The following is a 144,179-nucleotide window of genomic DNA, read 5'->3' as shown; positions in this document are numbered from 1 at the left end:
TTGAACTCAGCTACTCCTGACTCCAGGGCTGGTGCTCTATCCACTGTGCCCCCATCCCCTTCTAAAAAGAAAGTAGCACATATCCTGTGAACCCACAATTATAACTTTGTTCTTTTGAGATCCTAAAGGCTTTTCTGGCTTCCAGAGTCCTTTTAAATGGCAATACCTCTGCAAAAGAAAGGCATTCTAAATCCCTTTCTCAATACATTAGAAGCTAAAAACTACGCAAGGGTTGTTTAAAAGAACTGAAATACAGGATAGGTCCTCAAAGGAGGAAGAGGTCCTTGGGAGAAGGGAAGAAAAGAAGAGGGAAGAAGAATGTTGATAAGATATGAGAGCTATGTAGTATAGTGGAAAGAGTTCTATACTAAGAATTGTAGGACAATTGGGGTGCTTAGTCCTAGTTTGCCACTTACTATTTGACCTTGAAAATATTACTTCCCATCTCTGGTCCTCAGTTTCCCCATTTATAAGATGAGGAAGTTAGACCAGATATTTCTAGAAGCTTTTATATCTCCATCAGTTTGAGTCTAAAAAAATTAAATAATTAAAATTCTCATGGAAGAGGACTGGAAGAGATGCAAATACTATCTTCAAGTCTTGACATTACTCAGAACTTGCCAATAAGTAGATCTTTAGGAGGATAAAGAATCTCTGTCCTAAAGAAGTACTTTTTTCTCTGTCTCTGTCTCTGACTGTCTCTGTCTCTGTCCTCTCTCTGCCTCTCTCTGACTCTGTCTCTGTCTCTTTCTCTGTCTCTCTCTCACACACACACACACACACACACACACACACACACACACACACACACACACACACACACACACACACACACAACTATCCTGAATTTTATTAGTGCCCTATTCCATTTAAGAAAAGAGACTGGACTAGAGAACGTTCTCTTGCAAATCTGGAGATTCCATGAGACTCTAATACACCTGCCAAAGTTCCAAAGGGAAAATCTGAGTATTCAAATTCTGAGACCTTGGCTTTTGATCTGAGGTCCAATGAGAGATCACAGAATATTAGAGCTGGAAGACACTTTAGAACATAGAACATGGGTCAAAATGGAGCCTTATTCTGACTTCAGGTCCATCTAGCAATCTAGTCAAATTCTTTTATTTTACAAATGAGGAAACTGAGGCCCAAAAAGGTGATGTGATTTGCCCATGGTCATATTAAGATTTACTACTGTCATATATGCCCAGATCATCCACCTACCATCAGTCCATCCTGTTTATTACCATTAATCTTTTTTTTAGGTGGTTTTTTTTGGCAAGGCAAATGGGGTTAAGTGGCTTGCCCAAGGCCACACAGCTAGGTAATTATTAAGTGTCTGAGACCAGATTTGAACCCAGATACTCCTGACTCCAGGGCCGGTGCTTTATCCACTACGCCACCTAGCCACTCCCTTTACCATTAATCTTAAAACACAGCTTTGATCTCATCATTACAAACTTTCAGTTGCTTCTTGATCTGGCATTCAAGGCCCTCCATAGTATGACTCAACTTTTTCCTGATAAGAAATCCTCTTCAGCAAGATTTTTGTCATTTTTCTAATGACAACACAAGTTATATCCACAAATCCATACTTTCTACCATTTCTACAGCATGTAATATCCATCCTTTGCACCTCTCTAAATCTTGCTTTCCAGACTGCTGAACCCAACTCCCATCAGCATTCAATGATTTGCCATTATCTATCAAAGTTCTTGATCCTGACAACAAAGGTATCCCACAATCTGGCTTCAAGCAACTTTCCAGTTCTGTGCCATACAAGATTTCATATACTTTGGGTATAAGGTCAACTAAACTATTCCTTATCTGTTAGCCTGGTCCTGTCCTCCTCTCCCACCTCGATGCCTTTGCTCACCATTCTATTTCAAGCCTGGACTGCATTCCCAACCCCAAATCTGTGGAAGTCTTGATCTTTCTTGAAGATCTACCTGTATACAAGGTCCACAATTCAGGGGCCTCCTCCATAAAATCTTCCCATTACCCTGGTTGAAAATAATCTCCCACAATGTTTATCATAGCACTTTCTTTTGTATTTATCTCCCTTTCCTATGTATCATAGGAAATATATATCACATGTATACATATCATTGTTCCTTCTCTCATTAGACTTAAGGATAGTCCTATGTCATATCTATCTTTATATCCCTAGCATCTAGTACTATGCTTGTACTTAAGCCCATCTTTCTTCTTTTTTCTTTCTCTCCTATTTCCTTTTTCTCTTTCTTTTTCCTCTTTCTCTCTCTATCCTTTCTCTCCTCTTCCCATCTTTTCTCCCTCTCCCTGTCTCTCTCTCTCTGTCTCTCTGTCTCTCTCTCTTTCTCTCTCTCTCTCTGTTTCTCAACTCATACACTAACATACTTAACCCATGCCACCATGGTACCTATTGCTTCATCAAATTTCGTTGTGAACACCTCTGTTACTATTTACCTTTTCATCTGCCATGACCTTATCTACCACTAGACTGTAAATTCCTTTAGGAAAAGAGCTATAATATCTTTTTCATCTGTGTATACCCCATAGTATTTAGCAAGCATCACAGCATATGTACATCATAAATATTTGGTGAATAAATTCATGATTGTATTTACAAGACAAAAGTCGCCTGGAGTGAATTTCAAATTTCAAGATTCCTCACAGTTTTTAGGCTACATACTTGGACTAACCTCTCCATGTTGAACCAAAATAGGCTTCTATAGCACATCACAGCCCTAGCTATGTTACTCTTCTACTGAACTCTCTATTTTTGTTTTTTAAGAAAAAAATTCTTAAGACCTCACAATATTTGCCTTTTTTCCAACTCCTGGCAATAATAAAATGCCATATCATTCCCAAAACCCAGAAGAGAAAGAGAAAAGAAGAGAGAATGTTGTAGGTAGCTTGTTCTTCGCATCCATCCCCCAGGGATGTGGATAAACTGTCTTTGATAAGAAAAGAACAGAAACTACATTTGACCCCCTTGCTGCAGAAATGATCACAAATGGCGGAAGACCCATCTGTTTCCCACAGAAGCCAACGGATTTGTGACTCTGACAGCTCATCACTGGAAACTTTATGTATTCTGCCTTTGCAGGCCTCTAGGCACATGGCATATTCAGATGTGTCTCTGGTAATTAATGTCACACAGCAACATAGACAGAAGCAGCTCTAAGAAGCTTCTCTCTCTTCTCTCTCTCTCTCTCTCTCTCTCTCTCTCTCTCTCTCTCTCTTCTTACACTTTATACATTGATTGATCCACAGCTTTGGTTGCATAAGGGAGACACTAAAATACCAGAATGTAAAACAAAGCCCAGTAGCCAAGTTGAATAACTGTCTGGAGCAATCTTAGAATCAAAGTCCTAGAATGGACTTCAGTGAATCATCAACCAACAAATCAATCAACAATCATTTACTGAGTATCTAAGTTTGGGGCCTGGGAATTTAAATGCAAAAGTAAAATAATGTCTACCTTCAAGGAGCTTACATTCAATTGAAAATGCTGAATTTGCAGAGGACTGTGTTCAAATTCTGTTTTTCCACTTACTATTTGTGAACCTTAAATAAGTTACTTAATTAACTCCTCTGAGTTTCATTTCCCTCAATCATAAGATGACTCATAATGTCTTTTCACCTAGAGTGAACATTTTATATTACTAGAAAATTGATAAAGTTGATGAGTAAATACTAGACAAACATTCATATTGGGTGACCATAGATACCCTGAGATTTATAGTTCTCCCCAGCTAAGAAAGAGACAGGAGAGCAGAAGTCTTTCATGTACAGCTTACAGTTGTATTCTTGGAAGAACTCTCAAAGGATAATGAGGAGAGAATAGAGAGGTGATGGTCATCCCATAGCAAGTCATTCCTTTAGCTTGGACATGTAACATTTGTAGTTCCCTTTTTTCAAGATGAGGCGAGATGACCTATCTACAAGTCATGAGGAAAGATATGTGATGATGGTGTCCCACTTCACTCTCCTCATCTCTCCTTCAAATAGTACTGAAAGAATTCCCCAAATAATAAATAGTTGAAGGATATGAACAGATAGTTTACAGATGAAGAAATCAAAGCTATATAGGCATATGAAGAAGTGCCCTAAATCACTTTTGATTACAACAAATTAAAACAACTCTGAAATACCACTGCATACCCATCAGATTGACTAATATTAAAAAAATAAAAATGATAAATTTTGAAAAAGATATGCAAAAATTGGGACACTAATGCACTGTTGGTGGAATTGTGAACTGATCTAACCACTCTGGGGAGCTTTCTGAAATTAAACCAAAGAGCAACCAAACTGTGCCTACCCTTTGATCCAGCAAAACCACTACTAGATATGCATCCTAAAAAAAAGATCATAAAAAGGGAAAAGGGCCTACAAATGCAAAAAAAAAAAAAAAAAAATGTATCAGCCCTTTCCACAGTGGCAAAATGTTGGAACTTGAGGGGATGCCTATCAATTGAGGAATGACTAAAAAAGTTGTCACATATGAATGTAATGAAATACTATTGGACAATAAGAAATGATGAATAGACAGATTTCAGAAAAACTTGGAAAGACATGTACAATTCAAAATGAAATGAACAGAACCAGGAAAATATTGTATACAGAATCAGCAATATTATGTAATGATCAACTATAATAATTTCTCTTTTCTCAGCAACACAAGCTAAGTACAAAGGACTCACAAAGGAAAATGTTATCCACATCCAGATAAAGAACTAATGGACTCTAAATGTAGATTAAAGCATACTTTTTTTTTCACATACTTTATTCTTTTTTCATGATTTTTTCCCTTTAGATCTGTCTCTTCCTTCACAACTGTGACAAATATGAAAATATGTTCTACAAGAAAGCATATGTATAACCCACATCAAATTGCCTACCATTTTAAGAAGAGGAAAGGAAAGGAGAGAAAAAAAATTTGGAAAAAATCAAAATCTTATAAAAATGAATGCTAAAAATTGTCTTGACATGTAATTGGGAAAAAAATAAAATACTAACAAAATTTTTAAAATAAAATTAAAAGAGAGTACTGGGAGAAAACAAAAAGAAGTGGCAATTCCTATCCCTACACATTTACTTCCGTTTAATTGTGTTTTTTAAATTCTCATAAAGAACCTATTTTCTGTATTCAATAATATTTCCCATAAATACTTACTGATCTTACATTGCCATTTCCTTTATTTGTTGCTCCAATGTGGAGAGCTCTGAGGTGCACACAGGAGAAATGACCTTTCCTAGAAAAGGTATGGGAGTTCAAACTCCAGCCATTAGAAAAGAGTTTTGTTTTCTAACTGGTAGGAATAGCCATTAGCCATTTCACAACTACACTTACAAGAATAAAATTACTATGAACTTGGGCCAGGGTATATAAATATGCCCCATAGGCATGAATCTAAGAGTAACTGCATATTATGACATATAAAATAAATTCATCATGATTTTGAGAAGGGTGAACATTAATAACTTGGAGAATTAGGAAATGCCTCTTGAGGACAGTGAACTTGTTTGTGTCAAGTCTTGAAGAAACATGAAGGTCCAGAATTTCACCTGAATATAAGGAAAAGTATCATATTCATTATAAAGATCAAGATGAAGGATTGAAATGACCCTCCCAAGATCACACAGCTGGTGAGTGACAAAGCCAGCACTGGAATAAAATATTCTGCTTGCCAGAATAGGACTCAAATCACTACTCTACACTACCTTTCATCCTTCCTTCCCAGTATGAACATTAGCATGGAATACCCTTGGATCTCTCCAATATGGATTCTGTTTCTGACAGACACACCAAACAATTATCCCTCGATCTTCATGAATCTAATGAATGTAGCACGGTAGGATTGGCATCCCATCAGATTTGACACAAGTCCACTGTTTCCATGGGTTTTCTTGTTCACCTGGGCAAAATTGCAGTTTGTTAAATGAAATTGGATTTTCAGGGCAATACAGTTAATCTGCTTATCTGTTGCTTTCATAGCACACTCCTCATCCTAGCCTCCTCCCCGCCCCCCCCCCCCAGAAAACCCTACTCCCTCTGGGGTTCTAATTACCTGGAATTGGTGAGAATTTTTCATCACTTGCCTAGACTCCAAATCATCATACTGTTCTCCAATAATCTATATGGTCTCATTTACCATTCATGTGACTTCTCAAACTAAATCATCCCTCCCTGGACACCATAACCATAGCTAGAGAGAGAGAGAGAGAGAGAGAGAGAGAGAGATCTATATCTATATCTATCTATATCTATATCTATCTATCTATCTACACATATATAGATATAGATATAGATATAGATATAGATATAGATATAGATATAGATATAGATATAGATATAGATGATATAGATGATATAGATATAGATATAGATATAGATATAGATATAGATATAGATATAGATATAGATATAGATATAGATATAGATATAGATATAGATATAGATATAGATATAGATATAGATATAGATATAGATATGGATATGGATATCGATATAGATATAGATATAGATATAGATATGGATATAGATATAGATATAGATACTTTATCCTGCAATTGGAATGTAAACTCCTTAAGGACAAGAATGATCTTATTTTCACAAGTAGCCAGAAGAGTAGTCAATAAACATGTATTGTACTTACCTAAATGCTGGGGATATAAAGAAAGACAAAAACAGTCCCTGCTCTTAAGGGGCTCACATTCTAACAGGAGAGATAATATTTTAAAAATTTATCACATATCAGATATATACAGTGTAGGTAGAAAGTGGTTCATTCATTCATTCAATAAACATTTATTAAGTTCCTGCTCTGAGTCAGGCTGTGCTAAATGTGGGGGATACAAAAAGACATAAAAGATAGCGCCTTCTCACAAGGAGTTCATGTTCAAATGGGGAGACAACATTTAAGTAACTCAATATATACAAGAAATATACAGAGCACATGAGAGGCAATATGGGAGAGGAAGGCACTGGGAGACCTGAAAAGGCCTCCTACCACTGGTAGGATTTAAATTGAGTTTTGAAGGAAGGAAACAGAGAGACAGAATGAGGAGGAACAACAAATCCAGGTATGAGAAACAGCCAATTAAAAAGACACAGACATGGATGATAGAAGTTGTTTGCAAAGAACAGCAAGTTAGTCAATGTAGTTGGATTGCAAAGTGAATGTAAGGGGGGTCAAGTATAAGACTGGAAAGGAAGGAAAGAATTGTGCCAGATCTTGAAGTGCCTTAAATGTCAATGGATGTTGATCCTAGAGTTTGAGTAGGGAGATGGTTGAGTAGGGAGGTGACAGAGAGAGACTTATGCTTTAGGAAAATCATTTTATCAACTGAGTCAGAAATGGATTATATTGGGGAAAGATGAGGCAGAAAGACCAGTTCAATGTCTGAGTAAGAAATGAAAAGGGCCTGAACATTGGTTATGATTGTATGAACAGAGAAAGGAAGACAAATATACAGGAATCATAGTATTAAGGTCAAAGAAACACAATTGGGCAATAGATGTTAAATGAACTGGAATGAGGACCTGAGAAGGACACCCCAGTTGTGAATCTGGGTGACATAAACATTGTGGTAACCCTCCAAAGTAATACAGAAGTTGGGGAAAGGAGGAGGGTTTGGAGAGGACAGACAGTGAGTTCTGATTTGGATATATTGAATATGAGATGATCATAGTATGTACATTTCAGGATATCCAGAAGGAAGTTAGTGATTCAAGACCAGAACTCAGGGAAAAGACCAGGATTAGAGATCACACCAGTCATAAATGGCAGTACTGAGATATCAACCTAGGCCCTCGGTTTCCCAGCCTGTGTCTTTTTTCCAACAAGTTCCCCAGCTATAAAAGGCTGATTCTCAGTCTACTATTTTCCAGTATGCCACAGTCTTAAAGAAAGAGAAGATGATAAACACAGAAGTAAAAACTAAAAACTCAACTGCAGAAGATTTCCAGCTGAAAGACTTTCATTCATTAACTATGATTTTTTTTAAAACAGTAATAATTAACATTTTGCAAAGTGCTTTACAAATATTATCTCAATTTATTCCCCAAACAACCCTAGTAGACATATACTATTACTAACTCCATTATATAGATGAGTAAACTGAGTCAAAGTGACTTTACCCAGGATCACAGGTCTTCTTGACTTCCTATCTAGCTCTCTAACCACTGCGCCACTTAGCAATTTATTTCTTGCGTTTCCTTGTCAGGAAGATACAAGGAAGCACCAGTTCTGTCCTATATCTACATATCTTATTTTCCTGGTCTTGGCCAGAGTTGGTCTCTCTCCAATGGGAAAATAGGGCTGGAAACCTAAAAACCCACAGGAGCATAGGAAATTGGTCCCTCCCATTCTACCTCTAAAAAAAATAGAAAATGGCTTTCCTAAGACACCAAGCAGCAAGGAAAATGAAGCTGTTTGTGACATTATTAAAAATGACCCCAGGCCTTCCCACGAAGTTCAGTCTCTCTTCTCAGCCCTCCCTACCCTCTGCAGGATGACATGACTCTTGGTTATTAGAATTAATGGGCTCAATTCAGCTTCTTTCACCAAAGGTCCTTGAAAAACTGGCACAGCAGCTCTGTTTACAAAAGGTGAACAGAACAGTAACAGCCTCATTAAATGTCTCTCTCCACTTTTTATTTTTTAAAATATAATATACAACCCTCTTGCCATGATTACTGTTACCTTCTAGAAAAGTCTTTAATCTTAAGATCAGAGACACATAAGAGTAGTTCTTGCAGGTGGGTATTTTCAATGTTCTCCTTCTTCCCAGAAGCAATTAGAGGTTTAAGCAAAAACAGAATGAAAATAATAAGTAGGAAATTAACTAACACTCTTAGTGGAATTTTAGAAGCCCAACATGGTCTAATTAAAGCATTTAAAAGGGTATCAGAGACTAATGAAACTAATATGTGGTGAGATTTGGGTGAAAAATGATACTAGCCTTCAGAGAAAAGACCTCTAGCAAAGGCATATGAAAACTTTAATGGAGATTCCTGGTTGGCCTGTCATTTTTCCCCTTCCTTAAGGGAAATGATACCCTAGATTCCCAGAACCACAAAACATCCAATAACTCAGTCATGATGCCGCAGGATAATGACAAGGAGCCACTTGTGAAAGGAACAAAGTTAACTCAGTTCCATTATAATCCTCCCAAAAAGTCACACTGACCTTCCTTCCCACTCCTAGAGTTAGAGCTCATCTGCTGAGGATGAAACAACTAATATTTGTTCTTGTGTCCTGAGCAGTCCTTGGACACAAATTGTCCTCCTTTATCTTCCAAGTATGAAGAAAGGAAAAGGTAGATCCTTAAAAAATAATCTTTATTAGCATCTTTAGTTTTCACCTCATTATTTTTTTCAAATGTCTCCTTCCCCTTTCCCTACCCAATGAGCCAATTATAGCAAAGAATTTTTAAAAAGGGAAAAAAGTATAAAAATTTAATCCACATGTTAACTGAGTTCAAATATATATATATATATATCTAATGTAACACACACATACGCACATACATTTAACTGATTTTTCAACTGATAATTGACATGGAAAGAACACTGAACTTAAGAATCAGTTGTTCTACATGCTAGCAATTCAAAGACAAGAAATAACATAATCTAAAAAGGAGGATGATAATATACATATAGAAGTATGAATCAAGGTAGATTAGGATTTAGGCAAAGTACTAGGAGAGATGAAGAATGGGGAAAGGTCACTCTCACCAGGAGAGGCCTGGGAGCACCAGAAGATTTCATGGAAAAAGAGACATCTGACGTACTTTTAAATGTCTTATCAAATAATTAATCAAATTCCCAGCACCAGCTACAGACACTAGTGGCTGGGCAAGTCACTTCACCTCTGTTTGCCTCTACTTTCTCATCTGTAAAATAGGGATAATAATAGAACCTACCTCCCAGGGTTGTTGTGAGAATAAAATGAGCCTTTTGTAAAAACACTCTGCAAATCTTAAAAAGCTATATGAACACTATTATATTAAAGCCAAGAGAAGGAAGGCTTTCTCCACCTGCTCCATCCAATCCAATAACTCCCAATGAAGTAAGCATTTGTTTAATATGAGGATGAAGTGGGAACATATCTTAGCAGTACAGAAAGCAAGTTATTCTCATTTTAATAATTTGTGAGTTTTACAATTGAATTTGGAAAGATGAAATTAGAATTTCAAGGAGAAATCGCTGGGTTGAGGTTTTTGTTGCCTTAAAAAAAGTTTCAGTAAGTCTTGACATTTAGTCATGAAGCTGTTATATGCCATTAAATTATTGCTAAACCCAGGAAAGAAAACAAGCTGGGTAGATTTGTCTGGTGTGTTAATACACATTATTTACCCCGGGGTGACATTTTAATAGCAAGGAAAAATATGAGCAAGTTCCAAAGGCTTGTTGTACACATTTTGCAACATGCCGATCTGAATACATAAATTTAAGCTTTGTCAACAGTAATGAGACACCAAGTACAGATACCTGCTGAGACCCTTAAACTTTTCCTACGAAAAAAATATACATAATTAGGGAATTGCAAGCACTCACCTGTGATTTATTATTAAGACAAGACACCTAGGGCTCCATTTGCACCCTAGTCCCCTTTCCATTTACTGGAGATAAATAGATGAGTGATTAAACATCAGTTTCACAGGGCTTCTCCAACATTCCCTCTTCAAGCTCCATCCACCAAACCCATCTGCCCTGAACAAAATAAATTAACAACAAACAGGTTCTTTGTGGCTAGAAACAGCATTGATCTTGTCACTGGGTGCTATAAAGTCTTTCCTGTAAGTCTTCCCTCTTTACCTCCAAGTCCTTGTTCAAGCCATGCTCCTCCAAGACCAGAATTCTCTGACTAGCACCACCTTCATCTTTCCCTCTCCAAGAAGCTTCCCTAAACAAGACTTCCTCCTTAATCAGGGTTAATGCAGGCCACCATCACATTACCAATAGTGTCTCTTTAAAAGTCTCTGGAAAAGCAAAGAGAGGGAAATGGGTCAGTATAAATCAAGAACAATTTAGGCAAGGAGTGGGGAGGTGGGGAGGGTTTGTTCAGGAAATAACATTCAATTATTAGAACTTACCTCCAAGAGGGTGGTATATTCTGCTTTTAAACAAGATGATAAATCTCAAACATACAGTCAAAATTTGAGCACCTCCACCCCATTACTCATGCTGTTCATTCCATCTAGGCTCCTTGTCAAAAGTCACCTTCAATAAAATATTTATTAAGTTCTTACTTAATAAGGTAGAGTTTGAATAATTGGCAGTTCATCTCAAGAAAGGACCTCAGTGTCTGATACCTTATCTTGCCAGGCAATCCTTAGAATTTTTCTAAGATAATTCAGATGGAAGTAATTCAGTTTCCTGGTATGGAATCAGGAGACTGTACAGGTTTCACAGACATACAGCAATGAGGTCAGCACAACAGCACTCTAGACCTTCAGTTTGGTAGGTACCTAATTATTATTATTCTCAACATTTCAGAGCCTTCTTCAATGTGTTGGTCACATTTTTCGAATGTCAGACATACTTTTGCCTAAAAGATGTTTTACCAAGAACTCACACAAGGCAAGCACTCATATGAAGGTCAGAATAAGTGATGCAGGAACATTCTCAAAGTTTCTCTGAAGAACTTTGGAATCAATGTAAGACATGAGAGACACTGGCACAGGACTGCCTTGTCATGGTGTGCTTGCATCAAAGAAGGAGCTATGCTCTATGAACAAAGAATTGCAGTAGTTCTAAAGAAACATGAGAGGCTCAAATTTAGAGAAATCTCCACTCCAAATGTTCATATGCACTATTCATGCCCAACTTGTGGTAGAGCCTTCCACGTTCAGATTGGTCTGATTAGCCTTAGTCGAACATGCTATGCTTTGATCCCAACATAGCGATGTCATTTTAGCTCTTTTCAAGAACAAAGGACAACAACCAACATACTGAAGTACTAAGAAGGCAAATATATTACACTCCTCAAAACACAATTTACTGGCAGAGGGAGAAAAGCTATGACATGTACAATAGTAAATATAATTCAAGGAAGGGAGTGATGAGGGAAAGGAAGAAAAACCAGATAAATGGTTCTAGGAATAATAAAGTAGAAGGGGACAATTTCAGCTGAGAAATAAGGAAAGGCTTCTTGGAAGAGATTTTGCATCAGCTGAACCTTGAAGATACACAAGGATTCAAAATGGCAGAGATAAAGATAGACTACATTCCCAGTATGGAGGATTCCAGGCAAAAATATGGAGGCAGGAGATGGCAAAACAAGTTTGAGTAATAGACAGTAGGCTATTTAGGCTAGAAGGTGAAATACTTGAAGGGGAATGACCTGAAATAAAGAAAGGTAAGTCAGAGTCAGATTGGGGAGGACCTGTAAAGGCCAGTAAGGAGTTCTGATTTTATCCTGAAGAGATTCTATTCTTAGTCAACCTTTGTTGTTATCTGTTATCTGACTCTCTGTTAATCTATTTGGTGTTTTCTTGACAAAGTGGAGTGGTTTACCATTTCCTTCTCTAGCTCATTTTACAGTTGAGAAAACTGAAGCAAATAAAGTTATGTGACCTGCCCAAAGTCATACAGTAAGTATCTAAGGCTAGATTTGAACTTGTTTCTTTCTGAATCAGGGTCAGAGCACTATCCACTGTGTCACCTAGATATCCATTCATCCTTCCAATGCTATTTTAAATGCTGCCTCCATAATCCTCCAGATTTCTCTAGTCTTCCATACCCCCAGGGGTCATAGAACCTGAGTTCAACTCTTGACTTTCCTATTTATTTTCTATGTGGCTGTGACAATCTCTTTTTTTACTGTTACTGTTAAGATCTCAGTTTCTATAAAATGAAGGAGTCAGATTAGATGATCTTGTCACATCCAGAGGCAGCTAGTTAGCTCAGTGGCTAGAGTGTTCAACCTGGAGTCAGAAAGATCCAAGTTCAAATCCAACCACAGACACTTGCTAGCTGTATGACTCTGGCAAAACATCCCAGTATCTTTGCCAAGAAAACCCCAAGAACAATACAACTGAACAATTGCTTCTTCCATTCTAAATTTATGAGCTTATTTAGTAGTGAAGTTGACTAAAAACTTAGGACATGTTTGGAAGACTTAACTCACCCTGGATTAGCTTTTAAGAGTTTTAACAAGGGACTTCTTAGAACCAGGATGTATTAGCAGGCATAAATCTCCTGCTGGGATCCGATGGAGATGAAGATTGACTCTTAAATATCTTTCCCCATGTTCAGTTTCATTATCATGTGGATTTCCCAGCATTTAAACACTTCATTTTATTGGGTTTTGCTACTTCAGGCCCTGCAGGGTCTAATCCTTTTCTTCCTCTTGGCTCTACTGAAGGTGAAGTTTAAGTGCATACTATTTCCTTATTTGTTTTCCAACCTTGAAGGAGGTTTTCAGGGATTTTTAATCATGCTCAAGGATAGATGTAGTGGTTTAACCCTTACAAAATAATTTCTACCTAAAATCATCCTCAAGCCTTTTGAAGACATAAAGAAATCCTGAAACACAGTCATTCTCCTTATCATCTATCAACTAGTTAATCAACAAGCATTTTACTAAACCCCTATTGCTTGTCCAGTCCTGGATCATGTGATGGAGATAGGAATTGAAGGTCTCTGATTTCAAGGGGCTTATAATTTCCCTTGGAAGAAGAGATCAGGAAATGTGAGGTACACTCCAAGATCTAGTGGAAAAGGAGCATAACCAGTGAGCTTCAAGTGTTTGAAGGTATGTCAAATGGAAACAGGATTAGAATTTACTTGGTTTCAGAGGGCAGAATTAGAAGCAATGGGTGGAAGGAAAAGGGAGCCAGATTTGGACCTGTCTTAGCCCAAACTTCATGCAATCTGGTTCAGATCTTTATTTCCAACATTATTTTTTTTTTTAGCTTTTGCAAGGCAATGGGGTTAAGTGGCTTGCCCAAGGCCACACGGCTAGGTAACTATGAAGTGTCTGAGGTCGGATTTGAACTCAGGTACTCCTGACTCCAAGGCCAGTGTTCTATCCACTGTGACACTTAGCCACCCCTCCAACATTATTTTTCAATTCCTCTACTAAGGATCAGTTCTAAAGGTTCATTTAGTGATCCTGGGTTCTCAAAGTCCATGCTGAAGGATCTTAAGTTCTGATACTTAATCTATCCATATGACTTTGGGTGAGTCACTAACCCTTCTGATCTTATTTCCACATTTATGAAACTGGAAAGAGGAGCTTGTATTGGGTAACCTCTAAGTCCCCATCCTTCCCAAATGTACAATTCCATCATCCATTGTTTGTTGCTTAATTAGAGGAGAGAAGGGAGAGGAGATGAGAAGAGAGGTGGTGAGTTGCCTAAGATCACACAAATCTACCACCTGAATGTTAAGGTGCACTTAGCCATGAAGAGGATTCATTAAGTCAAGAATTCATGGCAGTGTGTGTGTGTGTGTGTGTGTGTGTGTGTGTGTGTGTGTGTGTGTGTGTCATGGACTCTTCTGGCAATATGATGAAACCTACAGACCCCTTCTCAAAAGAATGTTTTTAAATATATTAAAAACATCAGATTACTAAGAAAAGTAGGGAAATGCTAATCAAATTATATGGATTGACTTTTTTGAGTAGTAAGTTTTTAGAACCAATGGTTCAAAATGTTGTAAAAAAAAGTTCTACTTCAAGCTGGGTTTGGATTAGATGCCTTCAGAGTCCCCTCTTCCATTCTGAGATTCCTAAATTCCATGAATTTCAAAGTATGACAGGCATGTGTGACATCATGGATAAAGAGTTGGCCTTGGAGACAGAAAGACCTGAGTTGAAGTCTCCCCTCTTACACATAATGGCTGTGAGACTTTGGGGAATCCATTTAACCTCTCAATGTCTCAGAAAACTTTCTAAGACTATAAAGAGAAAGGAAATGCCTGCTTATCTCAACTGAGAGAGGAAATTTGTCAATGGGAATTTCCTATAACAATGAAATTATAGATCCACTAAAGTGAGGGAAAAGATAAAATATAATGAAATGTCAAATTTCATAGTACAGATCATAAGTCCTAGGGCAATTCAAAGGAGAAAGAATTTACTGTATGTTAAAGTGACAGGAAAAGTTAGCTAGAAATAAAAGTTGAACTGACCCTTGAAATATTTAAAGAAAGAAAGAACATTTGGTTGCTTTTGGTACCTAACTCCACTCTTGCATGTCCTACAAAAATGGTGAAGACCAAGGACTTCTTTATCAATATATAGCAAACCCCAGATAATGTAAGCTTCACATCTACTCCATCTAGTTTCAGAATAACAGGATCTACCCAATATGAATTGAATTTGATTCAGCCCTGCCTTTACTCATTCTGAGCATGCTGAATTCACATATTAGGCTGCCAAAAAAATTCTTTTTATTCTGTGTTTTCCCATTACTAGGTAACTATTACCTTGCCTGATCATATTCCATTTTCCCCAAAGCTATATCATTAACTAAAGAATATGCTCTGACTTATCCAATAAAAGTGTTTAACCTTTTTTAATGTTTTATTGATTCTCAAAGCTTTGGTTCCACCAGAATATCCTGATTGCTACATTAACAAGCTCATTGATATTCCTTAAACAATCTCTCTGCAACTTGTAATGCAGTGTGGGAGAGATAGCTCTCCCAACGATCTGTTAATCAATGGGCCCATCAAATATCCACCACACACATATACACATTGCAGAACCATATTTAATGAGAATAATGATCTATGAGAGCATCCCAAGATGGTCTTAGACCCTAGGCACAGATTATTAGCTTGGAATAGAACTAGAAGAGATGTCCTCTTTCAGGGTCTTTTTTTCCCCTTTGGAGTAGGGCAAGCTAATGGTAGATGGAAGGAAAGAATGCTCCAGGATTTGAGCAAAAGGGAAAGGTGGTATCCAAGACTAAAAAACTCTAGGCTTTGCAATTCAACTTTCTTCAGTAAGGACATCTATCTATTCCAGCTCTTCTCTTCTGACTAATGTTAATGGAATGACTTTGTAACTTAAGCTGATCTCTTTGTAGTTCTGTAATACTTATATCTGATAATCCACTGACTCAAAAATCAAAATGGGCCTCAGTTTGGGGGACTACAACCAAGGAGGAAAAAAAGTAAGATGTTTAGTTTTAGATATGGTTAGTTTAGGTAAGGATAAATTATTTAAACTCTCTTGGTCTGTTTTCTCATTTGCAAAATATGAATATTATTTGTACCTCATACCTCATCAAGCTGTTAAGAAGAAAGATTTTTGTAAACTTAAAAGCATAAAAGAAATGTGAATTATTTAATGATGAAATACATTCCTTGGATTTGATTATACTAAAATGGATCTGTGACTTTATCAATTCAACAGTCATCTCCTATAATGCAGATTACAACTCATTCACACCTACCATTTTGTGTAATTTTTAATCTAAGTCCTCCCAAAAGTTTACTAGGTATCCACAAAATATGCTAGAGATATTCCTATATTTCTCCCAACATCATGAGGGTACCAGTGAAATGCTCTAACCAATCACTTGTCATCCTTACTTTTACTCTATGATTAACCTATCTTTGCTTCCCCTACAGCAGTCCAATTCTAATGCCTCATCTTCAAATGGTAACCCAAGTCTCTCACTGTGCTAGTAGAACCTGACCTTTTCAAAAGCTGAAAGGGTTTAAGTATAGTGCCCAGGAAACTGATCTTATCTATTTTCTGAGGACCAGACACTCTAATAATGGAAAGGTCTATAATCAGTTGACTGACCATATGGTGATGGGGGGGGGGGGGGAGAAGGTGAGAAGAAAGAATGTCCTTCAATCTTGTAGGGCTTCAGGGGCAGCTAGGTGGCACAGTGGATAGAACACTGACCCTGGAATCAGGAATACTTGAGTTCAAATCCAGCCTCAGACACTTAATAATTACCTAGCTGTGTGGCCTTGGGCAAGCCGCTTAACCCCATTTGCCTTGCAAAAACCTAAAAAAAAAAAAATCTTGTAGGGCTTCCTTCTGTTTCTGCAGTAACTGTGGTAGAGCAGTAGGAAAAGAAGAAGAGAATGTGAATAATCACAATTGCTCACTCTTTGACAAATTCTACTGGGAAAAAAAAAATTTGGAATAGACCAATATTTCAAACTATTTACAAGATAAACTCCAAATGTATATGTAACCCAAATAGATAGTCAAAAGACATGAATTGGCACTTTTCAAAAAAAGAAATTCAAGTTATCAACAATCAGATAAAAAATATTCTAAACAGCTATTAGAAAATTTGAATTAAAGCAACTGTTAGGCTATACCCAGGATATCCATTCTGAGAATGATAAATATTGGAGGAGCTGCAGGAAAACAGGTAAACTAATAAACCAGTAGATGGAATTGCATCTGGAGAGTAAATTGTAATTATATTCCAAAAGACACTGAACTGGGCAAATCCTTTGCCTCAATGATACCTCTAATAAGTAGATACCCCCCCAATAACAAAGAAATAAGAAAAATGATCCAAATTTTTTAATATCAAAAAACTAAAAGGAAAAGGGACCACCTACTGGGAAATGGCTACTAGTGATATAAGGAATATAATGGAATATTGTTATACCATTAAAAATGATGAAACAGATTATTTCTTACCAAAATGTAAAGATTTGTTTGAACTGATGAAGAAAGGAGTGAACAAAACCAGTAGAACAAGTGGTATAATGACTTTATGAAGAAAAACAACTTTGAAAGATTTAACAACTCTTATCAATGCAATGACAATAGAAATGAAATCAACAGTAACTATAGCAATTTTATCCAGAAATTAAGCTAATCTAAAGTAATTGGTACAACAAGGAGACCAAAAAAAGTCCAAAAATGCCTTAGTAGACATTTTACTTGTCACATGGAAATAGATGGTTGCCAAAAATATCAGTTGAGGGTTAGAATACAAACTTCTCTGAAAAAAATCTTATGCAAGATTATAGACAGTTATGGATAGTTTCACTTCATAAAAACAAAAACAAAAAGAAGTGAAGAATAAAACTAACTTAAAGAAATATTGACAAGATATCCAACTAAGCAAAATCATCTCAAAAGCATTTAAGGAACAAATGAAAATGGGATTGCAAACAGAAAAAAAATGGAAAATATTGCAGATATTATTACAAAAATCTATTCTCTCCATCAAGGATGGTGGAATAGCCACACTTGGACACTAATATCATTGTCCACAAGATACTTACAGAGAAAATAAAGAGAACAAATATGGGAAAAGTTTTGAACTGAATTAGGTATATACAGAGGAGATCCATGTTGAATGTATAAATAAGTACACTGAGAAAACAATTTACATGATACTTAAAGAAAGATAAAATACCAAAGATGTAGGTGGGAAAAAAATCAAACCTTACTGATTCTAAAAAGAAGTGACCAAGAAAATATCAACATATGCCTATTTATTTAGAGAAAATCTTTACAAGGGTCTTTTTTTCACTAACTGTGGTAATCCTCAATGATGGCATTTTTAGGGAACAAGCAAACTTTCACAAATAATAGTCAATAATAGACCATGACTTTACCTTCTCAAATTGATTGAAACATGTAGACAATAGATCTCATTCTTTTTATTATTTATTATGAAAAAGCATTCAACTTAGTAGAATAAAACAATGACTACAGACTCTTTTACATCAAGATGTTATCCATCTACATTAAGATCATTCAAGATTCCTTTAAAAATGAACCAGATTAAACTCCAATTCCCTTACAAAAATAAAAAATTAACCAACATAAATAACTCTGCTCAATGACCCTCTTACAGAAAATATCAGATGAGATGTGAATCAGAAAAATGTATACTTATCAAAAGGTTTTATTTTTTTACTACTGTGATGGAGGAAATTCAGTAAAGAATTCAGAGTAAGGGGGGGGGGGGGCACTCTGTCCACACAAGAAAAACCAAATGGATGAAGAATGTCTATTGAGCAGATTTCAACATGCCTCAAAATTCACCACTATAGAACTTTCCAATAGCAAGTATATCTAAGACAGGCAATAAAGATGGTCAACGAACTGGGCCCAGAGTTGTGAAAGAGAAGGAGAGCAGGCTAGATAGATTTCAGGAAATTGCAATTGACTTCAAGTTTTCTGTCACTAAAGACCCAATTTTCAATATATTTTACTACAATATATTTTGCATGCCTCCATCATAGATCTCCTCTGCTGTACAGCAACAACACCTGAAACACCATTGCCTCCAAAGAGAATAATGGAGTGAGACACAAACATAGTCTCAGAGGGTGATCAGGCTACAACATAAAACTCTAAAGAACAGGGGTAAAGAATGTCATCAAAACGTCTGATGGAAAATATAGTAGGAACTTAATAAATATGGATGAGATGAATAAATAAATGAATTAACTAGCAAAAGAACAAAAGACAGTTCCAGTTCATAGTGTTAAGGGACATAAAGGGAAAGGGATGGGAAATCTTTGGATAGTTCATGTAGAAGGAAGATTGGGATCATTTTTTTTCTCTTTAGCACAATCCTGCTTACTAGCAATAAGCTCTATAGTGTTTTTCATTTGCTGTTTATGCTTCTGGTCCACATTATTTCTTTTGTTGCTCATAATTCTGCTGAATAGCCTTTAGAAAATAAACCATATTGTTCAAGAGGATTTTAGGGCATGCTGCCATTAAAAGCCCTTATGTTCAGAGAAGAGCAATGGCAGCTCAAATGCTTTTTTGCTGGTAGGCATTTTAAAGGAAAAGCTCACCCACCAGACTGCTAGTGAAGTCCTCAGAAGTGGAATTGCTGCTTTGGGGTATGAGCTTTTGGGACATAGGGGATTGGTATCATGGACTCTATTATCCCCAAGGTAACAGCAATTCCTGAATAGGAGGGTCTCAGGAAAGGATTCCACCAATAATTTAAGCACTGCAAAAGCAGAGAGAAGGAATTAATAGCCCCAAGGGCCCTGCAGCTCTCAGGAAAAGTGTTCACAAAATGAAGGGAATATCAGAGGACCAGGGGAAAGCCTTAGATTCCTAAGGAGTAAGGAAAGGGTTCTGGGAAACTAGTCTCAGTCAAGAATAGATTGAATTTCATGGAAATATCAATTGCTTTATTTCCCCAAACGGTAAAAGGGTGTCAAGAGTGAAATTCCAAAAATTGTCTAATAGGGGAATATCCTTCCTGACATTAACCCGACTCAAAACATTCTCCAAACTATTCTAGTTTCCTTCAATAAATCATTATAGACCCAAGATTTTATCCCAACCTTCCAGAGTAATAGAATGTCAGGAGAGCCTCAAGAGATTAGGACCTTTGTTGCTGTTGTTGTTCAATCATGTCCAACTCTTCATAACCATATACTGTCCAGGGAGGTTTCTTGGCAAAGATATTGGAGTCATTTGCCATTTCTTTCTCCAATCTGTGAAGCCTTAATCATTAAGCCAAATAGAGATTAAGTGACTTGTCCAAGGTAACACAAATAATAAGTGCCTGAGGCCACACTTGAACTCAGGTCTTCCTAGCACCAAGTCCAGTGTTCTAACCACTGAAGCATCCAATCACCCCATGTTTTACAAAGCCTGAATCACCTGATATTTCCAGGCAATCTCCCAACCAAGTACTAACCTGACCTGACCCTGCTTACCTCCCAAGATCAGAAGAGATCCAGGCTTTCAGAGTGGTATGGCCATAGAACTGTAATCTTGGGTACATTGAACACTTAAACGCTATCTAGTGCCACACCCTCATTTTACAGGTGAGGAAAACAAGATTCAAAGAACTAAATGACTTACTCTGGGTCATATAGGTAATACCTAACATTTACAGAAGACTTGACGGTTTATAAAGCACTTTACATATATTATCTCCTTAGATCCTTATAGAAATCCTGCTAAGATTTTTGGTGTTGTTTCAGTCCTTTCAGATTTTTGGTGACCCTATTTAGGGTTTTCTTAACCAAGGTCCTGAATTGGCTTGCCATTTTCTTTCTCCAGCTCATTTTACAGATGAGGAAACTGAGGTAAAAATGGACTTGCCAAGGGTCACACAGCTAGTAAGTATCTGAGATCAGATTTGAACTCAAGTCCTCCTGACTATAGGCACTACCCTCTATCCACTGCACCATCTAACTCCACCAATCACAAATTATGAGTAGTTATTATTATTCCCATCTTCTCAAAGGGACAATCTGTAAGGAGACTTAGTAAACAATGTTGAATGAGGCTTTTGTCCAGACTCCTCATCCCAATGGAATAACTGAGGCCCAAAGGAGGGGGAACTGTTCTGCTCAAAAAGTGCCACAGTTAGCCAGTCTCAGTCAGTCCCAGAATGGTGGTATCCTGCCTCCTGGCCCAGCTCTCATTTCCCTACACTCAGCTGCCTTCCCTTTCTTCTTACATCTAAACCTTTCTGATTTCTATTATTTATTTTCAATCCTGAAGTATGGTTCCTCTGTGGACTAACTGTTCCCGGTTCTGAGTCACTGAGGAGGAAAAAGAAATTAAATTTCTTTGCCTGGCCTCTTGACAGGGGCAGGCTGCCGTGATCCCTTTGGGTTTGTCTTGGGTTGGGTTATAAGAAGGCCTCCGTTATGGGAAGGCACCTGGGGCAAGCATCAGGGGGTTGCCAGGCTATGCTAGGGGAATGAGCAACTTACCAAAAAAACCCTGCAGAAAGGGTATGGTGGCAGGGGTGGGGGGTGGGGGAAGAACATGCTAATGAATGCCTCGTTTCTCAAAAAGTCATAGCCATGCCCAGTAAGAAATCTGTGCATTTATTAAGGATTCATTTGAGGGAAGCCACTCCTGGCTTAACGACAACTCGACCACCTGATCTGAAAGGTTCTGAAAGTTTATTTACAGCTGCAACCGCTACTACAACTGGAGGCACATCAAGGTGAGATCTCCATCCCTGGCCTCGGAAAAGAAGCCCCTCTCAGACTCACCTGTGTCTCCAGGTTCCTGGGGGCCAATGGGGAGCACAGACTAAGATCGGTCAGCTGCCTTGAGGAGGGTGGTCAAGGAGTAAAGATGAACTCAAGGGGCAAGTGGGGACTCTCCATACTCCAAGGAATGTTACACATTCCTCTGTCCCCAATGCCTTATGAGAAATCACCCAAAAATCACAAAATCATAGATTTAGAGTTGGGAGGAATGTCTGCAAATTCAAACCCTGAGAGAGGACAAGGGATTTGCAGGGGAAGCTGTGTATGATGTATATAGTGAAGGGGTGGCTAGGTATTATGAAAGTAAATAGCATAATCTGCTAGGGGAAAAGTAACTGAAGACAGGTCACTTGCCCTCAACTATATCAGTCTATCAAAAAGCTTTAACACCTACAAGGTGTGGGGCTCTGAGCCAAGTGCTAGGAATAGAAAAACAAATGTGAAAATTCCTATTCTAAAGGGACTTACAACATAGGAAGGAAACAAATAAATTTATTAGGAATAGGGATTTCACTGGTATAGGGAAATCCTGGGTGAGGAAATTCCTTTTACCTACCTAATGCAGGTTGGCACATTCTCTGAATTTATAGTATTATAGAGTTTCCTAGAGTATTGGCAAATGTATGCTGTGTCCAACTGCTATTAGCCCTTAAGTTCATTATTAAATATTCTGGGGGAAGCATTTACACCTCAGAAATCAGCAAATGCTACAAATCAGGGCTCAATGCATTTAATTGTCTAGACTTAAGAAAGGAGAGAGAGAGAAAGACCAGAGACAGAAACAGAGAGACAGATAGACAGAGAGAGAATATTAATAATGTGCTTGTCAACTATGATGGACTTGTTCATTTCAGTAGTACAATAATCAAAGACAATTCTAAAAGCTTATGATGGAAAACACCATCTATATCTGGAGAAGGCTCTGTGATTTAAATGCAGACCAAAACTTACCATATTGCATTTCTTAAAAGTTTTCTTATATATTTTTCCCTGTTGTTTTTTTTCTCCATTTTTGATCTGATTATTCTCTCACAACACAACTAATCTATGTTTAGCATGATTATACATGTATGGCCTAGGTTGGATTGCTTTCAGTCAGGGAGAAAGGGGAAGGGACGAGGGGAGAAAAATGTAAAACTGAAAACCTTGCAAAAAAATGATTGTTGAAAACTACTGTTCCATGTAGTTGGAAAAATAAATAAATAAAATATTTCATTTGTAAAAAATAATGTGCTTGTTAAAAAAAAAACAGTTGTTAAACATTTACCAGTATATCCTATGACTTAACAGAGTTTCACAACCAATCCAAGTCAATATAGGTTTGATTCTAGCCTGTCTTCCTGACTCCCAGAATGACTATGTACTACTTGACACTACCTCTCTATACTTATATATATGCATATACTTATACCTATGCACAAGTGCGTGCATATATATATATATATATATATATATATACATACATATATTCATATATAACTTTACCCAAAATAGATACAGGTTGATTGGGGGCAGGGGGGAAGCACTAGCTAAGAAACATCAGAAAAGGCTTCAAATAGATGGTGGCACTGGAGCTGAATCTTGAAAGACAAGAGAGGTGAGGGTAAAATGTACTCAGGGTATGGGGGACAATCAGTGAAAAGACAAAGAGATAAGGGATGATCTGTGCATGAAGAATGCTAAGAAGATCTTTTTGATCACATTATGAAACATGAAGGAGAATCGTGGGACTACTAAAGGCTTTTATATGGGACGTGACAGAATGATCAGTCAGAAGTCCCTACAGAAGCCATTTAGCCTACTTTGTCCTTGGAAAAGAATCCCCATTTGGACAGCATACCAAAAGAGTATTTTCTCTACCCAACCTCTGTTTGAAAAGCACTAGGGAAAGAGGACCCACTACTTTCCCAGACAACACATTCCCCTTCTATCTATGGATAGAGCATCAGCCCTGGAGTCAGGAGGACCTGGCCTCAGACATTTGACTCTTACTATGTGACCTTGGGCAAGTCACTTAACCCTGATTGTCTCACATCCAGAAATATCTCCAGTCATCTTGATTCATATCTGGTCACTTCAGAGGAGAAAGTGAAGCTGGTAACTTACCACAGCAGTCCTCACACTCAAATCCAATTCACTTGCTTGTCATGTTATCATCTTCCTTACTTCATGGTCTTCTTGAGAACAAAGGACAAGCATCATCATCTTCTATTAGAAAAACAAATGATCAGAATAATGCACAAGATTATTTGGATAGCTATGGGAATGATGTAATGAGGAGGGGAGTGATAATAATAATAATAATAATAATAATATTTATATAGTTCTTACTATGTGTTGAGAGTTTTACAATTTTTATCTCATTTTGTCCTCACTACAACATGGAAAGGGAGGTGCTATTATTATCCTCATTCTACAGGTTTAAGTGACTTGTCCAGAGTTACCTAGTCAGAAGTCCAAGGCCAGATTTGAGCTTCAGTCTTCCTGAATCTTCACTCAGTGTTCTACCTACTGCACAACATAGTTGCCCAGATTATTATAATATTCTGAAGCTCAGTTGTTGTGGTTATATGAGTGGAGAGAAGATAAACATAAGAAATCTGTGGAAGAATTTAGAGGACTTGGCAAATGATTGGCTACTGGGGACTTATGGAGAAAAGAGTCAAGAATGATTCTGATATATAAACACTAGGAACTTGGAGAATGATCATAGCAACAAAACAGAAATTGGAAAAAAATGAAAGTATGATGATAGTGGAAGAGAAGAGGATGCATTCCATTTTGGATTTTTGGGTTTAAGATACGACTAGGAACTCTAGATGGAAGTCTCCTAATAATTGTTACAGATGTGGGATTGGTGTTCAGGACAGAAGTTAGGATTGGATACATAGATTCATGAGTAATATATGTAGAAATGAAAATTGAATTTATGTGAGTCGATAAGATTTCTAAATACACAAAAGACAAGACGGCTCTGGTCAGAGCCAAGAGGAATCATCAATTTAAAGCACAGAAGATGGAGAAGGAGGATCTAGAAAAGAAGTCAAAGACGAAAATGATTTCTTCTCTCTCTGATTCATGAGGATGCAAGGAGAGGTAAGCCAATTAAAAATAATGAGAAAGGGGGTGGCTAGGGCTCAGTGAATAGAACACCGGCCTTGGAGTCAGGAGTACCTGGGTTCAAATCTGACCTCAGACACTTAATAATTACCTAGCCGTGTGGCCTTGGGCAAGCCACTTAACCCCATTGCCTTGAAAAATTTTTTAAAAAATGAGAAAGGAAGAAGTCTGTACAAGATGGTTGCCTGAAAGAGAGGCAGCCTAGCAGGTTTCACATACCTACTTCAACAAAACCCTGTCTACACTAAGCCAAATAATAACCAAAAGAATCCAATGAAAAATTATAGTGTCTTCTTCCATACCAAAAATTGCACAAAAAGTCAGCCTTTGGACAAAAAGAAAAGGGTTCTACTAATCACCTCCTGAAAGGAATCCAAAAGAAAAAGAAGCAGAGCTTCAACATCAAAAGAAAAATGCTGAAAGCCTATGAGAAGAAGCAGCTCATACCAAGGACCTATGGCCAAGATGACACAAGACCTGGCATCTTATAACCTAGAGTAGGTATTGAAATATAATTATTCCAGAGGCAAAAGAGCTTATAACCCATAATAACTTGCCCTGCAAAGTTTAGTATCATCCTCTCAGGGGGGAAATGGATTTTTGATGAATGCTGATTTTCAAACATTTCTAATGAAAAGGCCAGAGCTGAGTAAGAACTTTGAGATACAAGAAAAAGTATCCAGAAAAACCTAGAAAAGTAAATCTATTTGAGCAATTGGAAGAAGCTGTGTGATGATGCAATGCTAACATTCTAATAGGGAGAAAAGAAAAAAGTATTGCTTCAGAACTTTTATGTCTTCAAAAAGCATCAAGAGAACTAAGAAAAACAGAGGTACTGAAGGCAGATGGAGAGAAAGAGTGGGTTCTGAACTGAAGATCTGAAGAAGAGGAAAAAGAAGAAAGAATAAAAGGAATATACTATTATAAAAGGAGGAAGATGAAGGTGGAACTTGTTCTACTCATAATCGGGTTAGAAGAAAGATATACAAATATGGAGGAAGGGAGTGGAGAGAGATGAACCTCAGATCAATCTCATTCTTATCTAAAATGAACAAATGAGAGATGAATACAAAACACATATACAATTTGGTGTAAAAATCTATTTAACTCAACAAGGAAACAAATAGGGATGGTAAGAAGGTTAAGAAAGAAGATAGTACTAGAGAGGGCATAGTCATAAGCAAAACAAATTTCCTCATACTGAAAAAGTGATTAAAAGGGAAAGAAAAAACTGAAAAGAACTAGAATATTTGGATTACCTCATACATTTGAGAAATAGCTGAATAAATTATGTTATATGAATGGAATGGAATGCTATAGTGCTTTAAGAAATTATGAAAGGGGGTGGCTAGGTGGCGCAGTGAATAAAGCACCAGCCTTGGAGTCAGGAGCACCTGAGTTCAAATCCGGTCTCAGACACTTAATAATTACCTAGCTGTGTGGCCTTGGGCAAGCCACTTAACCCCCTTTGCCTTGCAAAAAAAAAAAACCCAAAAAAATAAATAAATAAATTATGAAAGACAAGAATGAACTGAAGTGGGCTAAACCAGGAGAATAATGCACATATAAGGATATCAACATTGTAAAGAAAAACATTTTTGAAAGTCTGAATCAATGCAATAGCCAATCATGTCTGCAAGGGATTTTTGATGAAGCAGGTTACCCACCTCCAAACAGAGAAGTGATGGACAGATGGTGTAGAGGGAGACATATTTTATATGGTCAACATGAGGATTTGTTGTGCTTGATTATGTTTATTGTAACAAGAGGGCTTTTTTTGTTTAATTCTTTTTCTTTTTCTTTGTTCTTAACTGCAGGTAGATATACAGTGGATAGAGCACTGGCCTTGGATTTGGGAGGATGGGAGTTCAAATCCAGCCTCAGATACTTGCCACTTGCTAGCTATGTGACCTTGAGCAAATCACTTTACCCTGATTGCCTCACATTCAGGGCCATCTCCAGTCATCCTGATTCATATCTGACCAGTGGACCCAGATGACTCAGGAGGAGAAAGTAAGGCTGGTGACTTAGCACAGCTCCCCCTTACTCAAATCCAGTTCACATGTTTGTCATGGCATCATCCCCCTGATGTCATGGTCTTCTTCGAAAATGAAAGACAAACATTATTATTATTGTTCTTAACCGTAGAAGTGGGTTAGCAATAATAATGTCACTTAGCATAACTAACAAGGAACACTGTTATATTATTATATTTTTATTTATTTAAGCTTAAATGACTTGCCCAAGGGCATACAGGCAATTAATAAATGTCTGAGATAAGATCCTCCTGACTCCAGGGTGGGTGCTCTATTCACTGCACCACCTAGCTGCCCCTGTTACTTTATTTTTAATGCACAGAAGAGAAAAGAAGGAAGTTTAAAAAAGAAGCACAGAAAAGAAGGGCAGTTTTGAAAGTAACAAGTAATATTATTGTATATTTGAAAAAATAAACTACAAAATAAAGATTGATTGAGATTCAAGATTTCATATAGAATCCACTTTTGTATTCTGCTGAATATATGGAAATGCTTTTTTCTGTTTAATTTCAGATTAAAAATTTTTGCTGAAAAATAAAGAAATTTATTGGGGAGGGGGAATACCTTATATTTAAATGTTTGCATTACTTTTAATCTCATTCATCTTTTGTAACCTTTTGTCTATAGCTAGTAGTAATTCATGTATATTTAAATAATGTTTGCTGTCAACCATTTTTTTTGCTGTCAAATATAAAGTAGTGATTTTGAGGAGGAATTTTTGTGTGACAGAAAAGAGAATAAGAGAATAAATTATGTGCTAATATATGTTTTCTCAGATATGCACAACTAGAGAAAGCCTAACCCAAGGCACTACTTGTCTTCTGACGTTGGGAACACAAATTTCTAGTCATTCCCAAGAGGAATTAATTGAACTTCTTCTCTCAGGCTAGTTTGGCAAACCCAGACCTATGAAATCATGGCAAGTATCATGCCCTGATCCCTTTCAAGGCCATAACAGTTGTTGTGATATTTATTTCCCAAGCAAAGAAGATTTTCCACTCATTTTCATCGATTAGACTTCATCAGAATGTTCTTCATTGACCCACCTGTTTTCTAATAACCTACCTTCTCACAGAGAACAAATAAAGATTGAGAAAAAAAGGCAGTCATTTGATCAGGGCCTCAGTTTCCCTAAAGTATTTGCAGCTCACTAGAAAAAGCTTTGACTATAGAGTTTGAGGACCTGGGTTTCAGTCTTACCACTCAGACCCCTACAACCTGTGTGACCTTGGACAAATTACCCAATTTTTCTAATGTGTAAAATGAGGGAATTGGACTAGATGGCCTCTGGAGTCCTTCCCAGCTCTGGATCAATGAGACTATGATCTCTAAGGTTCCTTGTAGCACTGACAATGAGTCATCTTCTCTTTTGAATTTTTCCTCCATAATCCTTCATTCCTCTTGTGCCTACACTAATGTCAAAGGGGGCTGAGTTAAGTCTCTGACTTCAGAAATGTTGAACATCCTCATTCCTCATACTAACTCAGGAGTTAGCCCTTTTCCAGAACCTCCACTCTATCACACAGTACCCAAGTGAAATTGCAGGTCTCTCAACTCAGTAGCCTAGGGCACAGGGCTGCCTGGCATCTGGCATAAAGCCCCAAGACCCATGCCAGCTTGCTGTTGTCACAGCCTCCCCCAGAACTCCATAGGGTCTTCATGGTGGAATCACTTGCAAATGTACAAGACAATAGCGAGGCTGCTCTGGAAGTGATTCAATTGGCAGCTTCCTCTCAGCTCCTTGGGCACAGTGCCCCTTCCCAGGCAGCAGAGCCTGCACATCTGCAGAACCTAACCACTCTCATCCTGTTGATTCCCTTCCAAGCCACATCTCCCTAAACGACATTTTCTTTGCCAACAGACAAGTGACTCAAACTGGTATTACTGCTCTTTAAAAGTCTCCAGGTCCTCAGAACATGAGGAAGAAGGCAAACTTAGATTAGAAAGACTCCCAGCTCTTAGGGGGTCTGGATTATTTTAATGTGAGGACTCATGGGGCCTCTCTCTGTTTTAAGATGGGAGAGTCTGAGAAGTCAACTCATCCCTGGACTGCAAGGCAAAGCACCCAAAGAATGTGGCATCACATACTAACCATTTGAAAGATTTAAATTCAGCTTGAGAACTTTGTAGTTGAAGATGACTCCTGCTGTGAGAAGGGAATATGACAGATGGCATAAGATATTACAGTAATTTTACTGACAAAGCACTGAGCGTATCACAGGAGAAGCTCAGAATCAATTCATCTGCTTCCCAGCAGAAGCGAGTTTAACAGGCATCCAAGCATAATCTGGATAATGTAGTTGTTCCAAAAGAAGAAGGAATTAACTAGGCTGCCCAAAAAAATGTATGTGTGTGTGACATTCTTTTTTGTTTCTGTTACTCAGATAAAGACTTAAAAATCCCATTTGTATGGAAATAAAGTGAGCTCTGGATCTGGGGAGTTATCTTCAAGTTCAGAGGGAGTAACATTAGGAGGTCTGCAAAAGAACTCCACTCTGGCAAAATGGGATTTTAAATTCATCCTGGTGGAAGGTTACTGCTTCTACTGTTAAAAGAAAAAAAAATACACTTTGGAGAATAAAATTTATTTTGTGACCTGTGAGACCAAGGTCAGCACTTCCTTCTCTAGGCTACCTTAAACAAATCAGTTACAGAGAGTCCAGTTTTGTTGGGGAATGTGTCCCTCAGCCTACTACTGCTAATGAACAGTTGGAAAAATGTTTGGAAACCAAGTCAGAGAGAGAAAGGTCCTACATACATCGAGAGAGAGAGAGAGAGAGAGAGAGAGAGAGAGAGAGAGAGAGAGAGAGGGAGGGAGGGAGGGAGATTGAGACTGAGATAGAGATAGAGATAGAGAGGTAGAGTTAGAGATAGAGAAAGATATAGATACATATATATATATATATATATATATAGAGAGAGAGAGAGAGAGAGAGAGAGAGAGTTAGAGATTGAGATAGATAAAGATAGAGAGAAATAGAGATAGCGAAAGGCATATATATATATATATATATATATATATATATATATATATATATATATATATATATATGGAGAGAGAAAGAGAGAGAGAGAGAGAGAGAGAGAGAAGTATATATATAAAATCAGCACCTGTTGTGGTAGCAAGCATATATCCATTGATTGAAGAATAGCTTAAATAAACTGTAGTAGCTGTTATTTAGTCGCTTAGTTGTATCTGACTTTTTTCCCTCACTTAATCAAAGTCTGCCATTTATTCCCTCTGGCCCTGTATCAGTAATTGGGCAATCAGTTTTATCACTTTTTTAAAATTTTTATTTATTTTTGAATTTTACAGTTTTTCCCCTAATCTCACTTCCCTCCCCACGTACCACAGAAGGCAGTCTGTTAGTTTTTACATTGTTTTCATGCTTGTATCTGACTCTTGATGATCCTTTTGAGATTTTCTTGATAAAAATACTGGAGTGGTTTGACATTTCCTTTTATAGTTCATTTTACAGACGAAGAAACAAAGGTAAACAAGGTTACATGACTTGCTTAATACTTACAGTGTTACTTAGCTAGTTAGTGCCTCAGGCCAAATTTGAACTCAGGTCCTTATGACTACTAGGCCAGCATAAACATAATAGATTGTCAATGTCAAAGAAATAAATATGAAGAATCCAAAAACATATTTTGGGGAAGAATTATATGAACTGATGAAGAATGAGGAAAGCAGAACCAGGAAAGCAATATATTCAGCAACCACACCAATGAAAATGGAAAGAATAACAAAAATCTAAATGCTGTGTAAATATCATGATCAAGTTTGACTCTGTAGTTAAGAAAATGTACCTCTCTCACTTCATTATATAAATGAAAGGCTATTATTATATAATATTGCATATGGTTAGTATAATGGTTTTGCTGAACTGTTTTTTTTTCTTTCTTTTTTTAAGCTTTATTACAAGAGATGGATCACTAGGTAGGGAGGGAAAGAGGGATATGCTTAGAAATGAAAACCATTTTAAACAAGTGATAATAAAGATACAATTAAATAAATAAAGGCAAAAGTCAAATAAAGCTTCTGGCTAGTTAGTTAACTTATTGTGAGAAGAGGGAGGGGCATGCTGGTCAAAGGTTGAAGTAAAAGGAAATGGGATGACATGTCCAGCTTGCCAATAGCAACTATAAGGAAGTAGTGTTTAATTATGTATGTTTCAATGAAAACAAAAAGGCAGTAGGATGGACTGTCCATGGCTGGAACCTGCTATCATCATATAGGGAAGAAAATATTTACTGTCTCAATCTACACTGGTTTAATTCATAGTCATTGCCAAGCATGTACGTCACACTTTGGAATTTACTTTCTTTACATTTCTCTTCCAAGGGGCATTCACATTATGTCATAGTGTTAACCCCTCCCAAGAATTAAGCCTTCAAAATCATCTTCAAATACCCTTGCATGTAAACAAAGAGGACTGCTAATATTATGTCAGCATATAAAACGATTCAAAACCACCCTTTTTCCCTACAGTGATCCTTCTGCTAAGGAAAAAATACCTAAGAATAGCATTAAAATTATACAGTGGAAAATATACTGGATTTAGAAGCCCTGAGTTCAAAACATGCCTCTGCCACTTGCTACTTGCATGAGGTTAGACTAGTCACCTAAATTCTATAAGAGTCAATTTCCTCAAAGGCAAAATGAGAATATTAGATTAGGTTACATATAGAGATAGCGAAAGGCATAAATATATATATATTTGAGGAGTAGAAAATTTTGAAAGGGATAGCTAGAGACATGGTATTTTCAGAAGAAAGCTATGTTTCAAGGAGCACAAGAAGATGGAAAGAATATGAAAGGAAGAGTCCTACTAGGATAAAAGAAAATTCATTTAGAAAAGAGACAGATTCCAATGGATTCCAGTTTCCAGTAGAAAAGAAAGGCATCAGAGAGAGTCTAAGGCTGAGCTAGAAAAAGATGAGTGTGGGGCGAGGAAACTATTATATCCCAGACACTATGATTAACTATGGATAAAAATATTAGTAGTGATAGTAGTATGCAAATGTCATTATACATATATCACCTCATTTCATCTTCACAATTACCCTGGGAAGTTGGTTGTTGGGAGCCAGGGTCTCTAAGCTGTTTGACACAGTCGCGGCAAGAAGACTCAAGGCAGTCACACTGCCTGATGGAACACATTTCCTTCTTCAATATATATATAGGGATTCCATGTATACCCATATTTATAGGTCTATTATTGATTGCAAAACTTACTCATCCTAATAGTGGAATGACTATAAAGGAAGGATTTCAGAGAAATTCCTTGAATAAATCAGATTGTGAACTCTGTCCAAATTTAACAGGACTGCCTTTCCCTGAGGCATATAAAAGGATTCAATATTATGAAATCTTTGGAAGATACAGCACTTGGAGTTCCAGGGAGATGTCAGAATATATACAGGGAAACCAGATACAAGATGGGTCAGAATTCCAGGGAAATTAACAGTTTTGCCCCCCTTATCATACACAGGAATATATGATAAAGATGGTGAGAGAATAGTTAGTATAGGTAACCAACATGTGAACTCTAACAGCCTTAGTTTATTGGGAAAGAATAAAAAGTCATAGAAACCGTAGCATCTACCAACAAGGGCTGAAAGGAAAATTAGTTATTGAAGGAGTCAACGGACAGGTGGACAAACATAACTACCCTCACTATAGGTTGTCAAGGGAGCATATCGAAAAACATTACATATGCAGTACAAAAACATAAAAACATTCCATTAAGCAAATTATATCAAAGATTATTATAAGGAAAGTTCTGTTTAATCAATAACTTTACTATGTAGCAACAAACCAGGCAACAGGCAGGTTGAGGTCATCACGGTCTGAGCAGGGACAAGAAAATTAACTACATGATTGATAATCACACTTGTAACCACTACATGATCAAACTTGTAACCATATGAACTATATGATTAATGATGAAAATTGTATACTTTTGTAACCAAGGAAATGATTTTAGTTTGCTTGTTTCATATGATTCTGAGACTATAAAAATAAATCTAAGCAGCGGACAGTCAGTCAACCTGCTCCTGCCTATACCCACTTGTTGACTCAACTCATTTTGCCAACACTATCCCTCCTGTCAGGTTCCAAGGACCCCGTGGAGGCTGGACCCCCCACAGTTGGTGTTATTATTATCCCTTACAGATGAGGAAACTGAAGCAGACAGAGATTAAGATGAATTGTCCAGGGGCATATAGCTAATAGATGTCTGAAGTTGGATTTGATCTAAGGTCTCCCTACCTCCAGATCCAACCCTATATTTACTGCATCACTCGGCTGCTGAAGACAAGAGACAGTCCCTACTATCAAAGAGTACATAGTCTAGTAGGGACAGACAACAAGGAAACAACTGTGTACAAACATGATATATAGAGGACAAATTAGAGATAATCTCAGAGGGAATTCATTAGTATTAAGCCAGATCAGGAAAGGTTTAATGCATAAGGTGAGTATTTAGCTGAAACTTGAAGGAAGCCTGGGAAGTCAAGGGGTAGAGATGAGGAGGAAAAGTATTCTAGGCATGGAAGAAAATGCACAAACTTGAAAGATGGTGGGTTGTATGTAAGAAACTGGACAGAAGTATTTGGAAGGGATTGAGGAATAACAGAAAGATTTGGAGAAGTTGTATTATAGACAGTTAGATGATACTGAGGGTAGAGGGACGGACTTGGAGTCAGGAAGATCAAAATTTGAATTGTATTATTTGAGTTGTATGACCCTGGACCAGTCATTTAACCTTTCTATACCTCAGAAATAACACTTACCTCCTAGAATTGTTGTGAGGATAAAATGAGTTAACATAAGTAAAATGTAAAGTTCTTTGATTTAACGCTATAATTATCATTAAATAATATATTGTTAAAGACTTTAAAATGCTAAACCAAGGATTTTACAATGATCCTGGAAGCAATATAGAACCATTAAATTTTATTGAATGGGGGGGGGAGGGTTTGACATTGTCAGTTGTGTACTTTAGGAAAATGAATTTGATAATCAAATAGAGGATGGACTAAGGTGGGGAGAAATTTAAGGCAGGAAGACTAACCAAAAGGCCAAAGTGGAAGGTTACCAAGGAACCCCACCAAAGTGGAGGCAGTATCAAAGGAGAGGAAAGGGCTTCTATGAGAGATACTACAGAATGCACAGGACTTGATATTTGATTGATTGTGGCAAGAGGGAGAGTAGAGGAGCAGCTAGGTGGCTCAGTGAGTAGAGCACTGGCCCAGGAGTCAGGAGGACCTGGGTTCAAATTCAACCTCAGACACCTAGCTCTGTGACTTTGGGCAAGTCACTTAACCCCATTGCCTTGCAAAAAAAAAAGAGGGAGAGTTGTAAATGAGAAATTGAAGATAAAACTTAGTCTGGGAACCTGGTTGACTGGGGAGATGATGGAATCCTTTATAGTAATAGGAAAGTTAGGAAGAGGCAAGGGTCGAGGGGTGCAGAGAGAGATGATGACCTCAGTTGTAAATTTGTTGAGTTTGTCTATAGAACATCAAATTCAAGATGTTCAATAGGCAGTTAAAGATGGGAAACCAGGGTCTGAGAATCTTTTGCTTATAGATGACAAATTCACAGAAGTTGATGAGATCGTCATGCAAAATAATATAAAGGGAAAAGAAAAGAGGGCTCAGAAGAGAGTTTTGGGTGATGCGGATGCTTAGTAGTACAACCTAGAAGACTGAGGAAGGGATCAGACATTTAAGAGAACAAGAAGAAAATCGTGTCACAAATATCTAAAGAAAAGAGAGTGATAAACAGTGTCAAGCAGAAGGAGGATTGAGAAAAGGTCATTATATTTGGCATTTAGAAGGTCATTGGTATCTTTGGGGGGAAAAGGCAATTTCATTTGAATGATCTAGTCAGTAGCCAGAATGCAGTTAAGAAGATAATAAGGTTGGAATATTAAATTGGTTAGGGCTATACAAAATAATTGCCTTACTACTGTAAGGACCCAGTTGAAATCATGTAATATAAACTTGTGGAAGGACCAATCAGCAAGGTTTCATGATTTTCTACAGCATCATTCAGAAGCACATGAGTAGTAATAAATAATTTGGAGAAATCCTAAATTAAGGCTTGGCAGACCATTATTTCCAAAATAATAAGAGGGCAAGCACTCAGAAAAAAAGAGAATAGTTTAGATTGAACTGGTTCACCAAGGGGTCAAGTGGGGGAAGAGAGGAGATTGTAACTAGTGCATAGAAGATGACATGCAAAACTGAGGCATAAAGGAATTATACATCTCAGTGAGGACAAAGAAAAGGATTAGATATTGCGAAGCAGAAGGAAAGATGGAATAAAACAGATTATGTTCACATAAGAGAATTTCAGAGTTTATGAACATGGAAGTAGAATACTTATGGGGGGGCAATTTTCTCTGTGGTGAGATGGAGGAGATGGTCACTGGAAATAAGTAAATTAAGAAACTGTGAAGTTGTTATGTTTGAGGGAATATCAATATGTATGTTGAAGTACTTTAATAAAAGGACAACAGATGGTAGGGGGAAAAAATTAAGTACTGAACTCACTGAAGAAAGGAGAGTATTCTGATGGTTGATATATAACAGTTACCAGAATCTTTACTGAACAATTAATATGTATTGAATAAACCTCAAAAGAAGAGAGGTTACTGAATGAAGTTAATTGAGGGAAAATCTGCAAACAAAGGGATAGGAGCAATTACAAAATAGATAACTTTGATAATAGGAAACTAAAAACTTGATACAACAAAACTGATGCACTGGGATAAAGGAAGTAGTCACATGGGGACACGGGGGGTCTTTTTTTATCAAATCTTTTTGATAAGGGCTTGATAACCAAGATATATAAACAATTTATTCATATACATATATACATTTATGTATGTGCACACACACACACATAGATATCAATCTTTTACTAAGATTTTATTTAGGATTTTTGCATCTATATTCATCAGGGAAATAGGTCTATAATTTTCTTTCTCTGTTTTAACTCTTCCTGGTTTAGGTAATAGTACCATATTGGTTTCATAGAAAGAGTTAGGCAGAGTTCCATCTTTCCCTATTTTTCCAAAGAGTTTATATACGATTGGAACCAATTGTTCCTTAAATGTTTGGTAGAATTCACTTGTTAATCCATCAGGCCCTGGAGATTTTTTTTAAGGGAGTTCAATAATGGCGTGTTGAATTTCTTTTTCTGAGATAGGGTTGTTTAGGTATTTAATCTCTTCTTCATTTAACCTGAGCAATTTATATTTTTGTAAATGTTCATCCATTTCACTTAGATCATCAAATTTATTGGCATAGAGTTGGGCAAAATAATTTCGAATTATTACTTTAATTTCCTCCTCATTGGTGGTGAGTTCACCTTTTTCATTTATGATACTAGCAATTTGGTTTTCTTCTTTCTTTTTTTTATCAAATTGACCAGAGGTTTATCAATTTTATTGGTTTTTTCATAATACCAACTTTTGGTTTTATTTATTAATTCAATAGTTTTTTTGCTTTCAATTTTATTAATTTCTCCTTTTATTTTTAGAATTTCTAATTTGGTATTTAATTGGGGGTTTTTGATTTGTTCTTTCTCTAATTTTTTTAGTTGCATGTTTAGTTCATTTATTTCTTCTTTCTCCAATTTATTCATGTAAGCATTTAGAGCTATAATATATCCCCTAAGAGTCACTTTGAATGAAACCATAGGTTTTGGTATGTTGTTTCATTATTATCATTATCTAGGATAAAATGGTTAATTCTTTCTATAATTTGTTTTTTGGTCCACTCATTTTTTAAAATGAGGTTATTCAGTTTCCAATTTGTTCTGGGTCTATATCTCCTTGGCCCAGTATTGCATATGACTTTTTACTGCATTGTGATCTGAGAAAGATGTATTCACTATTTCTGCCTTTCTGCAGTTGATCATTAGGTTTTTATGTCCTAGTACATGGTCAATTTTTGTATAAGTTCCATGTACTGCAGAGAAAAAGGTATATTCCTTTCTATCCCCGTTCAGTTTCCTCCATAAGTCTACCATATCTAATTTTTCTAGCAATCTATTTACCTCTATAACTTCTTTCTTGTTTATTTTATGATTCAATTTATCTAGATCTGATAGTGGGAGGTTGAGGTCTCCCACTAGTAGCCTTTTGCTGTCTATGTCTTCCTGTAGTTCTTTCAGCTTCTCCTCTATGAATTTGGGTGCTGTCCCACTAGTTGCATATATATATTCAATATTGAAATGACTTTATTGTCTATGGTACCTTTTAGGAGGATAAGGTTTCCTTCCTTATCTCTTTTAATGCTATCTATCTTTGCTGCTGCTTTGTCTGAGATAAGAACTGCTACCCCTGCTTTTGTTTTACTTAAGCTGAAGCAAAATATATTTTGCTCCAACCTTTTACCTTTACTCTATATGTATCTCTCTGCTTCAAATGAGTTTCTTGTAAGCAGCATATTGTAGGATTCTGGTTTTTAATCCACTCTGCTATTTGCTTACATTTTAAGAAAGAGTTCATCCCATTCACATTTAAGGTTATGATTACTAATTCTTTATTGCCTTCTGTGCTATCTTTTCTCTGTTTGTATTTTTCCCCCTTTCCCCCTTTTATCCATATTCCCCAGTCTTTTGTTTCTGAAAACCACCCCCTTCAGTGTGTTTGCCCTGCTATATCACACCCTCCCCTTTCTTTCTTCTTCCCTTTTTCCCTTTTCCCTACCCTTCCTTTTCTTATTTCCCCTTTTCCCCCCCCACTTCTCTTCCCTTTCTCCATCCCCCCTCCCCTTTTCCCTTTTTTAATACTTGAAAGGTTAGATGTTTTATAAGTTAATTGAGTATGTGTAAGTTGACTTTAAGCCAAGTCTGATGAAAAGAAGATTCAGGTGTTTCTCCTCTATTCCCTTCTTCCTCACTATTACCATAGGTTTTTTTTTGTACCTCTTAGTGTAATGAGATTTACCCCATTCATCCCCTCCCTCCTCTGGACTCTTTCCTGTCCCCTTTTTTTAAGGAGGTAGTTTTTTTTAGATCATTCTATTTAAGTCATAGAAAATTCTGAGTGTCTGTCCCTTCTAGTTCAGTATATTCTATTGAATAGAGTCAAAATTCCTGAGAGTTATTAGAGTCTTTCTCCCAAGTGGGGTTAAAGCCAGTTACATCCCATTAGGTGCAGTCTCATGGTTAGGTCATGAATGTCCATCATTTCTGGCTAGGTGTATTCTCTCTGTTAGAGTTACAATTCTCAAGATTAATGAAAATCTTTTTTCCCCCATGCTGCGATATAGCCAGTTTCAACTTATTGGATTGCATTTTTCTCCCTTTTACTTTTACTGCCCCCCCTCCTTTTTTTAACCTTTTCATGTGTCTCTTGAACCTCCTGTTTGATGTCCAAATTTTCTGTTTAGCTCTGGTCCTTTCATCAGAAATTTTTGGAATTCTTCCATTTCATTAAATATTCATCTTTTTCCCTGGAAGAGAAGGCTCAGCTTTGCGGGAAAGTAGATTCTTGGCTGAATTCCAAGCTCCCTTGCTCTTCAAAATATCTCATTCCAGGCACTTCGATCCCTTAATGTTGATGCAGCCAGGTCCTGTGTGATCCTTACTGTGGCTCCTTGATATTTAAATTGTTTCTTTCTGACTGCTTGCAGGATTTTCTCTTTTATCTGATAATTCTGGAGTTTGGACACAACATTCCTTGGTGTTTTCATTTTAGGATCATTTTCTGGTGGGGATCAATGTACTCTTTCAATAACTACTTTGCCCTCCAATTCCATTATTTCAGGGCAGTTTTCCATCACTAGATCCTGTAATATTAAGTCCAGGCTTTTTTTTTCTCTTCAATGTTTTCAGGAAGTCCTATAATTTTCAGGTTGCCCCTCTCGATCTATTCTCGAGGTCAGTGGTTTTGTTGATGAGGTATTTTTACATTTGCTTCTATTTTTTCTATTTTTTGATTTTGTTTAACTGACTCTTGCTGTCTCATGGAGTCATTAGTTTCTGTAGACTCCATTCTTTTTTGGGGGGGAGGAGTTTTCTTCATTAACCTTTTGCAACTCCTTTTCCAATTGGTCAATTTTACTTTTTAAAGAGCTTTCCATTTGACCAATTGAGGTTTTGAGAGAGTTAATTTCTTTTTGCATTTGCTCATTTGAGGATCTGAGAGATTTATTCTCATTTTGTAATTGTCCAATTGATGATCTGAGAGATATATTCTCCTTTTGTGTTTGTCCAATTGTACTTTCTAAGGTTTTGTTTTCTTGTTGCAAGGTCTTAATTATCTCTCCCAAATTTTTAAGCTCCTTCCTTATTTCTTCAAGGAAGTCTTTCTGTGCTGGAGACCAGATTGTATTCTCCTCAGAGGTTCCAGATCTCTCTGAATTAGGGTCTTTCCCTTCCAGGAATTTTTCTATGGATCCACCTTTCCACTGACCCTTCTTCATTTTGCTAAGACCTGAATTGGGGAGGGACTGGTTCAGAGGGGCTTAGGATCATTAAAGGCTTTACTCACTGAGTGCAGTTTTTCTGGCTGTTCAGTAGGAGCTGTTGGTTGCTTTCTCTGGAGTGTCTGTGACCTTGGTTGAGGCCTTCTACCTTTGCTTGAAGGGAGGGGTTGGAGCTATTGAATTCTTTTGCCTTCAGTCAATGGTGGCCTGAGGTCATTCCTCAGCTGGGCTGGTTCTTCTGCTCACACACGTGGGCCTGAGGCAGAAGTAGTTTGCATTTGTTTGTTTGGGAGGAAGTCTGAGCTGCAATGGGACCCGAGTAGCCCAGGATGGTGTCCACAGCTCTCCTGCACCAGAACTCTACCCCCAGCTCCATCCCCAAGCTCCAGGGGGACAGCACCAACACCAGCACCTCTGCTTCCCCACGGACAAGCCCCTGTTGTCCAGTCCCACTGCTGATCCAGCAGGTCCAGCTCTTGGGCCCTCAGACTCCCAGTTCCAATTCAGCTGTTAATCTGGCTGATCTGGAGTGTTGATCCTCCCTCTGAGCCCAGACTCACCTGCCCGAATTCTGCCAAAGCTGCTGCCGGAGACAAATCCTGAGGTAGATGTTCTTCCTCCTGGCTTTTCTTTCTGGGTTTTGTGGGTCAGATTCTTTTAAGAGGTTTGTTTCATGTGATAGATGGGGAAAGATCAGGAGACTTTAGAACTGTGCCTGTCTTCTCTCTGCCATCTTGGCCAGAAGTCCCCATATCAGTCTTTTACCCATAAATGTCAAAGGATATGAATAACAGTTCTCAAAAAAAAAGAATTACAAACTATTAAATAACCATGTGTAAGAATGCTCCAAAGAACTAAATAATGAAAGATGCAAATCAAAACAACTCCTAAGTTTGAAAAATTGGCAAAGATTGCAAAAGATGGGAATAGACAGTATTAGAGCTGTGGGAAGATAGGCATACTAATACATCATTGGTGGACCTATAAATAAATACAAATGTTTTGAGATAGTTATTTGCAATTATACAAATAAAGTAACTAAATGTACATATCCTTTGAACCAGAAATTCCACTACTATGCTTATAACTTTATTAATATCACCATTGATTTTCAGGATTTCTATCTTGGTGTTCAATTGGGGGTTCCAGATGTATGGGATTTCTAAAGGTTTTTTTTTTAGTTGCATGCTCAATTCACTAATCTGTTCTTTCTTTTATTGATAAAAACTTTTAGAGATATAAATTTTCTCCTAAGTACTGATTTGGCTGCATTTTAGTATATTGTCTCATTGTTGCCACTATCCTTAGTGAAATTATTGAAGATTTCTATAATTTGTCTTTGACCATCTCACTATTTAGGATTAAATTATTTAGTTTCCAATTAATTTTTTTTTAGGTTTTTGCAAGGCAAATGGGGTTAAGTGGCTTGCTCAAGGCCACACAGCTAGGTAATTATTAAGTGTCTGAGGTCAGAATTGAACTCAGGTCCTCCTGACTCCAAGGCCGGTACTCTATCCACTGCACCCCCTAGCCACCCCTTCAATTAATTTTTAATCTTTGCTTCAAAGACCTTTTGCTAAATATAATTTTATTGCATTATGGTCAGTAAAAGATGCTCTGAATTTTTCTCCGATTTTGCATTTATTTATGAGGCTCTTATGCCTTAATATATGGTCAGTTTTTGTGAAGCCACCATGCACGACTGAATAAAAGGTATAATCCCAAGGAGGCTATTAATAAGAAGAAAGTCCCCATGCAGATCAAAATATTTATAGTAGTATTTTTGTGACATCAAATAATTGGAAACAAAGTAGATGCTCATCAATTGGAGACTGACTAAGCAAGTTGTGGCACATGAATGTAATGGAATTTTACTATTAAAAAAAGATGAACACAGAAATGGGAAGATCTACAGAAATGCAAACAGAGTGAAGCAGAGTCAAGACAATATACACAATGACTACAACAATTTAAACAGAAGGAACAACCCAAAAAAGTTAATGCTGCAAAGTGATAGAAATCAAACAGGATCCAAAGAAGGGATACGAGAAGACATCTCAATGCCATCCCTTTGAAGAGGTAAGAAGTACATGAGTATGGTACATTACACATATTTTTTATACCTATATGGATCAGTTTTGCTCATTTTTTTTCTTTTGTTTTTTAAAAACTGCATGTGTCATGTGAGATTGATGCAGGGTAAAGATGAAGAGAATTGTGAATGTAACTTGGGTGGAGATGATGTAAATTGACTAGAAGTAGAGAATTATGATTGCAACAGAAACACTGTAATCTTAAAAGCTGCTTGGGGGAGACCCCCCCCCCACCGCATTCTTAATGTACCAGTGAGTCAGTGGTTTTTTTTTGTTTGTTTGTTTGTTTTTTTAAGTTTTTGCAAGGCAATGGGGTTAAGTGGCTTGCCCAAGGCCACACAGCTAGGTAATTAGTAAGTGTCTGAGACCGCATTTGAACCCAGGTACTCCTGACTCCAAGGCCGGTGTTCTATCCACTGCGCCACCCAGCCGCCCCCCTTTTTTTTTAAGTTTTGATTCATTGTTTAATGTAAAATTTGTATCCTGATCTCCTTAGGTTTTACTCTCTACCTAATTCCTGGTCCAGTAAGAGAAAGGGAGTTAACCTTTTACCCTCTGGATGAGAGGCAAGACATAAAAACCTAGACTGGACTAGAGCTCAGGGCCACAGTCATCTCTGACCATGACCCAGCCAATGCTGTTTGGCTGTTATTTTATCTCTCTATCTATCTCTCCCTAAGCCCTTCCTATGTCTTGTAATCTTTTTAACAAATATTTTTTTATTTCCACCCTTGCATTCCTGAGTCTGAATTCCTCATATCCAGAACCGATCTCAAGTAGCCAAGTGGCTACAAGATTGTTCTCTGTGAGGAAGGGGGGAGGGATAAGGGGGGGAATTTTGCTATTTTAAAGACACCAATAACAATTTTTTTAAAAGGAAAGAAAATATGCTGGAAAGAGTGGCACTGTTATCAGAAGGGAGCCAGGTCTCTGTGAGTGCAAGTTAGAAAGGGTAAGAAAAGAAAATAGTGTAAGGTGAAAGAAATTTTGTTATCTACAGAGCAGTCATTCCAGAGAGCACAATGGAAGAGATATATGTGACTTTAGGGTTCTGAGCGGGATTGGTTTGAGAGATATGGGAACAAGTTGAATACAGAGAATACGTTTGAATAATAATAGTAATCATTGTCCTAGGACAAGTCAGTTAGTAAAGTGAGCAGACAGGTTAAGACTTCCCATAAGAGAGAGGTTTGCCTCCAGGGTAGAATGGCTAGGGAATCAGGTAAAATATGTAGCTTAAAGCAGAAAAGGAAAGAATGGGAGAAGAATGGTGTACCTATTAGATGAGGACAAAGCTACTGATATAGAGAGGTAGGAGGTTAAAGATAGCTTGAGGCACTCTAAGGAATGGCTAGCCGAATAGAAAAACTTCAGGGAAGAGGCAGCTCCCATCCTAGGGAGCTTCAAATCTTCCTCTGACCTTATCCGTCTCCAATTCTATCAACAACTTTTGTCCACCAGCTAGGGTAGGCTGTTGCTGCTATTGTTATTGTTCTTCAGTGGTTCACTTGTTCCAGTCATGTCTAACTCTTGGTGAACTATCTGGGGTTTTCGAGTGATTTGCCATTTCCTTTGCCAGCTCATTTTGCAGATGAGGAAACTGAGGCAAACAAAGTTAAAGTGACTTGCCCAAGGTCACACAGCCTCTTAGTGTCTGAAGCTGGATATGAACTCAAGAAGTTGAGTCTTCCTGATTCCAAGTCCAGGGCTGTATATATTCCAAGTGAATGCACCGCCACTTAGACAAAGCCTTGGCTGTCTTCTCCTATTCTGGTTCCAGGTCTTGGTCTAGTATCTGGCACAAATTAAGTACTGAAGAAATACTTTCTGATAATTCTTTCACTTAGAGTGGAATCAGAAAGCCTTCATGAAGAAAGAAGGTGAAACTTGGTTTAGTTCTGAAAGTCTTTGATAAATGAGTGAGAGAAGAGGAATTTCATGGAGGAGAAGCAGAAGGAGCAGTAAAAGACTGAAGCATGTGAGAGAGATAATGAAGGGATTGACCTGTAGGAGTTTTTGCCATTGAATGGAAGCAAAACACTATCCAATGCATCTAAGACAAAAATACGATCAGAGGCAGAAGACAGAGGTATTGCTGGGGGAGTACAGAAACAGACTTCACAGGAGTAGCAAAGGGGCCAGTGGTCATGGAAGTGGGATATGCATTTTCCTCAGGGGCAGGGATAGGGAGACCACTGGGGAAGAAAGAAAAGAAGACTATAATAAAATCCAGACACAGAGGTTACCCCAGCTCATATCTAGCCCTTACCACTGGAATGATTTCAAAAACTCTTGTGCCCCAGGACTTGATGAGGTTACAAAAAAAAGTAGCAGAAATACAAAGGAGAATAACAAACCACCTTGGAGATTTATAAGAATCTGGTACAGTCTTTCTGAAGAAGCAAGGATTATTATAAGCATCAGGGACAAAGAAGGGTTCAGAAAATGAGAGAACTTGCAGGGGAATTGGGATCCTTGGGAGAAAAAAAGAAGAGAAGAATGCACCCCCAATCCTGGGGTCATAAGAGAGAGATGATAAATAAAAACTAAGCCCTAAAAGAGGAGAAACCTCTTCCCTGAGAACTGACTGGCATTCCTACAATGTAGAAATGTTGCAGAGGTGCTTTTCCTGGATTTTATAGTAAATTTACAATAAGATCACAGGTCAAAAGTCATGGTTTTAGTGGACTGCAATCTAGACAATCTCCATTGTCTGGGAAAAGGAGGATTTATATCAAATGCAGCTAATTTAAAATTCTGAGTAGTCAAAAAAGAGGCAGCCAATGAGTAGAGAACAGAATGGGGCTAAGAATTTGAGAGGAGAGCTTTCCAGTCGACCAGGCTTAGTCCCCTCCAATTCTCCAAATAAAGCCTGGGTATTTCGATAATGGCATTAATAAAAGCTGCACAGTGACAGTCTGAAAGATTAGTTTGCCAGCCTAGCCCTGCTGGGGCCTTCAGAGTACTCCTGAATAGAGAGAGAGAGAGGAAATTTATACCAGTTTTCCAAAATATTAATTTTCAGAAAGGACCCATGGTAGTTACTTTGGGTCCAGGTTGTTTCATTTTGTGGACCCTGCTCTGTGGAGATATGTTAGATATTAAAATTTTCTCCATAAGCACCAGAACTAGAACTTGAAATAAAGTAGTTTAAGAGGTTTCTGTTACCTGACTTCTGACGTCAGAGAATGTCCTGGAACGGTAGATTGAGAGCTGGCTGTCTAATCCAGTTTAGAGGATATCTAACTCAGATAGACTCCCTCCTTTTACGAAGAAGGAAAGTGAGGCTGAGAAAGTTTTATAGACTTTCAGAGATAGCAAGGGAACACAGTGGATAGAATGATAGGCTGGGAGTCAAGAAGACCTAAGTTCGAATCCAACCTCAGACAGCCTTATGACCCTGGGCAAGTCACTTAACCACTGTCTGCCTTAGCTTCTTCCTTTGTAAAATAGAAATAATAGTACCATCTACCTCCCAGGGTTGTTGTGAGGATCAAATGTTTATTATCTCAAAAGAGACACTATATAATAAGTACTTAGTAGAATGTTTATAATAGTATAGGTAATAAATGTTTCTTTCCTTCCTTCCTTTCCCAGGATCCCACAAGTAATAAGTGACAGAATTCAAACTTAAGTCATCTTGTTGTAGCTGGGATCTGGGTCACCAGATAAGCATAGGAATTTGGGAGCCACTGAAAAGCAAAGGAATTTGCAGGCTCTCTCTGGGGTGTTAAAACTGCTCAAGATTTTATTATGAAATATAACAAAGTAAGCAAGTTAAAAAAGCCTCCTGAAAGGTTCAACAAACTTAAAGAAAAAATGAGTAACAAAAGGCTAGGCCCACAGAGACAGCCAGGAGGGAGATAAGGAAAAACAGTCAGAGAGAGAGAGAGAGAGAATTGACTGGACCAGAGAGAGGGCTAGCCTCAAATGAAGGACCAACTCGGGTTTTATAGCTTTGCCCCTTATCTGGGCACCTTACCTGACCAGATTCAGATGGCTAGGGGTTGGGAATGAGGAGACAGGATATAAATTTTATGTTAAACAATGAAACAATGGTAATCAATCTACTTCTTAAGAGCAGATCTTTCCACACCCTTAACAAGATTACTTGCAATTAAAAGATTACAGATTTTGGGGGTAGCTAGGTGGCCCAGTGGATAGAACACCAGTCCTGGAGTCAGGAGTACCTGAGTTCAAATCCAGCCTCAGACACTTAATAATTACCTAGCTGTGTGGCCTTGGGCAAGTCATTTAATCCCATTTGCCTTGCAAAAACCTAAAGAAAAAAAAGATTACAGATTTTGTTTCCTGTTACATTCATAATTCTCTACCAGTTCTCTGCATCATTTCCACCCTCAAAATTATTTGGGACCCAGATTCTTCTTGGCCTTTCAGGGCCAGATGTCCTATACAGGCAGAGGTTCCAGACAATCCTTTTCAATGAGCCAAGTTCCAGGTCTGCCAGTTTAGTGCTCCCTTGGAGAGGAATGCATTACAGGGAGAACTTCATTGAGGCAGGGTCTGGCACAGCTGATTGGGCATCCTGCAGAGGCTGGTCTTGAGGATGTACAGTTAGTAACCTAGAGAATTGAAACTCAGGGAAAAAAATTTTGAGCAAGAAAACCAGAAAGAGATATTTTAATGGATATTTAATTTAGTGGCTATTTTAACAGAGCCCCAATAATTAGGAAAAAAAACTAGGTCTATAAAGAGCAAGAATTATACTTTATGATACTAAGACAATATCAGAATACTTTTTTATAAGAATATGGGTTCCAATATAACACAGCTTTACTAATAGATACTACACTAATTTGTAACTAAAAGTTAAAAAATAGTATAAACAAATGTACTGAATAAACATTTTAAAACTACATTGTGTCCAATAATTGATTTGCAAAAAAATTTTCTTTTTCAACTTTGGCCATGTTTAGAATGAACAAATATTCTAGTTGAAGAATGAATCGGTCCTTTAAAGCAGGTAGAAAAATAGACCACTAGGCATTATCCTAATATAAGTAGCCATACTGATATTTCTTTTCCCTTAGGGGAACTTGTAGTGGTAAAGAGTCAAATCCTATGTTTAAAAAAAAAAAGCCAAGACAAAATACTTGCCAATTGTTAAAGATTTAGAAGGTGGAGTTCCAATGGCTCACTCTCACAATTAATTATGGTACACCTGGCATGATTATGGCAATTTTTCTGTTAAGGAGAAGAGAAGGACATGAATACATATTCCTTTATGTATTAAATGTCCTTTACAGAGGTTCCAGGCAATCCTTTTCAATGAGCCAAGTTTCAGGTCTGCCAGTTTAGTGCTCCCTTTAAGAAAATCCTGTCTCACCTGAGTGTGAGAGCAGTCTCTCAAAGGCCTCTCACTCCATCTGCAACATTAAGGTTATAGGTTTAATGGCTTCACTGGCATGTTGCTGTCTTTCTATTTTAACATACATGATATCAGACAGATCAACTATCAATATATTAATATATTAGCAACTACCTATAACCAGAGCTTCAGGTGACTTGAGCACTAAGGAGAATCAAGAGTGGGCCAGATCCAGGGAAAAATCATAATTCAATTGTTGCTCATGTACCTAAAGACAGTGCTGTAAATGAAATACAATAAACAGAATTAGAGATGAAAAAATACAATAATCTTAATTCACATTTAGAACTAAATTTTTGTAAAAGCAACTTTTTTACAATGAATCCATTTTGTTATTAATTGTGTTTAAAATAATTAAACATCTTCTTTGGCTAGGAGATTATTAGAGAAATCTCAAATTATTATTTATTTTATCTTCGTCATGTTTTACATGGGTGCTTTTTCCTCTCAAAGCAAACATTCACAGCTTTGGGAATCTTTATATCCAAAATAGTCCCAATTTTTACATATATACTATATATATATATAGCTAGAAACCTCTAAAAAGACAATTTCACATTAATATTGTTTAACTACTAATCATATACAAAATACAAAATACAAATGTTTAAAACCATCAGGTTTTAAACATCACATGTTATGAATTCCAATGTAATAAAACAATAGTAAGAATAACCAGTATTCAAGTTAATTAACACATGAGTTATTAAATTTTACAAAATAATATTTCCATTATTATATTATACACTATTTAGTAATATTTGGAATCCTAGTGGTGGTCTTGGTTTTGATATTTTCTTTTCATTATCCTTACAAAATAATCAGATATTAATTTCACGCAAATAGCTTATATGTTCAAAAAAGATAACTAATTATGTCTATAAAAGCATTTCATATAATTGATAGATTTTTTCACTTTTTAAAAATTAAACAAAATTACTAATTTATATTAAACATAAGATTTTGATGCTACCATCTCATTCCCTTAGAACAAAACCAAACAATGAAAAAAGAAAATGAAAATTCCCAAGGATTCAATCTTATAATTTTTCAAAATCTCAGTTAACTCTTATTCATGCCATGGATGCAAGGCAATGTTACAAGGTTTCAAACTAATATATGTTAAACATAATTTTCTTAGGCTAAAAATAGAACAAGGTCAGTATACAAATGAAGTTTTATCTTCTAAGATCATATCAATAACCCATGGGTGGATGACATCCTTACAAATGCCAACACTGACACAAAATTTTGGGGCATTTTATACAGAAAAAAATGAAGAATAATAAAAACTAAATTAGGTAACCAATAAGATTTCACAGATGATATGGGTTTTACAAAATAATTCTCTCAAAACTTATATTTGCATAAAATTCCTATTGACAAGAATCTCACTTGGGCTGGAAAGTAAATGGTTATAAATGATAATAGGATATCTTTTCCTTCATCCAATATGTCTCTTGAGTTTTGTTAACCAGGTAAGGAATTACTGGTGCCATCACCAGGATGAACAGGTAGTATTGACAGAGACCAAGTCAACATTGTAGGAGATAGTAGAGTGACATTTTATAACTATTAGTTAAAGGTTAAGAAATTAATTTCTGATCAGAAATGTATAGTTCAGAAGTATTAATTCCAATTTAGAGAATATCAGATTACTTATTTTAAAATAACAGATGTTAAGTAGATTTTACTTTGTCATATACATATATATATATATATATATATATACATATATATGTATATGTATATATATTCCCTTCCATAAACATGTGATGAGAGACAAGGTTGTTACCATTTTTTTTCTTTCACCAACAAAAGGCCTTGTGAGATTGATGACAGTGTATTACTACAGAATTTAGTCACTTTTTTTTTAACCACAAAGTGGGGACCTTTCCTATCAAAGACCTCCAGTTCCCTTTTTAAAGCCTTTTGAGAGCAGAATGAGTCTTAGAACAAAAGAAATTAACACTTCTTTCCAGGACTTGAAGCTAGACAATAATAACTGACTTATGGCAAGCACTTTACAATCACAAAGAAATGAAATAATAAGTCGTCCAGTCCAGTTAACAAATTACAAATAACTATATTTTTTGTAAACCCAAGAGAATACTTAAAGTCTCAATTAATTAACATGAACTGAATACGATTGTTTCAGATATTTTGCAAGGTATTCATAACACAAAGCTTATAACTTACACTATCAAATGTAAACAGTAGATGGAACTCAGTTAACAATTAGGAAGTATTACAGATCTGAATTACACACACACAGGGGAGTTCTAGACACAGTGACACAAACACAGAGACAATTCTTTTTTGTACAAAGGGTATAAAGGTTTCAAATTTACCAAAGTGAAATTTTTGAACTCCCTAGCCAGCACCAAAATCTCAAATATACAAACATTTTCCCATCTCTCCAGGTCAGTGGAGCAGTGTGAAAACGTCTGACCCAGGAACGCAGGTGTTTTGCTAATACTATAAAAGCTAGCTTCTGAAATTGTCCCTGTCTTTCTGCAAAATTTGTGTAATTCCATGGTAACTTCACGTTTAAGAGTGCCATAGTGCTTCCATTTTTCACCTCCTTTTAGATTATACCTAGGCCAATTCTATGCAAAGAACTAAATAAGATATTTTTTTCAAAACCTGAAAGTCTAATTCCTTCTAATGAGGTAGCACATGACCAAGGGGGTAAGTCTTTGGTACTGAATAAGTTTTCTTCATGTTTTAATTCTAATGATTACCTCCTAGACTTCTAGATAAACAAATAACACACTGATTGGACCTATAGCCAAAAATCCATCTGTGCGTATATTGGTACCTCTCGAATATACGAACCACAAACTATAGTGAGCTCAAAAACCCATCAACACCACAATCCTTCCACCAGGGATGCTCATTGAGCTAACATTAACCTTGTATCAGTGCAGACACCTCTGTTAGCCCCCAAAACACACACACACTCTCAGTCTCATCCTTCTCCTGCATTAACACTGGTGGGGCAAGAGAAGGGACAAACAGGAAAAATGGTTTTAGATCCAATTTAATTTTCCTACTAATCTAGAAATCTTGAGTCTGGAAAAGTGCTTCTCACCTCTCCTAACTTGAACACGATCCAGGGTCAAGGTAGAAATGTCCATCCTGGCTGGCTTGCCATAAATGTTGCCAATTAAAGATTTAGAAATTGAAGACAGAAGATTTAAGACCACCAAAAAGGCAAATTCTTTCACATGCTCTCTGGGAATTTAAAACTGCTAGGAATTTTGTTATGGCAAAATATTAAAAAATATAAAGATTATAACTCCTAGAAAAGTAGTAACTACTTTAAGAATAGACTAAGTGGTCTGAGTGTGAAAGTGAGAGACAGAGACAGAGGAGAGACAAAGAGAGGAAAGAAACAGAAACAGAGAGAAGAGAGAGACAGAGAGAGGAGAGACAGAGAAAGAAGAGAAACAGAGAGAGAGCAGAGACAGATAGAGAGAGAGAGGAGAGAAACAGAGAAACAGAGAGAGAGAGAAGAGAGAGAGAGACAGAGAGAGAGAGAGAGAGAGAAGGGTAGGCAGCCATGAGGCTTGGCTCAGTCTGGCCACATGGCCTGATGCTCCATATGGTCTAAGAAAGAGTATGAGAAAAACATATCCTGCTAGAGTTAAAGAGGAAGAGAAAAGAAGGGCAGAAGCTCTGGCTCTTCCTGTTAAATACTCTTCTGTGGTAGGTTGAGCAAGGGGTGGTACTTAGGGAATGGTCTTGCACTTTGGGCCGGGTGTCTTCCAATGACAAGTTAACTACTGTTCATTCCTGTCCCAAGGTGCTTGGCCCCCAAGTTCAACATGTCATTTCCTGTCACACCAGCATCTACAGTCAAGGTTAGGTGAAGGAGGGAAATGGGAGACAGAGTACAAACAATAGCATGAAGGGGAGACAGGATACAATCAAAAATCAAGGTCAGTTTACATCCTAGAAACAAACAGCCTTCCACAATTGACAAGATTCATTTGTAATTTTCTACATCAGTCTGAATCTAAATCCAATGCTTTTTCTACTTCATTATCTGATACACCATTACCATTTAACAAATAAAGAATATGGGGGCACCTAGGTGGCACAGTGGATAGAGCACTGGCCTTGGAGTCAGGAGTACCTGGGTTCAAATCTGACCTCAGACACTTAATAATTACCTAGCCGTGTGGCCTTGGGCAAGCCACTTAACCCCATTGCCTTGAAAAATCTAAAAAAGAAAAGAAAAAGAATATTTTTGCCTTTTGTTCTTAAAAAAGACCGTGACATCAGGGAGGTGATGCCACAACAATCATGTGAATTGAATTTTGAGTGAGGGGCTGTTGTGCTAAATCAAAGCCTCACTTTCTCCTTCAGAGCCATCTGGGTCTAATGGTCAGATATGGATCAGGACAACTGGAGACGGCCCTGGATGGGAAGCAATCAGGATTAAGTGACTTGCCCAAGGTCAAACAGCTTGTAAGCCTCCGAAGTTGGATTCAAACTCAGGTCCTCCTGACTCCAGGGCTGGCACTCTACCAACTGTGCCATCTAGCTGCCCAATACAGAGAGAAATAGCTTATAGATGGTGCCATGGATAGATCACCAGGCCAGGAGTCAGGGAAGATCTGAGTTCCAGTTTGGGCTTAGAAAACAACTTCTACTTGCCTCCATTTCCTCCACAATAAAATGAGGATTATCATAAAGCACCTTGGTCACAGGAGGATTGTGAAGCAAAAAGGAGGTGATATTTCAAAAGTGCTTGGTGAGTGCTATCTAGATTTTAGCAAATATTATTGTTGTGGTAGAGCAAGAGGCAGGTATTCTACTGGGAGAGGAAATGAACACATTACAGAGGCCAACCAGGTAATCTTCTGGAGAAAGGACGTGAAAGAGAGGGCACTTTCCTAGCATAGACACAAATGTGAACTCCCACATAATGATTCCCATTTCAATAGCACTTTAAGCTTTTCAAAACACTTATACATCCCTTCTCTAATCTGAGAGGAAGCTGGCTGCCTAATAGCAGCTGCTTGGGCTATTGCTGACACATCTGTGGAACTCATTTGTTTGCAAAGCACTTGACACCAAGAACCTTACCTGAGCCTCACAGCAACCTTTTGAGGCAGATATTATTTTCTTTAATTTTTTTGAAAGATTTTATTTATTTTGAGTTTTACAATTTTTCACCTAATCTTATTTCCCTCCCCCCACCCCCTAAAGAAGGCAATTTGCCAGTCTTTACATTGTTTCCATGGTATACACTGATCCTAATTGAATGTGATGAGAGAGAAATCATATCCTTAAGGAAGAAACAAAGAGTATAAGAGATAGCAAAATCAGACAATAAGATATCAATTTTTTTTCCTAAATTAAAGTTAATAGTCCTTGGTCTTTGTTCAAACTCCACAGTTCTTTCTCTGGATACAGATGGCACTCTCCTTTGCAGACAACCCCAAATTGTCCCTGATTGTTGCACTGATGGAAGCAGCAAGACCATCAAGGTTAATCATTGTCCATATGTTGCTGTTAGGGTCTACATTGTTTTTCTGGTTCTGCTCATCTGGCTCAGCATCAGCTCATGCAAATCCCTCCAGTCTTCCCTGAATTCCCATCCCTCCTGGTTTCTAATAGAACAATAGTGTTCTATCACATACATATGCCACAGTTTGCTAAGCCATTCCCCAATAGGACATTTACTTGATTTCCAATTCTTTGCCACCACAGAGTTGCTATGAATATTTTTGTACAAGTGATGTTTTTACCCTTTTTCATCATCTCTTCAGTGTATAGACTCAGTAGTGGTATTGCTGGATCAAAGGGTATGCACATTTTTGTTGCCCTTTGGGTGTAGTTCCAAATTTCTCTCCAGAAAGGTTGGATGAGTTCACAGCTCCACCAACAATGTATTAGTGTCCCAGATTTCTCACATCCCTTCCAACAATGATCGTTATCCTTTCTGGTCATATTGGCCAGTCTGAAAGGTGTGAGGTGGTACCTCAGAGAAGCTTTAATTTGCATTTCTCTAATAAGTAATGATTTAGAGCAATTTTTCATATGACTATGGATTGCTTTGATCTCCTCATCTGTAAGTTGCCTTTGCATATCCTTTGACCATTTGTCAATTGGGGGATGGCTTTTTTTTTAATTTGACTCAGTTCTCTGTATATTTTAGAAATGAGTCCTTTATCAGAAACATTAGTTGTAAAGATTGTTTCCCAGTTTACTACATTTCTTTTCATTTTGGTTACAGTGGTTTTGTCTGTGCAAAAGCTTTTTAATTTAATGTAATCAAAGATATCTAGTTTGTTTTTAATGATTTTCTTCATCTCTTCCTTGGTCATACACTGCCTTGCTTTCCATAGATCTGACAGGTAAACTAGTCCTTGATCTTCTAGTTTGCTTATAGTAGTTTTTTTATGTCTAAATACTGTATCCATTTGTATCTTATCTTGGTATAGGGTGTGAGGTGTTGGTCTAATCTAAGTTTCTTCCATATTAACTTCCAATTTTCCCAGCAGTTTTTATCAAAGAGAGAGTTTTTCTCCCAATAGCTGGACTCTTTGGGTTTATTAAACAGCCAATTACTATAATCGTTTCCTGCTATTGCACCTAGTCTATTCAACTGATACACTTTATTTCTTAGCCAATACCAGACAGCTTTGATGACTGGTGCTTTATAATATAATTTTAGATCAGATAGGGCTAAGCCACCTTCTTTTGCACTTTTTTTCATTGAATCCCTGGAAATTCTTGACTTTTTATTTCTCCATATGAATTTACTTACAACTTTTTCTAACTCATTAAAGTAGTTTTGGGAATTTTGATTGTTAGGACACTAAACAGGTAGTTTAGTTTTGGTAGTATTATCATTTTTATTATATTAGCTCTACCTATCCATGAGCAGTTGATGTTTGCCCAATTACTTAAATCTGATTTAATTTGTGTGAGAAGTGTTTTATAATTGTTTTCAAAAAGTTTCTAAGTCTGTCTTGGCAAATAGACTCCTAGGTATTTTATATTTGTCTGAGGTTACTTTGAATGGGATTTCTCTTTCTAGCTCTTCCTGTTGTATCTTGCCAGTCATAGATAGAAAACTTGAGGATTTATGAGGGTTTATTTTTATATCCGGCAACTTTGCTAAAATTGCTAATTGTTTCTAGTAGTTTTTTGGATGATTTCTTGGAATTCTCTAGGTAGACTATCATGTCATCTGCAAAGAGTGAGAGTTTTGTTTCTTCCTTCCCAATTCTAATTCCTTCAATTTCTTTTTCTTCTATAATTGCTGAAGTTAACATATCTAATATGATATTGAATAGTAGTGGTGATAGTGGGCATCCTTGTTTCACCCCTGATCCTACTGGGAATGGCTCTAGTTGAGGCAGGTATTATTGAAGATACTGAGGCTCAGAAAAGAGAAGTGACTTACCCACAGTCACACAGTAGCCAATGTCTCAGATTGAACTTGAACCTAGATCTTTGTGGATCCATCACAGGTCCTGACTGAGACACTGAAACTCTTGGTGCCAAAGACTATCTTGCAAATGAGTTCTTCTGTATTGGTGGAAGGAACTTCCTAAATAAATGGGGAAGGAGGAAGAGGAGGGGGAGTGGAGGAGGAAGAGCAGGAGAGGGGAAAAAGATGTTGCAGCTTGCTTCACCTTGGGGCCCGTTCAGCAACGACCTCACTCCTGGAGGGGAGCTGAGAATAAGGAGTCAAGCCACACAGCCTTATGCCTCAAGCTCAAATTTATTACTGCTTAGCTTCTAACATATATACTGTTAGGTCTTCTGGGGTAGAACAAAGAAAAATGAGGAAATGGGGGATGTGACAAGTGGGGTCTACATGCAGCATTTGTGTTACAGGATAAGAGGGTACATTGGAGGGAGGTGGTTAAAGACAGCTGTGCTTTGTGCCCTTGGGCTGTGGGGCAGAAAGACCAGCTCCCAAGGACTCCAGCACACCTTATCTTTCAGGGCGGCACGCCAGCTCCTGGAAATGTGTCCAGGTGGTGATTATTTGGAAATGACCTGGGTCATGGCCATTAGAATAGCCTGTGTTCCCACAAGAAGAGAAGTAATAGGAAGAAAAGGAGAGGTAGGGGGAAGAAGAGGAGGGGGAAAAAAGAAGAAAAGAGGGAGGAAGAAGAAGAAGAGGAGAGGTAGAAGGAAGAGAAGGAATAGGAAGCAAAGGAAAGGGAGGAGGAGGAGGAGGTGGAAGAAAGAAGAAAAAAGGAGGAGGAAGAGGAGAAGGAGAAGGAAGAAGAGAAGAACAGAAAGAAAAGGAAAGGGAGGAAGAGAAATAGAAAGAAAGAAGAAAAGGAGGGAGAGGAAGAAGAGGAAAAAGAGGAACAAGAAGAAAAAAGAGTAAGAAGGGGCGGCTAGGTGGCACAGTGTATAGCACACCGGCCCTGGAGTCAGGAGCACCTGAGTTCAAATCCAGCCTCAGATGTGTGGCCTTGGGCAAGTAGCTTAACCCCATTTGCCTTGCAAAAAAACTAAAAATAAAAAAGAGTAGGAAGAGAAGGGAGAAGAGAAGGAATTGGAAGAAAAGGAGAGGAAGGAAGAGAAAAAAGAAAAGGAGAGGAAAGGAGGAGGAGGAGGAGAAAGAGGAGAGGGAAGAGGAGGAGGAGACAGAATAGGAAGACAAGAAGAGGGATGAGGAGGAGGAGGAGGAGGAGGAATTGAGGAGAAAGAAGAGACAAAGGAGAAGACCCCAGGTTTGATCACTTCAGGAAAAGCATTTCATCCATTTGGTCTCTTTGGTCTCTCCTGGGATTGACCAATCACACTTCACAGAACTGTGAAAGAAAAAAAACCCTCTTTTCTACCCCTCATCCCGGATTCTCCAGCAAGACCAGATGTAAAGTCAATTGACCTTTATCATAGAAAACCATGGTCAAAACAAGACCAGGGATCACACAGTCAAATGAGGAATTATAGGATTTATCAGGGCAGAAACATAGAGCACATTCAGAAGTTCGGGAGTAAGTTGAGATAGAACAATAGAATGGAGCTCCTTGAAGGCAGGTTTGGTTCTCTCTTTGCCTCCTCAGCATCTACCATGCTTAATGAATATATGATGGATTCACCAGACAGAGTCACAAATCTCAATTGTAAGTGACCTAAAACCTAGTCTGGTCTATTCCTGAGGCAAAAAAACCCTCTAGATGCTCTGAGTGTCTGCATAGGTCTATGAACTCTCTAGCTTCCTCTAATTCCCATAGTTCAGAGGGGGTAGTCCAGACAAACATTCACATTCCCTCCTCCTCACAGAGCTGGGGCCAAACTCCAGCTCAGGAGCAGTCAGTCAACAAGAATTTATTAAGCACTTACTTTATGCCAGGGCTTCAAGGTGGCGCAGTAGGTAGGGCCCAAGACCTGCAGTCGGGAAGCCCTGAGTTCAAATCTAACCTCAGCTACTTACTAGCTGTCTGACCCTGAGCAAGTCACTTGCCTATTTGTCTCAGATTACTCATTTGCGAAATGAACAGGAGAACAAAATGGCAGACCACTCCAGTATCTTTGCCAAGAAAATATTTAATAGGTTCATGGAGAGTCAGACATGACTAAAATGACACAGAACAACATACTAGGCACTAGGCTAGTGTTGGATGAGTTGGGGGGGCATACAAATTAAAGCAAAAACAGTACTTGTTCTCAAAAAGCCAAGTCTAATGGGGGAGCCAACAGGCAAACATCTATGTACATACAAGACTTATACCAAGTATATGAAAATAAGTTCCAGGCCAAGCCCCTCTTGGTCATTATTTGGGCCACACTGGCTCAGAGTGAATGCAAATTGCAATTGTTTCTGTTTTGACCAGAAACCCTGATAGTCTTCCCCTCCCAGATTGATTTTTTTTTTAGACTAGGTAAAAAGGTCATTCTTTGCCTCATTTCTTACCTAGCCTTAATCACTGAATGGGTATTGCCTCAGTCAAATTGAAATTTGTTAAAAGCCTTTGTTTAAAAAGCCCAAGGGTCTCCCACCACATCAAGGACCATCTCCAGTCATCCTAATCTATATCTGGACACTGGACCCAGATGACTCTGGGGAAGAAAGTGAGGCTGGTGACTTAGTATGCACACCCCTCACTCAAATCTAATTCATGTGCTTGTCATGACATGAACTCCCTGATGATGGTTCTCTTTGAAGGACAGACAACAATATCAAGTAGATGAGGAAAACTTAAAGAGTAGATACTGTCAGGAAAAGAGGGAGAGAGGGTAGAAAAGAGAAAGAGACCAGACAGGGTCCCTTGGTCCCAGAGAAAAGGACCCAGGACAGGAATCAGATCTAGTCAGGTAAAACAATAGCCACCAGAGCCCCTGATAATTCTGCAATAGGAGAATATTCCCAGTTCATTTTGGGGAACTTAAATTATCCCCTCTCTGCAGGTTAATAGCTGAACTCAAAAAAACAGCACCCCAGAGATTGAAACTCCCCCACCACTAGGCTGATTGCTTTCTTTCCACTTCTCCTTCCATACCTTGTCAGGGTTCCTGTCAGCACCTGTCAAGAACACCCAGAGCTCAGGCTCCAGGAAAATGTTAAAAACCATGTTCAATAGTGGAACAAGACAGAGGCAACCATGTTTAATTCAAAGAGGAGCAACTTGCTGTTAGAGATGAGATGCAGTGGATACTGAGACAGGGGATACCTGTCAGATTCAGTTACACTAACAAGGCAAACACTCCTTATAAAAATTCGCAAGGTGAAGATACCTTCAGAAGCAGACTTACAACATCTGATCAGGTTAAATGCAACATTTTGCTGGGAACAGGCAAGGGAAGGGGGGAGGCAAGCCAATCTACAGCCAGTCCAAGGGCTTACTTTCAAAAAATTAGTGAAATCCCACCCCTATTATCACTTCAGGAAAAGCATTTCATCCATTTGGTCTCTTTGGTCTCTCCTGGGATTGACCAATCACACTTCACAGAACTGTGAAAGGAAAAAAACCCCTCTTTTCTACCCCTCATCCCGGATTCTCCAGCGAGACCAGATGTAAAGTCAATTGACCCTAGAAAATTATAAAACTTTAGCAAGGACAAAACCTTGGAGAGCCTTTTCTTCAAACCCCATTACAGGCTTTTTTGCAGGCTATTACATAGGTAGATAAGGAGGCAATATTGGCTCTGAAGACCTAGACCTAGATTCCACTTCTGATGCTTCCTGTGTGACACTGGGCAAGTCATTTAACTTTCCTAAGCCTTAGTTTCCTCATCTGTAAAATAAGGACTCTATGGCTTTAGGATCCTAAATGATGGAACAGAATTAGGGCTCTTCCCACTCTGTCATTGTTGCCCATCATCAGATATGGGGCTATTTTAAAACTAAGTGGGAGTTATTCACTCTTATAAGGCAATAAAGGAAAGATTTTGAAAGTAGCATATGGAGGGTGGCTAGGTGGCACAGTGGATAGAGCACTGGCCCTGGAGTCAGGAGTACCTGAGTTCAAATACAGCCTCAGACACTTAATAATTACCTAGCTGTGTGGCCTTGGGCAAGTCACTTAACCCCATTGCCTTGCCAAAAAAAAACTTAAAAAAAAAAGGAAATAGCATATGGGGAGGAAGGGAGAGCTAGATGGCTTAGTGGACAGAGAATTAGGCCTGGAGTCAAGAAGACCTGAACTCAAATCCAGACTCAAATATTTAATTAGCTGTGTGACCCTGGGCAAGTCACTTAACCTCACCTTGCCTTAATCCACTGGGGAAGAAAATGACAAACTATCATGGATAGAACTAGCCTTCTATGGTCCAGGGGGTCATGAAGAGTCATATATGACTAAGACTGTTTAAAAAAATTACCAGTTGCACCTAGAGATAGAAAAGTTTGAGAACCACCGTCTATTTACCAGCTTCATTTCTTTTTCTTATTTTTTTCCTGCTTTGGAATTTCATGAGATACTTGATTGTTTCAAATTTGAAGCATCCCTTCCAAAGAACATATTGGAAAAGCATACAGAGGACAGGTGTCTACATCTGAATGAAACTAGTTGCTCATCTATTGACTTTCATGAGACCTAAAAACTCTATGAATTAATCATTGTTTGGGACAGGGAAATGTCTATTTTGCTGAAAGAAGGAAAGTGAGGGAAAGAGTGAGACAGAGAAATGGGGGATGAGAAAAAAGAGAGAAGGGGTTAGAGAGACAGGAGGGAGAGAGAAGGGGGCAGAGCAAAGAAAGGGAGAGAAATAAGCTAAGGAGTTTTGTGTTGTGTTCCCCCCTCCATCAAGGAATAATGTACTGATATTCAAAATCGCCAGCTTTGCCTGTTACTATGGTAACAGGCAGCATTAAGTCCTGCTGCTAAAATTTCAAGAGCAGATGACATGAAGTATTTATATGTAATTGCATTTTATGGGAAGAAAGAGCTTTTCTTTCATATAAAAAAATGACTACATCTCAGATGAGATGGGTGCTTAGCTCACCGTTATTAGAACAAATGTAACACATCCCCACCACCCCATGTGCATCACCAGCAAAAAGGATAGAATGAGTCTCCTAACAAAACTTTTTAAGGTAATAATCTCATTCTAATTAGGGAATCAATCAAATCAAGCCAAAGCTTTCCCAGACTCAAGAGATTAATTTCAAAGACTCTTGAAGGAGCACCCAGTCCCCTGATTGATATTTTTTTTTAGGTTTGTTTTTCTTTTGCAAGGCAAAGGGGGTTAAGTGGCTTGCCCAAGGCCACACAACTAGGTAATTATTAAGTGTCTGAGGCCAGATTTGAACCCAGGTACTCCTGACTCCAGGGCCAGTGCTTTATCCACTGCACCACCTAGTCGCCCCCCCCCCCATTGATTTTTGATGAAAGTCATTTTTTCTTCAAACAAAATCTGCTCAAGTTGCTTTCCTTTACCCAGGACTTATTCTTTCCTAAATGAGAATCATGGAATATAGAGTTTAGAAGAGGTCTTTTTTTTATTAGGTTTTTGCAAGGCAATAGGGTTAAGTGACTTGCCCAAGGCCACACAGCCAGGTAATTAATAAGTGTCTGAAGTCGAATTTGAACTCAGATCCTCCTGACTCCAGGGCTAGTGCTCTATTCACTGTGCCAACTAGTTGTCCCCTGGAGGAGGTCTTAATTGGAAACCAAATCTCTCATTTTCAGGCTCATAGAGAAGGCATGTACCCAAGATCACTCAGGTAGTAAGAGATTTTTTTTTGTTTTTTGTTTTTTTTTATCAATTCATAGGTTTTCCTGGCTGTGGAATCATAGACCAACCACCTGTTTTTACAGTTCAAAATGAAGTCCAAGGAGGTTAAATTATCTGTCCAAAAAATTACACAGGTTATATAAGCTTTGAGCTCGAATCTTGTCTCTGATGCTTCCTACCTTCATACAGTGAACCAGCAGGGTTATCCTCATACCCATACTTTCCAACTCCAAATATCACATTCTTTCTCCTATAGGCTCTGTTGCCTGAAACTGGCATCGAATATAATCTATCTCCTTCAAAACAATTCAAAACTCTCCAACTTTTCATCACACACAGAGTTGGCTCTATGTTAATTTTCACTTTTTTAAAACTTTTTTCAATGAAACAGAATATCATTGAGCACCTGATGCACAAACCCTAATAAGGCACTGTGAGGCTGCAAACAAATACATGGAAGACAAGTTCCAACCTTCAAATAGCTTTCAATCTTTTCCACTGTTTGACTTCTTAGGGAACATTCCAAGTCCAAGTACAGTCTTCACAGTTCTGTTGTTCTTCATAATCAAAGAGAATCATGACATTGATGGTATGACTTGCACATTCTGTTTATTATAGTAAAGGGAATGCTATGCAAAATACAGCATTCTCACTGTCTTTTCCAGAACCATTTCATCTTACGGCCTGATTTGTTAGGAAACAGGATTTCTGGTGAAGATCTGGATGCTGTGGTACTTCTTGGCTTTATGAATATGATTTCCTCTTATAACAGTGCAGCATCACAATACAGCAACACTAGGCAAAAGAGTCAGTTTGTGATTTTCTGGAGACAACATCATATATCTATTCATCAGTAAAGTCTTTTCCTCTCAGGTCTGCACCATACTCCCCCGGAACCCAAAGATTTTGGTTTCCTGGAAGCTGCCCAGGAAGTCATGGGAACAATACTAGTTGGTATCATTTATGATCAGAACTACAATGGTATTTGATTGTCTTTGGACCTCCCAGAAAAGTGCTCTGTCTTTGTTTTGTAATTTAAGGCAATGGGGTTAAATGACTTGCCCAGGGTCACAGAGCTAGGCAATTATTATGTGTCTGAGATCCATATTTAAACTCAGATCCTCTTGACTCCAGGGTCAGTGGTCTATCCACTACATCACCCAGCTAACCCCTGCCCTGCCTTCTTTAAAGGCTATTGATTGATTCCAGATAAGCTGATCTTCAGCTGTCCAATAATCACTCTTCAAAGTTTCCTTTTCTCCTGCATGAGTCCTCAGATTCAATACAAAGAAAAATGTTCAGTAAATACTGAAATCAAGTTCTGTGGATTTGGAGGATGACTTGGGTTTTTAAATAAGAATGTAATAACCCCTAGAGAGGTTATTAAAGGAATGAAAAAGGATGGAAATACTAAAGCTAAAGCTGGGTTTATATAGAAAAAAACCTTCTTTCTGCATTTTGCTTTGTACTGTTGAGGTTATACTTATAGCTATCATTTGCTGAAGAAAGTTAAACCCAAAACCTCACATCAAGAATCATGGAAATTTTTAGAGTTGGTAGGGCCCTTAGAAATTAGCTAATCCTACCCTTTTGCTTTGTAAATCAGGAATCTGTGTCTAAAGAAGGGAAGGGATTTACACAAGAGCATGAAGGTAATAAGCAGCAGAATCAAGATTTGAACCTAAATCTTTTAATCCTTCTAATGGCCCTTGTATTACATCCCTTGACAGGGAAACAGGAGATTCCTTTCCTTTCCTCAGACTCAGTTTTGTAACTGTAGAATTCAGTGTCATCTTAAGTTATGGCAAAACTAGACATCTTACTACACAGTTGACCAAGTTTTCTATATGACATAGCTATAAAGAATATCAGTTTTGGGGAGAAAAACCCCAGGGAGATCATCTAACGTGACTCCCTCATTTTATAGAACAGGAGGTGAAGGTCAAGAGAAGAGAGGTGAAGTGGTATGTCTAGAGTCACACCAAGTTAGTAGTGGCAGAACCAGAACCATGACCTCCTCAAAGTCAATCAGGAACATTTTTCTCTATATTATTTAATCTTCACAAACAGAAGTGAGGAAGGGAACACTGAAACTGCTTTCAGAGCAGGAGAAGACCAGAGTTACCAAAGCAACCATTAGCTACTAGTCATGTTGCCAGGGCTGGACCACAAAAAAAAAAAGAATTGATAAAAATTATCTTCTCATTTCTGCCATTTATTGGTACTCCTCTTACTTGGTAACTCCATGATCTCCCATCTCCCTGATTTTGCATACATGATTCTCTAGGGCCAGAATGTTCTACACCCCTCACTTTGCTTGTTGAATACACATCTGTCCTTTAAAATCCTACTTAAATTTCACCTTCTCCATGAAATTTTCCTTCATGTTTCCTCCTCCGTCTTCCCTTATCCAAAATGCGCTTCTGCCACTTTATTTTCTTTCACATTAAAGAGCCTATCCATAATAATGTGAGCAGCTAGGTGACACAGTAGATAAGAGTTCAAATCTGACCGCAAATACTTCCTAGCTGTGTGACCCTGGGCAAGTCACTTAACTCTATTTGCCTCAGTTTCCTCCATCTGTAAAATGAATTGGAGAAGGGAATGACAAATCACTTTAGTATATTGACTTTAAAAAAAAAAACCCAGATGGATTCATGAAGCATTGGACATAACTGAACAACAACCATGGGGTACATTGTAATTATATTTGTCTTATCAACAGACATTTATTAAATACCTATCAAGTGATGATGTTTGCCTTCATTCTCAAAGAACAACACATCAGGGAGATGATGCCATGACAACCATTTGAATAGGATTTGAGTGAGGGGAGGTTGTACTAAGTCACCAGCCTCACTTTCTCCTCCAGAGCCATCTGGGTCCAGAGACCAGATATGAATCAGGACGACTAGAGATGGTCCTGAATGTGAGGCAGTCAGGGTTAAGACTTCCCAAGATCATACAGCTAGTAAGTATCAAATGTCTGTGGCCGGATTTGAACTCCCATTCTCCTGACTCCAAGGCCAGTGCTCTTTTCCACATGCCACCCAGCTAACCTACCTACCAAGTACTAAGCACTCTACTAAGAGTTGGAAATACAAAAATTAAGATTAAATAATCCTTGTTCTCAAAGAAGTAAACATTCTCTAGGGAAAACAATAAGTATGGAATCAGACTAGGTACTAAAACTGATTTCATTGGTATAGGGAACTTCTGAGTAAGGAGACTCACTTTTACTATTGAAGATATAACCTATTGTCTTGGAAAGTCACCTAGGATTGTGGGATTTGCCCAGAATCCTATAACCAGTATATGTCAAAGACAGAATTTAAACTTACCTCATCTTCTTGGTTCCACAGCCAGTTTTCTATCCACTAAAGTCATGTTGGCTCTATACAAAACATACACCAATATGAGGCACATTTATGTGGAGAGAGGACACTAGCAGTCTAGATTTTTTGCACCACAAGAGCAAAGAGTTTGTTTTATTTGAATTTTGTTCTCCAAGGTGTGTTCAATTTACTCCTATTCTCCACAGATTAAGTATATAATAAATGTTTGTTGAAAAAAAAATTTGCAGAGTTCTCAATGTGGGAATGAAGGGGAAGCATCCATCAGTGGGAAGAGCATTCAATTCAGTAACTGAAGAATCAGGTTCAAATTCCTGTTCTGTTTCTATGTGACATTGGGTCAGTCATTAAATGTCTGGGGGCTTACATGTAAAATGATGAAATAGGTGAAGGAAAATGCCAGAGAAAGAACTGATGAAGTCTGAAAACAGATCAAAGCATCTTTTCACTTTATTTTTTAAATTTTTTTCCCCTTTTGGTCTGTATCTTCTTTTTATACATGTCTAAAAAGGAAATGTTTTACCTGACTGCATATATATATACATATATATATATATATATATATATATATATATAACCTATATCAAATAGCTTACTATTTTAAAGTGGGAAGGGAGAGAGGGAGAAAAATTTGGATCTCAATTTTTTTTAAATGAATGTTAAAAATCATCTTTACCAGTTGGCTAAGTGGCACATTGGATAGAGCACCAGCCCTGGAGTCAGGAGTACCTGAATTCAAATCCAGCCTTAGACACTTAATTATTACCTAGCTGTGTGGCCTTGGGCAAACCACTTAACCCCATTGCCTTGCAAAAAAAAAAAAAAACTAAAAACTAAAAAAATTGTCTTTACATGTAATTGAAAAAAAATACTATTTTTTTTTAAATTAAATAGGTTGGACCAGATCTCTAAGGCCCTTCTTGACTCTAAGTCTTGTGAATTGATGAGGAAGAAAGTCCATGGCAATTTTAGCCCCTGTCAATTTTACTTCTTAGTCAAGTTGTGAGGGTGGGCATGTCTTCCAAGATGTGAAATTAGCCCTTTTTCCAATCTTTTCCTGCTAGTATAGTTAAGCATCGATTCCACTCACAGGTTTCTCCTGCATATGCCACCTCCAACAGACAGCCCACCAGAGCCTGCTGAGGCCCCCTCACTGCCTCTGGCTTAATTACGTCTCCTGGCTGATCCAGAAACGTTCTCCGGCTGTCTGTCTCCCTTATCCGAAGCACGAAGGCTCTTCACGGTCTGCTGGGCTGCTCAGAACGCACTCTCCCTCTTGTTAGCCAAATCGTGTCTCACTTCCGCTGATAAACAAAGGCAACATGCCTTGATTAAATATTTCCCTCTTGCAAGGGGCAGAGCAGGCTGCCTTCTCTTGATTAAAATGTTTGCCAGCTGTTTCCCATTCTGGTCTAAAACTGGTCTGTCCCTTCAGGAGAGTTAGGCACTTCCTTTTCCTAGGTAATTATTTCTATTAAAATCTATTTTTTCTTCCTTGTGATCAATATGCAATTTTCCTTCAAACTATTTACCCATTCCGACTACTTCCATCATGTTGACTTTCATTTTGGTCTTTGCTCCTCCTAATCATCTGATCATAGCAGCTATTAGAATTAGGTTATGGGAAAAGATCACTTTGTACCTTTGGAGTTTTCTTCTTAATGTATTAACCTTGTTCCACCACACACACACACACACACACACAAAATGGCCTTCAATTATTTCATTATCATTAGCAATATGTGAAGGGGAGTATTTGTTTTTTCTTTTCTTTTTTCCTTTTAATTTTCCTTTGTGAAGATTCACGCAGTGGTGATTACCTGACATGATGACTTTGAGGATGAGCTCAGTGGTTTGTGGCAAGAATACAGTTGGGGAAAAAAGAAGCTTACCAACTACAAAGTGGTGTATTATTCCTGAATCTTCAGGAGCATCTGAGTCCCATGACCCTGGAGGCCCTTTGTATGTACCTCCAAGGTTTACTTACTCTGTTTTGGCACCCTTCCACAGGCAAGGCTTTTCCCCTTGGACAAATCAGAACACAGACCTGACCAGAAAGTCACCGGTTCCTTTTATCCAGTTTTGGTGGCTCTCCTCCAACCCCACGGCCTGCCCCATCTTCTAATTCATCTCTGCTGTCAGGGGGAAAAATGGGTACTGGACATTGTTTATCACTTGGACCCATTTCCTTGTTCTAGAGTTGCTCTTGCATACATATCTAACACAGTCCCAGTCAATAGTAATAATAACTAGCATTTATATACAACTTTAAAGTATGTTAAGAGTTTTCCATGTGTCATTTCATTTACCCTATGAAGTAGGTTATCTCCATTTTATAGAAGAGGAAACTGAGGTTGGATGAGGCTTAAGTGACTTGCCCAAGGTCACACAGCCAGAAAGTAAGTATCTAAGGGATTTGAACTTGGGTCTTCCTGACTCCCAAGTTCAGAAATTTATGCTCTACCTGACTGGTTGTTGTCCTTCCTTCTCAAATAAACCATGTAGTGGAAAGATTGCTGGGTCTAGAATCAGAAAAACCTGAGTTCAAATCTCTCAGATACACTATATCTACTCTAAAAGAGCTGCCCATTTAACCTATTAGTCCCCCAAAACCCAAAGTTCCTAAATTAAGTGACAAACCCCATAGGGAAAGAAACAAGGATTTTTTTTGAGAGGAAGGGTGGGTGTCAAGCACTAGATTTGGAAGCAAAAAAAAGTGGGTCCAAATCCCACCTCTGACACTTAGTAAATGACCCTAAGCAAGCCATTGAATCTTCTCTATTTCATCTTCAAAAGAGGGATAAAAATAGTATTGACCTCACAGGATTGTTGTATCAAACAAGATAATAAATGTGTGTGGGGGGTGTTTTGAAACCCTTTAAAATAATATATAAATGTGAGCTATTATTATCCCAAACCCTTTGAAATTGAATAGATGAACTACAGGTCCATTCACTGAATATATTAAATCATCAGTTCTTATAGCATACTGAAATATTAGGGAGATCAGGGAGAAGAACATGCTAATCATCATATTTTCAAACGTCAGTCAATAATTAAGTCCCATTGTCCCCAAACCTTCAATGTTATTCTTTCAGAATAAAATCCAAATTCCCCAGTCTAAATGTTGAAAAGCTTCTTCAACCTGACTCCAATCTATCTTCACAATCTTATCTCCCTCTATCCCCTTTCACATATTTCACTCATTACACCAAATTGGTATATTTATCCTCCAAACACATGATTTTTGTTCGCCATCACACCTTTGTCTGTATCCTCCTCTTGAAGCCCCATTCTAGCTTATAAAAGTCTATCTTTCAAGGATGGAAGTCTCAAGTCTCACCTCTCCTAGAAGCCTTCCCAGACCACTGCAGTTCTCACTGCTTGCTTCCCTCCTCTTAAAGCACTTTTGACTTTGAAAATAGCTTATGATATACAGATGTTGTGTATCTTTTTAAGTTTCTGACCTGTTTTCCTAACTATGTTGTAATTCAATTCAATTTTCAATTCAACATGTTTAACCATGTATACATAGAGTATTGTAAACATCCTTTTTTTTTTTAGTTTTTGCAAGGCAAATGGGGTTAAGTGGCTTGCCCAAGGCCACACAGCTAGGTAATCACTAAGTGTCTGAGGTTGGATTTGAACTCAGGTACTCCTGACTCCAGGGCTGGTGATCTATCCACTGCGTCACCTAGCCGCCCCTTTAAACATCCTTAAAAACAGGTAGTTTCTTATACTTCCCCCATCTTCATTTTGTCTTTGCATTACCAGGGCCTAGTATAATGCCTAACACATGTAATTGATTAATAAATGGTTGCTAAATGGGAGAATGTGATATAGCATATTGAATAGAATGCTGGCCTGAGTATCAGGAAAATTGAAGTTCAAATCTATCCTGGTGAACCTGAGCAAGTCACTTACTAAGTCTCAGTTTCCTCATCTGTAAAATGGAGAATAATAGTATCTAACTCACAGAGATTTTTTTGTTGGGACCAAATAAAAAATACACGAAGTATTTTGCAAAACTCAAAACACTCTATAAATGCTAGCTATTATGGCGGTTATTATATGGCTTTATATGAGTTAAGATGCCTGTTGTTATTCATAAGATCATGGGTCAGGAGCATCATGCCCACATATGAAAGACCTCTATTCAAGGAAATTAGCAGTTTAAGAATTGGCTCTTAGTTCAATTCATTTGTTCTCAGGAATAACAGCAAAAGCAAGTGTCTAGAAGCCAGAACTTTCTAATTCTTCTACTTACAACCTTGGGCAAGTCACTTCCAATCTCTGGGCCTCCATTTCCTCCTGGGTAAAATGGTCTCATCAGTTATCCTAAAATGGTCTCAAAGTTCCCTCCCAGCTCTTAAGATTCTGTAATTAATTGATCTGTCTTAATTCGTGTATGAGACTCATGCATTTAGAGAGACTTTAGAAATCTCCTCTCCTTTCCCCATTATGTTATGTCAAGTGAACCTCTTTTGCATCACAAAGGAATGAAGCTGGATTGGTTTCTAATTCTTTAGATCCATTTGGCTTCCTTTTTTCTATCACAAGGCAGATTATTACTTCACCTTCAAATACAGCTTCTGTATTACTCTGGCCTCAATTGAGTATCTTGTCAGTCATCTAGAACCATCTATCTTGTTGAATAAGGTTTAATTTTTCTTCCTCTACTTCTAATTGACAGAACCCTACCTGAAATTACATTGTTCAATACCTCTGGAACTTCAACAAATGAAGCCAATGTATTTAGCTGCATTTTCATAAAATAAGGCTCCTTCTCCCAGATGTCAGCCTTGGCCTCTTGCTATATTCTGTTTTATCTTCTATTCTTTCAGAAGTTTGGTCCTTGCCTATGAGGCCTTTCCTCTCATCCTTGGACATCAAAAATCAGTAAGAAAGTTCTATCCAGTGTTGTCAGCATGTTAATATTTTTAAACGGTCTCATTCTTATTCCTGTTGCAGCAAAATAGACTCCCAGTCTCTGCTGCTCTTTCTCTTCTTTAACTAATGTAATCTGCCTTAAATTCCTCTATTTCTGTGGCTATCGAGTTTCTGTCTTATACCATAATTAAAATTTACTGCATTCTAAATTGTCATCTGGACCATTCCATATGATCAAGAAATGTACAAACTCGGAATTGTTTTTCCTCTAAATTACTATAAAATTTTGACTTATAACAATTAGAAGCAAACTTCAATTACCCAAATGCACTAGGGAAACATGACAAAATTCTGAATAAGTTAAGGAAGCATAAAAAGAAAAGGGTAGGACATTTAGAAAATGACCAGGGTTCAGATCATGTTTCCTTTCCATGAGAATCTGTTTCATATCAAAGTGATATCTGAGAAGAGTATTTTTTAAACCATTTTCCCAACTAAGTTAAAAAGGTCATTCAACTTCCTTTCCAAGAGGACTCTTAACCCTTGAGATTTCACCAATGTCTTTATTTTCTTTCTTCTGTTAGGTTTTGAATATATTAACACCCCTACCAGAGAAATGGTTTTCATTCATTCATTCATTCATTCATTCATTCATTCATTCATTCACCAATAGCTAAGTTACCTTTGGTAGTTATTCAATTTCAAGAGAACTAAAGGATAAAAGAGTCTCAGGTAAAAGGGGCAGATTTATAGGAGGACAGAGGCAAGAAGACAAGCTGGGTGGATATGGATGGGATGGGATCTGTTTTATTGGAGAATATGCCCATAATAACAAGATCACAGACTGATAGAAATACCAAAGTACCATTCAATAGCAATTATCTTCCAGGTACCAGCCAAGGGAATTAATGCTTTATCAGAGATATCAAACTCTCTAAGCTCAGAGACAAAACTCCTAAATTCTGAAGCAAGCAGATTAAAGTATAATTAGGAGGAAATACTATTACTCTTTAAGAAAGGATGAGGGGCAGCTAGATAGTACAGTCGATAGAGCATTGGCCCTGAAGTCAGTAGGACCTGAGTTCAAATTTGATCTGAGACACTCAAAAATTACCTAGCTGTGTGACCTTGGCAAGTCACTTGGCCCTACTGCCTTGTGCAAAAAAAAAAAAAAAAAGAAATGATGAGTAAATAGATTTCAGATAAACCTGGAAAGATTTACGTGAACTGATGATGAGCAGAACCAGGAGGACATTGTACACAGTAACAGCAACATTGTGTGCTGATCAATTATGATACTAGCTCTTCTCAGCAATACACTAATCAAAGGTAATTCTAAAAGACTTGTGATGGAAAATGCCATCCACATCCAAAGAAAGAACCATGAAATCTGAATGCAGATTAGAGCATACTATGTTTTTTGTTTTTTTCTTTCTCATAGTTTTTTCCTTTTGTCCTGATTCTACTTTCACAATATGATAAAATGTAAATATGTTTAAAAATATAAATGCAATTGGAAAATGTTTGACAAAAATAAACAAAAATGCAAGCCAACATAGATAATGTTAATCTGCAGCTTTCTAAGTAAACATGTCAGAGGCAAGGATTTTCTGTTTGACACCATTGCCTTAAAGGAATTTATAATTTCCTTCAAATAACTAAAAAATGAACACAAATAAACTTATCTAATTCACCTTTCAATTTGCTTCTCATGATTACAGACAAATTACAATTTGTCAAGTGACTTAGACAAGTGAGCTCTGATGACAGATAATAATAGGTTGCATTTATATAGTGCTTTACAAATGTAATCTCAATAACAACTTAGTGAGGTAGATATTATTATAGTCATTTTTCAAATGAAGGAACTGAGACTGAGTGATTTGCCAAAGATCTCACAAAGAGTAACTATCTGAGAGGAGATTTGAACTCAAATCTTCCTCACTCTGAGTTCAGCAGTTAATCCACTACGCCACCTGGTTGCAAATAAGCCAATATCGTTAGATAAAACAAGCCTGTTGCCTTGTCATACAAGGTGAGTCAAGTTTGAACCCAGTAAAACTAACCTTTAACCTGCTGGAAATTACATAATCTGCTTGGTACAAATGAGTGTGCTCAGACATGAATTCATCAATATTTTTCCTTCATTCTGGTTGTGCCTCCCAGTATAATAAATAACCTTCTAAGAAACATATAAAGGACACACCCAAACCATAAACCAACATAAAAAATTTCTGCTTATAAATACCATTGCTGGGGTGCTGTTAAACCTGCTACCTACCACTTAGAGAAAGTGTTAATGCTACCCAAATAAGCAAGACAGCTTAGGAGAGTGGAGAGAATCCTATGCCATTCTATCTCAGAGCATGGGCAGGGATGATGTTCTAGGTAGGTACATACCATGTATGTATATATGTATATATGTATGTAGGTATGAGATCTTTTAGTCGCACAGATAGTCACATGGATAGAGAAGCCTATTGAGATTTCCATGGTGTGCCTGGGTCATAAAAGGGGAAAAAATTAATTTGAGAAGCATTACTTCATTCTAAGAGTATGCCACATGACTTTTAATAAATCACGTGCATCAATCAATCAACAGTCATTTGTAAAATGCCTACAAATGAACACTCTCTGGGCCCCAGTTTCTCTGCCTGTAAAACAAATCAGCTGGGCTCTTTTCTTAGTCTCCTTTCTTAGTGAGTCCTATTTTAGTAGCATGCTACTTTGTGAACCTGAAAGCCCCAAAGAAATGTCAGTTTTTCTCTCAATTCTCTGAGTCAGCACTCCATTTACAGTAACAGGCAGGCAAGAAGTCATAGCATGTCTCTTTTAGTTTTTTAAGGGTTTAATCAACTACAAAGATCCATTATCTGTTTCTAGATTCCTAATGGTATCTCCTTTATCCCTAAAAATAATGATAAATTGAGAAGGCACAGAGATGGCTAGAATGTGATTACAAGAGGCAGCAGGACAAAGTGGATACAGCACTGAACCCTGGAATCAAGAAGACCTGGGTTTAAATCCCATCTTAGATATTTATTAGTTGTGTGATCCTGGGCAAGTCATTAATCTCTGTGTTGCCTTTGTTTCTTCATCTGTAAAAAGGAAACTGGCAATTAGGGGGCAATTAAATTACTCAAATGAACAATCTTTTTTTTCAGAACAGTCTCAATGTATGTGGGGTAGAAGAACTGCAACAGTATCATAGGATTCAAAGCTGATGAAATTTCAGGGATCATAGCCCAGCCTTATTTTCCACATAAATTAATCTCATTGTGCCCATGTATCCTCATTTTCACTCTGGCTGGAAGTTTTGTCTCTGCTACTGCCACTGTTCTATCCTCCAAACTTGATCTCCAGAGGCTATGCCCAGGAGGAGTTCTGAACTCCCTGTGGTTCTCAACTTTATTCCAGCTATTTTTGACCCTTTTGATGTACTGCACCATCATTCACACTCCTTCTACCTCTTACTAAAAGAACTGAAATCAAATCAATACAGTCATTTCTTTGAGGAAAAAAGGAATCCAAAGATTGCTCTTATTCCACCAACTATCCCTTTGGCTTCTCAGATCAAAACACCCTTTCCTAGCCACCTCTTCATGTTATCTCCTTCTTTTAAAAAGCAAAAGCTTTTTGAAGGTAGAGACAGTCTTCAAGAAGACCCGAGTTTAAAATGCTGCCTCATAAATACTAAGCTGTGTGACCCTGGTCAAATCACTTAACCTCTCTAAGCCTCAGTGTCCTCGTCTATAAAATGCAGCCATTTATAACACTTGCCGCCCAGGGTAATTGTGAAGTTCTAAGAATGTTGCAGCCTTAAAGAACTCTATAAATGCTAGCCACTGTTATTTTTGTTGACTTTTATTTGTATGCCCAAGCATTTGACACGCTAATAAATTTATAAATGTTGTATTTATGCATTCATTTATGAGCCTCAGGATAGATTTTCTTAGTTGATAAGTTTTGTCAATTCTACATTCGTATCTTTCAAATTCAATAATAGCTGCCATCTATATAACTATATAATTACTACCTACTGTGCACCAGACACTGTAGTAAGTGCTTTGTAAATATTATTTCATATGATCCTCACAACAAATCTGGGAGGTAGATGTTATTAAGGATTTCCCTTTTAGAAGAGGAAACAAGTAGGTAAAGGTTAGTCTCAGACTTACATTTAGGCTGTACTGCTGAAAGCCTGAAAAACAAAATGGAAAAGAAGAAGGGTGGGAAGAAGAAAAGGAAGAAGAGAGAACTGGAATTCCTCCCATTTAAAGGAATTGGATACAAATCAGTGGTGCTAGGTCTGAGGATTTTTAAAGAGGATAAGTAAAAGTTATTAACATTATTATTAACTAAAAGCTAGACAATTAAATAAACAAAAACTAGCAATGAGGCAGGATTTGAACTCCAGTCTTCCTGACTCCAGGCCTAGTTGCTTTATTTCTACTCTATGCATATAGATTTCACTCCAGTTCAGACACTGATCACCTCTGACCAGAACTATGGAAATATCTTCCTAATTGCTCACCCAGCTTCCAGTTGCTCCCCTCTCTGATTCAACCTCCACAAATTTGCTAAAATTAAGCTCTGAAAGTACATAATTGACCACAGACCCCTAAAATCTTCAGAACCTTCCTAGGATAAAATACGAATTTTTCTGTCTGGTATTTGAGAGCCTCCATAATCCGACTCCCATTTTTCATTACAAAATTTTATATTATTCTCCTTAACACAGTCCACATTCCAGCCAGAGTGGCCTGCTATATGATCCAAAAACCTAATATTCCTTGACCTAAAATTTACATCTTTGCCTTGGCAGTGCCCTGATGCCTGTACTACACTCCCTTCCTCACCTTCACCTTTTCGAATCCTTGGCTCCTTCAAAGTTCAGGGCAGATGCTATTCCCATATGCAAAGCCTTCCTGACCCTCCCTGTCCCCCCCTCAAACTAACTTGTATTTATTGTTTGTCTGTTGTATGTTCCCTTCATCTTATCTCCCCCTCACCTCTCCAGGAAGGTCCTCAAGGGGCAGGGATAGCTTAATGTATGTCAATGCTTGGATCACAAGAACATCATAAACACCTGGCATATTCAATGATTTCACCAAGCTCATGCTGGAATGGAAGCCCTTCCAGATGATTCTTTCAACAACAAAATTCTAGATTTCCATGACTTCCCATCAATTCTTAGATCCCCTGTATTTCACCCTCCTTAGACTCAATTCACCAGGTAAATAAATGTGGCCACATTAACTTTGAGCCACAGCACATCTCTCCATATCTCTCTGATTCCATTTGCCTGGTCTGATGTGTTGAGTCTCAACTGGTCTCTCAATGCTAAAATGACACTGAATTTAACAAAATCTCCCAATCCTTTCAACAAAAAAGAAATCTCTTAACCTTTTGTCACTCTCCTTCCTTCCTCTCCACCCCACCTTTCAATTTGTTTCTCATTATTAACCAAAGACAAGAAAGAAAGCAGCTTCCAGTGTAAACAGAATAAATCAAAATGATGCTAACTTCCCTCACTAATGTCCTCCATCAATCATGGATGACTTGAGCTTTTTAAACAGAAAGATTAGAGAGAGCACAGTAAAAATCCTTAAACTGTTACTGCTTTCCCAACTCTGTTACATTAAGGTGCTGAAATTGATTTGTCATTAAAAAGAGAAATACAAGTACTTTATATGCCTAGAGGGAGGGAAAAAAATCAATGAAAGAGTATGGAATTGGGGGAGGAAGGAGATGCAGAAGGGAAGGGGAGCAAATTCTTTATTGATTCAGTAGAAAAATGCAATAAGGAGAGTCAAAACAACTTCATTTAACGCCTCACTTAACCACTGTACAGGACAAGGTGACCAAACTTGACATCCGTACATAATCAAATGGCCTGAATCAACATTGTCGATGTTAATCCTCAGTAGGGTTTGTACCATTTGGGTGATGAACTCCTTCATTAGTTCTGCCTCCGCCCTTCTAAGTCTCAGGCTTACAGTTCCTGTTTTGCTGAAAACCTGAAAAACAAAACAGAAGTAAAGAAAAAAAATGGAAGAAAAGGAAAAAGGGATAACCAGAATTCCTCCCATTTAAAGGAAAAGTTCATATTTCAGTCTTTTTTACTCATTCAAATTCAGACTGATCTTTCCCCACATCCTCAACTCGGAGAAGTAAAAGAGGCTGGACTGTACAAAAAAAAAGTCTCTTTAGGTAATATTTAGAATATCTGGTGCTATTTCTCTGGGGTTTTTTTTAATCTTACAGTAGAAAGAACATCAAATTTGGAATCATAAGACACCAGTCCAAAACTCAAGTCTGGTTCTCCCTACTGTTGTGTCCTTGGGTAAATCAATTACCTTCTCTCATCTTCCTTTTCTTTATCTGTAAAATGAGAGCATTGGACTAAATGATCTCTGAGTTCAGTTTCAGTTTTAGTAATCTCTGAATTCTATTAATTATTTAGTGATATTTAAGGAGAAAATGTTTTAACAACTATAGGGCAACCTAGAATCAGAAATGTTACTGCCAAGGACATTCTCAAATATGAAAGATTATTACTAAATATTATTAATCACAGCAATGAAGCTATGGAATCCATAAAACATAGAGAACTATTTTCCAAGGTGACACAAGATGTTTAGTTTATTCCATCTTTGAAAAATTAACTAGATAAAGAAAGATTAGGAATGACTACTAAGAGATGCCAAGTCAATAGTATAAAAAGAATGAAGCTTAGTTCTCCTAACTCCCAGTCCAGTGTTCTATATGTTATCTATGTGAGTTCCTTATAAACAGGGATTTTGTTATACTTCATTTATACCCTCAGAGAGCCTATAACAGAGGCACAAAGTTTCCAATAACTATGCAGGCAGCTAGGTGGCACATTGTCTATATGAAATGAGACCATTTGCAAAGTGTTTTGTAAAAATTAAAGAATTTTGTAATTAGTGTCTATTAGTATTAGTATTATCATTATATCTATATTAAAAATGTCAACTAATCATCACATCAGAAAAAGCATTAAGGAAATTCATGTTCTGTCTTCCAGTTTCTAACTCAGACTAGAAACTAAATTGAAATCTGCCTATTTCCCATGATCAGAGATGTTCAATAGCCAACTCCCCAATGTAAAATTTAAACATACTTGTGTAATCCAATTGCAGATTCATGTATTGATAGACACTAATGGTCAGTAATCTGGAATTAAGTGTTCATCAGATGGGTAAACAAATCATTAGCTCATTTGTTTCAAGTCTAGCAAGGAATAATTTGTGAATTCCTTCATTGTTGTTTCTTGCTAAGAACTTTAGCTAGTTAATTGTCTTTACACAAGAGGTAGGTGTCAAAGACACTAACAGCTAGGCAACAAGTGAATTGATGATTGAGCCTGCAGTTAGGAAGACCTGCAGTCAGTTCAAATCCAAGCTTAAATATTAAAAGGCTGTCAAACCCTGGGCAAATCATTTAATTTCTATTTGCCTCGGTTCTCTCACCTATAAAATAGGATTAATTATAACACCTACCTCCCAGGGTTATTGTGAAGATCAAATGAGGGGGCAGCTAGATGGCACAATGGATAGAGCACTGGGTTCAAATCCAGCCTCAGACACTTATTAGCTGTGTGACCCTGGCAAGTCATTTAATCCTGATAGCCTCAAAAAAAAAAATCAAATGAGATTTTATAAAGGGATTTTTAAAACCTAAAAGTGCAAAATAAATGCTAGCTATGATTATTTTCAGACCATGCTATCAATTATCAAATGGAATAGCCAATATAAGCACAATCAATTGATTTGCTATTTCCAGCCTAATGGAACTATTATTCTAATCCTTTTAGGTGATCTTCCAAAAGGAATCCAAAAGGTCAATCCACTGATTGACCTTGGGAATTAAAAAGCAAACCCATGAACATTTATGATTTAACACATCAAAATGGTATGAACTGACCCTGGCAAATAGACCCTAGAGAAACAGATAACACTGGTTAAACAAATAAACCAGTACAAATTGTAGAATATAAATAAATGTCGAGGTATCACCTACTAATTTAATAGAAATGAGAAAGTTCAAAGATTCAGGCCCTGACCTGGTTATGCACATAGACCATCTCTTTTAAAGCCTCTTCAGCACAAAAGTCTTCCTTCAAAGTTTTGATTTTTATTTTATTTTATTTTATCTGAACAAGTCAAGTTAATGATAGATATGAAATTCACTCCTTTGAATTAGTGTTTCAATCTTTATTCCACAAACTGCAGGGTTTTTACTTTACATTATTCAAAGAATAAAAACAGTCCTCTTATAAGATGCAGTGGTTGACTTCTCCAGATCACTTCTTCTAATTGTATTCCCCAAAATCAATTTTCCTCTCTAGTCAACTGGATAATAGGATTACAGGCTAATTCCTGAAAAGGGCACTTAGAAAAACATTAGAAGATTAGCACAGCCTGGATTCAATCACCCTATGTCAGGCCATAATTTAGGCAAAAATGAAAAGCTCTTTCCTGTCATTCCAGTGGAGCAGAACTGAAGCTAAGGATGATGTGGAAATCTAAGACCAGAAGAATGCCTCTCCTAACCCTCTTCAGCCCCTTTCAAAGATTTCACAAATCTTACTTCAGTAGCTTCCAGGAGCTGGCTCAGCACATTTTCAGAACAGCTCCAAACCCAAGACCTCTAATCTAAGGAAGCATCAATGCCTCATGGCAGACTAGATGTTCTCCCTTTTTATAGTCACCTTCTGCCTCATGAAATATGCATGTACTGTAGATATTTCCATAGATGCTACAATGATACCTGAGGTGAAAATTCCTCTTTTTCTCACTTCACTACAGAAGGGATTAGGCAAAACTGAATCCTTGAGCTAGAAGGAATTGATAAGAAATTTGTCTTAAAATACTTGCAGGACTGCCCTGTGAAAAACAGAACAGACTAAATCCAGAAATAGAAACAAAATCAACAAAACTTTCAGAGGCAAGTTTCAGCTCAGCTTAATGTTAAAAGTAAATTTCAGGGGGCGGCTAGGTGGCGTAGTGGTTAAAGCACCGGCCCTGGAGTCAGGAGTACCTGGGTTCAAATCTGGTCTCACACTTAATAATTACCTAGCTGTGTGGCCTTGAGCAAGCCACTTAACCCCATTTGCCTTGCAAAAATAATAAAAAAAAAAAAAAACCTTAAAGAAAATGAAAAAAATAAAAAAAGTAAATTTCAGGGGCAGCTAGGTGGTGCAGTGGATAGAGCACTGGCCCTAGAGTCAGGAGGACCTGAGTTCAAGTCCGACCTAAGATACTTAATAATTACCTAGATGTATTTGCCTTGCAAAAAAAAAACCTTAAAAAAAAAGTAAATTTCACATAATCAGAGTTCCTAAACAGCTGGAAAAAGAGGCAGGGCAATGTCTCAGGGACAATATAGAAGACTTTTTGCTTTGGGCAAAGGATTGGACTAAATGGTCTTTGAAGCCACTTTTTAATTTAAAAAAAAGCTTATATTGGGAGATCCCTATACTAATGAAGTCATATTATTGGACATAAGAAAATGATCCTGTAGCTAAATCAGTCTATCAGCAACATGAATCTTTATTTAGGAACCATACATGTGATGCAATTTAATTAAAAAAATGTTAAATACTCAGTTCATTTCAGCAATTTTGTGCCTAATATTTGGAAGACACTACAGATGCAAAAAATAAACCTCTCTTTTTTATTGGCTGCTTCCCTACTGCCAAAAGCATTCCCATGTCTCCCCAGTTCTCAAAAACCCTTACTTGAACTATCCATCTCCATCAGCTATCACCCCATATCTCTCCTTCCATTTGTGAAAAGTCGTGAAAAGGCTAACTGTAAGTGTCTCCACTTCCTCTCTTCTCACTCTTATTAACCTTCCTTCTATACCTGGGCTTCCAACCTCAGCATTCAATCAAAACTGCCATCTGCAAAGTCAGTAATGAATTGCCAAATCTAAGTCTTTTCTCAATCCCCATCCTTCTTGACTTCTCTGTAGTCTTTAAGTGTTGACCACTCTCTTATTTTTGATACACTATGTGACTTTTTCTCCTGGTTCTCCTATCTAAGCAAATTTCTATATTGCTTTTGAGAGTTTCCACCATCTTTTCCTCACCCAGGAATCATGTTCAAATCTTCAATCTCTCTCACTCCTGTCAGGGTCTTTTAATTTTATCTTCATAACATCCCTCCTAGTCCTTTCTCTCCTCTGACATTGCCACCCATATTGTACAGACCCTTATCACTTCACATTTGGACTATTGAAATAGACAGGCTACTGTCAGCCTCCTTGCCTCAAGTCTCTCCCTACTCTAGTCTATCCTCCCCTCAGCTATCAAAATGATCTTCCTAAAGCCTATGTCTAACCATGTCACCTCCTACTCAATAAAATCCAGTGACTCCCTATCATCTGTGATTATCAGTCATTTTCAGTGATGTGAAACTCTTCATGACCTCATTGAGATTTTTCTTGCCTTTGCCAAGAAATACTGATGTGGTTTGCCACTTCCTTCTCCAGCTCATTTTACAGATGAGGAAACTGAGACAAAAAAGGTTAAGTGACTTACCCTGGGACACACAGATAGGAAGTAGATGAGCCTTCCTGATTCCAGGTCAGACACTCTGTTCACTGCTGTCCTTGATCAAATATAAAATCTTCAGGCTGGTATATAAGGATATTCATCACCTCCACTATCTATCCAATTTTCTTACATCCCCGCAATCCACTCCACCATCAAGGCCTCCATGCTAACTCCAGGTCATTTCATTAGTGGTCTCTCATTCCTGGAATGCTCTTCTCCATCTCTGCTTTCTGGCCTCCTTGATTTTCCTCAAGACACAGCTAAAAATCTCATCTTCTGCAAGAAGTTTTTCCCAATCTCCCTTAATTCTAGTGCCTTCCCTGTATCTTAGATAAAGCTTGTTTGTACATAGCCCCATTAGACCAAGAGCTCCTTGAGAGGAAAGATGGTCTTTGCCTTTCTTTGTATTCCCATACCTTGACATGGGGTACTCAGTAAGTGCCTAATAAATGTGTAGTGAATGACAATGGTCCCTGCCCTTCCTCAAGTTTACATGAATCAAGAAGAGGAGAGGAACAGGCAAACAACATATTCAAATATAAGTCAATGCAATATAATTTTGTGTGTGGAGATTCATGCAGGATAAAGGAATCACAGCTGAGATTAGGAAAAGTCTCATATAGGAAATGACACAAGTTTTCTTTGACAAGATCTAGAGATTCCAAGAAATGAAGGTGAGGAAGGAGAACACAGGTGCTAGATTAGAAAAAAGACAAAACAATAGAAGATGAAAGTCAAGTACAAACAATAATTAGAACAGTCTGACTGAAATACAGAAAATGTGAAGGAGAATAATATATCTTTCTGGAAAGAAAGGTAGAGAGGTAAGAATGTGGAAGGAAGGAGGTGTAGTGAGAATGTTATGTGTGTTAAAGACAGAAGTTTATATATCTTATCCTAGAAGTAAGAGACAGCTTCTTATCCTAGAAGTAACAAGACAACTTCTTGAAGCTTCCTAAGCAGGTCAGCAATATAGGTCAGTCCTACACACAAGAAAAATCAGTTTGGTGTGTGGAGGATGCATTGATGAAGGGGTAAACTGAAGATGGGGAGACTAATTAGGGCGCTATTGCAAGAGCCTAGATGAAGGGGCAGCTAGGTGGTGCAGTATACAGAGCATCAACCCTAGAGTCAGGTGGACCTGAGACACTTAATACTTACTTACTGTGTGACCTTGGGCAAGTCACTTAATCCCATTGCCTTGCAAAAAACAACAACAAAAAAGAGTCTAGGTGAAAAGTGAAGAAGGTTTGAACCAGAGTAGTGGTTATGTGAGTGGGAAAAAGGGTGGGAATGTTGTAGAATATAATAAGCCAGCCTTGGCAACTGATGTTAGCTGGGAGTTCGGAGATAAGAATGACTCTAAAGTTAAAAAACTGGGAAATTTAGAAAGATGGAGATGCTCTTCTCAGATAAAGAAAAGTTACAAAGAACAGTAGGTTTAGAAGAAAAGATTAGCTTTACTATGGATCTCTTTGTACTAGAATTTAATTCAAATTATTACCCACTAGTCAAAAAACTATTGTACACTTTTGAGAAACTGGACTATTCTGTTCCCTCTACACATTGTACTTTCCTTTTATCATCCTTTTTGTCCATGCTTTTCCTTGAGGCTGGTATGTCCTTTGTTCTATTGAACTAAGGGATGAGTAGAGCATATCAAATAGTTAATTGGAATTAGAAGTCAGAAAGACCTGAGTTTGAGTCCTACCTCTAACACTTACTAGTTATATAACCATAAGTACATTTTTCATCACCTAAAAAGGGGGATAAAATGTATAATGCTGAAAAGCATGTAAATATCTACAAACCTTAAAGTGTCAATTAATTTAAATGTGAGAGGGGCAGGTAGGTGGCGCAGTGGATAAAGCACCAGCCCTGGAGTCAGGAGTACCTGGGTTCAAATCCAGTCTCAGACACTTAATAATTAAGTAGCTGTGTGGCCTTGGGCAAGCCACTTAACCCCATTTGCCTTGCCAAAAATCTAAAAAAAAAAAAAAATTTAAATGTGAGTTATTACTTATCCATCCTTTAAGGCCCAATTCAAATGCTACATCATCTATATAGCTTTCCCTAATCTCCTGCTGTCTATTACATTGACTCAGGACCACATGAGGTCTAAGGAAAAGACCTAAAAGAACTATAATCCATAATATTATATAAATAATATAGCTATGTTGTAGTTTTATTCTCCTACTAGACAATAAGTTTAATAAGGACACAAATAGTTGTTTTGGCTAAATTTCCATGATGCTTTACAAAGTATAATTTAAAAAGCTTTTGTAATGGAATTTTGTTTTTATTTTTAATAAGTAGTTTTTAAAATAAAATTTTGGGGAATGGGATTTCTATATCCAAGATTTCACCAATATAGGGAACTTCCAATGTGCTGCTTCACCCACCACCCAATGCAAATCAGTAACTAGTTGAGAAGTTATGATCTGAGAGAGCTTTCTGGGTCACTGCGAGGTTAAGAGAACTGCCCATGATCAAAAAGCAACAATGGCTGTCCCTCTATCTACCTACACCAAGCTTCTAACAGCAGCAATGACAAGTAACTGAAATATAGCCCTTTACAATTTTCAAAGCTATTTCAATACAACAGTCCCTTCCAGTAGGGAGTGTTGTAAATCTGGTAATCTAGAAATCAGAACTTGGCTCCAGATCTCAATATTTATCATAGTAATAGGTTCTAAGGACCAGAATTATATACATATATATATATATATATATATATATATATATATATATATACATATATATATACATACATAATTCCTTTCCAAATGATTTCCTAAGTCTAACAGTATTAACAAATGTGAAAATGTAAACAAAAGCATAATAAGCCTTTTGAGAAAGGAACTGGAAATCCTCATTTCCCCTTTTTACATTTCTACTTACTCCGGGGGTTCACAGTTCTCTTATTTTGTTTGTAAGGTACAAGCTCCTGGGTAGCAAGAACCTGGTTTTCTGCCTTAACAGTGCAGTGTTGAACTGGAGAGACTGAAGTCTGTGGCCTACAATGACAATGAAAAATTAAGATTGTATTAGCTTTGATGATGATAAAGATGAATGTTGCTTATCACCTACAACAAAGAGATGGGAGGTTTAATAAGTTAATGTTTTTAAAAGCTTTCATAACCACGTTGATGAAAGCAGCTATATTACTACAAAGCAACCTTTCATCTATGAGGCTAAAATACTGGTGCTCCCTTTCTACCCATCCCTTGTCTTCCAAGTAAAATGTGAGACAAAATGGCAGAAACTGTCACTGCTGCAGCTTCCTTAGTCCAGAACAGAGAGACCTCTTTTAGATCACAGATCACATTATTTTTTTCAGTTTGACTAATACAGCTCGTCTATTTTTTTTCTTAAACAACATCATTGATGACACACACAGATGCTTTACTTGGATGCACAGGGCCATCTGAGGAAAGAGGAAAAAAAAATCTTCCTCTTTGAAAATGAATGCAAATAGATTCCAATCAACAGGAAGAGCTCAATTAGAGCCAAGTTCTGTATGCTCCAAAGGTGTTGCTATTTTCTCTCTGGCTTTCACCCATTTCCTCTGACCTTGGAGGGTTGGAGGGGAGAAGGGGGAAGGGAATTGGGAAAGATTAATGGTGACAGGCCTAATGGAAAATGGGTCATTGAGCACAGTGTTCGATGTAAGCCCAGAAAGAGGGAGCAAGACAGAAGGGCAATCAGGACAAGTAGGACCATGGCTCCTTGCTACTAAAATTGAGAGCCTCTCCTGCTTCAGGGTTCCAAAAGTTATTTATAAAGGCTACCACCTCAGTAGGGAAGGTTGGCCCTCAGCTAGCACAGAACAAGGGAGATCCCACATCAGATCTATCCCAATTTCAACACGTGAAGTTAACATGGTGAATCAGATTGTTCTTAGGGCTGAACTCTGTAGGAGTTTATTAATTCCATAGAGGAAGGAATAAGTAAGGATTCATTAAGCATCTACCACTGTGCTAAGTGTTTTCACAAATATCTATTTAAGACTCCATTCTACAGCCAGACATGAACCCTACCCATCTTCTAAATAACCATGTGAAAAAGATGAGACAAAGTAGAAGGCTCACCCCAGTATTCACCCCAGTTCTGGAACCAATTGAAAGCCTTGTAGCATTAAGAAGGGATCACCTATTTATGTCTTTGTGTAGCAGTGGCTCCTTAGTTATTTGAAGCTGATTTTTCTGAGCTGTGGTTTAGAAAGGCAAGGATTGCACCTTATCCATTTTGTATCCTTCATAACTCCTATACCTGCAAGCAATAAGGTACTCAATAAGTTACATGGCTGAATAAATTGGTATAATATCTAGTAGAGTATTATGTTACAAGGGGTTCTTAGTGCAAATAACAGGGTAATAGGGTCAACTTAGGGGAAAAAAAAACAACCCAAGAAAACATTAAAGCATTAGGAGATAGACCATTGTAGCTAAACTCTTCCAATATTTTCCTCCAAACAACTTAAACTAACATGTCAAATCATATTCTGGAGTGACATAGCTAACAAAAGGATGGGCTGAGAAATTTTTTTCAACGTAAGACAATTCAGGATGTTGGAAGGAGAGGTCTATGCATCTACATAGGTGCAAACACTATGCTGTGAGTCTTGGAGTCAGAGACAACAGTCAACCACTGGAATAGTGACAATTTTCACCTCCTAGATATAATAAAGGGATTGGACTGGTTAGAAAGAGATTATAGGGGAAGCCTTAGACTGCTACTGGTACTGTTTGGTAATTCTACTGCCCATTGCCCAGGTTCAGGTCACAGAACAAGGCAGAGAGAGGAGTGTTCACACTTGTGGTTGCAAGGAACCAAGAACCAGAGAAAAGACCAGGAAAGCAATGACCATACCTCTCCCTGGATCATACCCTTTGGAGGCATTGAATACTTTTACAGTACCCTCTCACTTCCCAAGTAAGCAAAGCCCAACTCATAACATAAAGTTCAAAGTCAAAAAATCTGCTATGATAAGTGAGAAACTCAAAACAGAATCAGAAGATAATAGAGAAGAAAATCTCTACAAGCAAAGCCTCAAAGAAAAATGCAGGCTGGACACAAGTCCAACAAGAATTCCTGGAAGAGATAAAGAACATGTTGTTGTTGTTGTTTTAAAAAGCAAAAAAAAAAAGCTTTTAAAAACTAAGTGAGTGGCAAAGAAAAAAATTGGGAAACAACTTAAATACAAGAAAATTATGAAGGAAATTAACCATTGGTAAAAGAGGCACAAAAAATTCTGAAGAAAATATCACCTTCAGAAACAGAATTGGTCAAATGGTAAAAGAGGTACAAAACTTCAATGATGAAAATAACTCCTTAAAAAGCAGAATTGGCCAAATGATAAAAGAGGTACACAATCTCACCGAAGAAAACAATCCCTTAAAAATTGGAATTGGCTAAGTGGAAGCTTACTTCAAGAAACAAAACAAAAAAAAAAGAATTTTTAAAAAGTAGAAAACATTAATCATCAAATGGGTTGCAACTAGTGAAAAGCCAGACTCTTTTAGAAATCCCCAATTCTTAATCTCTCTTTACGTTGACAGAATTTAATAATGTTGGACAACCTCTTTTCTTTAATCTCTCCAGAAACTCCAGATTGGAGATGAAGGCTGAGAAGGGATTATCAAGACATCTCCACTGAGTAAATAGGGTCAAACAAAACAGGAGAAATAAGGGGTTCATCCTTCTTGTAGCTAGAAAGATGTCATTGTAGACAAATAAAAGACAGTCTTTTTTTAGTCAACTCCAAGTGAACTTGTAAGGAAATTATAATCCTGAAAAGCATTAATAGGCTAAAAATAGAAGGAAAAAGTTCTAATAATGATTTAAAACAATTACTAGGATCCATAACAAAAGAATCCAGGATAATTCAAGAAATATTTTAAATTTTTAGAAGCTGATATCATGACATTCATTATAACCTCCCCTAAACTCTTAAAATATTTGTCTGGAGAGATGGGCAATTCAACATTCTCTCTTAAAAGAAGGAACATATCTTAAAGTATTACCAATATGCACTCCCAAATACATTGGTCCTTAGATGGATTTGAAAGTCTTAACCTGGGTGAATTGAGTAAATTCACCCAATCTAGCACCTTTTATCAACACACATTCTGAACCCAGGTAAGCAGCCTCATAGAGGTGATCATGTCCAGAAACTCACTTTTCAGATATTAATTTTCATCGTATTTCATTTCTCTGTTCCCCTTGGACCTGGATCATTCCAGGCTTGAGGCTGTGGTTAATTTACCTTCTATTTTAGCTGCTACCACTTATTAAAAATCTAAACCTCCAAAATTACTCTTTTTTTTAATAAAAGCAAAAACTTGGAAGTCAGACTGAGAGGCAGAATCTCAAATCAGACTGTTCATTCAGACAATTTCATTCCTGAAACTTTTCTTTTTAATAAATTAGGTCAGCACCATAGCATTTCCAACATGCATCTGGGGCCCCAGCTGAGCTAGCTCCTTTTTATTATAAAACATAAATTGGAAAAGAAGTATTCTTCCCTAGCACAGAATTTTTAATATAAAGGAAAATGGTAAAGACAGATACATCAACCCAAAAGGCACAGGGTGATGAAGACCAGATATATACTTCAAGGCATCAATTCTTTCGATCTCCATTAATTTTTATAGTTTTTCCTTCACAACTGTCAACTAATCTGCCTTTCACCTGAATGTCATGAGAATTGAAGAGTTCCTAGAACACTAGAATTTTAGAGCCAGTATAGATCTTTAAAATTTTATTGTCTAAAGCCTCACATTTTATAAAGGAAACTAAGGCTAGTAAATGATAGAGAATCCCAGTTCAGATCTTCTGACTTCCAAGGCAATTTCCTTCAGGGACAGAGATGAATTCTTCAATAGTCACTGCAAAGATTATCCAAATTGAGTTTATATCCCCTTTCAATAACTTCAGTGAAAGGTCATAAGATTGGCACTTTCTACAAGCCCAACCACTGTGACCTGCTACAGGCTTAGTTTTCACACTTGATGAGGAGTCCCAGAGCATGCTCAGCCTTCTACAACATTTGAAGTTTCTAGTAATAGTTTGTTTAGTTAGAACTAGACAAAATATGCAAATTCTGATCTCTCCATTTCTGTCACTAGGCAAAGTCTCTCTGAATTTATTCTAAAAGGGAAAGAAAAGTATGTTGAATTTAGTCAAAGGACCTGCATTCAAATCCTGCTTCTATAACTTATTACATTGTGATCTTAGGCAAGTCATTATCTATATTTGTGATTTAATCATTTAATCCTCATTGGGGCAGCTAAGTGGCACAGTGGATAGAGCACTGGGCTTGGAGTCAGGAGGACAGGAGTTTGAATCTGAACTCAGACACTTGTCTCTTACTTGCTGTGTGACTTTGGACAAATCACTTCACCCTCATTTCCCATCTGGAGCCCATCTACAGGTTGTCCTAATTCAAATCTGGCCATTGAACCCAGATGACTCCAGAGGAGAAAGTGAGACTGATGACTTAGCCCAACCACCTCTCGTTCAAATTCAAGTCATGTGCTTGGCATGGCATTCCTCCCTGATGTCATGATCTTCTTCAAGAATGAAGGACAAACATTAACCAATTCTCCTGGGTAGGGAAGAATGAAGTAAAAAAGGGAAGGAAGGGTAAAAGGAAAGAAGAAAGAGAAGGAGGGAGGAGAGGAAGGAGGAAAATGGGGAAAGGGAGAGGGAGGGGGAAGGGAGAAGGAGGGAAGGTCAAATAATACTACATTCATCAGCAGAGGCTTCACATGCGATTATCCTTCTCTGATAAATGTAGACAGTTCCAGAACACCCAGAACTTTTCACTTACAGAAAGAAAAACTATTTTAGTTAGTATCAACAATCCCTTGACTATAACTATCAATTTCTTGTGATGAACTTGCAACATGCTAGTAAGACACAATGGATGAGTATATTTTCCTCAACTAAAAATATTGGACAAATATGAAAGTACATGGTTCCCATGTGCAGTGATTTTGAGAGGAAAAAAACACCAAGTTAGCCAATGAATTATTTGACAGAATTGCGGTTTGAGGCTTGGCACAGAGTTCTAGGAGAAAGGTCAGAAAGAAGATGCAGATGTTTTCCTGTGGCAGAATGGAAAGAAAAATCCTCATTTATCCACCAGGGCAAGGGTTCTTAACCCAGGGTATGTGAATTTGTTAATATTTTGATAACTGTATTTAACTATAATTAGTTTCTTTTTAAGTCTATGTATTTTAGGTTCTGCATTTAAAAATATTATTCTGTGATGTACCTAAACTTCACCAGCCAAAAGGTTTCATGATACAAAGATAACTCTGGCTCTGCCAGTCATTAATTTGGCCCAAGTTCTACTCAAATGAATTTTTGTCACTTCATATTATTAATGTGGAAAATACTATTCAGAGACACAAAGATGAAAAGTCACAATTGACCTCATAGAACTTACAGACTAATAGAGGACACACAAATGATAAGAAGTATCCAGTCAAGATACTTTTAGAAAAATTGAAGGAAAGATCACTTTGGACTAGAGGCAGTAGGAATGAGGGAAAGAGAAATTTCTATTTATAAATATAATTATAATATAATTAATAAAACATAATTAATATAATGTGGTATAATATATGTTAATATAATTAATATAATATATTTATTTATTAAAATAAGAAGATTTTAGCAGGTAGAGAATGTGAAGGGTATGCAATCTAAGCATAGCAGGAAAAGTTTGTAAATATGAAAGACAGGAGTATATCATGCTACCAAAAAACCCCTAGTAATCCAGTATATAGGAAAGAGAATGATTGAAATATGGTTAGAAATGCTGGTTGGAGTCAGAATGGGAAGCCTTAAATGCCAAACTAACTGCATGTTATGATAAAGGCAATAAGGGATCACTTTAAAATTTTTGAACAGGGCCCTAAGAGTCTAACCTCTGCACTAGGAATATTAATTTGGCAGCCAACTGAAAACTAAAAGGGAAGGACTAGAGGTAGGGATAACAATCAGGCTTCTGTAATAACATAACCTGAGGGAGTTAGGGACTGAATTAGTCTTAGCAGTACACATGGAGAAGATGCATAGCATATAAGAGATTGCCAAGGAAGCTTGGCAGCATTTGGCAAAGGATTGGAATAGGAGAAGAAAGGGGGAAGGAGTGTGAAGAGAAAAGTGGATTGTCTGAGAAAGACAAGAGTCAAAGATGACTCCAAGGTTTCAGGCTTGGGTGACTATGAAGATAGTAGTAATAGTATCAATACAAATATGGAAGTTGCAGAGAATTAGGAGTTTATTGTTTTGGATTGGGTTTTGGAAGAAGCATGGCAGGAAAAGAGAAGAAAAAGCATGTTAGACCACCTATTCTCAAGGATTGATGTAGTTGGGCATTTCTAGAGAAGATATTAACTGGCAAGGAATTTGGATAAGCCAAACACTCAGAGAAGGTTAAATACAATGAACTTCAGTTCTGCTTAAGCATTCTGCTTAAAAGTTTTCTCTCAGGGCAGCTAAGTGGCATAGTGGATAAAGCACCGGCCCTGGAGTCAGGAGTACCTGGGTTCAAATCCGACCTCAGACACTTAATAATTATCTAGCTGTGTGGCCTTGGGCAAGCCACTTAATCCCATTTGCCTTGCAAAAACCTAAAAAAGAAAAAAGTTTTCTCTCTTTAAAGACTGACAGGCAACAGAATGTCAATCATATCACATCTTGGCTTTGTTGCCTTACTTCTAAGACTAAAAGCATAGTTACAAATCCCCAGTTTCTATCCTAGTTGCCCTAAAACTAATTTTAAAGTAGAATAAATTCAAATTTATTGATACTTAATACAACATGATTTATTTGTGAACTATCACATAAACCATTACCTCTTCTTACCTTGAATACACATCTTTAGTGCATTTTTTTTTTAGGTTTTTGCAAGGCAATGGAGTTAAGTGGCTTACCCAAGGCCACACAGCTAGGTAATTACTAAGTGTCTGAGACCGGATTTGAACCCAGGTACTCTTGACTCCAGGGCAGGTGCTTTATCCACTACGCCACCTAGCCACCCCTAGTGCATTATCTTTGTAATTGCTCTTAAAACATTGTCTAACCTGTAGATATATGCCTCCATAGTTACTAAGATTAATAAGGAGAAAAAAACCAACCACTGATTAAAATTTAAGATTTTTAATAGTTCTGGTGTAACTAGCTGGAGGGAAAATGTAATAGAATCCTTACCTCAACTTCTCCCTTCAAAAACCACTATGCATACTGCTGCCAGACTACTTAGTATAATTAGTCAACAATTATTTATTGAGCACTATCAATTGTCAGGCACTGTGAACAAATATAAAGTCAGACAAAAAAAGTACCTACTCAGGTACAAATGCACTCAGTCTCATGGATTAACATGCAAACAATATACAAATAAGATAGGTAAGAAGGCCACTGTCATTGGACTTCAATTCACTCAGAAAGGAATAAGGTAGGTTAGGGTCAGGTTATGAAGGATTTTAAAAGCCAGGGGATTTTGTATTTTATCCAAGAATAGGGAATCACTGAAGTTTATTGAAAGAAGTAGGGAAGGGATGAGGGGTGGAGAGCAGGGAGATATGACATATGACCAGAAAACATTTTCCTATTACTCTCTTTAAAATATTCAGTGACTTTCCTAACACCCATAAGAAGCCCAAATTCAGTCAACATTTATTAAACACATAATTAAATGCAAGGCAGAGGAGTACCCTGGCATAGTGGATAGAAAGCTGATCTTAGATTCAGGGAAGAGCAAGGGTTCAAGTTTTCCAATGAAATTAGAGGTCTGATCCAAAAAATAATTTTTTTTAAATGCAAGGATGTAAGGGTACAAAGGGTAAAAGAAAGCAAAACAGTCCTTAACCCTCTCAAGTTTACATTCTACTGAGGGTCAAAAGAGAAGGGATTAAGAGAAGTAAATGATTAAATAAATACAAGATAATTTAGAGCCATAACAGTAAAGACATAAGGAAGGCTTCCTAGAGGTCTTTCCCTAAATTATCTTTGTTTTTTGTTTTGTTTTGTTTATATTTTTGCAAGGCAAATGGGGTTAAGTGGCTTGCCCAAGGCCACACAGCTAGGCAATTATTAAGTGTCTGAGACTCCAGGGCCCGTGCTTTATCCACTGCACCCCACCTAGCCGCCCTCCCTAGATTATCTTACATTTTCTTACCTGTAGAGTTGCAATTTGATGGAAGTGTTGCTAGAAGAGAATGCATTCCTAATATGGGAAATAATAGCCAGGGCAATGAATGAAAGAAGGTAATACAATGGTGGGTCCAGAAAATGTCAAACAAGCCTGCTTGCCTGTAATGTAGGGTATAGAAAAACCTGAAACCAGATTATGAAGGATTTTAAATGTCAAGAAAAAGAGTTACTCTTTTGTCTAAAGGCAAAAAGAAACAAATGGATATTTTTTTTCAGCAAGAGAACAGAATGGTCAAACCTATGCTTTTTGGAAGATTATTTTAGTAGTTATGTAGAGGGGAGGAAAGAGTGGAAGCATAAAGACTAAGTAAAATTCTATTCAAAAATCCAAATAAGGGTTGATAAGGGCCTGAACTATAGTAAGCATGTGAGAATACAAAAGGTGATATTGCAGCAGGTAGTGTGAAGGTAGAATACCAAAGATTCAATCATTGGATTTAGTGAGAGAAGTCAATGATTTCAAGGTTGCAATGAAAAATGATAGAAAGATAATGTTCTCAAAAGAAAGTTTGAAATGGTGAAACAGGTTCTATCTTGGATATGTTGAAATTTAAATGTCTGTGGCATATCAAGATCGAGATAACCAACAAGCAATTGTTGATGCAAAACCGGAGTTCAAGAGAGAAATTATGGCTAAATATATGTATTTGGGAGTTATATGTGAAGACCATGACATCAGAGGTGATGTCATGACATGAATGTGAATTTGATTTAAGTGAGGAAGGGCTATGCAAAGTCACCAATTTCATTTTCTCCTCTGTAGTCAACTGATATATATCAGGAAACTGGAGGTGACCCTGGAGAAGCAGTGGGAGACCTTGGTCTTTTTAAGCTAAAGTATTTAATAGGTCTCAGTGATTACAGTTAGGTTAAAAAAAAAGCAGCGAATGGCCTCCTTTACCTAAACCAAAAAAAAAAAAAAAATCAATCTGGGAGTGAAAAACCCACAGTTTCTGGCCAAAATAAAAAACAATGACAAGAGGGGTTTGGCCTGGGACCCACTGTGGGCCAATCAATGACAGGCAAGACAGGCAATGATTTGGATTTAAGACATTGTCCTTAAGAAAGAAATCTTTCAAGGTTTCATCTATCAAAATTCATATTCCTTTGAGCAAAGCATCTGCAGGTAAGGGTGTGATATCCTATGTGGACAGAGGAAAGGGAAGGGAGGGAAAGGGGGAAAAAGGGGGGGGGTGTAAGGGAAGAAAAAAAGGAAAGAATATTCAGAGGCTATTCATTCATTAGATGTTAGATTAGTGAAACATCTATATAAAACAATAAGTTTCTAGGTTTTTCAAAAAATTAAACTAAAACACATTAAAAAAGGTAATGGTACCTAACAGATAACTTATAACCTAATATTTTTACCTAAGCAAGACTGGAAAAGGTTACTAATAAACTTCATATTTTCCTTTCTAAAACTTCACGGGATTGTGTGAAGCTGGAGAATACAAAAGAAACAATTTCCCACCTAAATCTTACCATGTTTAGCTATTAACCAGGTACATACCTTCAGGAGTTTCCATAGCAACCTTATGGACAAGCATCACAAAGAGGCATAAGGAAAATAATTTATCTGATTCTACTGTGATATTTAGTAGCTACATTCCCAGTTACTGATAGAAAACATGAACTCAAATGAATTTCTTTACCATCTTTATTTTCATAAACTCCCCCCAAAAAACTCACTTCACTTATTTTACCTATCCTCATGCATTTAAGTAGGAAGAGGCTCAAATGGAATTAAAAACTTAAATAGCTTAACCTACACCTTCTGCTAAGACAATTCAACTAATTTTTAAGAGAATGTATCCATTGATGTTCAGTCTCACAAGTGAGCAATAATGGGTCTGTGATGTCTTAGGCATCATCCAGCAGGATCAAGAACCATCACTAAAATTTCTGTTTCCTATCAAATCAGGCCATGGTATGAAATGGTTCTGGTAAAAGCAAGTGAGGAGGATATCTTTGTACAATACACTCACTCCTCACTATAATAAATATGTGAAAGTCATGCCACCATTAATTTGGTTGACATGGTATTTTTCAAAATTGGACAACTATTATTATTAAAAGTTGCCTATAATTCACATCCCAAGTGTTAAGCAAATGTGATTAAGAAAAATTTCTACATAGATATTAGTTTTTCTGGGGAAAAAGTTTTATTATTTATTAAGCTTTATTATCAATGTGCCTTAATATTCTCAAGTCTTTCCAGCCTCCAACTTCATTGCCATTTTGAGATTCTGAAGTTAATCAATATGAGCACTTATCTGACATCAATTCACATCAGTTTCCCCTCCTGAAAAGCTTTTAAGTTACAGTGTTCTCTAAAGCACATTCCAAAGCACATTCCTTCCCCTCCTCCCTTCATCAGCGTAATACCAGGGGCAAATTAGAAATTTTATTTAACAATCTGAAGAAACACTCCTCCTATAAATTGCTGATAAGCATTTTATAAAGATTTAAAAAAAAGAATTACAGCCATTGATTCAGTTTTTCAAATTAAGAGGCAATATAAATTTCAGAACATTGACTTCATAAAATGATTATTTTAAAGAACAATTAGATTTATTTTAGGGGAAAATGTCTTTGAAATATACATTTTGGTGACCACAAACAAGAAATATAAAATGTTAACTTAAACCCCTCAGATTAAATACCTAAAGGAAACTGTAGACCCTAAATCTGGTATTAAAAACATAGTGAAAATCAAAAATATTCATTCTTTCCAGTGAGAGACATGATTTATTTCACTGGCAATTTTAAGAAACACAAAGTCAAAAATCCCCTTCCTAACCCTATTCCTCATGACATCTGTCTATGAATTCAGGACCTGAGTCTTCTCACAATTAAACATCCACCCCCCACCCCCCACACCCAGTAGCTTTATTTACTTGGAATATTCTTCTGAAAGGCTTGCCTCTTTCTTCCATTTGTTATTTCTACTTTATATGAAGCAGCCTAGATTGTCCTTGATTCCCCTCCCCCATCCTATTCCTAACTTCCAGAATTCAAAGTTATGCCTTCAATCCTTCATTCCCCTCTTCTCCCTCTGCTTTTCAATTCTTAGTGAGATCCTAATCTCCCCATTAGAATGTAAGCTTCTTGAGGGCAAGACTTTCTTTTTGCTTGTATATGCATTCCCAGTGCTGAGCACAGTGGCCAGCAAATAGAATATATGTAATAAATTCTGTTTTCTTCCTTTCCATTGTACAAAAATGTTTTCAATGACTGAACACTTTAGCAATGACAACAGATTTGAAATGCATTTTCGAAGCAATGACAAGGAATTAGATTTCAAGTGCTGTGAAGCTTAATGTTACTTCACAAAGTGTTAAACTGTTCATCTTCCCTGCTGTTCATTTGGTACTGTGTAGTCACCAAAGTAATGGAAATGCAGGCCTTCTTTATTAGCGCACCATATAACCAGCATTATGCAGTGCACTTAACCATGACACCTTTGGAAAGTTTTTTAGGATACAAACACATATAGCAAATGAAATTTGTTAAAACTTATATGTAAAATGTCACTGACTGTCATTTAGAAAGTAGCTTAAAGGCTGACAACATATTAAGAACACTTGCCTTTATAGAAAGATTTACTAGTACTAGCAATGTCTTTTGCCTATTAAAATATGACAGACTGTTAATAGAGTAATTATTTTTTTATTCCAGCTATTCTTTAAAAGTATAAAGTATTCCAATATTGAAATAAAAAGCAGATATCCTACAAGGTCCAAAACTCTTAGTTATATATACATGCATGCACATAACTAATAAAGCTGGTAAGAATCTGATTTGCTAACCAGTTTTAATCAAGAATTAGGACTAAAAAACCAGACAGGGTACACACACACAATTTTTGATTTAGGGCATCAGTCAGTTTAGATTATAATTACTGGAATTTCAATAGCTAAAGTAGAAAGCAGGCATACAATAAGTATTTTAACTATACAAAATAGTATGCTCCCCCCCATTGATTTTATTTCAATGCTTTTGAATATTTTGCTATTTATTCCCTAAAATAATGAGGATTTAAATAAAAATGACCTAGATGGTAAGTACTATGCAATTTTGCTTGGGTGCCAATTAGTATATATTTTTCTCCTTTTTTGCAAATTAATCTCTAACAACTAACATGAAGGTTCTGATCCTGGAGTCTTTTTTCTAGTTTAACTCCAGTTAAAATCTATGGGTAATTTCACCCAGATTAAGATGTTGTGAATTGCTAACAGGTGAATTCAAAGGAAACACAGACAAAGAAGTCAGCAAATATTTATAGTTATATAACTTTCCCCTTCATTTCCACCAAATTCAGGAAGTGAAAGCTATTTCAACATGCCTGTTCTCTACATTAGAGAAAAATTGGTAACATGGAATATGTAACACTGATGTTCAAATAATTCCTACTCAGAGAAAGAATGACAAGTATACGAAGAATTAATCTACAACTGAATGGTTAAAAAGCATTCTCCCATCACCTGCTGTTGTAATTTAATAAAGACATGCTCCTAGAAAGTCAACTTCTCTTAAACTTACAACATCAAAAGCAATGTCAAATGGCAGTTAAGTACACTTTAGCATCAAATTTTTTCATTTAGAACAAAAAATATCAGATGATAAAGAGAATATGTTGAAGAATAAATAATAGCTAATGACAAATATAAGTGCTTTACCTGGCTAGAGCAATTTTGGTAAAATATAATTACGTGATTTTTTTGTGGTTATAGAACAATGATAAGAAACTAATAATTTCATACAAATAAAAATATGTCTCAGAGTATGAGTAAAACTTAAGAAAAATAATAGAACTACACTTGTGTCAAAGGCCAACCCATAGAAGAAAAGAAAATGCTAGCCAAAAAATTAGACAGATGCATTCATTATTTTTTCCCTAATGTTTCATATCTTAAAGTCACTCACACAAATGTTAAATCCACATGTAGTGCACTCTCTCTAGCAACACAATCCCATTTTGACATCCAAATTCCTTTACTACCTGTGCCCTAATACCTTTACAGGCTTCTTTGACCTGACTTCCCATATGTATGTGTGTGTGTGTGTGTGTGTGTGTATGTGTATGTGTATTCATTCATACACACACACACTCTCACTCTCACTCTCTCTCTCTCTCTCTCTCTCTCTCTCTCTCTCTCTCTCTCTCTCTCTCAGTGACCCTGGTTATTGGCTGTTCTCACACCAAGCTCCATCTTCTTCTGACTTGCAGTATGTCCATTGGCACTGGCTATCTCCCTTGTGGGGAAGTCTCTCCTTCTTACTTCTGCGTCCTGGCTTCTTAGTTAAAGTCTCCCTTTTGGCAAGAAGCCTGTCCCAAGCCCCCTTATTCTTAGTACCCTCCCTCTGAGATTTTTATCTGCAAATTCTCCTATATATTGTTTATACAGTTATTTGAATGTTGTCTTTCCCATAACACTGTGAGTTCCTTAAGGTTAAGGACTGTTATTTGCCTTTGTATTTCCAAAACTTAGTACAGTGCCTAGCACATGATAAATGCCCGTTGACTGACTGAGTCCTAACAACTTTTAGTTCTTCATGATTTACTTTACTATCATACTCTTCAAGATAAGTTTGATCTGAAGACTTAGATTTTGGGCCACCTGAAAATATAGTTAAATTTGAGTTTAAACTAAAGTATAATAAATTAAAATTGAAAACACTCTTATACAAAATAATTATCACTCATTTATATAGGGTTTCAACATTCACACAACATCTTCACAAGATAAGTAACGGAAAATAAAATTAACTCCAATTTTCAGATTAGGAAACTCTGAAGCTTTGAGAGCTTCTATGACCAGTCCAAGATCACATGGCCAGTAAATGACTAAAGCAGCCTCTGAAACTGGGATCAAGCAAGCCCAGTGCTTTTCCCACTACACTAGGCTGCACTGAAACAAGATTTTAGAATATTACATAGCTGTACAAAATTCTTTTGGAAGTGTAAACTGTATGAGGTAAAAAGAAACCAAGATTCTACGTGAAAGGAGAAATACAATTGGAAAACCAATTTGATAAAAATTAGTTTAAGTAGATGGTTTTAAATGAATATTTGTGGTTGAAGCTAATGTGAAAGTAATCACTTACTTTTTTTTATTAGCCATCTAACATAGAAACTATTTTGCCTTAAGTTAAAAAACAAACACCTTTCAATAACAAAATAATGTTTTGCAAGGGAATATGAAAAATGATAAGGATTAGCATTAATTCATCTGCTAGATAAAGGTATAAAACATGTTAAAAAACATTAACCATTCTTTTTAGAATACAAATATGTTAAGGTACTAACATCAATCCTAAGCTCCAACTTGGTAATGCCTGAGGAGTTTTAAGAGATATAACTGGATTCAAAATAATCTCTATAATTTTAATTGATAAGCATACTAATATTATATTATATTTTTCAAATATACAAGATTTTTCTTGTTTTTATGTTAAACCAAGAAGATGAACCCAAAATAGATATAATAACATTATTTCATTTCATCTTGGAAGAAGTGAATGAATAAATTGGTCAGAATACTGGGCATGGTAAAAGAAAAGCACTGGCTTTTAGTTCTTCACATTCATTAACAGTAGAAGAGTTCTAAGCACATTCTTAATGATTGTTTTTTCTGTTTCAAAGTCAGTATACTATCTATGAGTGTCTTGATGATTACACAACTTGCTCCCAAAAACAAATCCTTTTCACTCTTAAAAATGAGTTTGATTAGGTGGGCAACTTCCTAATCATAAAAGCATTTACTTTAATACAGGTTATAGGCAACTACTGCAGAGAAATCAGATCCGCATTTGGGATTAAGAAACAAAAAGGATGAGAAATGTTTCTATTGCTCTGTTGGTCACAAGTCCCTTCATTTCAGTTGCCTCTCTCAATATCTAGATTTAAAGTGTCATACACCTCAAACTAACTTAATGTACTCAATACAAGTCAATTACAATAAAGAAAAGCAGAGCATCTAAGGCAAGTGATTTCCCACCCCAACTCTACTCCCTAACAAGGGTCATTTTAAAAAACTTTATTTTTCACCTTCCTTATAAAAGGAGAATAATTTCTGTGCAACACTTGAGGATAAGAATAAATATAGTTGCATTTCATTCAAATACAAAAGAAAAAGGAATAACAAGTACAAAATACTAAGCAGGAAGCAAGCTACCTTTGAGAACAGCAGTGATTACTACAGTAGCACGTGCAAATCCAACATTTTTAAACATCAATTTCCATCAGAAAAGAAAAGTACCAAAACGGCCTTTCCCATTCCATTTGAACTGATTGCCTACAATAGAAACAAACATTTCCTGGGACATTAGGTTATCATCAGCTTCAGTGATGCCCAGGCCACTCAACCTTTTGTTTTTCATTTGGCCTTTCCTTGTAGAAATAGCCACCAGTTCACTGAAAATTTCAGAATTGCCTTCAATTTGCTCAGTTTGGTCACAAAAGTAAGGTCTTGCATATAGTCCCAATTCACCAGATGCATACTGCATTAGGTCTTCTTGTCCCTCCTTGTCCACTGTACCTACTTCTTCATTTGTCTGAACTTTAGGTATTTTATTTCCTAGGGGGAAAGGAAAAAATTAACAGAAATTAAGTTTTACCATGAAAACGAAGATCAACTAAAATGTAAATATTTCAACATGATCATCTAGTACAACTTCCAATTGTGTTTCTGGCCAAGATCTCTTCTAGCACCTAACAATTTTAACACAAGAACTTTAAATTTCATGACTAGATTTTTCTATCAATAAGATTAAGAGAACTTTGCCTTCCCAATATCACTAGGTTCTTACTTCTTTTCTTTTTACTCGTGAATCTAATCATACCCTGAGTCTTTGGCTCTTTGAGAGGACCTGAGCTTTAGGAATGAACAATAGGCTGATTTAGGCCAGAAATCCCTGATACAGTTGGTAGACTGTCTAATATCATGGTGTTAACTCTAGTTTTGCAATTCAAGAAAAACTGGGGAAAGAAATAAGAAAGAATTCTCTGCAATTACAAAGTCAGTGACCAGCTATGATTCCATTTATCAAGCTCCAGACTCACTAGACTCTGGACAAATCCCTTCAACCCTCTGGATCTTAGTTTACTCATTTGCTGAAAGTTGTTGAATTAGATTTCTAAAATCCTCTCACACTAGCTTACCATCCCATATCTTGCTTAACATTGCTATCTACTCTCTTCCTTCTTGACACTCTCTCCTTTGAGTCTTCCTGACCCTACTTTCTAATAACCTTTCAGCTCAAATTCTCCCCTTTTTCAAACATCCATTATTTCTGTTGAAATTGTTTCCTCCATTTTCCCAAGTTCACAGCCTCATTTTTAAGGATAAAACTTCCTTCTCTCTCCCCACCCTCCCCACCCCACAACAGATTCAATTAGGAGTGAAATTTTGCATTTTCTTCTTTTACAACACCCCTTCCCTCAGACTGCACAGCCATTACTTTAATTTGAGCCCTCATTACCAAAATGTCTCGATTAGAAATTCTCAGTGGGTGGTTTGATGAGGATCCAAAGAATTTATGTAAAAAATATTTACTGATGCTTTAAGAAATAAATAACTCTAAGAATACCGTACTTTGAATATTAAATTACCCTGGAGGTTCACAACACTTTTTTTTTGGTTGATTTTGAAAGTAATTCAAGGAACAAAAAGTACTAGGAACCACAGGTCCAGTGGCCTTTTAAATGATCTCTTTGCCTCAAGTCTCTCACCACTCCAGACTATCCTCTGCACTGTTGCCAAAATGATTTCCTTCCGAGATGACTGTGTTTACTCCTTTACTCAATCAATTCAAGAGGCTTCCTATTGTCTCAAGAATAATATACATTTCTTTGCGCATGTATATCTATATCTATATCTATATATATATATGTATATATATATATATACATATATATATATATATATACACACACACACATATATATTTATATATTTGGCAAGGCGAATGGGGTTAAGTGGCTTGCCCAAGGCCATACAGCTAGGTAATTATTAAGTGTTTGAGACCGGATTTGAACTCAGGTACTCCTGACTCCAGGGCCAGTGCTTTATCCACTACAGCACCTAGCCACCCCAATCTTTGCTTATATTTTAAATCCCCACAGACCCTGACCCCAACTTTATCTTTTTCTCAAAGAACACTATTCTCCTTCCTTGGAATCCAGTCAAACTTTCCTTCTCTCTGTTTCTATCACACACTATTCCATCTCTCATCTAGATGTCTTTGGACTGGCATTTGTCCTTCTTCACCACAGTCCAAAAACCCTCTTTCTTTAAGATGTGGCTAGATATTATCCTCAGCCTGAAGTTTCTCTGATCCTTCCAATTCCTAGTGCCTACTCTCTTAACCAACTTTGTGTTTAACCAACTTTGTATTTATTTGTATTATTTTTCTTTAACTTTTAATTTTGTATATACTTCAATATGTATTTATGTGGCCCATTAGAATTTGAATCCCCAGCCCCTAACAGTGCCTGGCACTCAGCAAAAGCTTAACAAATACTTGTTTGGCAAGGTAATTAAGCTTAAATGACTTGCTCAGGGTCACACAGCTAATGTCAAGTGTCTGAGACAACATTTGAACTCAGGTCTTCCTGACTGCAGGACCAGTGCTCTATCCACTGTGTCATCTAGCTGCCCCCTTCTCTTTTTAAGAACTTTGAACTATGCATTTAGTAAAATTAATACATAAAAACAAGATCAGTTATTAAGGGGTTTTATTCAAAGAGAACATGAGAATGATGACTATATACACTGTCTCCAATTTGAGATAAAAATAGTAACTAAACATTTCGTTTTTAGTTGTCTATTAATCCCTGTTCTCCTATGTAAAATGCTAGGGGTTTTAGATAAGATTAATTGAGTATCTTTATTAATTTAAGTATTAATTTGAGTATCTTTATCATTAAAATTATATTTAAAATATTTTCCTAAAATTTAGAAATGGAACTATCAGCATTATCTTCTTATAACTATGAGATTCTCTCCACACCCAGTACACCCAGTGCACAATTAATGTACTACAATAGGTCAAAATGGCAAATGTTATTTTGTTTTCCTGGATCTTCTAGCTATCTTGCCTCAACCTATGCCCACAATTTTGGGAATAGCTAATATATCCTTTCCTTATCAAACCAAACATCAAGTGACTATTATGGATTGTATAAGTATATACAAAAATTAGAAAGGATAAAGTTCCTACTCTAAGGCAAAAAAAACTGAAAGGGGGAAATGTGACAAATATTCAACTAAGGACCATACTTTTCCCCCTAGATCCAGATACGAAGAGAAGAAGAGCAGAATCACACAACTGGAACACTGCCCAATAGTTTTATGTCCAGTCCAAACCATCTGATTAAGGGAAAAGGATTTTTCCCCCCAAAGAAGAAATGAAAGTAGGGGACAAAGAAACAAAGTCTTAGGTCTAGTTTAGATAAAACAGACATAAACTATGTCTAGATTTTTATATTAAGGAATTAATAAAAATAGATTACCTTCAGATCCATCTTGAGTATTTCCTTGCAGGTCAGAAAAAATTTTAGGTTTCACCAAGACAACACCATAGCCTTCATTATTATGTATGACATTATTCACCATGGTTATTTTGGGAATGTCATAGTGTTCATCTAAGAAATCCTATGACATTGAAAACAAATGTTTTAAGGAACTGTCACAGCCAACACTGTCTGATTTTTAAAATTTTCTCCTCACTTTTTTCCAGACTAGTCTAAAAATAAAGATGAAGTAAAAAGCTAAGCTTTTAATATGTTACAGCAGACTGAGCTCTGAGTGGCATACAATACAATATTTTCTCTTCCAAGTATAGGGAAAGGAAAAATTCCCTATAAGAGACAGAAAACTTCTAATCACCAACTATTGATAATACTGAAATTCATATACCACAAATGTTTTTTTCACAAGCAAAAGGCAACAGAACATGACAATGTAATAAAAACTGTGAAATCAATCTAACTTTGTAAAAGAGCATACTTCAGTTTGAACTCACCTTAATTAGTATGCCTTCTTTGCAATGATGTATCCCATTGTCACTCAAAGTACATTTACTTCCTGGATATATTTCTATACCTGCACCCTATAAATTAATTTGAGATATTAGTCATAATAGTTTAAAAAGGTAAATGAAAAAGTTAGAGACATAAAACTAAATATATTCTCATTAATATTTAGTTTCTTAAAATACTACAAAAATAGAGTACTTATACAAATCACTTTTTATTAGGCATTCCTAATCAGTGTTTCTATTTGTTCTATTTCTACTGGGTTGCATGTTTATCACACTTACACATAAGACACTTCTTCAGAGTTTCAACACCTGAGTCCTGCAGTGGCTTCTTTCATTCAGGGCAGTTCAACTTTCTGATTCTAAAAAGGTGTTATTTAACAATTTCCTTGGAAGACAAAACTTATTCAAAATGACCACTCAACTCTGACAAACTCAATTAAAGGGAAACCTAAATAAGTTAGGGAAGATTTTTTAAGATATTGTTGCCCCTCTGATGCCTCATTTTAGTCAGTGACTACTGAATGCAAATGACTGTAGAAAAATACAGAATAGCACTTTACAAATAAGGAAAATATAGCCCAAACAGGTTAAGCAACTATCCAGGGGTAAGAACTTAGTATTTGAAGAAATTGCTGGGAAAACTGGAGAGTAGTTTGACAGAAAGTAGGCATAAACTAACATTTCACACTGTATACCAAGACAAGATCAAAATGAGTACATGATTTAGGTATAAAGAGTGTTATAAGAAAATTAAAGAAGCATGGAAAGTTTTATGTGTCATATCTATGGACAAAGGAAGAGTTTATGACCAAACCACAAGAAGTATAACAGATAATTTAAATATACGAAATTTTAAAAGGTTTTTTTGTACGAACAAATCTAATACAGCCAAAATTAGAAGGAAAGCAGAAAACTCAGGGAGAAAAAAGATTTTAGCAAGTTTTTCTAATAAAGACCTCTTTGCTCAGATTTTTTTTTTTGCAAGGCAAATGAGGTTAAAGTGGCTTGCCCAAGGCCACACAGCTAAGCAATTATTAAGTGTCTGAGGCCAGATTTGAATACAGGTACTCCTGACTCCAGGGCTGGTGCTCTATCCACCACACCACTAGTTGCCCCTTAAAATGGTAATTGTCAAAACAATTTGATATGGACTAAAAATTATAAAGATTGATCAGTGGAATAAATATATATATATATATATATATATATAAACAAATAAATCTAGTGGCCTAGTATTTGATAAATCCAAACTTCCTAGTTACTGGGAAAAAAGTCAACTATTTGATAAAAAGCTCCTGATAAATAGTATTATCAATATTAATATTTCTTAAACACCAATACAGCAATTAAGTTTAGACTAACCTCATATCTTATACCAAGAAAAGCTCCAAAATAATGTGTGATATAGATATTAAAAAGTCACAGATTAACAAATTAAAGGAACAAGAAGAAACTGCCTTTCAGATGTTTGGATAGGGGAAGGTTCACAACTAAATAAGGAATGGAGAAAGAAGATCACAGAAAATAAAAATGGAGAATTTTGATAAATAAAATTTGAAGGGTTTTGTACAAAAATCTAATATAGCTAAGATTAAAAGGAAAACCGATTGGGGAAAAATATTTTTCTGATATCACTCATTTCCAAGATATGTAAGTAATTGATTCAGATTTATAAGAACAGGTGTTATTTTTATTGATAAATGATCTAAAGATATGAACAGGTAGTCCTCAAGAGAAAAAAATCAAAGTCATGTGGAGGCCATCTGAAAAAATGCTACAAATTGGAGAAATTAAAGCTACTCCAAAAGTTTCCTTAACACTCATCATATTGGCAAAGCTCACAAAAAAGAAAATGAGAAATATTAGAAGGGCTAGGAAAACAGGTAACATTAGTGGCACTGTGATTTGGTCTAAACATTCTATAAAGCAATTCGGAATTATGTACCAAAGCTATGTATGTCCTTTGACCTGGTGATAACTATCAATAAAGTCTATATCTCAAAGGAATGGAAAAAAAAAAGAAAAAAGAACAGTATGTACAAAAAATATTTATAGAAGCTCTTTTTGTAGTGGCAAAGAACTGAAATTAAAATGGTTCCTATCAATTGGGGAAGGTTGAAGAATTATGATCTATGAATGGAATGGAATATTACTGTGCTGTAAGAAATTAAGAAACAGGAGACCAGGGATGATTTTATAAATTGACAGAGTAGAGGCAGAATAATTTAAACTATAACATCAATACTGTAAAAACAACCAAATCTGAAAGAAATAAGGATTCTGATGAAAGAATCAGCCATGATTTCTCTTCATCAAAGGATTACTGAAGAAAGCTGTCCAATGGGGGCGGCTAGGTGGCACAGTGGATGGAGCACCAGGTCTGGAGTCAGGAGTACCTGAATTCAAACCTCGGACACTTAGTGATTGCCTAGCTAGTGTGGCCTCAGGCAAGCCACTTAACTCCATTGTCTTAAAAAAAAAACCTAAAAAAATTTACTAAAAAAAAAAAGAAAGAAGAAGAAGCTGTCCACCACTAATATGAAGACTAATATGAAGAACTGACATGGTCAATATGGGAATTTGCTTTTCTTAACCAAGTTTATATGACACAAGGATTCTATATTTCTTTCATTCTTCCTTTCTTTTTAGTATGGAGAAGGTAGAAGAGAGAAAAAAATGCTAGATAACTGAAAAAAAAATTTTCAATGGATTTAGTAACAATTTTAGTACCAAAACCTCATAGGGCTGTTAAAAGGAAGAGGCTTTGTAAATTTTAATGTTCTATATACAAATGTGAAATTATCATTTACTGAGTAACAACTATAGTAGGCACGCACAAGACACTATAACCATTACATCAAGCCACTTTTCTATTAGTAGTAACTCCTTATGCCAAGTCATTCACTCTTGCTGAGACTTTTTCCTTTTGACTCCTGGCAAGTATCAGCCTAGAGGTAGTTAAATAACCTGTGGCCATGCAACAGAACAGGTTATATGGAGATCAATTAGACAAAGTACCCTTATATCTTTTTGTTATAAATAAATTATACTAACCAACCTCTTAGGAAGTAAGAGAACCAGGTATAAGAAATCATGAAGGAAAAGAGAAAGTCAATAACTTTAAATGATTTATATTAGACTATTAAGAGCTAGTTAACTAAGAAACATTCTTTTAAAAGACTAAATTTCTCTTCAATTTCACTTCCTCGATTTTTGGGGTTTATTATTCCTGTTTCTGTGTACTTGAAAAATGCTCAATAAGATTTTTTAACTTTTGCATGGTTTTGTTGGCTTATTAAAAAACAATGATATGGAGTGCTTTACAAGTAAACAGTGTTGGGGTGGCTAGGTGGCGTAGTAGTCAGGAGGTCTGGAGTCAGGAGTACCTGGGTTCAAATCCAGTCTCAGACACTTAATAATTACCTAGCTGTGTGGCCTTGGGCAAGCCACTTAACCCCATTTGCCTTGCAAAAACCTAAAAAAAAAAAAACAAAACCCAAAGAAGTAAACAGTGTTGTATACTATACCTTGGCCCCATATAAGTCAGAATTTTTCATTAGTAATTCTGCAGATGTTCGAACTGTTACTCCTGTAGTCTCACACTGCAATACACAGTTTTCCAATGTGGTCTTACCATGGTGAATACCTGTGATGGAAATGTTCATCTAGTATTAGCTGCATTAGAAGTTATCTTGTCTCTTCTAACATTGACATATTAACTAGATCAAGGCTGTCCAACTTTATTTTTTTTAACCTTACTTTGAAAAGATTTCACTGAAATAATAGACAATATATTTTCATTTGCTATTTTAGTGAGAGCTCTGAATTAGCTTCATTTACTAAAGCATTTAGTAAATCCACAGGGGACTGCATAAAATCATACTGTGGGCTACCTACAATCTACTGGCTGCATTATGGACAGCCATGAACTAGATATTTTTAGAGGGCTTCCAATTAAAGTCTACATGATGTAATTCCCTAAAACTAATTGTAAATTGACAATAGCAATGCCTCACAAAACATATTCTAATATTATCAACTAAGAACACACAGAAGGACTTTGATGGCCATAAAAGAACCAAATAAAGTTCTTGAATTTTCATTAGTGAATACATTCACCTTTCTTGTAGAATATTGTGGATAAAAAAAGCAAATCACAAGTTCTACAAAGAGGTTATAAATCGTGGGAGATAAGTTACATGGCAGCTTGCAGTTTCAATTTAAGGTTAGAGCTAAATCTAAGTTAAAGAAACAGATTACAAGTATTAGAATTCAAAAAGAATATTAAGGAAACTTGGCCAAATGTGGAGATACACAAAATTTACAAAAAAAATTTTTATGAACTATTTTTCACATACTTTTGGGGAAGCTTCCTATCTTGTACACTCCAAATACAAAAATAATCAGCCATCCATTCACTACAAGGTGATGAGAACTTAAGGATTTGTTTTATTACTTAATCTGATAAACACCAAATTTTTCTTCCAGGGTTGAAGATTCAACAGATTCAGATACTTACTCAAGATTCCTTCCACAGCATCATGCTGAACAAATTTCACATTTGAGATTTTAACATTGGCACCCGTACAATCTACAAAATTGTCTCCTTTTCCCCTCTTTTCTATCACAATATCATCCGGAAGACCATATCCTACAAAGAAAAAAAAATCAAGATAAATTGAGAAAAATATAAATTTAGTCTGAAAGATGTGTTTCTATGATTCATTGGATTCTAAATCATAGCTACAAAAGCACGCAATCCAGGAATTTAGATAAAATAATTTAATTTGGGCAAAGAATTGATACACTCCACTGATTCTTCACTGTAAAGTTTCCCTTTTGACACCTAATGGTATCTTAACTAACATTTTCCCAAACTACACCAGGTGACTTTCAGTCACTTCAATCTGAGTATTTGCTAGAAAACAGGATCAGAAATAATCATTGTTACTAATATACCTGGTCATAAAATCACTATAAGCCTTAAATGTATGAAGTTGAATCAAAAGAATATAGTGACCAGTCTAAATTAGATTAAGAAGGCAAACCTGAACCTCTCATTTACTAAAGCATTTAGTAAATCCACAGTGGACTGCATAAAATTGCACTGTGGGCTACTTACACCCTATTGGCTGCATTTTGGACAGCCATGAACTAGATATTCTTAGAGGGCTTCCAATTAAAGTCTCCATGATGTAATTCCCCCAAACTAATTGTAAATGATGATCAACAATATATTTTATAAGAACCATATTATTTTATTGTTGAAAAAAATCCAACCTCCCTTTGTTATTGAACACCTACTATAAGCAAGGCACTATGCTGTTTTACCTTCAAAATTTGGGGAAAAAATATCAAAAAATTGTTCTAATTCTATGTGAAAGAAAAGCATTATACATGGGAATAACATTTTCAATGGTTATGGCATTCAATAAAGAATAATGTCCACAACAGAAAAGAAAAATTAGTACATTCCATTAAGGTCATAACCCAATAATTCAGTTTTCAAATAAAAAACCCTTTCATTTGTTATATAGCTAAAAAAAGTTTATGACTTTTTTCACCTGCCTCAAATTTTCACTAGCCTCAGTCAAAAATAGAAAACATACCATGGTCTTTGAATAATCCACTATGGAAAAAAGATGTTCAGTACATGGCATTAGTATTTTTTTTTCATTTCAAGAAAAATTCAAGAGCACAATTTCTTGTCTTAACTTCTCAGTTCAGTGAATTCTAAGTATGAATGCACCACTATGCACTAAATACATAATACAGTACTTCTATATATTCCAAATTTCCAAATTCAAATTTGTATATTGGCAAATTTTGGTAAACTTTAGGTTGTACTTTTTAATGACACAACAAGACCTTGATTAAGGTTGTCTTACTTGGAACAACTGAGAATTTATTTCAAATAATACAAAACATCTGTAATTTCAACAGGATGGATACTGCTTTCACTGACAGATAATAATCTCAGCTCAGGAGCAGGTATGGATAAAAATCATTTCACCTTTTGGTCAGTCTTTTGATGATTCAACTTTGAACTCACAGTCTATTCCATGTAGATAAGATTTTTGTCAGAGCTTAAATTCTAAAGTAATAATTTTCAAATACCCTGAGTCATCTTTACTGCACAATAAGGCATCAAAACCTCAGTGGATCTTAATACCATTTGCTAGGCTCTATGTCTATATCATTACTTATTTCCTTGACTGCAAAGAAGCGAAAGATTGATTAATTATTCCATTTCAATTCAAATATTTACTAAATAATCACTATAAACAAAAAATTGTTCAAGAACTAGGGATACAAAGACAAAAATAAAGCTTATATTCTACTGCTGGCATAATAAAATATACATAAAGAACATAGGATATATTTTGGGGGAAGAAAAAGACAGTAAATGTTCTGGGAAAATTTGAAAGTCAAGTAATAGAAATTATCAAAAGATGAAACAGATGATTTTGACTACATAAAATGTAAAGGCTTTTAAACAAAATAAGAAAAAGTTTAGAAGTGAAATAGAAGTCAGGGGAAAATAATTATACCAATTATTAAAAATTAAAAAATGGATATCCAAAACATACAGAATATTGGAACAAATAACACTAAAAAGTCATTCCCAATAGATAAACAATATTTCAAAGGAAGAGTGGCAAATTATAAAATGGGAATATGAAATCATACTTCAGGGTCAGTGCTCTATCCACTATACCATCTAGTTGCCCCTGAAAGCATGCATCAGATCATTAAGAGTATGATTCATACAAATTTCAAAACACTTGACTTTTCACCTCACTCCAAGAAAACTGACAAAAAAAAATGAAAATTCTAGAAGTCAGTACTGGAGAGATTGGAGCCAGGCACCAATAGCAGCTGTCAGAATAACTTCATCATTCTATGTATCAGTTTGGAACATGCAAGAAACCTAACAAGTAAGAATTCATGCCCTTGGATGCAGCAACCCCCCAGCAAGGCAATAAAGTTCCATTACATATCAGAACACATTCATAGGAACATTTTTTGAAGAAAAAAAGAACTGGAAGCAAAGAGGGTACCCATTAATTGGGCTACAGTTGAAAGAAAAGAACTATGGTATATGAATGCAATGGATTATTGTGCTGTATGAAATGAGAAATATATGAAATTCAGAGAAACTTTATAGAAGTTAGACACAGGAGTGTAACACACATGCATATACATATATGTGTATACACACACACACACACACACACACATACACACACACATATATATATATTCACATTAATTTTATATATGCCTTTATATAAAGCTTAGGAATTATGACAAAGACTTTTGAGACAAATGTGAAACTGACTGAAGTGGTATCAATATTATACAGCATATAGCTAACATTTATACATCTCTTACTACATTCTAGGCCCTGTCTGTGCTGTTTTACTTACTTATTATCCCATTTGATAGGGTAGAACTGTTTTTGCCTTTTTTTTAATCCTCAGTGCTTAGCACAGTGACTGGTGTGTAGTAGGTAATTAAGAAATGTGTATTTTTATTTTTCAAAGTAAGAAAAAAAAGTCATGCACAGAAAAACAAGAGGATTCATAATATAAAATAATAAATTTCGATTTTGAGAAAGTCTATGTAATAAAAAACATTGTGTTCAAAATTGTCCATTTTTTCTTTGCTTCCTTGTAGGTTTTCTTCTGTTCTCTGCTGTGCACTGTTTATTTTACCTCCCACCCACCCCCTCACCCAGAACAGCATGGATATATCTCTATATATCTATCTATATCTATCTACCTATCTATCTACATCTATATCTATATCTATATATCTCAATAGACATATATTTTTACACATACTTAATACACATACCTATATATACCCATATACACCTGCATACATATTTAGTTTGTAGCTCTCATTTATATTCTCTACTTCTTGCTATCTAGTCCTTATGTTCCTTAATCAACCACCCTTGTAAAAATCCCGCCCTTACACAGCTTTCTATAGTCTCCTCTTCATTCATCTACTCAACCCTTCTACACCTCCATTAATCTATATACCCTTATATATAGAGATATACATACATATACACACACACAAATATGACTTATCTTATTCCTTACCCTCTAACTCTTTACCCTCCCTATCCCCCTCCTCTAATTTCTTTCTCAATTTATATTTTTATAGCCTAAGTTATGTGTAGATATGTATTGTTTCCTCTAATTCCTCTGAATCAATTCTCACATTTCATTTGGATAAAATAGTAACTTTTTTTTTAAACTTTTAAGAATCCCATTCTACTCAGCATCACCTCCACTTTCCTTCTACCTAGTCAATTACTAATAACAATCTTGGATTTACATATCCATGTATAAATACTTGTCCTTATTGAATTCCTCATAATTAGTTTCTGAGGTTTACTTTATATTTCTTTTGGTTCTTGTATGTCAAATTTTCTGTTAAGTTCAGGTGATTTTTGCAACAAAATTCAGAAAGTCTTGGGGCAGCTAGGTGGCACAGTGGATAGAGCACCGGCCCTGGAGTCAGGAGTACCTGGGTTCAAATCCAGCATCAGACACTTAATAATTACCTAGCTGTGTGGCCTTGGGCAGCCACTTAACCCCATTTGCCTTGCAAAAAAAAAATAAAATAAAATAAGAAAGCCTGGCAATTCATCAAAATTTCAATTTTTTTGGTCAGAATTATGCTTAACTTTGCTGGGTATGATATCTTTGGCCACAACCCTTCTTTGGCTGCCCCCACCTCAATTTAAAAAAAAATATTTTTAGCTCCTTTTTCTTATATTCAGCTCTAGGGCTAGCTTTGTCCTGGGTCCAATCTATGCACTCCTGTGCCCCTCCAAGTCACAGCAGGGGGTTTCTCAGTACAATGTGCTGGAAATGATTTAGTTTCCAAGAATCCTCCAGTGACCATAACCTTCTGTTCTCCCTCTGGCCTAAGACCATAACCAAAACTGGCTGTTTAAGTGTCGACAACCAGAAGCACCACTGCCTCTGCACTTATTGGGCATGTGCTATTCCCTCCTGCCCCGAACCACATCTTGCCTGCACAGCTGGGCCTGGCATCCCTTATCAGCAGAGGCTTTCTCTCTCTTCTCCCACTCAGACACCTGATTTCTCACACTATCCAGGAGGTGAAAATTCCTGTAGTTGAGGCTGAGGATACTTCCCAATCCAGCTCTCCTGAGGATTCATCTTTTGCTATTTCAGGGAGGTGGTTGAAGATGTTGAAACTTCACTCGGCCATCAGAACCCTGGGACCTTCCTTTGGATCTCCCAGAAGGAAGATGTTCTGCCAGAATTTTTTTGTTTTTGCTGCTCTATTTTCACCCTGAGGTCTTTTTATTTTAACTTGTAGGTAGAGGAAATCTAGAGAACTTGGAATTTTCTGCCAATTCTGCCATCTTCCCAGAATCCCCTCTAGTGATAGTCTTAAGGAAGAAATAAAAAACATACCATGACCCTCAAAGTAGAAAATGGGGAGAGACTACAAGAGAGCATCTCTCTATAGTAGACTGTTTTTCTATAATCACCAGATATAGAAAACTTGATTGTTTTTCTATAGCACCAGATAGGGTTCAGTCTCAGCAGAGGAGCAAGAGTAAATAAACATGACGTAAAGACAAAAAGAGGAAATTACCCTTCAGTTTGGTGGGGTGCATTGAAGTGGAACAGCTCAATTCTCTCAAAACTACTATAACAAGGATTAAAAAAGAACACCAAACTGAAAAATGATAAATAAATCCAAAAAATTATAATAAGAACACTTTGCCAGCTCAGATCCCAACAGAGACTTGCAAGCAATAGTGAACAGGTACAGACAGGCCTTATTTGCAGAGCAGAGAAGTTTTCTAGCTCACAAATCAGGAATAAGCCAAGATCTAGGGAAGCCTAGAACCTTAAATTGTGTAGAGTAGGGACAGGAAAATGAATACTGATGCATGGTCTAGCCAAGAATCCCAGGACCCTGTAGCTGTGCTGCTCTGACCCTAAAAGGAGACTAGAAGCCTGTAGGGCTCAATCTGGGAAAGCTATCATCAGAGTGCACCCTGAATCAGATCATTCAATATAAAGGTTCAAGCTGGACAGCTACTCCTAGGATACCTGAAGAACACACTGCTCATTACCCAGATAATGCAAAGATCTATATATTAGCACAAATAATTTTTATGAGATAAAATATAAGGAAGAGATTTTCTCAATACCCTGAACTGACTGAATGAATTCAAACATTGCTATATACATAGCAATGTGCTATGAGCTTTAGAGACAAAGATAAAAAATTATATAACCTAGAGCCTCAGGGACTTTATCATCTAATAGAAAGAATGTTGTTGTCCTTCAGTCATTTCAGTTGGATTCAAGTCTTCATGACCCCATTTGGGGTTCTATTGGCAAAGATGGGATGGTTTGTCATTTCCTTCTCCAGCTTATTTTCAAATGAGGACACTAAAGCAAATAGGATGAAGAGTCACACAGCTAGAAAGTGACTGAATCTTACTCCAGACCCTATCCACAGCAGCACCTAACTGCTTAGAAAGAATGACACCTGTACAAATAATCATGCAAGCTATGATACATTAAGTGGATAAGAGATCAGTAAGACATAAGAGACTCAGGAAAAAAACCCCTCTAATTTTGAGGAAAGATGGGAAAAGGGGGAAGGAGAATAGGGTAGATTCATAGAAAAGGCAGTTTAAGCTAGATCTTGAGGGAAATTAAGGATTTCAAAAAATGGAGGGAAAGAAGGGTAAGGAATTCATTCCAATCAAATTTTTGGAGGTTTAAGAGGATAGAACAAAGTCAGGAAAGAGCTAGTATTTCTATCTAACCCAAACATAAAATAATCAAAGATTAGTGTGAGAGAAAACTGGAAAGGCAGGTTGGGACTAGAATATGTAGAGTTTTGAATGTCAGCCTTAGTAGTTGATATTTTATCCTATAAATAATAGAGATTCTGTGAAGCCTCCTGAATAAGGGAATAATAATACAATTATACCTATACATTAAAAATCTTTCAATAAGCATTTATTAAGCATTTATTCTGTGCCAGACTCTGAATGAAGTGCTGAAATTACAAAGACAGGGGCAGCTAACTGGCACAGTGGATAGACCACCAGCCCTAGAGTCAGGAGGACCTGAGTTCAAATCTGAACTCAGACACTTAACTGCCTGGCTGTGTGACTGGAGGCAAGTCACTTAACCCCATTGCCTTGAATAAATAAAATTTTATAAAAATACAAAGATAAAAAAAATGAAATGATCCTTGCTCTCAAGGAATTTACTTCTGTTAAGTGAAAATTTTACTGCACAAACCAGGAGGCATTCAATTTCTCACTAGTGGAATGAAAAACTTAAGTACTTGCAATTTCTATTTATTCATATCAAAGAAAAAAAATCATGCAGACAAATTTCTAAAAATGTCCACTGTTAGTAAATCCACACTTTTTTTACCCTTATAGGTACCAACAGTTATTCTTTAAAAAGTTTTTATTTGGATACTATATAGCTATTTATTATGCTCAAGCAATTATGTTATAATTTCCTTACCAAATCAAGAAATCCTATCATCCACTACCAATCCATGATACCAATATTATTTTTACCATGCTAAGGAAAAAGGTGTTTTTATTACAATGATTTATTTTACAGATGTGTTATTCATACATATACATCTCTATAAATCAAATGTAGGAAAGGAGGAAGAGAATGAAAATTATACACATAAAATAAAAGGAGGATAAGATGATGTAGTGGTGAACAGCAGGAAATTAAACTCCCAGCCTTCCTTCCATTAAGAAGTTTTGACAAGATAAAGATAAAGAACATGACTTGAGCAGTTTGTGAACAGCTGCAGAAGCCCCAACATGATATATGGCTTCTTGCATTACAAGTTTTATTGCTAACTTAAAGCTGTTTTGGTAAATAGTGGAACAGGTGCATATATATTTGAAACATTATAGAAATATACTGGACAAAGATAAAGGATTATAAAATAATACAGATTTAGAAGTCACTCCAAACGTATGCTAAGACTGAAGGCTACTTAAGCTATTATTTTTCCAATCAGGCTCTTTCAATGTTAAAATTTTTATAGAAATAACATTAACAGTCAAGGGACACAGTAGAAAACTTGCAATATGTCACCAAGCTTTTAAAGAATTAAATTAAAAACAAAAGTTTGGTTTTACACCAACTCCCAAAACATGACACCATCTTTCTTTTATGGAAATAAGATGAATTTACAACAGAATGCCTGTATTATGTATGAAAAAAGAGTTAGTCAGTAGACAAAGAGAAACCCTAAGTTTAAAATCACTTCAGATATAAATTCTAAAAATGAAATCCCCACTTACACAATTTCCTTGGAAAACATTTGGGCTGTTTCTTCCATTTTTTCATCTTATATCTATAAATATATTTTCAAAACACAAATGCACCCAAAAATGGGACTATATTAAACTACTCAAAATTCCAACATTAACCCCAAGATAGATTTCAAGACAACATACCCAGAAACTTTCACAGAAATCATTCAAGCACTAAATTTGTATTCTTGAAGTCTAACCAAGGTTAGCAATTGACTTCTCTTAAGTGCAATGCACATCATTTGGTTAGGTGATCTTTTATACATACCTTCTAATTCAATGGAATCAGCAATGGAAAACATGCCATTTACCACATAATGACCAGGACAAATAATGACAGTGTCCCCTTCATAGCAAGCATTTATAGCTGACAGTGGATCATTATGAAACTAGAAAAGAAGAAAATTTCAAACCAACTCAAAGTAACATGAAAAACATAGTGCAAATCTCAACTTTGAAAAATCATAATATATAATTAACATTTATGTTTTAATATATGTAGTAGCCAAACAATTTAAATGGTCAGCCATGATGAAAGAATGTATAATTTTGCCAACATATTCTCTTCACTTCTTGTTTGTTATTAAATTGTTCAACAAACATTAAAAACCTACTATGTATAGGACACTTGTTCTAAGAAATTATCTGAACTATAATATCTACCTGGACATACCTGAATTTCCATTTCCTCATGAGACTCTTGATAAAGCTTGTCCCTGAGCAGAGAATGCAGCAGACTAGTCATCATGGATGTTGATACAATATGGATGATCTTTCCACCAGTTGGACGAACTCCTTTTGCTTGAATGCCAGTGTGCTTCTGATAGCCAAACACGTATCTTAAAGGTACCAAATTCATCAATCAATTCTCAACAAGAGCCATGTGGTAAACACTTATCATTCTAAGAGTAATACACTACCTTAGAAGAGGGTTCTCAATGAGTTTTAACTTCTGTTTCAGTTGTTCTATTTCAGAATACAATCTTAACCCTTCTGCCATGGAAACATTTTCCAATTCAGTTTCTGCATCACCATTTGATATACTGCTTCTCAGATTTAAAAACTTCCTATAAATTTCTTCACACTCAGAGAGTAGATTGCGGTAGTCAATAATGAGCCCTGAAGGGACCCGTTCTTCAAGTATGTCATAATGCCTAAAAGTTTAAAAATATAGTTAAAATCACTTCTTTCAGAGGACTGGATAGGTCTTTCTTAAATATATGGATAGATATAAAAGAGTTTTGTTTTAATATTACACACCCGCAATTGTATTCTAATTCTAAATAAAACCATGAGTAAAAACATGAAATGACTACCTGCTAGTAGGTAGGTGGGGAAGATAACTTTAAGTTTATTAAGTATTTTGAAAGGTTGGTTTAATTTTTTTCCTCTTAGACCTGAATACTTCTCTAATATTGAAAATCCATCAGGAAAAGAAGCCACTTTTGCAGCTTATACTCTTGGTAAGTTATCATTTTAAAAAAGTAGCCTTAATTTTCCTATTGTAAAATTTAAAAAAATGACTGACTATACATAAATGAGAAGATAACAAAACATGGGAAGAAGCAAGTCTAAGTGGATAAAGCACCGGCCCTGGAGCGGCTAGGTGGCGTAGTGGATAAAGCACCGGCCCTGGAGTCAGGAGTACCTGGGTTCAAATACGGTCTCAGACACTTAATAATTACCTAGCCGTGTGGCCTTGGGCAAGCCACTTAATCCCATTTGCCTTGCAAAAAAACTAAAAAAAGGAAAAAAGAAAAAAAAAAAGGGGGATACAGTAATTCCAATACTTTTTAAAATGTGTTTGTCAGAGGTCTAAAATATAACATAAAACAATACCATGGTTGTAACACATCCTAATTACAAGAAATTCTTCCTTTTGCCTTTAAGCAGTACCATATCTAATTAGGCTGAACCATCACTTAGGAAGATGATTAAACAATTTAGAAAAATTTAAACCTTTAAGACTCTGAATAGAAAATCATCATTAAATTAAAGAAATACTTTCAAAGGAAAACCAATAGATGGTTTAACTGAATAACCCTATAAATCTATTTATCTCCTTAGCTACCAACTCAAAAGCATCACAAAGAAAAGTAGAAAATTTTACCTCTTTTAGGGTCAACAAAATAATTTATGTATATAAACTGGAGTTCAAAGTAATGATTTTTAAAGAAAATATCTGTAATAGTAAATGGAGTTCTTCTTTAGGAGTTCCCCTATACCCATGAAATCAGAGGTCTAGTTTAAAAAATAAGAACAAAACCTTATGTAAAAATCAAATTATAAGGGGCAGCTAGGTGGTGCAGTGGATAGAGCACCAGCCCTGGAGTCAGGAGTACCTGAGTTCAAATCTGGCCTCAGACACTTAATAATTATCTAGCTGTGTAGCCTTGGGCAAGTCACTTAACCCCACTGTCTTGCCAAAAAAACCTAAAACAAAAAAATCAAATTATAAAATACTTTTTCTGGATAAAAAAAAAATCAGAATTCAGATTCTAAACAAATTAACTTCAAATAATGATGAAAACAAATGGTATTTTAAATGAATATAAAAATAACTCATTTATTTTCAAATAAATGCATCAGAGAATCTTAAAAGAATTTTATCTATATTAATAAATGTATGAATATAGCCATTCTAAAAATCTCTTTTACAAAGAGGAGAAACAAAACTAAATTATTTAGTCAAAGTTTATGAAGTTGTAAAAAACTAAAGTTAAAATCCAAGAAAATGCAACTTAATACTTCTGACACCCAAGCCAATCATTTTTTAATTCTTTATATATATGAATCTCTTGAACTTGGATGTCCAATTTGGATGGACAAAAAAAAATCATCAAATCAATAAGCTTTAAAAGCATGATGTTCTGAGCTGGAAATAAAAAATATCTACTGTGTACTGCAAAACGATGATGGAATAGTTCCTTTTGAGTGTTGCCTAATTCTAGCTCTAGTCTCTGAGACTTCTTAAATAATGCTCCTATGTATTCAAGATTCATCAACAGCAAACTCTTGAAAAGTTCTTTCTGCTTTATCATCTGCTGGTGCTCTGTAAAATGTGTATAAATCATTTATTCTTGTCTAGCTATATAAGACTGTCAAATCTCAATATATTTTTAAAAGAAAATGCAATTCTCCAGGCACAAATAGCATTCAACTAGCATTACATTCCATTTAAGTTTTTAAAAAATCATTATTCTTTAAGAGAAATTATATTACACCTCAAGAATTTTCTGGCTGACTACAATTCTAATATTTTATTGCCAAGAATACATCCTAGATAATAAAAGAAAAATAGATAATTAAAAATCACAGCTAATATGTGAAAAAGATGAAATCATATATTATAATAAATCTAAAAGAACTATTACTAAAGTCTCTTATCTTTCTTTTTTTTGTTGAGTTTTGGCTAATTAGAACAACAGTCCTTCCTTAGGCAATTAAGCCTCTTTAAAAATTGACAGATTTAGCAAATTATTATATACAACCCTCTATTGAATGTTACTTTTAACAATACCTTCTGAAGTGAAGTCCTAGTTTTAATGTGTATTTCAACACTAAGTCAACCTTCTTGAGTTGCCAGAAAAGTTATCTGGTTTTGCAGCACCATCTAGTGGAAGCCTCAAAACCACATATTACTAAGCAATTCTAGAATAGTATAGAACAATTTAGTTAGAAATTCATTTTAGAACTTTAAGAAAGTAATTTGAGGGACTGGGGAAGGGGGGAAAGAGGGGAAACAGAAGTCAGCAGTAAAAGAAAAAATGTGTAGTTTGTAACTAATCCATAACTTTAATTCAGACCTTCATATCTTAATGTTTTAGAATTCAATAACAGACTATAAATCAATAAGATGTTTATCTTTGAATTATATATAGCTAGAATTTATATAATGTTCTAAGCTTTAAAAAGCACTTGACAAATATTATTTTATCCTCACAACACAGAGACATTCATTATAGACTATTCATTGACAAATATTCTATAATTCAAATAACATTCACTATTTTTTCAATATTACTGTTAACCTAAAGCTGGTGTAGAGCTTCATTTCTTTCAGAATTCCACTTTCATCAATATGCCACAATAACCTTCTCACCTAGAAGTATACTTCCTTCCCTGCCCTTCCTCTGATTAGTTACTTCTAGAAACTCCATTTTAAGGAGTTTTGTCCCACTTCCTTTCCATGTCCACTTTTGACTCTATCATACCATAGCAGCCTGGAAGTTCATTTGACTCTGACCATCTCACTCTAGAAATTCACTCTGTCCTTGCGGTCTCTTCCTCCATTGGATAGTTACTCCAAGAACTCCAATCTAAGGGAAAGTGCCCAAGAGATCCATGTTTTCATTTCTCTCCAGACTCTACCCCTACACTGGATTCTCTCCCACCTTTCCTTTTCAGCTTCATTTTATGTGATGTCTTCCTCTATTAGAATATAAACTCCTTGAAGACAGGGGACTATATCTCTTTTAGTTTGTATTCGTATTTTCAGAGTTTGGTACAGAGCCTGGCAGTACCATTTAATCAATGCTTATTGATGGGGATTCCTGTGACATAGGTATTGGAACTAGAATGGAACCAAGGTCACTTCCAATTCTCAGATTCCATGATTATATTAATAAAAAATTTTGAACCATCTTGAACTTTTTTTAAAAAGAGTGATTCTCACAGAATTAAATATTCAGACTTAAAAGAGACCTCAGCAACCTCTCAATGTACAAATAGGAAACAAGAGTATAGAGAGGCTAAGAGTTTCTTTTCTTTCAGAGTTTAAGAGTTCCCAGTAAATAAGTGGCCAAAGTTTGACCTCAAGCCATCAAAATCCAAACCCAGCACTGATTGACTGATTGACAATAGTTGGAATTTTTGGGTCATGTGAGTTCTTTCAGTTTAGTATATTTTCTTAAACTTATATAAGTTCTGAATCAAGAACCCACCTCGCCCACTGACACTTTACAAGATGGTACCCTCAAATGATTGGGAGGCAAGTTTGGCCTTTGCAAATGATCCTGTTTCTATACAAGTCCTAGTTTTATACAATTTAATAAAAATAAAATCTAGCTAAAAGCACCAGCCATCACTTCAAACAGTAAAATAAACCATCTTGAGAACAGTAATGGGAGAGGGGGGGAGCCAAGATGTCAGAAGAGACTCTCCTAGGTACTCTCCCCAAAATATTTCAAAAATCTTAAAATTATGACTCTAACTAAATTTTAGAGAGACAGAACCCACAGAAAGATACAGTGAGGCAATTCTCCAGCACAAGGTAACCTGGAAAATAGCGGAAAAACTGTTCCACGGTGTTAGAAGGGCGGCCAGCCAGAGTGAAGAAACTTCAGTCTCCAGGGAACAGCTCCTCAGCGCCTGAGAGGTGCTCCCATAGCAGAAGCAGTTTCTTGACTTGCATCCCAGAGAGAAACAAACACAACTTGGAAGATCAGCAGGGAAACCTCTGCCAGAATGAGTGCGAAGCCCAGGCCCTGAGCATGGTTGCAGCAATCAGCTGGCAGTCCAAATCCAGGAAATGGAAGCAGGCCTGCAGAACCCACAAGCAGGAGCCTCTAGGCAGCTGCGCCCTGAGTGCTCAGCCCACCAAAGGTAAGGAAGTGGAGGAAGACTTCCGAGGGCTGTCCTCTGTCCCTGGAACAGGACCCTGGGGCTCTGACCACATTCAGAGAATAGTAATGGCATACACTTACAAACGCAATCGAGGCTCAACACATCTGACAAAATAATCATATTCATCCTCTTCCTCTTCATCCCAACTTCTCCAAATATTCTGGTAGAAAAACCTAAAAAAAAAAAAAAAAAAATATATATATATTAGAAATTCCATCACTAGCTCAGAATACAAAAATTTTGGTCAAACAAAAACTGAACTTGCAAACAAATCAAAGTTATGTCAACTCCAGGAGTATTTCTTTTTTTTAGGTTTTTGCAAGGCAAATGGGGTTAAGTGGCTTGCCCAAGGCCACACGGCTAGGTAATTATTAAGTGTCTGAGACCGGATTTGAACCCAGGTACTTCTGACTCCAAGGCCGGTGCTCTATCCACTACGCCACCTAGCCGCCCCTCCAGGAGTATTTCAAACAACTTATAACATTCTCTCAGATCCTAATAAAAACTCAGAATCATGAATTATATAAAGTAGAAACATTCCTTCTATCTACTTGTGGAGTTTTCCAGAATCATTAATTCTTTCCATTTCTTTTTTTATCCCCAAAACAAATATCAATAAGCAAGACATTATAATAAACAAAAAGAGCATTATGGTATGGATCTTTCCTTCAAGGTAACAATTAACTAAGGCTGTAGATAGGGCCCCATTCCTGAAGTTTGGAAGAATCATCTTCCTGAGTTAAATCTGGCCCAAGATATTTACTGGCTGTGTGACCTGGGGCAAGTCACTCAACTCTGTTTGCCTTAAGTTTCCTCATTTGCAAAATGAGCTGGTGAAGGAAATGGCAAATTATTCAACTATCTTTGCCAAGAAGACCAAGAGTCAGACAAAACTGAAAATGACTGAACAATTAACTACTTGGGAAGGAAGAACACGGATATGCATGGAAAGTTAAAGCAAGGAGACATTACAGTTAGCAACTGGTTGTCAAATGCTTAGGATTACAATACGCCTTATGAATTCAGAGTTGTCTATTGACTATAGGCTTAAGGACTGAACTCCTTCACTGATAACTCTTGAATAAGGAAATTCCTTCTACCATTGCAGATTGGTATCTACTCTGCAATTGAGAGAACTGTCTAGAAAAATAAGAGATTACTTGACTAACCCAGGATCACACAGGTATAAGTCACAAGCTATATTGGAAACCATAGCATGTAATTGGAAAAAATAAAAGAAAGTATCAAAAAAACAAAAGAAAAAAGAAAAAGAAACCAGGTCTTCATGGTTACAAGGTCAGTTCTATATCCACTATCATATGCTTATGTGTGTGTACATAGATCACATACTCTACATCAAGAAAAATTCCTGGGGCGGCTAGGTGGCGCAGTGGATAGAGCACCGGCCCTGGAGTCAGGAGACCATGAGTTCAAATCCGGCCTCAGATACTTAATAATTACTTAGCCGTGTGGCCTTGGGCAAGCCACTTAACCCCATTTGCCTTGCAAAACTCTAAAAAAAAAAACCTCCTAAATTTTCCTGTCAGATCTTACCATACACATTAGTTTTCAGATAATTCATAATTAGGAAATTCTAAATGCCAAACTTGTGTCATCTTAACTGAAACTAAAAAATCAGTGTTGACATGGTCTAGTCAAAGAAATGAAATGCCTGATTAATTGTATCTTGTTAGACCTAAAAGTTTAAACTCAAAAAAGTAAGCAACAGTAAACATTTTAATGCCCCTAAATATCCTGAATAACTTAATGTATATCAGCTTCTTCTTATGTAAAACGATAAAGAAAAATTTTGAAATGGCCATACAATTTTCCCCAAAAACTTCATCTTATAAACAAAAACCTTATTTTGGTAAAACAAACTTGAATATTTTGATTGGATATTTCTAACTTGCTTTTGAGATACCCACAAATCCAAAGAATTTTTCACCACACACAATATTATAATCATTTCCTTAAGATACAAATAGTTGCTTTTTTTTTTACTTCAAACTGTTTTCACTATTTAATATTAACACTGGTAGAATTAGGACAGAGTTTCTCTAACGTTGCTGAACACAGTTTTTTGGTCATGGAAAGGCAAAACATGTTACAGTGAAAAGAGCAAGGGAGTTGGAATAACAAAAACTGGATTCAAGACTCAGCTTTCCCATGATCTTGATCCCAAGTCAGGGAAGATCAAATGAGATAGAAAAAATATTATGAGGTACATTACCTTGCAACCATAAAGTACTATCAAAAAAAACCCAACTAACATAGTAGCATAGAATCACCAATGGTGTTTTTGTTAAATGTTTTCATACATTATTAGAAATGTTATTCACAATCTGTGGGTAAATAAGATGACAGAGAAGAGGATTTTCAATCTATAAAATCTGGATGTGGTTCTTAAATATAATAATGGAAGTGAATAGTTTATTAATCACATGGGGTCTATCTTTTTAATGAAATGGAACATCCAATCGTTTTCCTGAATTAAATCAGTTAACTTTAGCTATATAAAATAAATGACATAAGAGATGTAAGTGATCCTATTTTAGTTTTTAAAAGACTCATGAAAATACAAGTCAATACAAATAGGTCTTGATTTAGTTTTAATCTCATTTGAAGTACAGAAAGAAGTTAATAGTAACCATGCAAAAATGAAATCAATTATGCCAAAAAGTAATGGTTAAAACTAAATTCTCCAAAAAAGAAACTATAGAAAGAAACATAGAGGATTCATTTTAAGTAGCACTGACCTAAAAATTGATAAAAAAAAAAAAAAAAAAGAAAGAAAGAAAAAAAAGAAAAAAGAAAACGTAAGGCAAGTGGAAAAAATTAGGGCAAAGTTTTACAAGCATTTGTAATTCTCTCAGTTCTTCAGTATTGGAAATATCATAGAACATGGGGTATTTATTTTCCCTTAAATTCACAGATATTGCCTATAAGCTTCAGTTTCTCAGAACATTAAAAATTCTTGAGCAATAACTTCCAAATAACCCAACTCCTACAAAAATTCACCACACTAAAGAAGTCCTTTCTCCAACAAATGTTTTATTTTTCAATATTACTAATTTAGCAAGAACACATTTAAAGAAAAAAATCTCCACCTTTAAGCATTTTAAAATAAATACACAATAACTAGTTTGATAATTTAGTTTTAGGATCGTCACTACCTCAATTCCATTCAATATTTCCAGGTACAAGACCATTTTTATACATTTATTTTCTTACCTGACATGCTCAATTGCAAGTGCTGTCTGGTCAAACGCACCTGAATCATCAAACACCACCCACAGTTCTTGAAGAGGCAACCGATTTTCTTTCAGTTCTAGCAGTTCTTTCATGCATTCCAAAGTAAAGGTATTAACTTGAGATTCACATCGATAAGGGTGAGTAAGCTTCACCTCTGCTTTCAGAGATAAAAAATCCACATTTGTGACCTGAAATTTAAAATATAATAATCTGATAAGATGGCATTCTTATCAAGTACACAAATAACATAAAGCTAGGAAAGATTAGTAATAATGATATCTAGATGATAGAGTAAGGATCTCAAAAGATCAGTCCAGAATAACAGATCAAATATAAGATACTATTTAATAAGAATAAAGACAAAGTCCTATACTTTAGTTTAAAAACAAAAATCCTCCCAAATGAAAGAAGGAAGCACAGCTAGATAAGAGTTCATGAGAAAAGGCTCCAAACATTTGGTTTTAATGAACTACAAATTCAAAACAATATTCCACATAAGCCAAAAAATTTAATTCAACCTTGGGCTGTATAAGAGACATAAGGACATGGCAGTCCCATTATATACTGCTTCAGTGAGTCCACATGTAGAATACTATATTTAGTATTCCACAATATCTTAGGATCTACATTGCTAACTAGAAAACATCAAGAAAAGGGCAACCAGGATGGCAATGGAACCAATGACCACACCATATGAAGAACAAAGAAAGGTACAACAGATGTTTAACATGAAAAAAAAAAGAAAAGATTTGGAAGAAGAAAAATAGCTGTCTTCAGGTACTTGATGAGCTTGAAATGTAAAAGAAAAATTAGAATTATTTTGATCCCAGGAAACAGGAATGAGATGTCTTCTGAGGAGACTAGAAAGTCATATGGGATGATATAGGACGATTATCAAGATTCTAGTTCAGTTAGGGGTTAATTCTCTTCCAACTTAGTTTATAAAATTCTTTGAAAGAGTGTATAGGGAGGGGCTTTTTTTTTCATTTTTAAGAAGTAAAAAAATTACTGAAATTTTAACAACTCAGAGGTAAAAATACCATTTATAGTCTGAGATTTCAACAAATATATAAACTTGAATGTTAATAAAGAGAAGTTAACTATTAACCTGTTTCCTTTCCTCAAGTCTTTACTCTCCTCAATCCATTCTCCACAAATGTCAAAATGATTTTTCTATAGTGCAGGCCCGATTATTCCTTTACTCAATAAACTACAATGGCTCCCTATCACCTCTAGACACAAAAGGAATTCCTATTTACTAGTATTTACAGTCTTTCACAATTTAGTCTCAGCTTACCTTTCCAATCCTGTTATACATTACTCCCTTCACACGTACTATGATCCAGCAAAAATGACCTCACTACTCTTCAAACAATACATTCCATTCACTATCTCTTGCCCACCTTTGTATAACTATCTCTCAGACCTGGATGAATTTTCCTCAAAAACTTAGCAAAAGCACCACTTTCTACATGAAGCATTTCCTGATCCCCATGTGACAGAACCCCCACCCCTCTTTAAAAAATTTATTTTTTATGGTTTTTGCAAATACTTACATACACACATCCTCACCCAACCACCCTAAAAAAAAGATAGTAAGTTCCTTAAAGACATAAAATGTTTTCTTTCTATCTTTGTATCCTCAGCAATCAGCACAGAGTCCAGCATGTGGAACATTCTTTTATTGACTGCTGATTCCCTGAAAAAAAAAAGTTTTCAAATAATCTTAGAAACCTAACTTTATATGCATTTCCTTTCAAATACTGTTCAGAGCTGACTTACTTGATGACTTTTGTAGTTTAATGTAGTATTTGGAGTTTCATTTTAAATTGACTAAGACAATAAAATACATATCAGGTGCAGCATGAACAATATCAAGGCCAAAAAGGAGATAAGTCAGTCATACAGCAAGTGGGGAGAGATAATGAATGGCCCAAGAATTAGGGATCACAGGACAATAGATTTAGAGATGGAAGCATGTTAGCAGTCTTCCTTTTTCTACAGACGAAGCAAGTAAGGCTAAGGCAGATTAAGTGACCTGACCAAGGTCACCAGGAAATAAAATGGCAGGAGTAGGATTAGAACCCAGTTCTTACAACTCCAAATCTATCATTCTCTATTGTGTCACCAAGCTACCAGGACAATGAATAAAGAGGACTAGATTTGGAATCAGAAAACCTGGATTCAAATCATGGCTCTACCAACCATGTAAGTGGCCTAGAGCAAGTCACCTTGACTCTCCTGTCTCAGTTGCCTAATCTGCAAATTAAGACGTTTGTAGCAGGTGGCCTCAATCTATAATCTATATGATCTATAATCCTATGAATTACCTAGCTACCCATAAATTATTAAAAGAATTAGAAGGCATCTGAAATGATGAGTAAAATCACCATGGAGGATTAACAAAGACAAGGACAAGAATGAGAAGATGAGAAGTTATGGATAAGTATTTGATTTGTACCAGTGAGACTAAACCCAACCAATGGGAATACTAATTCATTAAAAGAGGAAGACCAAATCAAAATCCTCTCTAAACTAGTCAGGCAAGTTTTACTATAATTAGTATATGGATTAAAGAACATAGAACAGACCAAGGTTGTGTTAAAACTCTAAAGTCAAATCACAAAACTCCCTCTTTGATTCTAAAAATGTAAACATCTTCCTAAATTTAAGTTTACTGGAAATGTCACCACTTTTAAAATTGCAGAATTTCAACGGAAAAAATATATTTAAGAATTTCACAATTCTACACCCCAATAGTACTATAGCAATAACCCAAAGACCCTTTTCTTTCAAATTTCAAATTTCATGGAAAGCAATCTCTTTAGTACCACACCACCAAGTGATAAAGGAAAAAAATTTACATTGAGAGAATATGGCAAAGTAATCATTATGTATATGAGAAAAATCTAGTTAAGTCTTTCTTCATCCCAAATACAATTCTTCAACTTATGGCTATTTTTCTGTTCTTTAAAAATCCTCACCTAAAAGACAGCTTTGAAAGTAATAACGGTGGGGTGGCTAGGTGGCACAGTGGATAGAGCACCAGCCCTGGAGTCAGGAGTACCTGAGTTCAAATCCAGCCTCAGACACTTAATAATTACCTAGCTGTGTAGCCTTGGGCAAGCCACTTAATCCCACTGCCTTGCAAAAACTAAAAAAAAAAAAGGGGGGGAATTTTTTTAAATTAAAATTAAGCAGTATAACATGGAGATTCACAGGTTCATATAGAATTCTCTTTTTTGTGTATTACTGTATTTTTAGAAATGTTTTTTGTGTTGAAGTTCAAAATTTTTTAAAAATCAAATTTTGAAAATAAATGTATAACCTTATCTATCTAGACTCTTTTTTCATTACACAAAAGGAAATGGCTCCAATAAAGGTATCATCATGGTATGGAGATGACTTCAAGCTTTTTAAAGATATACTATTAGGGCACAAATTCCTAAAGTACTATAGGGTTGGAAGTATTTCAAATATTGGCCCAGAATAAACTGTCAAATGAGCACCAGCAGAGTTAAGAACAGCGAAGTTCACCACCAGAGAATTGATCATTCAATAAATGATAGAATTTTATTTGGTTAAAGAAACTCATGGAATTCCCTACTATAGTACTGAGGGAGGACAACATTGATGTAATCAAGGATTTTTTAATGTAAATGGATCCATTGATTAATAATCTGAAATTAGATATAAGCCACTTTAAAGTCAATCAGGACACCAAGCTGTCATAAAACTGAAGGTGAATTTCTAAATGTTAACTTTATTCCAAACTAATATAGAAATCAGAGGCAAGATCAAAAATTCACAATCAACATCTATGATTCACAGTCTTGTACATAAGCACTACAGTAAATGACACTGTTTCTAAAGGAGTTGTAGTATAGCTGCTTGTATTCACACTTGTCAGTTTAACATTATGGTTTAGCAGGGTTTTTTGTGGTCCAGTTAACAAACACTGAGAAAATTCACAGCTGTAATTGGAGTGCAAATTTAATAGGAAAGACCCAGTCAGTTGAAAAATAAGATTGTTTTACTTTCTGCAATGGGGCACATTACCAAGAGATTAACCACATAACTACAGATTTGTTAAGCAAAAAATGGCTGTCGTGTATTGCCTATTTGGTTTGAGCTATTTAATGTGCTACAATTAAGAAGACAAAAAATTAATTGAAACTACTGCTGACTTTATAACTACACCTTTTTTAAATGAGTTCAGAACACCTACACTTCATATATCTACAGTCAACTTCCCTTTATCAGGAGAACATTGAAACCTAAACTACTGAGATTCCCAAATAGCTTTCCTTCAGTTGCTTTTAAAATTTGCTTGAATGCTTTATCCACCGTGGCAATTAGATGTGGAAAACATGCTATTTTCAATCAGCTCATAAACTTTAATTAAAAATAAGTACTTTGGCTATAACAGTCTGAAATAAAGTGCTTTTAGCTAGAGACAAATGTCTTAACAACTGAATTAAATTTACCTCAACCAGCACCTCGAACACATTAGTACGCCAGATTGCCTGCCATCCAGATGGTTCAAGGACCTTCTCCAAGTACTCAGCTGTGAATTCCCTTACCTCGGAAGCCTTGCAGTCAGCTACAAACAAATTAAATACTTGAAATGAGAACTTATACTACATAAAGCAGAAGGAAGCTACTGACCACCCAACCATTCAATGTGTGCACTCCAATTTTGATGATATTGCAGTATCGGTATCAGAAAATAAGATTGTTCTTAAATGCATCAACTATAAAACATTTCTTTGTAGTAACTAGTCTATGAAGTAGTAAAAAATATTACCATCTTCATATTACAAATGAGAAACTGAATTATTTGCCCAAGGACCCACAATCAATGAATGGAAAGGAAATGAAGAGAATGAATGAAAGGAATGAATAGAATAAAAGGAAAAGATTCTATCCCCTATCTCAGAAATAGTGGCTCTATTTACAAAGTAATGCCAATAGCAGATTCTAGGGTATAGCAGTGCATTGAGAAGATACCATATTCCCACTAAATTGCAGACACTGGAAATATTAAGAAGAATGTCCAACTTATGTGCAAAGTGAATACTTACCTAGAATGTAATCTTGATAGGCTCTGAATCGCTCATAAAACAAAAGCTGATTTGTTTGGAAGATGTCTGGAAAAAGTACTTTCCCTTCTGGCACAAATTTTTGCAGAATTGTCCCTGGCTTATCATGACTGCCGTAATCACTGAATGCATCTTCATTTTGGTATAAATCTAAAAGAATAAAAAGAACATTCAACTTCCTAAATACTTCCAATGTTTTTCAATTAAACAAAAATTAAAACAATTATCTTGGAAAGAAAAGCATAAATTCAGGTATCATAGTTTATTTACCTCTCTCCTTGTCAGATGGTTGACATCCAAGCAAGCCTGAAAACACACCAAATTAAAAGTTCTATTTCAAAATCTTAAAAGCTTTTTGCAAGTTACATCAAAAAATGCTTTCTGGACTTTCCTCCAAAGAATACACCTCCAGTTCTTTACTATGATTTACCACTTTTCATTTACTCAACAATTCATAGTCAAAATGATATTTCCCTCATAATACTATTATAAATTTGTTGGGAAATATGGAAGAGTGATTTACGACTCTTCCTCTCTAAAGACTAGTACTGATACAAAAACAGGGAGGCTATCTTTTTTCCCCAATACAACTTCAAGGTAACAGTGCTCATTCAATATATATCATATGACTTCATATGAAACATATCTGTGGTAGTTTCTGTAAGCTTGCCTCTCTGTTTCTACTCTTAATAGCTGAGTAACAATGCAGGATTTATCTTCCATACTGACTTCCCAATTTCATTTGTCTTCCAGATGGCAGTCCATATGATAATAAATCATGTGATAACAGGATCTCACTAATACAGGTCAACATTTAGGGGCAGCTGGGTGGCACAATGGATAGAATGCCTGAACTGGAAACAGGAAGACTCATCTTTCTGAGTTTAAGTCTGGGTAAATCACTTACCTTTTGCCTCAGGTTCCTCATCTGTAAAAAAAAAAAATGAACAGGAGAAGGAAATGACAAACTTCTGAAGTATTTTTGCCAAAACCCCAAATGGGGTCAAATTTTCAGACATGACAGAAAACAACTGGTCATCATCAATGTTTATGATAGCACTCAACAGATGGGTTTAAGATGAACAGCAAGCAGTAGCATCCCTAAGTGTTTCAGAGCCAGTTAATATAGTATGTACTAAAAATTGATAGCACTCACTTCTCTTAGCTCTCACTGCTCCTATTTTCCCAGACTCTTTCTACTCCAAGTCTTGGACCCTTTACTTAATGATCCACACTTTACTAAGCTTCCCAGTGCAATAATGGAGTAATAATGCAATAATAATAACCTTTCAATAATATTTCAGGAATGAAAATACTAACTGGGTTGAAACTAGAGAAACCCCAAAATAATAGTAATAATTCACATCATACTTTCATTTTACAAGTATTTTCTTCAGAAGAACTCTGACAACTCAGATTGGTATGAAACCTCAAAAGGCTGCAATATGCTTTCCTCCTAGTAATCAATCAATAAATAAATATTTATCAAGCACCTACTATGTGCCAGGCACTATGCTAAGTGTTTGGGATAAAAAAAAAAAAGAGGCAAAAATCCCTGCCCTTTAAGAGTTTATAATCTAATGATGGAGACAGCATGAAAACAAATAGATTCAAAGCAAATTATAATCAGGATAAGAAATAATTAACAGAGGGAAGGCACTGGAATTAAGGGTTGGTGAAGGTTTACTTTAGAAAAAAGTATTTTATTTTTCCATTTTACAAAGAAGGAAGTTGAGATTTATTTCAATTTATGGAACATTTATTAAAGACTACTATGGGGGAAGTACTGAAGTAAGTGATGGAATATTCCAAGACAAAAAGATTATAATCCCATCCTCAAGGAACTTATTTTCTCTATGGAAAGGATACAGTGTGTACAGAGATACCTATCTTACAGGGTAGAATGTAAAAGGAAAGACCAAGGCAAAATGAGTAGGAAAAAAAAAAATCTGCTCTCAAACTCAAAGATAAGTGATTTGCTTATGGTCAACAATTAAACCCAGGTTGCAGATCTGAGCTAGAAAGAGTTGGAATCCAATCCATTTATATTATTGGTAAAGAAAATGAAGCCCACAGAAGAAAAAGGAGATTTGTCCAAAGTCAGAGGCGATCCTCTAGCCCAAAGTTTCTAACTCCCAAGTCTACTGCTCTCTCATGAAACTGAGCCTAGGAAGGCTATAACTTAGATCACCCTGCTTCTTATAGCATAATGCTTTAATATTTCAAAGATTCTTAATACTGCAAGTGTACTTTCTCAACGAAACCAGGATCAAAACCCCACTTCTTCATGATTTAGGAGACTGAAGTTGGAGATCAAAATTCACAGGTGATGTCAGTCTGAACTTAGAGCCTTGAGTGGTCATGATTTATTAGCAACTCCCTCCTAGGTTTGTAACAAGGATAAAATGAGGCAAGTATTTGAAAAGTTTTGTAAAACCTTGAAACAATAAAAAAAAAATCCTAGTTATTCTTAAGGGAATTTAGCCATTGTGATCACTGTGTCTTCAAAGTCTGAATGAATGCAAGCATCCCACTAGTTTTAAATCTTGGGCTTTGGCCAACTTTCGTTTAGTTCCATAACCTGCACTTTCACAAAGACTGATAAGCATTTGTTCCCTCTCCAGTCCACACTCTGCCCGGTCTCCCCTCGGCTGGGCTGGCCCCGACGCTTCCCAGGATCTCAGAACCGGGAGGAGCGTCAGGTCGGCCAGGCCGGGCCCGGCTGGGCCGGGGCTGACTCGGAGGGAATGCGAACACCACGGGCTGCTGTTCGGGCCAGGAACCCTGACTTGACCGTGTAAACGAGGCCGCTTTTGCCCCACTTTTCCCCTCGGACAAGGCGAGACCTATAAAAGGCCGTGAAGGCCAAGGTCTGCCAGCCCCGATCCCGAGGTCTCCCCCTTAAATCCATGTGGAAAGGTGGGGGAGGGGCGTGGCTGCCCGAGTTCAAACCCCACTTCACACGCTTAACACTAGCTGAGCAAGTCACCGCCCCGCACCCCCCCCAAAAAAAGGGCTGCTATGATCTTCGAGAAGGGACTAGTGTCACCGCCTGGACGCGGCCCCACCCCCACTCCCCTCGCAAACCTCGGGGTAGCCCCCGGGCGCCCCCAACCCTCCCTCACAGAGCAGGGAAACGTCAGACACGCGGCCCGGGCCGGGGCTGGGCTCGTCCCTGCCGCCCCCGCGGGAGATCCGGGAGCCCGCCCGCCCGCCCGCCCGCCGGGGAAGAGGGGGCGCACCGTGCCGCCCGTCCGCGGGAGCGCCGCTGGCCCCGAGCCCCCGCCGCGGCTCCTCGCCGCCGCCCGACAGCTCCGGCGTCACCGGCCCTTCAGCCATTTCAAATTTCCGCGGGCTTCACCGAGGGACGCCGGGACGCACCGCCCCCCGGACGCTTCTGATTGGAGAGGAGCCAGACGCAGAGCGATCCAATCAGAGACAGCCTTGCTTACGCTCGCCCTGGGGCTCCTGCGTCGCCCGGCCGCGCCTCGGCGGGGCGAGAGCCAACTGTGCCGCCCCCTCGTGGCGGGGAGGCAAAGCCGCAGCCTCGAGTCTGGTGCCGCCGCCGCGAGGTGCAAGAATTTTAGATTCTCTCAGGAATCCAATCCGCAGTCCTCTAGTCGTGGTCCCGGGAATAGAGCACCGGCCCTGGAACCAGGAGGATCCGAGTTCAAATCTGACTTCACACATTTCATAATGATGCCTTAGGCAAGTCGCTTAATTATTGCCTTGCAAAAACCTTAAAAAACATAGTCTTCCTAACCCCAAACGCCTTCGATTTTCTTTATTTTTTTACAAGCTGAGAACTGGGGAAGTTAAAGGCCTTGCCTGTTATTATTGGTTTTCATTATCTGTGTATACAGTGTATTCTCCTGCAGAGCAGGAACTGTTTCTGCTTTTGTGTCTTTGTATCCCCAGAGCACCCCCCCACCACCATTGCCTGCCCTTGCCATGGGCACTTAAACTGAATTGAATTGGAAAATCTTTAAATAGGGTATATGGAAAATACCATCCATATCCAGAGATGGAAATGTGAAATTTAAATGAAGATCAAAGTTTATTATCTTCAATTTTTTAAAGTTTCTCCTAGGGGACGGCTAGGGGGCAGTGGATAGAGCACTGGCCCTGGAGTCAGGAGGACCTGAGTTCAAATGCGACCTCAGCAAACCATTTAACCCCATTGCCTTGCAAAAACAAAAAAAGCTATATACTAAGTGCTGGGGATACAAATATATAAAAAAAAACTGATACTTGAGAAGTTTACAATCTAATGGGGGAAGAAGACACACAAAAATAGCTGGGTGTGGGGGGATAGTATAGAATAATTTCAACTCAAGTCTGGAAGATTCTCAACTTGGAGGCACAGTGGAGATGTCCAAGAAATCCAAAAAGAACACAAATATATCTGGAGAAGCCAAAGAAGTCTAACTTGACCCGTGACTGTATGATTCCTTCCTCACTAGGTTGTTATGAAGATCACATTAGATAACGGATATAGTAGAGTGTTTTATAAACCTTAAAGCGCTATAAAAACATCAGGGATGATTAAAGTATGCAGGTTCCTGCCAAATCTGCCCATTTGCTATTCTTCAGTCAGGAATTTCTATTTCCCCTCTCTCTATATATATATATCTTTGTACCTACTCCCCCACCCCTTATGCCAGGAATTCACTCTCCTCTTAGCCATGCCCCAAAGACTCCCTACCTTTATTCAAGGTTCAGCTCAAAGGCTATCTCCTACATGAAACCTCTCCTCATTCTTCCAGCTGCTAGTGATTCCCTCTGCTCACTCTCCTCTTAACTGTGAATTTATTTTGTATTAATGAGTCAATATGTGAATACAGGTTTCTCTGACTCCAAGATCAGTACCATATTCACCATACTAAGTTCTTAAGACTTTCAACACTTTCTATCTTCCATGCAGCCGAATCTTATCTGTTTTATTGCCCCTCAACTATTAGAGCATAAGTTTTTTGAAAATGAGGGCTAGTTCATTTTAGAATTAGTATCCCAACATTTTGCATAGTGCTTGACCCATGATTACAACTTAATAAATGCTTTCAAATCTTATGCACCTAGAGAGAGAATTGATGAATTCTGAGTGCAGATTAGAGGACCCTTTTTCCCACTTTCGTGCCTTTTTTTTGGTAATATATCTAATATGGAAATATATTTAACATAACTTTATATGTTTAAAGACTACCCTATTACTTTCCTTCTCAGTGAGTGGGGAGGGGCTGAAAAAATTTGGAATTCAAAATTATTTTTAAATTAATGTTTAAAATGTAGTTATTTTAAGGGGGTGGCTAGGTGGCACAGTGGATAAAGCACCAGCCCTGAACACAGGAGTACCTGGGTTCAAATCCGATCTCAGACATTTAATAATTACCTACCCATGTGGCCTTGGGCAAGCCACAAGCCTTGCAAAAACTAAAAAAAAAAAAGTTATTCTTAAAATATTACTTTATTAATTCATGTAATAAACAAATACCTTACCCAAAATTTAAAACTACCATTAGTGAAGCAAAGAGGATATTTTATTGAAAACATCCTCAAGAACAAGTGTCCCAAATAGAAATGGGCATATGTTGCACATGAAATCATGGCCTTTTTTCTCCTGCCTAGAAACACATGTCCCCAGTTGGCTGGGTATTGCCAAGGTCAAAAGCCTATCAGAAGAACTCAATTTTTTCCCCACCTGGATTCAAATTCCTTATCAAACCTCCCCTTCCCCACAATTTTGTTACCCAGACCCTTGAAAGGTATAACACAGATGTGTGAATCTGACACTTAGACTGGTGCTAGTTCATTCACTAATTCACCCAGTCTTCTAATTCTATGGTCATTTGTTTTCCTGCTGGAAGTCTATTCTCTTCCTCTCTTTAGAGAGGGATTCCACTTGTTCCCAGGAAGATGATTTATATCCAGCAAGTTTACATTCCTCCGATTCTATACTACAGCTCTTTCCTCATCTTCCCTAGCTGTTTCTCTGTAAGATATAAACTGCTTTCCTTAGTTTCCCATAACTAATCTAGAAATGAAAACTTATCACAATTCAGTAAATATGGATAGGGGTTACCTACCTTTAAAGGAAACAACCCAGAACAGCTTTATATGCACAATGAGAAGAAAAGAGAACAGTTCATTGGGAAATGCTCTAGGCCATTGGATCTCCTTCTGAGCCTTGAGCCTGGGTGTAAGAAGAGGCAAGAAATTTGAAAAAAATCAAAAGGGGAGGAGAGAATTACCTAGTAAAGAAATAGACAAAATTGAAAAGTAAACATAGAAAGAAAAATCCTGTGATGTGCCTGAGTAAGCTGTGGGCTGGAGTCAGAATGAGGAAACAGAAAGAAGACATGGGATGGTACTGTTATGCATGGAGAACCCCAAACCTAGAAGTTCTAGCAGAATCCTGATGACTGCTGAGCTTCACTGGTTTCTAACTTCCACTAAGAGGGAAGCCAGCCCATGGCTGGCCACTGAAAACTTTCAACAAAGATCAACTGATAATTTCCTCTATTTTGCCCATATAATGAGAGACAGCTTCCCAACCACTAACCCCATAGCCCATAAGTTTTTTCCCAGAAAATTTCTTCTCACCTTCAACCATCTCTAAAGATATATATATATATATATATATATATATATGTATATATATATATACATATATATACATACATATATACATATATACATATATACATATATACATATATACATGGGCATCAGAAAATGACTTTACAATTTTATTTCATCTTACAATTTTCATGGCTTTCAGGTCTTAACTGCTCTTAATGATAGATTGGTATCTCTTTCATGGTCTGCTAATAGTTATACTAAATAGAGACTTTGAGTCAAGATTTGTATCACTGATTACTCAAAATGGGAAAAGTAACAAGGGGCCCCAAAGTCAGTTTTTAGAGACTACAAAGGACTAACTTTTTCAGAAAATATAACATCTGTTTTACTAAGATCTCTCTTCCAGAGATTAGAAATACTGTGAATCCTTTCAATCCAGTCTCAAGAGCAATTATTTTAGGGAAAGAGAAGAAAATCCTGGGCATCCAAGGAAGGAGTGAAAGAAGCGAGAGAAATACAAAACAAAGAGACTGGGGCACTGAAAATAATTTTTAATGACTTGCACATCAATCTGGTCAAGTCACTCCTCTGCTTAAGTTTTCAGTGGCTCTCCCTTATCTACAAAATGAAGTTCAAACTCCAAGTTAACCTTCAAGGCCCACTACAGCCTGACACCACCCTGCATACCCAGCTTTCAGTCATGTTTTTCCCTCTCTTTTAAGCATTTTACCTTGCAACTAAACTGTACTTTCTATCCCATTAATGTACTCTGTATTCTCCTATCTCCATGTTTTTGCTCCAACTATTCCTTACACCTGGGAAATCCTCTTTTCTCTTCTTTGTTTGCTGAATTTCCAGTTAACCTTTAAAGCACAACTCAAATGCCTCCTACAGAAAATACATCCTGACATCATTGACCTTCTTCTCTTACCTCAAAGTTCACAAAACACTTTGTTTTGCAATTTCCTAATGCATTTCAAAAGTCCTTATCTAGCAATGGAATAGCACTTGGAAAAGAACCAAGTATAGGGAAGGCTAACAGTCTTTTCTCCCCACTCTTCTCTACAAGAGACTTTAATTCTGCCAGAAGGGAAAACAGGAAGTTTAAGTTAAAGATCATTCTGCTCTTCCCAGAGGGAGAAGTGATCATTCCCTTAAATATTGTTAGTTTAGGAATACTGATGCAGAGAATTATGAATGTAGAAAATTTACGATCAAAAACGAATTCTGTAGTCTTTAATGCTGTTAAATCTTGTTAAAGGTCTTTACTCTTTGAGATGTAAATTGACCTCTGTTGTTTCATTGTTAAATGTAAAATTTGTACCCTGTCTCCTCATTCCCAGCCCTCAGCTTCCAACCTTCTATCTGGTTTTGGTCACGTAAGGGGGGAAGGGATTTCCCCTTTAGCCCTCATTGCCCAGATAAAGGGCAAAACTATAAAATCTGAGCTGGACCTTTGCTCAGGGCTCGTCCAATCTCTGGTACAGTCAGCTCTCTTCCTGACTGACTGTCTTTCTCTCTTTATCCCCTTCTCTCCCTGTCTCCGTCTCCCAAGCAACCTTACCTAGACTTTTTTTGTCCACCCTGTCCTAAAGTGCCTATTGCTTCTTTGGGAGGAGGAAAAGTTTTAAGCTGTTTACTTTGCAAAATTTTTACAATAAATCCTGAGAAGTTTTGAAATCTCAGGGAGCATGTCAATTCCATCATCTTTCAGGAACCCTAAATTTCTATTTTTAATTGACAATCCCAAACCCCATTGGCTATATTTGATTTGGTTCAATCTAATATTTGATTACTATTTCCCATTATTGGAGCTCTACATTAAAGGCTTGATCCTTTCCCTCCTGATACCAATTTCACAATGAGCACACTTAGCAAAAGAACAATTGTCAAAGAAAACACATTTATCCAAATCAGTAGCAAAACAAATAAAGTATATGAAGGAAAACATTTATCAGCAATATGGAAAAAAAAAAAGCACTACCATTTGGAACAAGATAATTCAGCTCAACCAAAAGTGTATTCCTCACTGCCTCTTACCGCACTGCACGTTAAGGATATGGACATGAGGGAGACTGTCTACTCCTCTCATTTATTTCCAGAGTCTTTTCTTTCAGCATCCTTAAAGCTAGAAGCCAGAAATTCCCTAAACCATTCAAAGTATGAAGAGATTGGAAGAAAAAGAATAAAGGGTAGAGTTCTCCAACTTTCAACCCTCACACAGGGAAGGGTATTCATCTCTACCAGTAAAGAGACTTTGTTTGGAACAGGTGTTACAGTAATGGTGTATACTGTCAAAACTATATGCAATAAAGTTCCATGAGGTTAGGGAGAGAAAGTTAGGACAGTTCAAAAGGCATTGCAACTGGGCTGATAATAGCAGCACCCAACAGAAGTAAGGCTAGGGTTACTATAGAGAACATGCTGGAATTAGGTAAGGGAGGAGTTAAGGCAGTGCTAGGGATCTTCCTATAATCACTAGTTTCCACTAAATGACTCTGCTAAGTGAAAATTACCTAACACTGATGACACAATGGTGAATTTGTACTTTTTTCCTTGGTATAGGTTTCAAGGGGATAAATTTTTATAACTTTTTTTTAATATGTTAAAAACTGTTCATTTATGTGAATTATGTGGATAAGCAGAACACTATACAACATTATCTAGTAAGCACAAAGTTATACAATCTAAAGCACCAGTTACACGACTAGAGATCACTCTTTGTATGCATGAATCACAAATATCTGGATGCCTATTGTTTTTCTCTTTACATTGTTTCAACATATTAACTTTATATGGGTTTCTTTAGTCTGATGCTCAAAAGTAGCAATGTCAAAAACCACTGAAGTATATAAAAATCTTGCTTTAGTACTGAATGAAAATATAACTTCAGATTATTCTGTAAAAATTATTTTCCTTAATTTAATAGTTGATGTCACTTTTCTCAACAAACTAGTTGCCTCTAGGATAAAATATAAACTCTTTTGTTTTTCTTTTAAAGTCTTTCACAACTTGACTCCAATTTATTTTTCTATCCTCTGTTCTACTTTCTGCATTCTTCCTTGCTTCCTTTCTTCATTCCTTCCTTGCTTCCTTTCTTCCTTCCTCCATTCCTTCCTTGCTTCCTCCATTCCTTCCTTTCTTCCTTCCTTCCTTTCTTTCCTTTCTTCCTTCTTCCTTCCTTCCTTCCTTTCTTTATTTCTTTCTTTTTTCCTTTCTTCCCATGTGGGGTGCTTTGCCCAAAGGCTTCACAAGATTTTTTAGGGTTTATAAGTCCCAAATTACTCTGGTCTCCTTGATTAAGCAGTAATGAGGCTCAGATTAAGCCTACTTTGCTCATTTTGATCAGAAACCCTGAGGGTCTTCCCCTTCCAGATTACTATTTTTTTGTGGACTATACAAAAGAGGCTCTTCTTGATCACTGAGTATCCCTGAGGGTCTTACCTTCCAAGATTTTTTGTGGGGGAGAATATGATCATTCTTGGCCTCTTCTTATCTCTCTCTTACCTAACCTAATTGACCTAATGGGCCTTGCCTCAGTCACACCGTGACCCTGGGAAAAAACTAGCTTTTAAAAGGCCAAAATTTTCCACTGCATCCATAGCCATCTCCAAGTCATCCTAATCCATATCTAGTCACTATGCCCAGATGGCTCCTGAGGAGAAAATGAGGCTGGTGACTTAGTATAGCACCCCCTCATTGAAATCCAATTCATTGCATCATAATATCACCTCCCTAGGTCATGGTCTTCTTCAAGAAAAAAGGACAAAAACATCAATCATCAAACTTCCTGCATTCTATAATCCAAACACATTAGCTCTCTCAATGTTTCTTACATTGCACTCCATCTCTTGTCCCATCTTTACATTGACCTTCCCATGTAATGAACTTTGTCACTTCTATATAAAGCATTTCCTAATCTCCCTCCCTCCCTCAACCTCCTCTCTGTTACTACCTTGTATTTATTTTTTAAATAGTTCTGCACATATTTATTCTATAAATATATACATATATATACCTATACCTATACATATACATGTATTTGAATGTGTTAGTAGAAATGCAGTTGGCAATTGTTCCTATTGTGTCATAATCAGTTACTTGAAAAACCTAGAAAAGAAAGTTTTGCTACCATTATCTTTAGTACTATCAAAACATTCAACATCAGAAACTGTTATTATTTTATTAGTGGCAATGATATTATAAAAGAGTTATTAACATCTCCTTTACTGTTGCATCATATGACTTTCAGCTAAAGCCTTCTTAGAATTTAAGTTTCTCGAGAGCTGGGTCTATCTTGCTTTTCTATTTATGTGTCCAGTGTTTACCACAGAGTTTTATACATTGTAAGAACTTAGAAAATGTTTTATTCGTTCATTCATACAATAGTTCTTTGAGAATTGGGATTGAGAATTATAGGAGCTTTGCGGAAATTAACAAAGCACTTTTACTGACTCCAAGATTCTCATGAGATTAAAGGCTAATCTTTTCAATGCCAACACTTTATTGATGTTACTATATGCCTGTTAGACATGGAATAGCACTGACTCTGAAAAGCTAGAGATGATTACCACAGACTGGGCAATGAAGAAATAAATGGAAGGTGTAAGAAGACTGCAACATAATCAATAAAGAACTCTAAAAAAGAACCAGAAGAAATGGGAAAAGATAAAGATTCAAAAGTAATGCACACAGATGAATATTTCTATTTTTACCTTGTTCTCTGACTCTAATAGATAGTGGTAATTTGCATTTATGATTTCTTGAAATTTAATGTCCAGGTCTTTTTTTAATCATGGTTTTTTCAGGAAATTCAATACTTTTAAAATTATCTCTCCTTGAAAAATTCCATTTCTTTGTATCAGATATTTTACATTTTCTTTTTACATTCTCTTTTGAGTTTTTTTTAGCCTAGCATTTCTTATTATCTTATGTAATCATTGATTTCTATTTGGTCTATTCTAGTTTTCAGAAAATTCATTTCTTGGGTAGATTGACCATTCTCTCTCCTGAGCTACTTATTCTTCTTTCAATCTTTCCTAAAAAATTATTTCAATTTTTTTCCTCCTTTTGCTTTATTTCTTTCTGGTATTCATGCAATGTTTGTGGAAAATGCATTTTTCCCTTTAGGTCTTTCCTTACATTGTCATCACATTGTGATAATGTTGATATTAGTTAATGTTTTCTTTTATTTACTCATCTATTCCCATTTAGTTCCCAATTGAAACATTGTACCAAAGCCAGGCTCTGTCCTCTGACATACTTCTGAGTATGGTGATCTGACCTGCTTAACTTCATTTATATTCTTGTACTGACCTCTACATCTTCAGGTTGCCTGCTTCCTCTTGCTCCTATTATCACCCTCCCCCCAATTCTTTGAAATAGAGAGTAAAAGCCCTCTATGGTGTCCCAGGAAAGAATGTTAGGGATCTCAGAGTCCCTGGTTCTGGACTGTCCCAGTCTGATTTCCAGTCAGAAGCCTACTGGGTGATGCCCACTTGCTGGACAAAGAGTCTGGCAAGCTACAGGTATCTGCCCTATTCTGCTAGTTCTTATTTTATCTGAGGAATCTTTTTCTTATTGCCCTTGTGAATTTCAGTTGATTTTTTAGTGAAATTCTGAGGTGGAAGATATGACTTATTGTAGTTTCTCATTGTATTTTTTTTTTTAGGTTTTTGCAAGGCAAATGGAGTTAAGTGGCTTGCCCAAGGGGCTAAACAGCTAGGTAATTATTAAGTGTCTGAGGTCGGATTTGAACTCAGGTACTCCTGACTCCAGGGCTGGCACTCTATCCACTGCACCATCTAGCTGCCCCTCATTGTATTTTTTTAATTATTATTTTGTCTGACATGAAATTCTGGGATTTGTTGGTATAGATATGGGGATCTTGGGCAACCATCCTACTAGAAGTCCTAAACTTCATTTTATTCACTTCGACTCATTTTCTAAACTGAAAAAATTTGGGGAGGGGATGATGTCATCTGATGGCTTAGACATACCAAAGGAAATTCTGTTTTTAATTAAAGCTAATGAATGAATTTCTTTAGCTTTGATGCCAACCCACAAAATATATTTTCTCTAATATCTGACAAGTTGAGGAGATTGATCCTTCTAGAAAAAGAGAAGTTTCAAATGACTGAGATAGGAATTTGGGAGGATTAAGAGGTGGTAGTTTATTCCAAGAAAAGGGAACAGTATAAGAGATAGGAAGAGAAAACAGAGGAAAGGTTAGAGTCAGCACAATTATCATTAAATAGTATCATTGCCACTTTTTTTAGGTGACTGTTCTGATTTCTTTATAATGATTTGAGAAAAAAATCTGACTCCATAAAACAGAAATATAAATGATTCTGTGGAAATAAAATTATTGTTATGTTACCAAATGGTACCTAAAAAACAAGACAAAGGAATTAGTTTGTTTTATGTTTGAGTAACCACATGAGGGCGTGCTAACCTTTCATATGCAAATGTATCCTCAATTTAAAGTTTAAACTGATTCTGTGTAATATTTCTATGTATTTGCCTTGCTTTCTCATCTATATAATCTATATACTATATACATCTATATACTATATTCAACCTTGTTCTACTCATGTAATTGTCCTTAAACACAGATCTGATCAAAAATATACTCAATCAATTCAAATGGCTTCTTATTGCCTGCAGGATAAAATATAAATTATTCTCTGTAGCCTTAAAAACTTGACACAAACTGGTTCCAACCTAACTTAGTGACCATTACAGTCTCAACTGCACTCTAGATGCAGGGAAACTCTGTTCTCCACTCATGATACTCCATCTTCCATTTTGGTGATTAATCCACATGCTTGGAATACAGTGCCTCCTTACCTCCACCTTATAAAGTCTTCTCTTTTAAGATGTTGTTCAAGAACAACATTCTACATGAAACCTTCCTGATTCCCCTAAGTGTTAGTGTCCTTGTTCTTAAATTATTTATTATTTAATCACTTTGTATATATTTTTATTTATTCATTTTATATTTATGCTGCATTTTTGTATGTATTTACTGGGATATAAACTACTTACATACTAGCAGAGTTTACTTCATTCTTTATACTTAAATCTCCATGCCTGGCACTTTACCTCATACATATAGTAGGCATTTAATAAATAATTATTGATTGATTGATTGATATCTCAAATCAAATACAATACGATTTTCATTCTTTTTTTTGTGAGGTAATTGGATTAAATAAATTGCCCAAAGTCACACCGCTAGTATCAAATGTCCGAGGTTGGATTTGAACTCATGTGCTCCTGATCCCAGGGCTGGTGCTCTGTTCACTGTGCACCTACCTGCCTCTAAAATATTTTCATCTGAGGATACAGCTTAACAAATGTTAGCACACTACTATGCGGCATACATCCATGTCTATATGTATCCACAAATATACACACATACATTGAATTTACCAAAATATAGATTAAATAGATACTCATATTATTATACCCATATACTTTATTTCATGCATCAAGTAGGTTTCTGAAAAACACTCAATAGGTGGAACCTCTTGAGGCTAGAGTAATGGCAGAGGACTCACATGACCTCTCCCCCAAACCACTCCAAATACCTTTAAATAATGACTAAACAAATTCTAGACCAGTAGAATTCACAGAAAAGATGGAGTGAAATAATTTTCCAGCTCAAAGCAACTTGGAAGATTGGCAGGAAAAGCTATTATACCAGGATGAGAGAAGAGTACCAATCAGTACAGGCTATGCCAGCACAACCTCAGTCCCAGAAAACTAGGAGCAGGCCTTGGAAGTCACTGAATTAGCAAAGGTAGCAGCTACTTCCAGAGCTCTCATCCCACCAACAGCAAAGGAAGACAAATAACTGGTCAGCAGGAGATTACAGGGGTCTCTTTGCTAGCACTGAAGGACTGTTGCTTTACCCATATTCAGATCCAGGTCACAGTGCTGGATGGCAGTTTCAGAGTGAAAAGTAGAAGTAACACACCAGAGTTTAAGGCCACAGAGGAGAGAGAACCTCACAGTTCCAGGGCAGAAAAGAAAGCTTGTGGTCATTCATCAGCCAGAGCACAAGCCAGGAGAGTAGCAAACACATCTCCCCTTAGATCATACCACCTTGTAAAAACTGAAAATTTACAGATCCCTAAAAGTATCTCTGAAAACTGCTGTACAAAACCCCTGAAACTTGGAACAGAGCTTCCTCTACCCTGGAAACAGAGCCTTACTGTTAACAAAGAGTTAAAAGTCAAGTAATAGACTGGTGAAATGAGTAATTAACAGAAAAAAATCTGGTCACAGAAAGATAGTAGGATGACAAGGAAGATCAAAATACACACTCAGAAGAACACAGAAAAAAGTCATAGTTCCTACATCCAAAGCATCCAAGAAAGATATGAAATGATTGCAGTCTATAGAAGAGCTAAGAAAGGATTCTGAAAATAAACAAGAGCAGTAGAGGAAAAATTGAGAAGAAGGAGAGTGATGCAAGAAAAATCATGAAAAAAAAAACCCAACTCAATAGCTTGGAAAAGAGGACACAAAAAATACTGAAGAAAATAGCACCATAAGAAACAGACTAGACTAAACGATAAAAGAAATATAAAAAGCCAATGGGGAGAATACCTTAAAAAGTAGAATTATCCAAGTGGAAAATGAGGCACAAAAATTCACTGAAGAAAATAATTCTTTAAAAATTAGAATTGAGCCAATGGAAATTAAGGACCATGAGAAATCTAGGAACAATAAAACAAAAAGAAGAAAAAAAAAGAAGAAAATGTGAAATGCTTCATTGGGGAAAAAATGACTTGGAAAATAGATCCAGAAGAGATAATTTTAAAATTAATGGTCTACCTGAAACCCATGATCAAAAAAAGAGCCTTGGCATTATCTTTCAAGAAATTATCAAGGAAAATTGTTCTGATATCATATGACTGAAGGATAAAATAGAAATTGAAAGAATCCATTGATCACCTCCTGGCAGAGATTCCCAAATATTATAACCAAGAATATTAATAATTAAATTCTAGAGCTCCTAGGTCAAGGAGAAAACATTGTAAGCAGCCAGAAAGAAACATTTCAAGTATCATGGAACCACAGTCAGGATAACCTAAGATTTAGCAACTTCTACATTAAAGGATCTTAGAGCCTGGAATCTGATATTCCAGAAGACAAAAAAGTTTGGATTACAACCAAAAATAAACTACCCAACATACTGATCATAATCTTTCAGGGTAAAAGAAAGATATTAATGAAATAGAGACCTTTTAAACTTTCCTGATGAAAAGACAAGAGCTGAGCAGAAAATTTGACTTACAAATATAAGACTCAAGGGAAGAATAAAACGATAAACAGAAAAGAAAAATCATAAGGGACTTAATAAGGTTAAACTATTTACATTCCTATATGGGGAAGATGATACTGATTTACTCATTGAGAACTTTCTCATTATTAGGGCAGTTAGAAAGAATATATATTTATGGGGGCACAAGTGTGAATTGAATATGAAGGAAAGATATCTAAAAAAATGAAATTAAGGGTTGAGAGAGGAATGTACTGGGGGGAACGAAAGGGAGAATTAGAATGGGGTAAATTATCTCACATAAAATAGAGAAGAAAAAGTTTTTATAGTACAAGGGAAGAGGGAGGAAGTAAAGGGGAATGAGTGAACCTTACTTGCATCTGAATTGGCTCAAAGAGGCAATGCCATGCACACACAATATTAGGTATAGAAATCTATCTTATCTACAGAAAAAATAAGAAAGGAAGGGGATAATAGGAGGGTAAGAGGTGATAAAAGGTAGAACAGATTGAGGAGAGAGCTGTCAGAGTCAAAATGCTTGTGAGGAGGGACTGAGTGAAAGAAGAGAGAGATACAATAAACAGTAAATGGAGGTGGGAGGGAAGAGGATGGAGGGAAATAACTAGTGATAGTAATTGTGAAAAATGAAGCA

At 36.6% G+C, this 144,179-nt stretch overlaps 1 protein-coding gene and 1 long non-coding RNA gene across 2 annotated transcripts; both read right to left on the bottom strand.

Moving 5' to 3' along the window:
- Window positions 1-74,207: 74,207 nt before the first annotated feature.
- On the bottom strand, window positions 74,208-90,343 carry LOC141517119 (uncharacterized). Its single transcript, XR_012476798.1, has 3 exons — window positions 90,215-90,343; window positions 81,919-82,034; window positions 74,208-74,452 (listed from the first exon to the last, which is right to left on the bottom strand). It is a non-coding gene; the product is annotated as an uncharacterized LOC141517119 (long non-coding RNA).
- Window positions 90,344-93,278: 2,935 nt separating this feature from the next.
- Window positions 93,279-130,681, bottom strand: SHCBP1 (SHC binding and spindle associated 1). The gene is made up of 14 exons (XM_074211436.1): window positions 128,564-130,681; window positions 127,927-127,962; window positions 127,639-127,806; window positions 127,042-127,157; window positions 122,534-122,742; window positions 119,380-119,472; window positions 114,595-114,828; window positions 114,348-114,513; window positions 113,943-114,063; window positions 105,815-105,946; window positions 104,823-104,941; window positions 101,278-101,364; window positions 100,766-100,907; window positions 93,279-97,829 (listed from the first exon to the last, which is right to left on the bottom strand). The coding sequence occupies exons 1-14, from the start codon at window positions 128,673-128,675 to the stop codon at window positions 97,495-97,497; spliced, it is 2,070 nt and encodes a 689-aa protein (XP_074067537.1). The 5' UTR covers window positions 128,676-130,681; the 3' UTR covers window positions 93,279-97,494.
- Window positions 130,682-144,179: the final 13,498 nt, after the last annotated feature.

The sequence above is a fragment of the Macrotis lagotis genome, chromosome 1, assembly GCF_037893015.1.
Source record: "Macrotis lagotis isolate mMagLag1 chromosome 1, bilby.v1.9.chrom.fasta, whole genome shotgun sequence".
In the NCBI taxonomy this organism is placed as follows: Eukaryota; Metazoa; Chordata; class Mammalia; order Peramelemorphia; family Peramelidae; genus Macrotis; species Macrotis lagotis.
The sequence above is the reverse complement of the archived record's forward strand: the minus strand, read 5'-3'. Positions and strand labels throughout refer to the sequence as shown.

Excerpts from the sequence above, each read along its gene's own strand:
- SHCBP1 (XM_074211436.1), bottom strand. The coding sequence starts at position 128,675 with ATGTCTGAAAATTTGACCCCATTTGGGGTTTTGGCAAAAATACTTCAG. Across the intron at positions 127,807-127,926 it reads ACCATCTGACAAGGAGAGAG|ATTTATACCAAAATGAAGAT; the intron begins GTAAATAAACTA and ends TTATTCTTTTAG. Across the intron at positions 119,473-122,533 it reads CTTGCAATTGAGCATGTCAG|GTTTTTCTACCAGAATATTT; the intron begins GTAAGAAAATAA and ends TTTTTTTTTTAG.